At 39.4% G+C, this 124,096-nt stretch overlaps 3 protein-coding genes across 3 annotated transcripts in view; all 3 read right to left on the bottom strand.

The window, feature by feature from the left end:
* Positions 1-4,176: 4,176 nt before the first annotated feature.
* Positions 4,177-59,393, bottom strand: LOC117403591 (microtubule-associated protein 1B-like). Its single transcript, XM_058989828.1, has 7 exons — positions 59,120-59,393; positions 52,162-52,263; positions 20,332-20,414; positions 16,389-16,529; positions 8,739-15,672; positions 8,127-8,365; positions 4,177-7,517 (listed from the first exon to the last, which is right to left on the bottom strand). Exons 1-7 carry the CDS (start codon positions 59,301-59,303, stop codon positions 7,362-7,364), a joined length of 7,839 nt encoding a protein of 2,612 aa, XP_058845811.1. The 5' UTR covers positions 59,304-59,393; the 3' UTR covers positions 4,177-7,361.
* Positions 59,394-109,817: 50,424 nt separating this feature from the next.
* On the bottom strand, positions 109,818-111,381 carry LOC117404147 (cocaine- and amphetamine-regulated transcript protein). Its single transcript, XM_034006910.2, has 3 exons — positions 111,151-111,381; positions 110,679-110,762; positions 109,818-110,238 (listed from the first exon to the last, which is right to left on the bottom strand). Exons 1-3 carry the CDS (start codon positions 111,277-111,279, stop codon positions 110,131-110,133), a joined length of 321 nt encoding a protein of 106 aa, XP_033862801.1. The 5' UTR covers positions 111,280-111,381; the 3' UTR covers positions 109,818-110,130.
* Positions 111,382-118,756: 7,375 nt separating this feature from the next.
* The window catches only part of LOC117404124 (methylcrotonoyl-CoA carboxylase beta chain, mitochondrial-like), a 17,196-nt gene continuing 11,856 nt past the window's right edge, over positions 118,757-124,096 (bottom strand). Inside the window, exons 13-17 of the mRNA XM_034006872.3 lie at positions 123,258-123,324; positions 122,422-122,578; positions 121,714-121,828; positions 120,991-121,076; positions 118,757-118,970 (exon numbers count right to left, since the gene is read on the bottom strand). Of these exons, the coding sequence (XP_033862763.3) occupies positions 118,853-118,970; positions 120,991-121,076; positions 121,714-121,828; positions 122,422-122,578; positions 123,258-123,324 (543 nt within the window). The 3' untranslated portion in view covers positions 118,757-118,852. The remainder of the gene's footprint in view (positions 118,971-120,990; positions 121,077-121,713; positions 121,829-122,421; positions 122,579-123,257; positions 123,325-124,096) is intronic.

Genomic DNA, 124,096 nt, shown 5'->3' with positions numbered 1-124,096 from the left:
CCCACTTTATGGAACTCAGTTTAGTTCAGTTTTTGTTTTAATGCCGTGCGTGACGAAAGGATTTTGGCAATGTACACTAGTAGACCGTCTCAAGCAGTGAATATCAAAGCCAAGTTCTGCTCCGCCTGCCATCACACGAATTTTATACAGAAGTATTATTTGTCGTACTGCCAAATGAAATGCCAGAAGTGTCTGGTAAATGTGATGTGTGTTTGCTTGCATTTCTGGTGTTCAATGAGGTTGACCAGTGAGCATCTTTGCTCATTATTGAAAGAACAGTAACTTTAATTCAATGAATGCAAAGCTGCAAAACGAAAAGAAATCTAGATCATTAGATAGAAATATAAAGAAGGTAGATATTCTGTTTGAACACTTCATCTAATGACCAGCGCTCTGAACTGCTTCAATATGAACTTCCTGACTATCTGCAGTACAGTATTCCAGATGCTTGATTCATTTCCCAGAGTGTCATTCTTAGCACTTGATACTTGGTGATATTAATTATTTTGCCAGACAATAAACATGAAAAGTAGGATTGAATCCAGATGATCATAATAACCCAAATGGATTAATTAAGGCTAATTAAATGTAAATCAGACCAAATGTAACCATTTGTAATTTTGGTATGGTTATTAGCGAAGTCATGAATCTAATGTCTTTGAAGTTCTGAAGTGCTGCTAGTATATGACGTGCATTATTTAGCATCCCATGTGAAGGGGTGCTTATATAGATTGCTGCTGGTTCTGTGGCTGCTGCTATCACTGCTAAATGAATTCCTTAAATCTCAGGATTATTTGTAGTATCAACCTGAAACATTGAGGTGGCTTTCACCTCATTACAGATTGCTACAAAAAAAACTGAATGGATTTCTTTAAAAATGTAATGACTTACTAACCGGTATAGGGGAGGCACATATGTGTTGGTTTTAGCTATGTCATATGTAAAGGAATGCTAAAGAAAGTGTGTGTGATTCCTGAACTGAACAACTTCCAAACAGATCAGCCCAGAAGTATTTGTAATACCCTCAATTTAATCACATAGATACGGTGCATTCATTTATTTTAATTGTACTTACCTAACTCCACAATCATAGCAAAATGCTTTTTATTATTGATTACATGTTTTAACTAATCCGGTGTGATTTTATAAAGTCTGCGATTACATAAATGTTTAGGCTTTCACTGAATACTGAAAACAAAGGAAGCAAAACGTCTGTACATGCAACCAAACAGAAAACAAAAAAACACCCCATCACCGTCTGTGTGCCCTTCTCTATGAAAAGCATGTACTGTAAAGGGTGAAGAGATCACTGTGTGCCCTTCTCTATGAAAAGCATGTGCTGTAAAGGATGAAGAGATCACTGTCTGTGTGCCCATCTCTATGAAAAGCATGTGCTGTAAAGAGTGAAGAGATCACTGTCTGTGTGCCCATCTCTATGAAAAGCATGTGCTGTAAAGAGTGAAGAGATCACTGTCTGTGTGCCCTTCTCTATGAAAAGCATGTGCTGTAAAGGGTGAAGAGATCACTGTCTGTGTGCCCTTCTCTATGAAAAGCATGTGCTGTAAAGGGTGAAGAGATCACTGTCTGTGTGCCCTTCTCTATGAAAAGCATGTGCTGTAAAGGGTGAAGAGATCACTGTCTGTGTGCCCTTCTCTATGAAAAGCATGTGCTGTAAAGGGTGAAGAGATCACTGTCTGTGTGCCCTTCTCTATGAAAAGCATGTGCTGTAAAGAGTGAAGAGATCACTGTCTGTGTGCCCTTCTCTATGAAAAGCATGTGCTGTAAAGGGTGAAGAGATCACTGTGTGCCCTTCTCTATGAAAAGCATGTGCTGTAAAGGGTGAAGAGATCACTGTCTGTGTGCCCTTCTCTATGAAAAGCATGTGCTGTAAAGAGTGAAGAGATCACTGTCTGTGTGCCCTTCTCTATGAAAAGCATGTGCTGTAAAGGGTGAAGAGATCACTGTGTGCCCTTCTCTATGAAAAGCATGTGCTGTAAAGAGTGAAGAGATCACTGTCTGTGTGCCCTTCTCTATGAAAAGCATGTGCTGTAAAGAGTGAAGAGATCACTGTCTGTGTGCCCTTCTCCATGAAAAGCATGTGCTGTAAAGGGTGAAGAGATCACTGTCTGTGTGCCCATCTCTATGAAAAGCATGTACTGTAAAGAGTGAAGAGATCACTGTCTGTGTGCCCTTCTCTATGAAAAGCATGTGCTGTAAAGGGTGAAGAGATCACTGTCTGTGTGCCCATCTCTATGAAAAGCATGTACTGTAAAGAGTGAAGAGATCACTGTCTGTGTGCCCTTCTCTATGAAAAGCATGTGCTGTAAAGAGTGAAGAGATCACTGTCTGTGTCCCCTTCTCTATGAAAAGCATGTACTGTAAAGAGTGAAGAGATCACCGTCTGTGTGCCCTTCTCTATGAAAAGCATGTGCTGTAAAGGGTGAAGAGATCACTGTCTGTGTGCCCTTCTCTATGAAAAGCATGTGCTGTAAAGAGTGAAGAGATCACTGTCTGTGTGCCCTTCTCTATGAAAAGCATGTGCTGTAAAGGGTGAAGAGAGGTCACACAGCTTGTGGGCACAGAGATGTCTACAGCAGCATAGGGGCGTGCCTGCCCATAACTCAACATAAAGATCCCTGATTCACTGGTGCTCTCTATACAAAAACAGTGAAAAAACTGTTTTCCAAAGATACACACAGAAGACATTTTGCTATTTATTGGAACAAATATGGTGCTATTTAACAAAGACTGGAGCAGACACTCCCTCCTCCCACCACAGACAATACATGCTGCACAGACCCACAAAAACAATGATAGAAGTGCAGCTTAGAGCTGGAACAGCACACGAGTGGAAATGGAACGCTGTATTTTTGTACCGCTAATTTGCTGTAAAAAACATATATATATATATATATATATATATATATATATATATATATAAGTGATACTAAATGACTTAAGGTTTCTTAATAGCTGAAATATTAGAACTAGTCCACTAACCTTTTTCTTCTTAGCTTGTTTTATATACAGATTTTTCAAGTACCTCGTCATAGAAAATGTAAGACGCATCTCCACATGGTCAGATTGCAGCTGTGTTATTGAAGAAAGACTACAGCACAGACAGCGGTTGGATTGCAGGAAGGGGCAGTTTAATCCTTTAACTGTTTAAGGACCAAGCGTTTTTCAGTGGAATCCTCCCATTAAGTATTTTTTTATTATGTATTCTGCTTAGAGATACATGCATAAAAACGTGTTTTTTTTTGTTTATTTTACTTGAAGGACCTTACAATACCTGAAAGTTTTATTGAAAAATATTCATGTTTGGGCAAATTACGTAATAAATGTTTATTCTCAGGGTCTTTATAAGTAATAATGGACACTACTCCATTGGACACTGGGCACTAATGAGATGCTAAATCAATGTTCTCTTGTAAGTGACTCTGCATATAATGCACAGTTCACAGCCTACCTCTGTAAAGTGCTTTGTGATGGTGGTCCACTGTGAAAGGCACTATATAAAATGAACGATATTATTGTTATTATAAGGAAAAAAAGCACACATGATAAATTTAATTCATGAAACATGATCTACTTATATTCACTCGTTTCTTGATATTCATACATGTTGTAAAAGCATATATATTAAAACACGAGACAGAATAAATGTTCTAAAATAACTATGTCAAATATATCAGATTTACTGTGTTTTCATGTTTTTTTAATAGCTGTAAACAAGTTCCTGTGTCATGTTTTCTTTCTGCGTGCTGCTGTAAAATGTCTCCACCCTTTAAAAATGAAATGCCTGTCTCAGTGTTGTCACTGAAATTCAGTGAAATTCAGTCCTTCCCCTATCCAATGAGATGCAGCTGCAACCTGTACTGCAAAGTATGGTGGCCCATTAAGTTATTGTGTTTACTCAGTCCCGGGCCCAGAATGATCTCGTTTAGACGATCATGGTCCTTATAAGTTTAATCCATATGCCAGTATTATAAAATATCTGCATTAGTGTGAAAAACAACAAAATAATGAAAACTTCTTCAGCACAAGAATGGCAGTTTCAAGAATAGTACATTTTATATAAACGGAATCCGAGAACCCAGCACTCTGCTCTTATCCACTATAGAGTACATAACCCTACAAAAGAGCAGAAAGAAAGACACACACACGCACAGCTGATCAATTTCCACATTTTGTTTTTATTGTGAAATTTTTTTTTTCCTTCATTTTTTTGTAGTAGTTTACATCAAATTCCTCAGTGGGAGAGGGAGATATTGCACACAAATATCAGAAAAGCACTACATAATACTTCCACTTGAAACTACTCTCTACGGACATGACTGGATAGAATAGAACGATGCAGGATTATAAGACATAAATACCACACACAGCTGCTGACAGACACATAAACAATCACCCTGAAGGAGAGCCAGTTGTGTGATTCCCAGCTGGTTACTTAAGACTGGTAGGAATGCGTACTGTACTACGGAAAGGTAAGACGACCATGCATGTGTTTGAAAGCTGAAAGTTTTTGTTACTGTGTGTTTACTGTAAGTTTCAATTCAGTGCTGTGAGAACTGCAATGACCTTTCTATGTAGTAGCTGAAGACTTAAACAGCAGTGGGATATTCATTTTCCAAGAAGATTTGGAATTAAAAATGTCACAAACTTAAATATAAACAGCATTATCTAGGCTAGTTAATGCAGGTCAAATACTCTAGACACAGCAATAACTGCTGCACAGTTTATCCTTTAATGTAAAAAAGGATTACTGAAAATTAAGTACAATTAAGTGTATGATCCCTCTTTGTCAGCAGAACTTAGGTCAGGATTGTATTTATTGTGCCAATCGGCTGTTTATTACAAGGAGTGCGCTAGTGTTGAGAGGTGATGCTGTAGACTTTTCATTGCAGGCTCTTATGCAGAGGAGGCAGTATGAAAGCTGAAGGCAGCACACTTTGAGATCCGGAAGGTTAAACTAAGTACCGTCTATAACACTCCCAGCTGGATTCACCCAGCAACGTCTCTACCCTCTCAGAATATCTCTACAGAATTGCAAGGGGGGATCCTTGCCATTTATCAAAGTACAAGTTGCACAACATTTCAAATCTGAACAGAAGGCGCTGACTCCAGGAAGCTCTTGCTCATTTCCTTACATGTCCGGAGAGTGGTAAAGAGAGCTCACTAGCCTTTTTTTTTTTTTTTTTTTTTGGAAGCAGGGTGGGTTGTGTAGTGTATGACTTATTTTTTGATTTTATTAAACGTTGTTGCATGGGTGTGCACACTTTCATCCCATTCAAAACATTTTTTCTTTTTTCATTTTGTTTTTTCCAAAACGCAAATATATTACACATAGCATGTGCGCATCCTGTTGCAAACCATTCACCCTGCCAGAACTCAATTTATAATTATAGTACAGTTCTTAAAAAAATTCCAAGGAACCTTCCAAAAGCTATGAAATTATCTCAGTTAACAAACAAGTCACATTCAAGTAGGCCTTAAGTTGGCCTTTTAAAATCATTAGCTGTTGTGTGTCTGTAAGGAATTGTAGTAATCCATACCTTCCAAGAAAATGTATTTAAACTTTGATTACTCCAACCAATTGAAAAAGAAATTGAAACGCTCTCAGTCAACACCACTTTTACTGCCACAGTGAAGTTTACATCCTAAAAATGAGCCCTGTTGACAGTTATAATCCAATAGGACCTAGTGTCGAAAAACACAGCCCAAACTACAAGCTAGTGCATCAATGAAAACATTAAGGAATTTGTAGGAACATATTCAGAGGACAGTGGAGATTTAAAATAAGCAATACTCATCTCAGGCTTAACGGCTCAAGTTAACTTAAGTGCATAACATTTGCTTAGAGTAAACAATCCTAATTACACGCAAGACAATGCAGACAAATCAAATGAGGTCACTATTTAGGAAGGCATCTACCTTCTGAAAACACAATCATACAGTTCTGGAACTACAGTGAACAGTGAAATAAAAACAAAAGTGCAAATGAACGGAGCTGCTAGAACTATATATTAAACAAACCTTTCAAGCCAATGCCCATCACGGCAGCCTTGAAATCCCAGGTTTGGGTTATTGTTCTTATACTCAAGCCAGAATGTAAGAATCGCGCAGTTCATTTTAAATTACGTTCCTTATCTTGCATATGGCAACAAGACGAATTCTTAACCAGACTTACAACTGTGTTTTGCCAATACAATCTGACACCTAGGTCTGGAGACCAGTTCTGTCTTAGCCTTGACATCAACCTTGACGATTCAAATTACATTCCAATAAATACATTCTTTAAAAAAAAAAAAAGAAACTTCCTTACATAAAGATCCGTACCGATTTTCCAAACATTAAAATAATATCAAAACCAACAACTTATATATAAAAGGAAAACAAACTCATCAACATCTTATCATATGATTTCTTAAAAAAAATGTTTAAAAGGTTTGAATTGTAAAACTTTCAGTATTGTTTTGTTCAGTGGGACAAATGTTTTTTGAAAAAAATCTTTGCGAATAAGATGCGTTTTCACCGTTTCAAACACAAATGCGTAGCTGAGAGGCTTGTTAGAAGGACGTTGTGGTACCACACATAAAAACAGGCAGCCGCACTTCTGCACTCATTTCGAAACTACTACATGGATGCTGCTACTGACCTTGGTTTTTTATTTTTTTGTCGATTTCATACACCTGCTGTTTCGCATTAAAAAATAAGTGCATCAAATACCTCTTTACATTCAAGTCACTTTCTAAGCCCATTTTCCAGAATGTGTGCTCCCGTATCCTTTGGTCTTTGCTTCAGGGTACTAGCCATTGCTCTATTTTGTGGTTGTTAATGAACGTACAGGTTTCTAAAGATTAAATCACATTACAGCATGGTAAGAACTCAGTCAGTTTAAGTTGTTTCAATGGGAGCAAGCCTTGGGTTATTACCTCTGCATATTAATTATAACATTGTCCTGTCTAACAAACATGATTCAAACTGCTGCACGTGCAGATTTAGCCCACCTCTTTATACATCCAATTACGTGCCTGTCCCAACACTCTGATGTTTTATCACCTGTAAGAAAAAGCGATACACTGTACATGGTTCTATAATTCAGTCAAATCACTTTCCATTGATTCTACATCACGTGACAGTAGTCTGAATCCTGTTTCAGGAATATGTGCCTTAGTTATTAAAAAAGAATTAGTTAGTGACTTGCATCACAAGTTGTATGGTACAGTTTTTTTTGTGTATACCTGTTTCAAATCGATCTGAAAGTTTGTTTCTTGTTTTGTTTTTTGTTTTTGTTCTTTACATTGAAGAGTTCACTAAGGAAAACAGACTCAATGCATGGCTTGGGGTTCCTGGGATTACAGCTCAATCTTGCAAGCAGAGAAAGATTCGTCTTGCATGACTACGGTGCTGCTGCTTGCTAACACCATGATGTTCAGGTCCTGCTGCTTCTCGTGAGTCTGCTGGTACCACTCCCGCATCACCTCAGAGTCGTGGGTTGGGATGAGAGTGACCTGCAACATAAAAAAAATGATGCTTTAAAACTGGTGGATGATAACAGTACAGAGAAGCCGTGCCTCTGCAATTGGTACTGCAGGGTTCATTTGAGTTCATACAATCTAATGTCTTTTATATGTTCTACATGTTAGATAAGAATCTGATTCTACAGCAACATGCGTTTAGAACAACATCACAAGGGTTCAAGGGACGTTCCAGTACAAGAAACAGTCATGGAAATGCACTGGCACAGTATGTGACCTTCCCTTTTCTTTTTTTACACATTTCTGTGGGTATTTATTGATTTGAATGGAAGTGGTTTTATGATTCCCTGGTGTTTAAGAAGTTTAGGATCATGGCCAAAAATGTTGCATCACCCTAAATAATGTTGAGATGCACTGGGTGTAAGATTTAGCTGTGCATTGCATTAGATTATGTTAGAAGTTTAGAATGTCACGTTTTGAAGCTTCAGGACTGTCTAGTGTGACTATACAACATTGAATCTATCATGTTGTGTCATCACTGTGTCACATACTTAAAAAAAGAGCATTGCTGTTGTCTTCTCGATTCCAACAACAGGACAGAACATGTTGGTACGCATTTAAATAGAATAACTCCACACACACCTGCATGTTGTTACCCCACTGAGCCTTCCCCTCCAGCAGGGAATCCAGGACAGATTTGCTGGGTTCTTCAGCTGCCAAGTCGTTGCCACTTACGACGTAATAAGAAGCTCTCACTCTCTTGAAAAACTCAGCATCCACATTCTTGGCACTGCAGTGGTTTGGAATATATACCATGTCCATGTATACTGGGGGTCCAGAGGGAACTGCTGCTCCACTGGAAGCTTTACTATTACCAGAACCTAGAACACAGAGGTGTGGTTACAACAGGATCCAACACTACAGGTCATTGCCAAGCTATGTCAATACAGTATACCGGGTCATTCATAGAAAAACACACCATAGTGTTCATGTGTGCAAGTCTTGAGCAAAGTGCATATGCATATAATCTTGGGAAAAGCATGGGAAATGGCAAAATTACCATGGAAATGTACTGTGGTAAACTTTTAGAAAAACACTACATTTGTATCCGGCAGGATAAACAATACAACTTATTCTGTGTTGTGCGGTTTCATAGAGATATTACCAAATGTTCATTCCGTCCAATAAATATAATGATAAATGCTATTTTAATAGTAAAAGATACACTACACCACCTCATGTTACTAGACTTACCAGTGGTAGCACTTTTTGTACCCTTTGAAGCAGAGGTATTGGTAGCATTCTTAGCATCTTTTTCCTCAGCATGCTTTAAATCAGAATTGGCACTTGACTTGGATCCTGTTGAGTCTTTCTTCTTTGGAGAAGCTACTTTTGAAATCTTATCTAACGCTTCCTTTGCAGCATTAGTCTTTGTGATAGCAGACGACGGTTTAGTCTTGCCATCGCTTTTCCTTGCTGGCGAGGAAGACTTGGTCTTAGTGCCCTGCTTTTTGGTCTTTGTCTTTTCTTTTACGTCTTTTTTCAAGGGCTTCCCTAGGTTCTGCTCAGTAGGGAGCGCTTCAGGGTCGACCATGCAGACATCAGGGTGAGGAGCGGAAGGAGCTGGGTCTCTGAGCGGGACTGGTGGGGGATCCATATGCCTGTATGTAAGAGTTTTGTCCGTAGGAAGAGTTTCAGACTCATCTTCTGAGTCTATGTTGGCATCTGCGGTAATGGAAGGGCATTCTTCAGTGCCTGGAGGCACATCCGAATCTGTCTGAGATGGGGCGGACTCGCTAATTGAAGTTGGTGGGGTTTCATCACACTGCCTTGGATGAAGCCTTCCTCCAGATGGGGGCTGCCCTCCACCAGACTGTGTTAAAGGCTTGTCATCTTTTTGAGAATTATCCTCATTAGCAAAGAACTCCAGGGGGCTGGGATTAATGAAGGAGGGAGACAGTTCTGTTTTAGGGTGCCTGTATTCACAAGAAGTGACCAAACATAAGTCAACATCATGTCGGGACTGTGGTGAAAGAGTCTTTTTGCATGAGTCATCACCTCTGAAGTCTAGCATCCTGGACTCCTGCTCTGGAGAACGTGAAGAAGTGCACTTCTTTTCAAAGCCAGTTGAATAAGATGAAAGTGGTGAGTATGCTGGCGATGCTGCTTTGGGGGTGGTAGGAGACTTGTCTTGCTTTTGGGCAGGTTCCTCATCTTTAATTGAAACACTTTTAGGAGCTACTGAGCTTCCTAATAAAAATGATGAACCAGAGGAAAGTGGTGAGTAAGCAGGAGGAGAAACTTTGGGACTAACAGGAGACTTGTCTTGATGATCTGCAAATTCCTCTGCTTTCATTGATAAGCTTCTTGGAGCAACTGAGCTTCCTAAGAACAATGATGAATCAGTGGAAAGTGGTGAGTATGCAGGGGGAGCTGCTTTAGGACTAACAGGAGACTGGTCTTGATGTTCGGTAAGTTCCTCTGCTTTAAGTGATGGGCTTCCTGCAGCCATTGAGCCTCCTAAGAACAATGCTGACTCAGAGGACAGTGCTGAGTATGCAGGGGAAGCTACTTTGGGGCTGACTGAAAACTTGTCCTGTTGTTGTGAAGGTTCTTCAGCTTTAACTGGCAAACTTTGAGGTGTAATTGAGCTTTCCATAATAAATGACGAATCTGAAGAAAGTGGAGAGCATGCAGGAGATTCTGCTTTGGGGGTGGTAGGAGACTTCTGCATTTGTGAAGGTTCCTCTGCCTTAAAGCATATGCTTTCTGGAGCTAGTGAGCTTCCTAAGACTAATGGTGAATAAGATGAAAGTGGTGAGTATGCTGGCGATGCTGCTTTGGAACTAGCAGGAGACTTGTCTTGCTTTTGGGCAGGTTCCTCATCTTTAATTGAAACACTTTTAGGAGCTACTGAGCTTCCTAATAAAAATGATGAACCAGAGGAAAGTGGTGAGTAAGCAGGAGGAGAAACTTTGGGACTAACAGGAGACTTGTCTTGATGATCTGCAAATTCCTCTGCTTTCATTAATAAGCTTCTTGGAGCAACTGAGCTTCCTAAGAACAATGATGAATCAGTGGAAAGTGGTGAGTATGGAGGGGGAGCTGCTTTAGGACTAACAGGAGACTGGTCTTGATGTTCGGTAAGTTCCTCTGCTTTAAGTGATGGGCTTCCTGCAGCCATTGAGCCTCCTAAGAACAATGCTGACTCAGAGGACAGTGCTGAGTATGCAGGGGAAGCTACTTTGGGGCTGACTGAAAACTTGTCCTGTTGTTGTGAAGGTTCTTCAGCTTTAACTGGCAAACTTTGAGGTGTAATTGCGCTTTCCATAATAAATGACGAATCTGAAGAAAGTGGAGAGCATGCAGGAGATTCTGCTTTGGGGGTGGTAGGAGACTTCTCCTGCATTTGTGAAGGTTCCTCTGCCTTATAGGACATGCTTTCTGGTACTAGTGAGCTTCCTAAGATTAATGATGAATCAGAGGAATGTGGTGAGTGGGTAGGGGATGCTGCTCTGGGTGTAACAGGAGACTCTCTGTCCTGTTGCTGTAAAGATTCCTCAACCTTAAGTGTCAAACTCTCTGAACCACCAAAGACCAATGAGGAAACGGCACATGGCTCTGTTACTTGTGATGGAGAGTGAGCAGGTGGGGTGGACAGACAAGTCTCTTTTGGAGATGTTGAAGCAACATGTGGAGAATCTTCTCCCTGGAAAAGTATGGGTTTCTCTACTGGTGGCATGGATTGCTCTGCAAATTTAGTATATGGCATTTCAGAAGGACTGTATTCAATCTCAGTGGGTCCATTCTCAGTGATGTGAAGGATGTTTGCACTGACTGCTGGATGTTCAGGGGACTGTTTGCTGAAGTCTAAAGCTGAAGAATGATCAGGAGACTCCTGGCCAAATTCTACTGACATGGTGGACTGCTCTGGGGACTGTAAGTCCTGTATGGGGGTTCTGCATTTTGATATTTTAGGTGAGAAATCTGGAGAAATTGACATTGGTCTTGGGCCCTCTTCTTTAGATGGAGACATCTCTGTATCCTGGAATGCTGTGGGTGTCTGTACTACAGACACAGACAAAGAGTCATCTACTTCAGTTGAATGTGGGGAGCCCACTTCAGCATGAAGCGAATGAGAGACATCATCTGCTGTGGGTTCAGGGAATGAACTTGTAGCGAGGGAGGCAGTTGACGTGGAGGCCACTCCTTCGATATGAGAAAATGTGTCCTCTGCTACAACCTCGTCAACTGGAGTGGCTGATTTGTCTGATGTTGTTCCTTCGGAAATTGACATTTTACTCTCCTCTTTGAAAGAACCAAACTGGTTAGCATCAACTGAAATGGGTGACAGATCAGTAGATGGTTTAATTTCTTGAAAAGGTTCCAAGCTTTTGCTTTCAGTAGATGCGCTATCCTGCAGTTTGTTCTCCAGGTTGACAGCGTCTTTGCCAGGTTCCAAATCCAGACAAGCTGCTTCTTGCTTTTCCTGTAAAACACTAACTGAACTCACTGAAGAATAGTCGACAAAGGGATTTAAGCTACAGGGTGACTTCGCATCAGCATTTGGTGACCCTTCTGTTGGCGATCCAGATCCCAGTGGCGGTGGACTACGAAGAGGAGACAAGACCTTTTCAACGGGGAACTCAGAATCAGGTACAGGTTCATCCATTGGACTAACTCTGTTGTTTGAAGGTTCACCTTTTTCATCAGTTACTTCAACTATAATTGGACCTGGGGTCTTTCCAGCAGCGGGCACAGAGCTTGTCTTTTCATCCACAGGTGACTGGTAATAGGGTGTGTGACCTGCACTTCCAGGAACAGATTGTGTAGGAGAAGCAACTTCTAAGGTCTTGTCATCTGGACTGGCCGAGTGATCCACCGCCTCACTGGTGACTTCAGAAAGGGTGGTTCCCAGTTCAATTGGTGCTGCAATTGCGGTTGGAGTTAAATCAAAGTTTACACTACGCTCACTTGTGGGTGTTTTTGCTTGAGGTGAGAGAGGAGCGGGACTAGATCTTGTGTCGAGAAACAACTTATCCCGAGTATCCAGGTGTAACCCGTATTCACTTTCATTTTCTTTGGGAGTAAGGATTTCACTAGGTAGTATTTTGCAGACTTTGTCTTCTTCCATTGATGAAGGTGGTGATATTGTTGAGGCTGAATGATGATAAACATTACCTTCAGTGGCTTCACTCTTCGAATGATCTGATGAGTATTCATTAAAGCTATCAGGAAGAGGAGAGAATTTGGTTCTGTCATACTCACTGGAGTATGCTGTCATTCCAAACTTCACATACTCTTGAGAAGGAGACTCGGTTTCCTCATTGGTGGTCTCGTCACTCATAACGTCTCTTGGTGTTGACATTTCATCCATTGGTGTAGGCTCACTGGAAATCTCAATTGTAGACTGTGTATAACCTGAAGTTGCTGTGAATTCTTCAAGTGGTTCTTCGCGATTCTCTTCATCAGACACTGTGGCTTCACTTTCAGAACCAGCTGGTAGAGTTTCATCATGAATAGATGCATGCTCAATGACAGGGGACTGAGGTGCAGGCATTTTGGGTGGAGTTGTAACAGGCAAACTGTGTTTTTCCTTTGTTTCCTCAATCCCAAAATCTCTTGTGTCTTGTTCAGCTTCATCTACATCCCCTTCTCCTTTAATACCTTTATCTTCATCCTCTTCTGCCTCCTCTTCCTCAGATTCTTCCCCTTCCTTTACAAGTGTTTCTTCTAAATCGTCCTCTGCTTGATCCTCTCCTGATTCAGAATCCCTGGCTTTTCCCTTTTCCAACACATATTCAGGTTTGGCTTGTTCATCTGCTTCAGCCAGATCTTCTGCTTCTGTGTCAACTGATTCTCCCTTCATCACATTATCATGCTTCTTCTCTGTCCTTTCCTCCACAACTTCTTCCTGTTCTTCTACCTCCTCAGTCTCTGCCGTTTCTTCATAGTCTCCAGCTTCTGAGGATTCTTCAAAACCGGTGCCCTCGTCTTCAAACTTCTCATTGATGTCATCATTTATGTTCTCCCGGGGCTCCAGTTCATCAGGCGTCTGTCCACACTCTCCCTCAGCTTCTGTGGTTGTTATCCCTTCATCAGGAGATTCAACAGGCTCCTCAGATTCTTTGCTGACCATTATTTCCTCATGCTGCACCATGACAGCTTCTTCATCTTCTGCTGGTTGCTCATGCGGTGGCATGCTCTCTACATCTTCTGTTATTTGTTCTGCTTTGAGTTCTTCAAAGTCTTTAGTGAGATCCTCGGGTGTAGACATAAGTGACCGTTCAGCTTCAAGAGCCTCCACTGTGGCTGTCACAGCTGCTACACTAGCTACCGCCCCGGCTGCTGCAGCGGCAACAAGTTTGGACTCACTGGGCTTGAGGCCTTTCTTGGTACCCTTGATCTTTCCCTTCTCTTTGGTTTTTCCTGGGCTTCCTATATCCTTCCTTGATGACTCTTCTTTCTTTTGGACTTTTGGTTTTGGCACAGGCTTTTTGGCATCAGCCTGAGGGGTGACTGTTTTCTTCATGTCTTTCGGTGCTTTCTTCATGTCCTTTTTAAGGTCTTTGTCTTCTTTTTTCAATTCTTTCATCTCTGCTTTTGGAACCTCCTTCTTTGGGGTTTCCTTCTTCACCTCTTTCTTTCCTTCCTTTTTCACTTCCTTTTTCTGGTCTTTTTTCAACTCCTTTATTTCTTCCTTTTTAGCCTTCTCTTCCTTTTTAACTTCTTTCTTAGCTGCCTCCTTCTTTACTTCTTCTTTTTTCTTTTCTTCAGATTTCTGGGCCTTGGCCTCCTTTTTAACTACCCGTTCCTTCACCACTTTTGGTTTTATATCAGCCTTTCGTTTGTCTGGAGTTTCTGTTTGAAGTGGTTGGTCTGATTTTGACTTGACCTCTTTCTCTGTCACCAGTGGCTTTGGTTTTTCTTTTTTCACAGGCGTTTTTACCTTTTTCTCTGTTGTTTGGGTCTTTTCTTGTGTGTCTGCTTTTGCTGCCTCTGGTGGCTCTTCTTTTGATTCTTTCCTAACTCCTTTGCTTGATGATGGTCTGGATGTTGATTTTAGACTTTCAATACTGTCGGTCTTGTGTTTCAGCTTAGCCTGTTTCAGACCTGGTGCAGCAATGTTTGCAGTTAGCTCTTTCTGGGTGACCACTGGCTGCTTTAGGAAGTCCAGATGCTTAAGTTTTTCCAAGCCTTCTAGTATATTGTGTTGAGATGTATTGCCTGGAAACAGAACACGCACTATCTTTTCAGTGGGGTTAGCTGGATGCCATACAATCAACGATGAAATTGAGGTTAAGTAAGAGACTGGAATCTCAGATTCTTTGCCATTTGGGAGCAAGACAGAGGCTTTGTCCTTGCTACTGCCAGTCCACTGCTTCATAAAATACTGCAGCTCCTTGCTATTTTTAACTGGGTTCAGCACATACATTTCTAATCGCCCCACTCCCATTTTCTGAAAGAGAATGATAGGATCTATAGCATTTCCGACACCTCTGTTAAGCGGTTCTGGTTTTAAAGATAATTTACTCAAGTATTGCAGTGTAAGACTAGCCTCCTCGATGCTTCTTCTGACCCTAGGATTCGGCTCTGGGTTCTTCAGGTCCTCAGGAACATTTAGAAACACCACTCCCAGGTCGGGGGAGATGAGATTTTTCATCCAGTCACTATTGGCAGTAGATCCCTGTGACTGCTCTTCCTCTAGTTCTGCTACTTTCCGCTGCAGCATGCTGTTGATCCCAGGAAGGTTGTCGTCTCCAATGTGTGTTAGAAGTATAGAGTCCACTCTATCCAGGTGTCTCACAAGCTTCCAGAAACAGGACTTGCGATCTGACCCTCCATTGATGAGCATGTTGAATCCGTTGACCGCAAACAGGGCCGAGTCTCCTCTCCCCCCGGGGAAAATATAGCAGCAGGGCTTTGAGAGCTTTAGAAAGCCCCCTGAGGTCGGCGGTTCAAGGATGTCAAATGGAGATGAAATCTCTACAGACTCTGAGAGGTATTCTGTAAACTCTGAAAGTCCTTCCATTTCAGGCAGTATGGAGGATGAGTTGAGCTTCATGTTGATGAAGTCCTGCAGATTGTGTTTGTCCAGGTTTGAGTTCTTCCAATCCCCCTCCTCAGGGCAGAACAGGGTTAGGCTTGCTTTGTTGGCAGGATGTATGGTGCTAAGCAATTCACCAATCTGTCGAGGAAGGGAAAAGGTTAAGGTGATTATTATATTACATTAAAAATTGATTGATTGGACAATCACTTGCAAACAAAGCTGATACTGATCTTTAACATGGTCAAGAATAAAAGATGAAGCTCTGAATATCTGCCAATGAAACTAGCGCAAGTCAGGTCAGTAATTATTACTAAACTTTAATTGACTTAAGCAAAACCCTAGAAGAAATATTAGGGATGTTACTGGGGTCTCGGCAGGCAGGCAGCAGGTTTAAGATAACTCTTGCAAAGTGGTCTCCCTTTGAATAATGGGAGTATGAATAATGCTGTATCTAGAGAAAGCAGTATCCTTGATTAATAACCAATACAACTCATGCAAAATGCCATGATTTGTTTTACTTGCCAACCTTTATTTGCAATTCCCATCATATATACCTTCTTAATGATTTTAAAACAGGTAAGGCAAGTCAACATACTGCTGTTAATTAGCTTTATGAATGTCATTTAAAACTTCTCCTCATGTATTACATGACATACATACATACATATTATATATATATATATATATATATATATATATATATATATATATATATATATATATATATTTATAAATAGTACTGCTTTTCTGAGGATATACTACAAACACACATTTGGAGATCTGCTTCCTAAATAACGAGGGAAGGCTCATCATAAAAAGAAAATTTGATCCACAGTTCAGTTTGTAAACCTCACCTCCTGATCAGTAAAGATGTCTATGAAGTTCAGAAAGGAGAATGATCCAGACTGCAGTATGAGTTCTCCTGTGTTTTCAAAGCACTGTCCTGACAGAACCAGTAGTTTGTGTCTAGCAGTGTCTGTGATCATCAATCGTACCTAAACAGAAAAGGAAATCAAACACAAATGTCTGAATAAATCCAGCTTTTGTAATGATCTTTTAAATTGGAAGGGCTTTCTATGCAAGAAAAAGGGTAACTTGACAGAATATTTCACGAAGCAAAACACATGAACAAAGAAGCATTTTAAAGCCTTAATTGGCTGAAAGCTAATTTAAACGAACCCTTAGATATATCAAAAGATGAAAAACACAGACAGTGCCAAGGTGGGGATTTGCATAGGTGGACACTGCATGGAAGAATACATAACAAAATGAAAGGGAAAGGAGAAAGTGTAATTTGATTGTTCATTTGTTAAGAGCAGGGGCGTCATCTGGGGGGGGGGGGGGGGGGGCGTCATCTGGGGGGGGGGCGGCAGGGGGGCAGTTTCTGTGAGAAGTTAAAAGACTTCAAGGAAAGTGTTCATGCTTCGGGACATCAGAATTGCAGCGACTAGCCTGACAATGTAAAGTTGTTGAATGAAACATTCTCTTTTTTCTTGCTAAAAGCTGCAATGATACTAAGTACTATGTTTTAAAATTGTTCTGCCTTAAAAAAATGTCATAGCAACAGCCTCTCCCAAGTTATTGCTATAATTTGCATTTGTTGAAATTCCAAATTAACGATAACAGCTGTTGTGTTACGAAAAGCAAAACAGAAAGGTGTGTTTTACTAATAATTCTGTTCAAGTGTTTAAGATGTGTTCTGGGAAATTGTCAGTAAAAGTGCTTAGCTTATAACATCTAAAACATCACAGCAACTAAGCAAGAAATAGCAAAGTAATAGTCAGGGCTGGCGTCAGCACCAGGGCAACCCGGGCAAGCACCCGGTACCCTGACGCCAGAGGGGGGCCCACACATACATGCAGAAATAAAATGGGAAACACTGTATGTGTAAATCTACTATTTATGTGACAGCTATCCTGCTCCAGCAGCCTTTAGGACTAGAAACATTTTGTTTTCACTCAACTAAACTAAACTGTATGCGTGCAGTGCAGTGAAACTTTTCAGATCTTCCCCCTTTTTTTCCTCTTTTCCTTTGACAAGCGTTTTGTCGAGCCTCATTATCATAACGTCTATTATTATCATAACACCTGAACGCCTATTATAATTATACGATTTTAAAACATCAAAAATGAAACCTGCCGACCCTCTGGAACCTCCAAATAAAAAGACACTCAAATCTGAATGTCAAAAACGGAAGGAAAAGACTACAAAAAAATAAAATAAAAACAACTGCACTGTCAAATGTTCTATATGTAAATTTAAAAAATATTATTTCTGTAAAATGTGTGTTCTGTTTTCTGTTAATTGTGTACTAAGTAAGCTACAGTAAAAAAGAAAATGCGCTAAAATCATATACCGGTAGTTTTAATTAAACATATATGTTTTTACTATTTTCACACTGTACAGTAATGTATAAAATGCAGCAGCATGATTTATTGTGTGTTACCAGTAGGCTAAAGTAATAAGAAAGTGCGCTACAGGTATTCATTTGATTTGTGTATAAGGCCTACTGTACAGATTTATTACATTTTTATATTCATGTCCGGTTTAGCGAGGGACTACAGATTTATGAAAACCTTTTTGATAGAAAAATATTTTATTTGGGGGTGAAGGTTATGAGGCCTGTCTCTCACCGCATCAGTGAAAGAACATATAAATATACAGGTAGATGTTTTTAACAAAAAAGACGTTTCCAGTGTGCAGACCCCGGTTTGAGAACCACTGAACCGCTGTGCATGCTGTCAATATGAGTCACTTCCCTTGGTTACTAGGGTGTGAAAATCACAGAGGAACAGCAGTACCCTCATGGTTCCTTCAGATAAACCTCTAATTCAGCTCTGAATAAAGAAGCTGCCTTTGATCACGTCACTGCTATGTTCTACAGAAGACAAGAGGCAGGCTTCAGGATAAGTGAGTTAAAACCATGCATCTCATTTCAATGGGAAGAGTCATGTTCATTTGTTTTCTGTTGAACTCACTGATAGAAGGGGTCATCCATCTAATGAGTGTCACATGAATCTCATAAATTTCAATTGCATTAAATACATTACAGAATTAGCTGCCTTTTTAACTCTTTGCTAGCAGCAGCTGTTCTGGGCTGTCAGCCAAACACATCTACGTCTATAAACCTGCATTGCTGTATTATGTCTATCCAGTGCAACTATGCCAAGAGGAAGCTCCACCCTTGTGTTACTGTGCTTTCCATTCTGATTTCATAAGCGTCATTTCATGTGTAGAGAATACATGATGGCTTTAAGTGGCTCACACAGAATTATGAGAGTGGACGCTCGCTTCCTGTCAATGAAACAGAACTTAGAGTTGGTATTCCAGTATTAACACCAATTTTACCTTTATTGTTTATTGATTTTGGTGTAATAGGGATAATCATAAGGCAGGGCAAGTGAGCGCCCCAATAAAGTAATGGCTGACAGAGGACAGACTAACCACCACAGGGATAAAGTTCAGACATGGCCATATTTTTTTTTCCTCACAGATCGATTAAAAGGAAACTCTGCCTTGTACATTGGGGTTCCCCCAGAATGGAATTTTTAAAACTTAAACGGAAATGTTACATACAAAATGAATTATTCACCTGACAGACCCTGACATTAAAGTTGTGTAGCTGTTATAAAGGCAATTCGTTGTTTTAAGAGATATATTAAATCGAAGCACACTAAAATGTCAAGCTTCTGATGATTTATCTATTAAAGGCAGATGTAATAAAACAATCTTTCAAATAACCCAGCAAAATATTCAATTTTGTTCGGATAAAAACAATGGCTGACACTGTATAACCACTCCTCAATAAAGCATTAGAGTTTGTAATTGTTTTCATCATCAATTTCCTGTAAAGACATGTCCTGATGTTTCTGTGGAATGAGTTCCATGAACATCCAATGTGTGGCCGACCTAACCCTCCCTTCCCAAGGGCGACGCTCGGCCAATTGAGCGCCGCCCCCTGGAAGCTCCCGTCCACGGTCGGCTGTGGAATAGCCTGGACTCGAACTCGCGACGTCCAGGCTATAGAGCGCATCCTGCACTCTAGCGAGTGCTTTTACTGGATGCGCCACTCGGGAGCCCACAAATGCCCGGTTTTGAAAGAACCAAACGTCATAGTAAACAAGTATTTTTTATTTGTAAAACATGATATCTGGTACTTCATTTGCATTAAGAAATCTGGGCAAGCCATGCTTCCAGTTAGTGTTGCACTTGCTTGATAATTTCAAACGGGGAGAAATCGTCCCCACCGTTTCAATGGCTTCTGTCCTGACATTAACCAATCAGCTGCTTCCCCTCTTAACAGACAGGCAGTAACATGCTTTGACACAGAAGACACCAGGTGAAATGACCCAGTAAGTGCAAACAGATAACTTGAGCATAAGGCATATAAACTGAGAGCTGAACATAAAGTGGTATTGGATATCATAGTTTAAAAAAAAAAAAAAATTATTATTATTATTATTATTATTATTATTTATTTCTTAGCAGACGCCCTTATCCAGGGCGACTTACAATCGTAAGCAAATACATTAAGTGTTACAATACAAGTAATACAATAAGAGCAAGAATAAAGACTTCTGATATAACATGTGTCTCTCTCAAAACTGAACATTTGACACCTATTTAGCTAATGGAAGCGTAAATCAGGTAAGATTTATGAAATTAGCTACAATTACTTTAGTTTATCATTAGTCTGATCCCACAGTGAATAAACAGCTTTGATTGTTAAAAGCACTAGAATCATTCTATTGAACATCCTTGATTGAATATAACATCTGAGTTCACAAGCGAGTTTACCTCTGTGCTGACAGCTTCATCTGATGGGTTCATAAGAACCACTGTTTCCAGGACATTGCTTTTGTGGTGCAGGATTTTCTGACCTGGGAAATTCAGAAACAGTAAAGGTTAGCAGAAGGAACACTTTTATATTTGATTATTTCTGTTTTACAAAAAAAAAAAAAAAAAAAAAACCTTTGCATGTTACATACTGTATATACTGTACGTACTTTTTAAACAATTAATTACTGTCTTTGATTGCTGTCTCAGACTTAAATGACATGAATCTACATGTGTAATTGGGTGGTGCTTCTAGGTTTGACTGAAACTGAAACAGAATGAAATTAACCCTGAATCAAGCACCAGCATCTTATCACGCATAGATGTCACTACAACGTATAGCCTAGTTTCCATTATATCTTCTACAGTGTACCACCCATTATAGCTACAGTACATGGAGTAAGACTAAAACTGCAATAGAATACATTACGAAAGATAATGAAACAGAATAACCCTTTTGGGTATTATTATGCAGTGAGGGTCATGAAGCTCAGCAGAGAGGATGCTGCATTTAGCCTGTCCATCACTGCTGTTTCACTCAGCTATTCAATGCAAACTCGACTGTCAGCAGTGTGAAGCCCCAGGAGTCCTCCACATACATTACTCTGGTTGTGCACAACCAATTACTAGCTTCCTAATGGAGGCTACCCAGCCGGCTGCCGCTGCATGAAATAGCTTCATAGTAGCTTTTAATCTTTGGTTAACTCTTTCATCTGCCAAGCAAAGACACCACATTCTACATTTACATGCCATGTGTTCTTACTGGAACTACACAACAAGATATCCCTGTACCCCTGTCTCTGTCTTTCACCCCGAGTGGAGAGGAACACATCAACCTTGTACAGAACAACTACACTGAGAGGTTCTGAAAGTGGGGTCCAGTTTGGAGGTCCCAAGAAAGACCTGGAAAAAAGGCTTACACAGTACGTACGGAAAGTGGTCTTTGAGATGTGTGTGCTGGGAGACTGGCCTACATTGGCCTATATACAGATAATATACATAAAAAAAGTTTACTTTCACTACAGTATGGTTATTTCTGTCCTGATTCCAATTTTACTCTTCCTCCGTTTTTAAATGAAAATTCGTTTGAGAACCTCTGAATTAGTAATCACTTGCACCTCTGTGCTGGTATTGCTCCTGTGCTCCCATGTTTAATTTAGAAACAGATTCGCATTCACTACTGTAAGAAGTCCACTAAGATTTGGTCCATGAAGGCCAGCTCAAGATCTAAAGGTGTCATGAGATATTGGAATCTGTAATGCATCCCTCTGAGCCCATCTGAAAATACAATTGGATTTGAATCGGCTCAGAGAGGCGAAGGTCAGTGTATTATCTCAGGATATTTTCCCTGTGTTGCTGTAAGTTACTGTGAATTGTAAATGGACAATAGGGTTATATATAAAATAAGGCGCTTGATGCTCGAATAAAATACTGGGGTGGCTTACCCTGCAGGGTATAGGTTGATCAAATCACCTCCTACTTCAAGAACACAACGTTTCAGCTAATACTGACCCTGAAGCTGCCTTTTGTACCTTGTGTTGAATAGAACATGCTGGGATTTAATGTTAATATAAAAACATGACTGATCTGCAGCAACTGTACCTGCAGTGCCAGCACATGTGTTCTAGACTGAACACCAACCTTGGCTTGGTTGCAGTAAGGGTAGATCTACTGTAGAACATTACTATTTATAAATGTCAGGAGGAACTCATCCAAGCCGATGTATTCCTTCAATGTGTAAATGTGCAACACTGGACTTCATCATTGATTTTTTTCAGGCCAAGATTTCTGAGTAACCTTGTATAATTAACTGAAATAGAAACTATTTGCTCACAAAGGGCATACTTGGTTTACCATGGCATTGAGCTCAACATCCTCCAGGACAAGAACATGTACAGTCCTTTATAGAGTGGTGTTCTGAGTATATAACAATCTCATCTAGACGGGAAAGCTTTAATCATAAGAGACAAAGCCTGTGTATAATTAAATACTTTATTGGTGTTGCACTAAAGCTGAATATAGCATTATGTTGTCTTCTCTAACATCTGGAAAGCATTTTTCTACTCTAGAAGTGAAAATAAAATCACCTATTTGATCATGGCAACATCAAAATCCATCCACAATAACTACTGTATGCAAAATAAAAACAAAACAATGGTAGAATATGTAGTAAAACTAAAAGATACTTTCAAATACTTTGACTATCTGTCAGACATTGAGAAAGACTTCTGGTCTAAATGTTTGTCATATAATTTCACTAACTTTCTTTCAGTTTTAGTACACAGTGTAAACCGGGCTTCACTCTCTGTGGTTCGTTTGCCTCTTTTAAAGCAGACCCAGACACAAGTTTCAGCGCTTTTGCGCACGTTTAATAATACAAAATAAAAACAAACAAACAAAAACCTAGCTCTCTTCAAGCACTAACTAAACACAGGAAGAGTCCTGTCTAGCGTGGGACAGCTAAGCTGTTTGCCAGATACAAAACAAAACAAAAAACACAGTCTTTAACAAATAACCAAACGGCTATACACAGTAACTTTGATACGATTGAGCACACTATCAGTTGGGCTCCTCACACAGCAGCAGCCCCAAAGAGTCTGGCTGCTTTCTTTAAATACCCTGCACCTGGCTCCAATTTACAATGGTAGCCAGGTGCAGGTGATAATTAACCAATAAATGATCAAATAATAAAAAAACAATTAACACACGATTTTGACAGGGAGGATATCAACCCCCTCCCTGCCTTGTTACAATAGTCAAAGTCACTACACAATATCTGCACTTTTACAGGAACTGAATCTTTATGTTTTATATTGCTAAACAAAATGTGACTGCTGACCTCAGATAAATGCAAGCCTCTAACCCCCTGTAGGGAAAACAGACCTGAATGAGTCAGCTAAGCCTGCAGCTCCCTGGGTCAAATCGAATCTCACTTTTTTAAAAGCTTGATTCAGACATATATAAATGCCACCAAAATTTGTTGCAATGAACAGCATGCTTTTAAAAAAAAAAACAATGCCCCTGGTTCTCCCTGTCCAGCAGAGATATACCGTTTTTATTTTTTCTTTCACGCTGGGTCAAAATGGCCAGAAGGCAAAATAATTCACTTAAATTTGGTGGCCTTTTCCACATTATAGCACCTTCAAAGTGAGTCACAGTAGTGCTCCCAGCATATATTATACCTTCAAAAAAAAAAAATCTTACCACAAGTTTTTCAAAAAACCTGAAGTAAACATAAACTTCTCAATTCATTAACAGTCATGGTTGCTTTGCATAATACATTTAATACCCCAAACCAGGACCGACCACCCACCGAATTCGCGAGGGTGGAAGACTAGATAAAAAGCTGTGAGAGAGTGGCTTGCCCCATAGCGTATATTGATCCATTCAAAATCATTGCATCTCCACGTAGTCCCAGCGGAAACATTTCAAATGTCTGATTCAGGGCTTGACGCTGGGGTTGGTTTGATCACAGTGCGCACAGGTTTGAGTAACGAACAGAAATCTCTATGCTGACTTCTTCTGCAGTCTACCTGGTTTCTACAGCTCTGCAAAGTCCCTTTGCGCCAAACACGAGAGCTCGGGGGCAGTCACAACATGCAAAGCCCAAAGAAGTATTTGCCTTTAATCCAGGTATGTGCAGAACCTTTCTAATTATCAATGAGTTATATTTGTATGATTTCACTAATTGTTTGTTGTATTTTTTCCTCACGGTTTGACACTTGCAATGTTATTGCCACAAGGGTTATAGAAACCCCTGCATACATATGCATTGCTCCACTGAAGGAGAGCTGCTGGCACTCGAGGATCACTGACAGATGGAGGTCAGACCTCCTGAATTCTGCTGAAAGGAGAGTGCCTCTGCTATACTGCATGCTGTGGACGACTGAAAACTCTACTGTTTGGCTGAATAAATTAACAGTCACGCTTTATTTATAAGGAGCACCTTTTCTGTTTAACTGTTAACTGCTTTGCTGACAACAGGGCCTATCCTTATAAAAGTTTACCACTGTAACACATTTTTGCAGTTTTCCCATGGCGTAGTATGTATTTACCACACTTAACTATGGTTTGCCATTTTTCTTTATGTAATATGCTTTAACATACCTCTCTGAACTTCACAATGCTTACCTATGCTTTACCATGCTTTCACTATGCTTTATTACACTATGCTATGATTTTATTATAGTAATCGTCTACAAGGGTATTCAAGTGATCTAAACAGTGAGGGATCTTAATACCACCCTGTGGCAAAGTGGTAATTAGTAGAGCAGGTGAAGTGCAGGCGCAGTAATCCAACAAGAAAAGACAGACAACAAAGTACGGGTGAAATGGATTCTGTTTTATTTGTAATCCAAATGGTCTGATGGCCCAACAGTAAATAATAGGAGGACTGGCTGTACACAGCAATAGGTATTGCGCAGGGAATAATTATAGGTTGCAGTCCCGTAAACAATAATAAACAATAGTCCAGTACAAACACACACAAGATGCAAACACCGTCACTAGTCCAAAGTGCATGCTGTAGTGCTCGCTGTGAAGTACAATTTATCCGTGATACAATGTGCAGGGTCTGGGCCAATGATTTAGTGTACCGTAGCTCTGCCCCCTTTCTAGATGGCCGACTAACCCTGGGAATTAACTGTCGGGCCATCCAGTCCAGTGCACTCTGTTCCCTTTACACAGCGCCCTCACAGGTCGGGAAGGAGATCTAACACCAAGAATCATTCGATCCCTGTCGTACACCCCCATTGAAATCAATGGAAATCAGTTGTATGTGTTGTGACAGAAATAAAACCAGTAAAGAATGTCACTGTTAGAGGTGTGAATGATTTCAGAGATGGGAGTATTACTGCTCACTCTATACTGGGACTGTTCAGATCACTTGAATACACCCAGTATGTTTTCACAAGGTAGCTTTTGCTGTAATGTACTGCCGTATATTATCCTACAAGTGTGTGTACTATTGCTCTCTACATATATTGATATACAAGCTTATCCAGTACTCATGTTGATGGATTAGTGCCCCCAGCCTGCCTGCTGGAGCAGACTGAACATGTTCATGAAATCCCGTCACATCATCTTTCAAAAAGGAGAAATCCAAAACAGAAAGGTCCATTTATGACATTGTCAATCCCAGAGAAGCTAAATCCTCTTTTACACTGTGCACAGGGCTTGTGAATGTTTGAATCACAAACTGAGAGAAAACTATGAGAAACTAGCAGGTGTTTTATTTTTTCCTCAAAATTAGAGTTTCTTAAATTCCAAGGAATACGGTACTGTGACAAAGATGACTGCAGGGAGGAACTCAGACCAGAGAGAGAAACACACAGACAGAGACGGTGGTGATGCTGAGCTGAGTGCAATGGCTGCACTCAGCGTTTATTAACAAAATAAAAAGGTTTACCAAACAGAACACAAAACAGGACACGGCACTACACGCCAAAATAAACAGACAGACAAAACGAACTACACAGACAAACACGGTGAGCTTCTTTTACTATTATTACTTTTAAATACCCTCCGTCTCCTAACCCGTTCTCCACTCACCGAACACCAACCCCCAGTGAGTGAAAACATGCAGCTTTTATGCAGTTGTACCGAGATTCGATTGCTAGTCAATCATTCAATTGGAATCTCGGTACAACTGCACGTGAATTAATTAAAGTGCAATTCCCCGTGCTCACATTTTACTTTTTACTTGCACGTGATGTGATGTGCCATCCCCGTGCCTAAATACAAATATACAATTTACACACACGTGAAACACAGACCGCTTATATCCCGTGTACCAATGCCTATACACCAACATTTACACACAACACGTAACATATAACACACACAGGGGGGCACTTTGCCACATATACCCCCCCTTGTGCAACGCACACATGGCCTCAACGGCCACCTCCCCCCTTAAATACCCAGCAGTCCAGGCAAAAGTCTCGGGCTGGGAAGGGAGGCTTCAGTGGGCCCATGGCTGGAAATGCTGTCAGCTCCCCTGCCGGTAGTGGCACGGCTGACAGCATGCTGGTCCCGTCCTGCAGCGAAAAAGCTGCGGGGGCAGGTGGTCCCCCGACCTCCCCCTTCTTCATAGCCGGCAGCTCCCTCCTGTGGGGCTCCGGCCACAAGAACTCCTGCAGCGAAACTGCTGCTGGGGAAAGTGGTCTCCAGACCTCCTCCCCCTTCTTCGTGGCCGGCAGCTCCCCTTTCTGGGGCTCCGGCCACCGTACTCCCTGCGGAGGTACGGGCAGCAGAGGCAGCTCCAGCTCCTCTGCTCCTGGCGGTGGTGGAGGCAGAGGCAGCTCCAGCTCCTCTGCTCCTGGCGGTGGTGGAGGCAGAGGCAGCTCCAGCTCCTCTGCTCCTTGCGGTGGTGGTGGCGGAGGCAGAGGCAGCTCCTGCTCCTCTGCTCCTGGAGATGGTGGAGGCAGAGGCAGCTCCTGCTCCTCTGTTCCTTGCGGTGGTGGTGGCGGAGGCAGCGGCAGCTCCTGCTCCTCTGCTCCTTGCGGTGGTGGTGGTGGAGGCAGAGGCAGCTCCAGCTCCTCTGCTCCTGGCGGTGGTGGAGGCAGAGGCAGCTCCACTGCTCCTGGCGGTGGTGGAGGCAGAGGCAGCTCCTGCTCCTCTCCCTCGGGTGGTGGAGGCAGAGGCAGCTCCTGGTCCTCTCCCTCGGGTGGTGGTGGAGGCAGAGGCAGCTCCTGCTCCTCTCCCTCGGGTGGTGGTGGAGGCAGAGGCAGCTCCTGCTCCTCTCCCTCAGGTGGTGGAGGCAGAGGCAGCTCCTGCTCCTCTCCCTCGGGTGGTGGAGGCAGAGGCAGCTCCTGCTCCTCTCCCTCGGGTGGTGGTGGAGGCAGAGGCAGCTCCTGCTCCTCTCCCTCGGGTGGTGGTGGAGGCAGAGGCAGCTCCTGCTCCTCTCCCTCGGGTGGTGGTGGAGGCGCTGCCGGCTCCTCCGACAGCGGGGGTAGGGCTGGTGGCGCTGCCGGCTCCTCCGACAGCGGGGGTAGAGCTGGTGGCGGGCGTCTCCGCTGGGCTCCCTTCAGCAGCAAAAACAGCGGCTGCTGTGGAGCCTGAGCTTCACGCCCTCGTCCCTCCCAAAAAAAAATAGGGGTTTGGGCCTTCAGCTCCTCCCCTCCGGACACAGGACGCACCGACTCCTCCCTCTCGGGCCGTGGACGCACCGACTCCTCCCTCTCGGGCCGTGGACGAACCGACTCCTCCCTTTTGGGCCGTGGACGCACCGACTCCTCCCTTTTGGGACGTGGACGCACCGACTCCTCCCTCTTGGGACGTGGACGCACCGACTCCTCCCCCTCCCACTCGGGCTGTGGACGTTCGGGCTCCTCCCACTCGGGCTGTGGACGTTCGGGCTCCTCCCACTCAGGCGCAGGACGTTCGGGCTCCTCCCACTCAGGCGCAGGACGTTCGGGCTCCTCCCACTCAGGCGCAGGACGTTCGGGCTCCTCCCACTCAGGCGCAGGACGTTCGGGCTCCTCCTCCCCTGGCTCCTGCTCTGGGCAGTCCTCGTCCTCATGCCCATATGCAATGCACATGGTGCACCACCTTGGCTCCCTCTGCTTCCTCCTCATTTTTCCCCCTCTCTGCCTCCTTCTGCTCACCTTCCTCCTTTGGGCTGGTTCCTCCTCCTCTTCCTGGAAGGGGCAGACAGCCACCGTGTGCCCATACACCCCGCAGGCAAGGCACCAACCTTGGTCCTCCAACCTGCCGAGGAGATCCTCCAGCTCACTGCAGCCGTCTCTCCAGTTCCAGCCTTCCATTTTTTTTTTTTTTTTAATTTATTTATTTATTTATTTTTTTTATTTACTTTTCCACAAAAAAAAACTGCGGTTCCCGCTCTGGCCTGAGCCCTGGAGGCGCTGTTGTCCCGGTTCTGACACCACGTGTGACAAAGATGGCTGCAGGGAGGAACTCAGACCAGAGAGAGAAACACACAGACAGAGACGGTGGTGATGCTGAGCTGAGTGCAATGGCTGCACTCAGCGTTTATTAACAAAATAAAAAGGTTTACCAAACAGAACACAAAACAGGACACGGCACTACACGCCAAAATAAACAGACAGACAAAACGAACTACACAGACAAACACGGTGAGCTTCTTTTACTATTATTACTTTTAAATACCCTCCGTCTCCTAACCCGTTCTCCACTCACCGAACACCAACCCCCAGTGAGTGAAAACATGCAGCTTTTATGCAGTTGTACCGAGATTCGATTGCTAGTCAATCATTCAATTGGAATCTCGGTACAACTGCACGTGAATTAATTAAAGTGCAATTCCCCGTGCTCACATTTTACTTTTTACTTGCACGTGATGTGATGTGCCATCCCCGTGCCTAAATACAAATATACAATTTACACACACGTGAAACACAGACCGCTTATATCCCGTGTACCAATGCCTATACACCAACATTTACACACAACACGTAACATATAACACACACAGGGGGGCACTTTGCCACAGGTACTTTTTCAGTGTATCAAAGAGTCTTGATGAACAGGGGACCTGTTAAAATCTGCATATACAGTACTGTGCAAAAGTTTTAGGCAGGTGTGAAAAAATGCTGTAAAGTAAGAATGCTTTCAAAAATAGACATGTTAATAGATTATATTTATCAATTAACTAAATGCAAAGTGAGTGAACAGAAGAAAAATCTAAATCAAATCCATATTTGGTGTGACCACCCTTTGCCTTCAAAACAGCATCAATTCTTCTAGGTACACTTGCACAAAGTCAGGGATTTTGTAGGCATATAGTCAGGTGTATGATTAAACAATTATACCAAACAGGTGCTAATGATCATCAATTCAATATGTAGGTTGAAACACAATCATTAACTGAAACAGAAACAGCTGTGTAGGAGGAATAAAACTGGGTGAGGAACAGCCAAACTCAGCTAACAAGGTGAGGTTGCTGAAGACAGTTTACTGTCAAAAGTCATACACCATGGCAAGACTGAGCACAGCAACAAGACACAAGGTAGTTATACTGCATCAGCAAGGTCTCTCCCAGGCAGAAATTTCAAGGCAGACAGGGGTTTCCAGATGTGCTGTCCAAGCTCTTTTGAAGAAGCACAAAGAAACGGGCAACGTTGAGGACTGTAGACGCAGTGGTCGGCCAAGGAAACTTACTGCAGCAGATGAAAGACACATCATGCTTACTTCCCTTCGCAATCGGAAGATGTCCAGCAGTGCCATCAGCTCAGAATTGGCAGAAAACAGTGGGACCCTGGTACACCCATCTACTGTCCGGAGAAGTCTGGTCAGAAGTGGCCTTCATGGAAGACTTGCGGCCAAAAAGCCATACCTCCGACGTGGAAACAAGGCCAAGCGACTCAACTACGCATGAAAACACAGGAACTGGGGTGAAGAAAAATGGCAGCAGGTGCTCTGGACTGATGAGTCAAAATTTGAAATATTTGGCTGTAGCAGAAGACAGTTTGTTCGCCGAAGGGCTGGAGAGCGGTACACGAATGAGTGTCTGCAGGCAACAGTGAAGCATGGTGGAGGTTCCTTGCACGTTTGGGGCTGCATTTCTGCAAATGGAGTTGGGGATTTGGTCAGAATGAATGGTCTCCTCAATGCTGAGAAGTACAGGCAGATACTTATCCATCATGCAATACCATCAGGGAGGCATCTGATTGGCCCCAAATTTATTCTGCAGCATGACAACGACCCCAAACATACAGCAAAAGTCATTAAGAACTATCTTCAGCGTAAAGAAGAACAAGGAGTCCTGGAAGTGATGGTATGGCCCTCACAGAGCCCTGATCTCAACATCATCGAGTCTGTCTGGGATTACATGAAGAGAGAGAAGCAACTGAGGCTGCCTAAATCCACAGAAGAACTGTGGTTAGTTCTCCAAGATGTTTGGGCCAACCTACCTGCCGAGTTCCTTCAAAAACTGTACCTAGAAGAATTGATGCTGTTTTGAAGGCAAAGGGTGGTCACACCAAATATTGATTTGATGTAGATCTTTCTTCTGTTCACTTACTTTGCATTTAGTTAATTGATAAATATAATCTATTAACATGTCTATTTTTGAAAGCATTTTGAAAGCACTTTTCGATATGTTGTACATATCTTTCTCAAGGGAGCCTTGATATATATATATATATATATATATATATATATATATATATGTAATGTTTCTTTTTAGTATCTCTCAGATACTATACAGTAAATAATATACAAAATTGATTCCAATAATAGGTTCAGTTATTAAATATTTACTCTTTCCAACCATAATTTAAATACAACACAGATAACTGATTATTAGGTTATTTCATTTCGAAAAAAAAAAAAAAAAAAAAAAATTATATATAAATATAGTATTTGCACCAAGCAATATAGTAGGCACCCTTGGAAATGCGGTATTGAATCATATATGTCATCTCCATGGCTGAACATTTTAAATAAATACATGAAATGTGTAAACCTGCCCACATTTTTCTCATGTCATATTGGAAAACTACAGGGCAGAACACATGAACCTAAGAAATTAAATGAATGTGGTATTTATTTGACAATAACTGGCATGTCAACAAACATCCATGAAATGACAACCATAGAGAATTACAAACAAACAATGGCCCAGTGATCAAACGCAGTGTCCACCTCATTAGCATATAATTATACTCTGCATTGGTGCAATGAGTACATGATTATGATTGGATATTCAATACTGCATGAGCCATTTCCACAAGAGCTCCACCTGCGGTCATGAGCACCACACAGCCTTTTGACAAAAGGGGAAATCCTATCAAAAGAAAAGAGATGAACAGGTGAAGAAAATCCATCCTATTACTGCAACCACAAGAAACTTGCAAGACTAAATAAAAGAGGAAAGTTCCACCCTCTAGAGAACAACACTAGCCTGGTGGCTTTGAATTGTAACCCATCTGGACAACCGCTAAAAGCCAACAAAGCTGCAGCTCTAATCTCTGGGAGACCAACAAGCAGACTGAAAAGATGTCTTGAGAAGACACTGCGGCTGCTCCACTGAAGAGAACGGGTGAGACCCCACACTGCGTGTGGCTGTTGAAAACCTATTACTTATTAATATCATATTCCACATGTGCTTTGCAGTTAAGTGCAGAACTTAGGGAACAGAATTGATTAAATAAACTGAAGGTTGACTAATTGTCTACAAATAAGTGGAATAAAGGTACAAGGAGAATTTCATCTTTTATTAATCAGTCTACCAACAAAGCTTCACATACCCAACTTACCTGGTTTCCCCTTGGAATGAGCTTATTACAATGTTTACCAGAACATTGTTTCAAAGCCCTAAAAGGATGTTAAAAAAAAAAAAAGCTTTTGAAGGTACTTCAAATATATCGCTCACACTTACCTTGAACATTTTCACATTAGGGCTCTTGTGATCAGGCCCGGCATTATGGGCGGATATTTCGTTTTTGAGGTGGCTGACGATGGGAATAGTAAAACAATAAAAATAGCTTGTTTTTCTCTGTGGTTATTGTGAAGCAAAAGCACCACGAAGTTAAAGTTAAGTTATTGCTTTTCGTCGTACATATTGCAAATGTGTTATATTATATTTTTCTGTGTTTTTGGAAGACTTCGATATTATCGATATCAAAATTACGTGCATGATATTGATGTACAATTTTCATATCGTTGCCCACCCCTAATTTAAAACAAACAAAAAATATCTGGAAAAAGCTGTGCTAATTCATGCTGTGTGGTTAGTTCATAATATTGCGCTGTCATCTGATTTATTTATTTATTTGTTTATTGTCATCACAGTGAAGTAAAACAGAGAATACAAGCTAATTGAGTTGTCTTTTCCAAAATGAGCCCGCCCTAAATAAGTGGATGCCCCCCCACAGCATTCATGCTGCCACCAGGCCTGCTGGTGATTAAACTGAAAATCTATTAGTGTGATTGCAAACTAATTAAATGACAAGATTCAACTATCAGAGCATGACAACACAGTAATTTCTTAATATGCCAGTAATCAACAGAGTCATTGAGATAAAGGAAAACAGTCCATTGCAGAAGGTACATTATTAAACATTGTATGCTAACTGTGTTTATTTTGGTAAAGCCCTGCAATGGTAGAGGGAACAATTCATTTCCAGTCGGCCCCAATGACCACTAGCCCTTTTTTAATTCTTCAGCTGGTTTGAAAAGAAAGCCCTTTTGAATCATGGAACCGGCGCCAACCTGCTCTTACAGCATCTCCTACTGTGCTGCCCTTTGAAAATGCACCAAATTATTGACATCCCACTCAATAGGGTGGCTCTGAGGGGCTGCTCATGACCAGTCTGCCTTTGTCGCTTCGTATTGTTCTGTTTCAATGTCAAATTGCACAGAAATTGCATCCTCACAGCCTCATAGGGAGTGCAGCTCCCAGATGACTGCTTGAGTTTCCCTCCCAGTCCCCCATGGAGAAGTGCTCCAGTCCCCATCTGTGCCCAGCTGTCTCTCGCTGGGTCAATCCTGCTGCTGCTGCTGTTGGCTAATGCTGCCGCTGCTCATCTTAACTGTGTTATTCTTGTTCTATTTGTAATGTACTGTCAGTCAGTAAGATGAGCACGATTCCATACCCCCACTCACCCTTTGTGGCACATTTGATAAACAAACAGCATTCTGATTGGCTGATTTCTACCTCTGCAAAGCAAACCGTCTCTCTGAATATAACATTGTACTTTAAGTACTGTAACACATGTATTAGAATCAAGTACCAAAACATAATTACAGGAGCAAGAGGTTTCATCATTATGCATCAATGTCTTGGTGTTAAACACTGCAGCTGTCGTTCATGATGGCCAGTTAGTTATTTTAAGTATGTATACATGACTAGGCCATCATGCATACTTAAGAAAAGCTACGAACCAGAGGAAGCCATTCAGCCCATCAGTGCTCGTCCAGTTCCAGGTAGCTGATTGATTCCTGAAGCTTTGCCTTGTTGGCTCTTGAAGCACACCAAAGCCTTAGAAACTACAGCATGTCATACATTTGCAAGGAATAACATTTGACTATATTGCCAGTTGAGAAAAAAAAAAATCATAAAATATATGTGTGCAGTTGGTTGCTCTGCCTGGTTTTTTAGTGCCTCAGACACATCACAAAATAAACTGCAGCACTCCCAGATTCAGTATAAAGAACAGAAGCAAGTTGTTTCCAAGCAGATGGACTCACTGAAAGAGAGAGCTAACAATGCTGTAAACATGGGATTAGCGGCTGCATTTCCAAGCAGAGAACAAGAAGACTGAGGAAGCTGGTGAAAATGAGCTACTATATATTATACTATATACAGTGCAAGGTATAGATATACAACCAACAATAAAGCACCAAATACACCAACCTCATTCACTAATCATGCAGTTGTTCCAGCACTATGGGGGTCTATTACACAATGGCAGACAGTGACATCACCAGTTCCATATCACATTTCCTCAACATCTCTTGAGCTATTGCCTAAGGAAATGCTAATGTTAAGATGAATTTCAAATCTGGAGCACACATTTCAATTAGTTTTATTATTATTTTACAAAAACAAAAGGTACGGTGCATCCCTGGTGCATTGCTGTCATGGAAGCAGGACCGAAGTGGAATTCACTTCAGTTAAATTGAACCGCTCTGACGATATTCTGGCTTTTCTATCCCAGAATGAAAGAAAAGACATTTAAAGCAGAAACTTCAATGCCACAATGTACCCTCCTTCCTATAATGTGTAAGTCCCATGAATATGAATACAGGCTGTCTGATATTTTACGCAGTTTTATTCAATTCATTACTAATTGACCTGATGGATTTTGAAAAGGACACAGGAATGTATTAGCTAGTGGATGCTGTATGGTTTTTGTATTAGCTAGTGGATGCTGTATGGTTTTTGTATTAGCTAGTGGATGCTGTATGGTTTTTGTATTAGCTAGTGGATGCTGCATGGTTTTTGCATTAGCTAGTGGATGCTGCATGGTTTTTGTATTATCTAGTGGATGCTGTATGGTTTTTGTATTAGCTAGTGGATGCTGTATAGTTTTTGCATTAGCTAGTGGATGCTGTATGGTTTTTGTATTATCTAGTGGATGCTGCATAGTTTTTGCATTATCTAGTGGATGCTGCATAGTTTTTGCATTATCTAGTGGATGCTGTATGGTTTTTGTATTATCTAGTGCATGCTGCATGGTTTTTGCATTAGCTAGTGGATGCTGCATAGTTTTTGCATTAGCTAGTGGATGCTGTATGGTTTTTGCATTAGCTAGTGGATGCTGTATGGTTTTTGTATTAGCTAGTGGATGCTGTATGGTTTTTGCATTATCTAGTGGATGCTGCATAGTTTTTGCATTAGCTAGTGGATGCTGTATGGTTTTTGTATTAGCTAGTGGATGCTGCATGGTTTTTGCATTAGCTAGTGGATGCTGTATGGTTTTTGTATTATCTAGTGGATGCTGTATGGTTTTTGCATTATCTAGTGGATGCTGCATAGTTTTTGCATTAGCTAGTGGATGCTGCATAGTTTTTGCATTAGCTAGTGGATGCTGTATGGTTTTTGTATTAGCTAGTGGATGCTGTATGGTTTTTGTATTAGCTAGTGGATGCTGTATGGTTTTTGTATTAGCTAGTGGATGCTGTATGGTTTTTGCATTAGCTAGTGGATGCTGTATGGTTTTTGCATTAGCTAGTGGATGCTTATGGTTTTTGTATTAGCTAGTGGATGCTGTATGGTTTTTGCATTAGCTAGTGGATGCTGTATGGTTTTTGCATTAGCTAGTGGATGCTTATGGTTTTTGCATTATCTAGTGGATGCTGCATAGTTTTTGCATTAGCTAGTGGATGCTGCATAGTTTTTGCATTAGCTAGTGGATGCTGTATGGTTTTTGTATTAGCTAGTGGATGCTGCATAGTTTTTGCATTAGCTAGTGGATGCTGCATAGTTTTTGCATTATCTAGTGGATGCTGTATGGTTTTTGCATTAGCTAGTGGATGCTGTATGGTTTTTGTATTAGTCAGTGGATGCCATAAGGTTTTTTTGCCACACAATGTGCCAGTTGTTAACACTGAGACGATTTGCTCTTCTGTTGGCATTTCTGATGGACTGTGCTCTACTAATGTTTGTGCCTGCATTAGATTAGATTAGATGTTTTATATCTGATTAACATGAATAACCTACACTGTCCGGTCACTTTATTGGGATCTGTACCCACAATCGGTTTGTACAGAGCCTTGACACCACAGGGGGCTGGAAAGGGTCTCCAGGGATGTTAATCAGTCCACTCATTGATATCTCAGACTTGACCAGCCTTTCTAAATGTCTTTTCCCTCTGTCCGTCACTAACTGTTTGCACCCACAGCTGTCTCTCTTGGCTTTGCCTTTGATTTGATATTGCTGGTACACTGTGATGATGGATCATGTCTTGGAGCAGCCTACCAACATGACTGCCCTTGATAATGTGGCACCTGCTAGACATGAACCCCTTATCGGGCCTCTTTCCAGTGCTTTTAGGTCTTTGCCTTTCCCTATTTCTGGAAGAGTGTTTGCAAGTGACAGTGGTTGGCACTGATGCTTATACTTAAAAAAATAGCTGCCCTGACCTCTGCAGTACATGCTCCACAATGTGCTCCAGATATAGATCCTGTATACACCAGCTGTCACGTTTGCTACTGTATGTTTGTTCAGTGCTCAGCTCCACATTACATTTAGATGTAAATGACTTGCTCTATATTTCCCCATGGGTAATGGTAAGAACCTTGACTAATACACGCAGCTGGTAACCCAGAGGCAGTGTTTAATCACTGAAGATAGATCACTTGCTTTTCATTTCCATTCATCATCCTGCTTGAACAGAAATCTGTTTCTGGGTATACCAAGGGCCAGCCAGTTCTGCAAAAACGCACTGCTGATCAAAGAGCCACACTACAGCTCACCTAATGCAGCTGCTTATGTATTAAAATAAACCAAACACGTCCCTGTCTGAGATGGACTTTCAGAGGCCAGATATGAGATTCCAGCAATGCTCCGATTGTCACACTTGTTACAAATCTACATGATAAGCACAGTTCTGGCAGAAACATGAACTAATGCTGAAAAAATATGATTATTTCTTTCTGCCCATTCTCAAAGCGGCCCAAGGCTTTCACAAAGCACTTCTGAACTTTTGAAATAATGGTTAGTTAAGCATCCCTGCCAGTAAGGATATTTTATTAAAATGCTGAGAGCAGATGGAAACAGTTTTACATTGCTAATTGCAGAGTCAGTGTCCTGAGATAATGCAGTTACTTTTCAGCTGAACTGATGCATCTGCTGTAAAGTGCAAGTCGGGCTATGTTGGCTGTGCTATCCCTGTCCTGCCTCTTCCTTGTGCTGCACTAAATAAGACCAGACCCCATAAATGGCCATCTCCTTCTCATTCCCTATTTACATCACTTAGCCATAGCCTTTTTACTGTTACAATTAATTACAGACTGGATGAATGGGATCTTTCTCTCTTCATTGTCATTTCCTGAAATAGGCCTAGGAGAGAAAGGTTTATAGAAAGCAGATGCTAATACAGATACCTTGAATACTATGCTTTGTTTTTCAAGAAGTCCCTGCAGTTATTATTTATGTTTTGGTCATGATTTTACAGTGACGTTGGCCTATAACACATTGCTTTTATTCTTAATGTACGGTACTGCACGCGAGACTCAAATTGACGCTATCTATTGCAGACTGGATGTTGGTTTTTGGGTTATTTGTATTAAAAAGAAAAGAATGCTGGAGGACAATATTGTACTGTCAAAATGGGAATTGTCTTCTCAATTTTGCAATATACAGCACACAGCGCACATAACGTGCCTTCAGATTAAAAAAAGCTAAAGTTAAGGTATTGTAGTCATTGCTGTATTCAATGTATTATATCTTTCAATACTCTGCATACTCAACAGTAAATGGAAACACGTTTATACGTTTGAGATGAGTCAAGGATTGGCTGCAGGAGTTTTGGATGCAGGAATGTTTAACTGTGCAGTGTTGTTTCATTAACCCTTAAATATCATAACTACCCTTACAGGCCGTAAGTGTCAGTCTGTATATCAGTAAGTATTTTGCTGGCTAAAGCCCAAAACACAGATCAATGACTTGGTGCAGGACTCATCAATGTTTTATGGCGATCAATGACTTGGTGCAGGACTCAATGTTTCATGGAGATCAATGACTTGGTGCAGGACTCATCAATGTTTCATGGAGATCAATGACTTGGTGCAGGACGCAATGTTTCATGGAGATCAATGACTTGGTGCAGGACTCAATGTTTCATGGAGATCAATGACTTGGTGCAGGACTCATCAATGTTTCATGGAGATCAATGACTTGGTGCAGGACTCAATGTTTCATGGAGATCAATGACTTGGTACAGGACTCATCAATGTTTCATGGAGATCAATGACTTGGTGCAGGACTCAATGTTTCATGGAGATCAATGACTTGGTGCAGGACTCAATGTTTCATGGAGATCAATGACTTGGTGCAGGACTCAATGTTTCATGGAGGTGCATTGCCTTATCCTTAGTCAATCTGCATGTATAACAGGATGTAGACTGCTGCAGCAAATATGCAGCTGAAAGGAACACCATCTTAGGATTCAAAAGGAGTCAACAATGCCAAGATCTTTCGCTGTGTCTACAGTTGAGGAGGAAGGCTTCCCGACCTACAGAACTGCCTGATGCAGAACACAGTGTGATGGCACTGAAGTGGCACCATTGGCTGTTGGGGGAAAAAACCTACTTAGTAAATACTATAGCTCATTTATTGTGAATTGAATTAATGTAGCTGAACCAAACCTAATTACCCTGGGCCAGCATTGATTACCATCTGCACAATTGAATTTCTGCTGGCTCAGACAGAGATATTTTCCACAGCCTATACAGCTATGGAACTTTACAAAATATCACTGATAAATATACTGCACCAATTGAGAAAGATATAATCCTGCTACGAGCCACATGATTATGTGACATGGATTCATAGCTACCAGGAAATCATAAAGCTAGCTGAAAAACAAGGCATTTAACACTAATAAGATATGAGTTTTTTGAAAAGCTATGCTAAGCTTCCCTCAGCACTTTTAAAGAATTCTTTCCAGGCTTCATAACCAAGAGTTTCTGGATCAGAAAGGGCTGAGCCTCAGTTACCTGGCCATGGTATTTTACGAGGGTCTGAGCCTATTGTCAGCAGTAATGTGATACCTGTAAAACTCATACCCTTTTCCATACACGTCTTTCAAATTTCAGCACAAACTGAATTAATATATTAGCCATATTGTTTTATTCCCAAGTTTCAAATAACTTGGTCCTCAACTTTCCTGCTTTATCACAGTTATTACTAAGCAATACTTTGTCATTTGCATTACATTCATTTAGAAAACAGAATCCCCCCCCCCCCCCCCATTTACTGCAGGCAAAGGTTAAATAATTTATAAATACTGCTGTGTGATCATCTCAAGAGGACTAAAGACACTGAGACAACTACGAAGAGGCGAAATTACACCCCTGTGAATTGCAAGACAGACTGTTATCAACATAAAACTGCAAATTATAGACCTTAGCTATTCAAAGCCATTTCCTAAAATGATCCCATCTCCATAACCACTTGTATAGTCCTTAAACTGTGTTCTCCTTTGTCAGTGCATTCTCTTTGTTGAATTCTGACATGTAATTATTCCAAATCAGAGAAGGATTACTAACTATAAAACACTATTTTCGAAGATTAGTAGAACGGGAGGTTCTTCATTTCTTATCTTATAAATATCCCTGATGTACAGCATAATCTGCTGCTAAATACTGTGGGCTGGAGACAGTCCCAAAAATAATATTAATAGTCCCAAAAATGTCATTTTGTTTTATTAATATACTGTTAGAAATGAGATTTTACAAACCAAGCGATTCAGAATATATATATTTTTTACACTAGTTCTTTTTAAATTCTTGCTCTGACCTAAATAATTCCCCTATAAATGAATCTGTAATAATAACCAACCTCCACAAAGTTTAAGATAGATTCTGGTTTATTTTTGTTGTTAGCCAGCATAAAAACCTTTCTTTTCAAAGACGACCCTTTTAGCTAACCCTCCTCTACCCTTTATCTTGTAGCCTTGGTGAGACTCACGAGGTGAGGTAATGTCAACCCCCCCACCCCCTATCACTAATCAGCTCCCTATTTAAACCCTAGAGTAAACCTTGCCCCTCTTGTCTGTTTTGCTGTGGTCCCCCTCCTCCTCCTCCTCCTCTACTTCACCATTTTTGCAACAGTCGTTCCCTCTCAGGGGGTCGTGTCCCTTCCTCGCCGCCTTGGAGGCTCAAGCTTCAGCCTCACCTCTCTATGGGACAAGGGGGACCCCTACACCAAACCCTACCTCCCCATGCTCCCACATTCATTCAGTCACTGCCCCGCCTAGTGAATCTCTTTCCTATAGGAGGAATATAATGTATGTGGTTTACATTACAAATGACAGACTCCTGGCTGTTGTTTTGCTGTAATTAACAACATGTAGCTCCCCGGCAACCTTTTGAGCCCTGTTACATTAGCAGATGAAGATGTCTGTGTGCATGCGTGCATGTGTGTGTAGAGGGGGGGCTGAAAGGAAGACGGCTTCTCCCAGAGTGGTTGAAGGTCACGGAATACTTTATTCGATGCTCTCTGCAAGGCCTGAATGCTAATCAAAGTGCCATTCACTTACATCACGTTCCCTCAAGTCACAAATCATGAGCAGAGGCTAGCTGCCAATAATGATGATTCTCTTAGTAACTAAAAGTCATTAGTACTGTAAGTGCATACTGCAAGGTCATTCAGGAGAACCAGCCAGTCCAGAGCACCCTCTACCCACAAGCAAGATGGAATTACTGTACATTCCACGAGGTATCCTGTGCCACAAAAAGCCTCAGTGACAGAGCGGACACCAATATACTCTACAGTGGAAATGTAAAAAAATTGTTGGTGCACAATTCAAAGTCTGACAGCATATTTGCAAACTAAGGCGCTGCAGAAAACAAAATGGAGAGAAAGATACTTCTAAAGACTACCTGTGGCCAATTCCCTGACATTGATGCACACCCAGGAAGTTCAGCGTCTGTTTAAGAGCCGCAATGATGAGTCATCATGTCACACTGAGATAAACCTTCAGCTGTTCTCATAAAATAGAACAAGTCAGTGTAACAGAGTATCAATTGAGAACTGACACTGTACACATACAATCGCAGTTAACTAAGCTGCAGACCCTGAGAATCGAAAGCAAGAAAACTGCCTAAATAACAACCTACTGTATACTGCACTGGTTTTAATGCAGTACATATAGAACTGTCTAGATGAAATGTCTTCATCTAGACAATGTGGGGAAGCTATAAAAAAAGCCAACAGGATGCTCAGATATATAGTGAAATGTGTTGAATTTAAATCAAGGGAAGTAATGTTAAAACTTTACAATGCATTAGCAAGACCTCATCTAGAATATTGTGTTCAGTTCTGGTCACCTCGCTACAAAAACAATATTGCTGCTCTAGAAAGAGTGTAAAGAAGAGCGACCAGAATTATTCTGTGTTTAAAAGGCATGTCATATGCAGACAGGTTAAAAGAACTGAATCTATTCAGTCTTGAACAAAGAAAACTATGTGGCGATCTGATTCAAGCATTCAAAATTCTAAAAGGTATTGACAATGTCAACCCAGGGGACTTTTTCGACCTGAAAAAAGAAACAAGGACCAGGGGTCACAAATGGAGATTAGACAAAGGGGCATTCAGAACAGAAAATAGGAAGCATTTCTTTCCAGAGAGAATTGTGAGGGTTTGGAACCAACTCCCTAGTAGTGTTGTTGAAGCTGACACCCTGAGATCCTTCAAGAAGCTGCTTGATGAGATTCTGGGATCAATAAGCTACCAAAGACTAAAAGAGCAAGATGGGCTGAATGGCCTCCTCTCGTCTGTAAACTTTCTTATGTTCTTATGTAACTGATGGCATTGTGTCACATGCTGACACAATGCATCATCATTGCACTAGTTTTAAGCATCATTCATCTGGGTGTTACACCTACTGAACAGGTGGAACAGAAGCTTGGTATATCGAAAGAGGGGTTCACTCAGGTTTTGGAACAGACAGAAACAAGGCATCACAGATTTTCACTGCTGCAAGATATTCCACTAAGGCAGAAAATCAGCACACCAACAAAAATGATCATCTTCGTGATATCTGTTGGGTTTTAAACTCTTTATCTTAAGATGCTTTGAGGATGACATGAGGAAATGGTCCATTAGCATGATTCCTAACCCTCTGCATCAGCGAAAACACTCTGCTTCATCTTGACTTCAAAATCTGTTAGTGATACAGCATTATATACCCATGCCACGATACGTATCATTATGAATTCACACAGAATTGCAAATGAAGATCATTTGGTAAGGGTGACCTTTCTGGTCAGCAACACAGAAAAAAAAAACAACCCGAAACATCTTAGTAAGATTAAATTACAAAAATAAGATTAGTGTGCTTCTGCTTCCTGTCTCCATATGTATACTGTGACATGTGGAGTAAGATGAAAACCTCCAGCTGTGATCTGTATTGATCTGCCTAACACACAGCTCCGCCCAAAGATACAGTCTTTGTACTGTTGGATGTATTCACACTATTAAAGGGCATAACCCCATTCTGAATAAGAGGCTTCCAAAGGCAAGGGTTTCCATGTGCAATTTGACTGGCCCAGAACACACAATTCAAGCACACAGACATCCTGACGACAGCATGCTTGGCAGGCAATCCTAAAAGTAAATGAGTAGATTTAGAACCATTTTTGGTTTCCCAGAAAATCTGAAAGGTTCTTGGATTGGATTAGAATAATAACAATACCAGTAATTGTGAGCTTCAGCTGCAGTAGACGTTAAAGTGTTTGTAGCTAAGAAAACAATCCATAAATCTGTCACACACTTCATTGGCTAATGACCAATTCTAAAAGAAGCACATGTTACAGCAAACACATAATTTCATTCTATCTATCTATCTATCTATCTATCTATCTATCTCTCTATCTATCTATATATAGATATATACTGTAGCAGAGGGGCAGCTGCAGTGCCGGTTATTGACATCAAAATGGACTGTGTTACGGACTAGGGATGGGGATGGCAGTATTCACTGTAAAGAGTTGTTTCACGCTGTGCCTTGTTGATTGAATTGCAGTGTGTATGTGTGTGGTATGAGTGAGCGCCCTTGGCCCCCACCCTCGTGTTTCCTCTCTCTCTTTCTTTAGTGTGTGGTTACCTTTTCTGCTTCTCACTCCTGCTCTCCCCTCCTTCTCGTAGCGTGTGCGGTACGTCAGTGCGTGTGTGAGTGATTGAGCGCCCAGTATGCAAATGTCTGTGTATACAGGGTGCCCAATGGGAGCCCGGACGGGAATATAAAAGGGAGGTGTGTGTTTTGTTTTGGGCTCTCTGTCCAGTGGTGTCCTGTCTGAGCTATCCGTTTTCCTCTAAGAGCTATTAAACGGTGGTTTTAACTGCCTTTGGACTGCATGCTCCCTCCTATGTTCATTTATTCCGCGGAAACCCACCGCCCTCCAGCACAAATATATGTATTAGGGCTATCAATTAATCGTAGTTAACTTCTGCAATTAACACGTACATTTTTGGGAGATGAATTTAACACACGTTAATCATCCCTCTTAGCACACCGTAATTAATTTCCTGCGGCACCATTTTAGTGCGTGCCAGGCTTGAATGAGTGTCGTCATCGTTTGAATATAAAATTAGTCAGACCGCATTAGCAAAGCATTCAAACTGAAGGACTTGTGAATGGGACCTTTATTTTTTTAAAACTTTCTGACGGTTCATTAGATAGAAAGAGGGTTACTTGTATCTACTGTCAAAGTGAGTTCCAGTATCACAGAAGTGCATCTAGTCTGCTGTACCAACTGCGTGCTAAACATGCTTTCACGTCTCAAAATGCACTCTAGTAGTTTTTCTGCTACAGACATCAATACAACAACAAATCAAGCCTGTCAGTTATGACACAGTACTCTTTCAGAAATTCAGGATCACTGCAAACCCATGAATCAAGCTCAGTACCATACTATAAGTATAACCAGTGCTGTTGGATAGGTACCAACTGCAGACCTGTTAACATTGTAGCTTTGTTTTATTTCAATAACCACATTTATTTTTATACAATATTATTTACAATTATGGAGGATATCACGTTTTGTTCAATTTCAATTTATTAATAAAAGACAGTTTAGAATTATTATTATTATTATTATTATTATTATTATTATTATTATTATTATTATTATTATTATTATTATTATTATTATTGTTATTATTATTGTTATTATTATTATTAAAACAGCAGTGAAAAACATCAGTTTATGAGTAAATTAAACTGTAAAGGAAACTGATCATTGTAAATGCAGTAAAGTGAGTAATAAACTGACTCCATTGTGAATTAGCAGTTGGTTCAAACAATTTAACAACAACGCTGGATTGTAAATAAATATAAAACTATAAAGAGAATCCAGAAATAGCAAAACAGGGTTTTATGCTGGGTTGTGTTTTGGATGATAATAATAATAATAATAATAATAATAATAATAATAATAATAATAATACAAACTTAAATGAGATGGATGCAGTAACTGTATCAATACATATGCGATTAAAACCAAGATTAACTCAGATTCATTTTTTTAATCTCATCATTGATCATGATTCATTTTTTTAAATTGCTTGACAGCTGTAATATATATATATATATATATATATATATATATATATATAGAGAGAGAGAGAGAGAGAGAGAGAGAGAGAGAGAGAGAGAGAGAGAGAGAGAGAGAGAGAGAGAGAGATGGTACTATTTAAGATTTAAAGAAAGCTTCTTTTGCAAACCTTATTTTCAGACTTTCAGGTACAGCAAAATCGAATGAAATCTGCTGAATAATGTTACAATAACATATTGAATTACATACCGCTTCGTAGTTTTCCATATACTTAATGACAAAAATTTAAAATGTGACATTTCGAAATCTAACATGAAATACTGTACTACTATTATGGCTTCCAGTAGACTTTTGCAATATAATTTTGTGGTTTATTTGATTACATTGTAGGTGATGGGGTATAGTTTACAGTTAGGGTCTAGTTTAAAGTTAGGGTATAGTTTACAGTTGGGGTATAGTTTATGGTTGGGGTATAGTTTACAGTTGGGGTATAGTTTATGGTTGGGGTATAGTTTATGGTTGGGGTATAGTTTACAGTTGGGTACAATTTTAACACATTACACTACCAAGAAAAAGTACATCTTCTGTAGAGAACAAAAAACATTCCTTTTCATTCTACTGTATGTCAAACGAGGCTACATGCTTCACCTCATCCCCAGAGTTTTAGTTCATGCTAATCTACCTGTGCTTTAAGATCTTATGCAAATTAAACCATTTCATTTGTACCACCGTTTCCACAATCATCCTGGCTGCTTAAAATACCCTGTGCTAGTCTAGACAGAATCAATCTACATGTGTCAGTCTGCCAACAGCTACAGAATCCTCTTCTCTAGCCCAGCTCCTCTGTGCCCTCACCTCACCAGACCACCCCCCTGTCACAATGCCATGTGCAGTCTGAGGCCTGAGGGCTCATGGAAGCACGGTGCTATGCTGCCAGTCCACAGCTCCACAGGGCCATGCGTGCGCTTCACCGGCCCAGTGTCTGTTAACACTTTGCTGCATTGCTGTTTATGTTTATCTGCAAATTGACCAAATTGAGTGGAAATGCTCAAAAAGGCAGGGGTCTAGCCACTCGAGTGAGTTCGATTAACTGCACAATCTCTGATAAAGAACAACATTGTTTTGCATTGGACACACGTTTTGTTGTCAATTAACATAAATCACATTGTCTTTCAAATGTCCTATATGACAAGCTTTATAATTTTAAGATTCCACAAATCCAGTCTCATAATATTTTCTGATTCTAAATTTGTTACACTGTAATAAGCAGTGCCTGCCAGATTTAAAAGGTAGGCTTGCCAGGAAGTATTCAAAGAGGTATGTATTAACATTTAGTTCTATTCAGTATACCAAAGACAGTAAAGCACACAAAATTCTCCAGTTGTAGTTAAAGAAGAGCATATGTTTCAACAGTGAAAATAAAATGGTCCTTCACAAAAGGACTCATTCTTTTACATCCAGCAAGATAGTGAAGCGCACAGTTGGTATGTGTACTTGTTTCCATCTTAATAATAATCCCTCCTTGTCACATGAAGGCATCATTCAGTCCCAGCCAAATATCAACACTAGATTCTGTTCCGCTGGTAGAGTAAAGTATGTTTGTGTACCATCTGAATGATATTCCCTCACTGCTTGCCTTGTTACAGCCTTAGCCAATTTCTGGCAAGGCAAAGCAAACAGAGATTTCTGTTCTAATTGCAGGACCGGCCCTCCTCTGCTCCGTTGCACGGCAACTGTTTTCACTGGGGAGCCCTCAAGGACAAAGAGAGTCAACCAAAAACATGAAGAAAACGAGTGCTCCCCACACTGCATCAGATGAGGAGGATTTCAAAAGGGTATGCTGTGAATTTGAAATTCATCTGGGAATGGCTGTCTTCCCTCACATAAAAAAGGTCATTTGATCAAATTATTCTTTTGTTTCCCTTTATGTGGCACTTATATTTCTACAGTAAAAGCTTCTAATTTTGCAAGTGACCAAGCTGGAATAGGATTTTTTGATACCTTACAAGTCCCTGGTTCAAATCCCACCTCAGCCACTGACTCATTGTGTGACCCTGAGCAAGTCACTTAACCTCCTTGTGCTCCGTCTTTCGGGTGAGACGTCATTGTAAGTGACTCTACAGCTGATGCATAGTTCACACACCCTAGTCTCTGTAAGTCACCTTGGAGAAAGGCGTCTGCTAAATAAACAAATAATAATAATAATACCAGGGCCGCTGTAAATGAACATACAAGAATTTTATTCTGTTGAGTGTATGAATTACTGTTGTGTCTTTTTGCGCAGATCATCTCTACTTCTGGTAATATAACAGTGATAATCTGGACGCCATCCACAGTGAGGAAAGTTTAGCTTCTTGAAAAAGACGCAATAATGAGTCATCCTGTCACACTAAGATAAATCTCCTGTATAGCTTTTCTCATATAATAGAACCTGTCTGTGTAACACAGCAGAATAATCAGTGGAAAACTGGCTCAGTCCCTGTACTGTGTAACCACAGTTATAGCTGCAGACCCCCAGAATGAGGAAACTTGTGAGTTAACTGTTAGCATTTTAGTTTCGAACAAAGAATACAACAGTATTACTCTTGTACTCTTGTACTGTGTTAAAAACAAAAACAAAATGAAAACGCACATTTGATCCAAAGCCATCTCAACTGAAAAAATATCAATTTGCACCTCGACAGCTTCCCTTTAAAAATGTTTTAACGTTTACTGAAAAAGCGTTAATGTAGTATTGACGATCAGGAAGACAGTTCCAATCATAACCACAGACTACAGGAAGTGAGTCCTCACATGAATCGATTCATTAGCCGTCATACAACCCTGAGCGACTGATCTTTCTCTTCCAACGCCTACAAGTAAAGCTCCAAAACAGAATTTCCTTTTCACCTAACTTCGGGTGATTGTGCAGTAGCTAGCCTGGGGGGACTATAATGTTTGCTATTGTCATTCTCAAGGTTCCATTTTCTGCAGCTTACAGCAAAACCGTCACTTAGAAAATGAAACCGTTATTGCAAAATGGTCTTTTGGTTAGGTTCTGCTTTTTATCAAACATATAAGAAATATTATCTAGTTCAATAGGGCCGTTCTGGTACCCACAATGCAGTGCATGAGACACGATAAGAGAAAAGGACCTCACAAAACTTTAAAACAATCATCTTCTTTTTATGAATTTTTCACATTTCATATACAGTATATGGACAAATCCAAGGTGAGGATTGATGATTGAGAAGGTATTTTCTTTCTTTTTGGAGCTAGATTCAACCCTTAGTACATACTTATCACCATACAGCTAAACTACCAAGTCAAATAAAATAACCCGTGTACTCATCACCACACAGCTAAACTACCAAGTTTAATAAACTAACCCCTGTACTCATCACCACACAGCTAAACTACCAAGTCTAATAAACTAACCCCTGTACTCATCACCACACAGCTAAACTACCAAGTCTAATAAACTAACCCCTGTACTCATCACCACACAGCTAAACTACCAAGTTAAATAAACTAACCCCTGTACTCATCACCACACAGCTAAACTACCAAGTCTAATAAACTAACCCCGTACTCATCACCACACAGCTAAACTACCAAGTCTAATAAACTAACCCCTGTACTCATCACCACACAGCTAAACTACCAAGTCTAATAAACTAACCCCTGTACTCATCACCACACAGCTAAACTACCAAGTCTAATAAACTAACCCCTGTACTCATCACCACACAGCTAAACTACCAAGTCTAATAAACTAACCCCTGTACTCATCACCACACAGCTAAACTACCAAGTCTAATAAATTAACCCCTGCAAGTCTTTGTTACGTACTCAATGTCACCTATATCCGTGTTTTTCAAGAACATTTATAAGTCAGCAGCCTAGTTTACTGAAGGAAAAAAAAACCTAGACAGAGATTTTTTTTTTTTCCATTCAGATTAACAGAACAACACTGTAACCAGACAGGGAATGATTTAAATCCACTCAGATGAATAGACAGCCAGGCAGTTATTTTTAGTAGTTGTATAACTGTGCCTATCCATACAGAGAGAATCCTGGAGAATAAAGCAAGAATGTTCATTTAGAAGTCTTGGTCCCGTCCCTCCCTGTGATCCGATAGATCACAAATAACAATGCAAGGAATGACAGACAGTGCAGACACACCTCACAAGTGCCATAAACGCAGTGCATTTACAGGGTTAATACTGTATATCAAGTTAAAACAAGGTCATCTCAGTTGTCTAACTTAGTCACCAAATGATCAAAGCTCAGGATGCATACACACAGTATAGAATGTAGGCTACACAAACAAAGTATACCATATTGCTAAATTATTATTTTAAAACATTAAATAAATTTGAGCCATGGCTTTATGTTTTTTTGCAGCAATAAAGCAGAAAATAAATTATCACAACTCCCTCTCGTAATGGTTTTAGACCAATAAAACATCAAATCTATTGCACTCAAAATCTAGGCAACAGTCAAAATAGTTTAATGGGAGTCTGAGTAATACATGAACAGAATTTAAAAGTAATCATGGCCCAGTCTCTTTCATCAACTGAATGCCAAACACATATAAACTGGCTGTTCTTTATTAAGTTAAAGACGCATTTGGTCGTTTTCTGTCGGTTATTTGAATGATGCTGATGTTGTATTTCTGTAAAAACAACTTGTGCTCATTCACAGATAAAATGCAGGGAAGTAAAGAAAGTGTGTTTGTGCTGTTTATACATGCATGTTTAATTATTTGCTTATTCTTCAGACAGGTGAGATGACTGTGAGCAAGACGTTGTCAATAATTTCCAGCTTATTTAAAATCTGCAAAATATACATGCTGCAAAATGTGAATTACTACATTGAGATGATGCAGAATGTGTATACTTGTATATATGCAAACATTCATTGCTGTAAATATATTCATCCTGGAACACTGGCCAAATTAATATCCCAATATATGATTTAAGGTGGATTACGGTATTTATTACAGTATTTTGGGCATTTTCAAGAAATTTAAACCCTATTAATATTATACAGTCAACACCACCTAATCGGGATACTGATAATCAGCATTTCTGCTTAAATGGGAGACGGTTCTTCCCAATGCTATTTATGTCGTTTCATTGGGATACAGTATTTTCAAACGATGAACACAGATCGCTTTCAGAGGAAGTAGCACAGTGCAGTGAGTGTGTGATTACATGTGATTTGTGTAAATTGTGTAAATCACGTTGAACTCTTGAAGGCTCTGGAGTCTCTGTCGTTTCTCAGGCTGCTGTTGCAAAGAAAGTTGGCGTGTCAACATCGCAGGTGCCTCGCCTTGTGACAAGATGTGATTTCATTATTTTTCATTTCATGTAGAAATAAAAAAACAGCGATTACTTTTGTTTAGGAATAAAAATAAAAATAAATCACTGTATTTAACATTTAATCATAATGTAATTTCATTCTTTTCATTTAGAAACAAAAAAAAGTGTGACTAAGGTCGTCTCAAATGCCTCTCGTTTAATTGGGATAGCTGCTTATTCGGGATATTTTTCCTTCTCCCGAGACGTCCCGATAAAGCGGCGCAGACTGTACCTCTAACCCTAGATGAATCTATTATGAACAGCTACTGTATTTGTGTCGCAATATATTTATTTCTAGTGGTGTTTTTGTTTTGTTATATATAACCCTTTGTGAATAATGCTTGATCTCCCACACTGTTGTCTGAAGCCCTCTCATTAACACAGTGGTGGCACAGACTGGCAGACGCAGTGGGAGCTCCCTGACTCCCAGCAATGGCAGCGTGCCTGAACCCTACCCCGGGGAGCACACTCTTCAAGAAGAAGACAGCAATTCAGTTTCCACGCCTGTTTATCTTGAGCTCTGCAAGACACTGCCAGCCCCAGGTGACAATAAGTGCCAAAAGTGACTGTGATCTTGCATTGTGGACTCTTGCCCGCTAGGAACTGGGCTGACAGTAACAGCTCTGTGCAAGCCTCACAGGTCTGTCGGCGACGCTGTAATGGTGCTGGCCAGGTGCAGGTAAATAGACATTCCTATAAGATACCATTGAAGGGTTCTGCAACATTTTTGATGATAAATAAATAAATAAATACTTTATTCACCAGTGTCATGTTTATCTACAACCACGTTATATCAAATCAGCTTAAAGTATATCACTCTACTCCATACACAAATAAATGTGGTAGACATAAGTACATGAATGCCTGTGGCAATAGTCTTACATTGACTTTACATTTTAAAATACTTGAGTGATACCTGCACAATAAAAACATGAATTAAAGAAAGGACTGGAAGTTTATTGAAGAGAAGCCCTTCCATAACACAACTAGTCCATACAGAGACAAAGGGTCCCAGCTATAATTAAGAAAATGCTTCCTCACACATCTGTGGCTCTTTGAAGAGGTTACTGTCTGCGAGGACACCCAACAGGAAGAACGTATTACCTTTCTTATCTGCTCTAGACACGAGGTAGCTGCCTGCTCTCACGCTGAACACAGTCAATCTCATCCTGCATCAGGAAGCAAGCTGGATTCCTGTGCAAGGGTTTAATGTACAGACATCGACACAAATCTGCTCCTTTCAGAAGGTCTCCAAACAAAATCTTACAATAGATTACAGTGGAGAAACTCACAAAAGGTAAATGACGTTGTCCTTGTAATTATAACAGGCCATTTTATGGTCTGTTTTCAAACATGCATTAAAGGAAATCCCCAAACTCATTTTTATATTAATTCCTGTCAGATCCCAGAGAATAAATACTGTTTACCTTTGAAACCTTTTTCTATCTATCTATCTATCTATCTATCTATCTATCTATCTATCTATCTATCTATCTATCGAAATATAAATATATAGTTAAATCACTCTTTTAGACTCCACAATACATAGTCACTGCAGTTACAGGGTACAGTTTACCAGTATCTTTTTATAACAACATCTCTTGAACACACAAAATGGCTGGCTCCCAATAACAGCCTCATTGAACAGCAGAGCTGTATTTGCCCTGTTACAGCTCCTGGATATAAATACTACTTGTATACATGCTCCAATATAAGCAAATACAATATAAATCTAACATGCTGTTGGAGTGAAAGAATTGTACTTGTTGTTTAACTTAGATTGCAGACTGATCTATTCCATTCCTTTTTTTTGGGCCGAAGCACTGCTGCATCCATAATGACCACACAACAGGGTGAAGTGGCATGTGGTGATAATGAATCTGCCATAAGCCAGATGACAAGGGCACGGTGCTAAAATCAGACAACCATGGAAGGCTGGATGGACTTGTGCCAGTTTTGCATGTCTAAGGTCAAGGGCACAGCAGACACTGGCTCGCATTACCCTTTCTATTGAGGCTTACCCATTTGCAAAGCCCAGCATCCTGTTGGCGAAGACTGTTCATCAGTTGCCAGCAGTCATTAGTATCGAACGTGTAAACTGCGACTGTGTGGCTCAAAAACAAAATTGCTAAATTTGTTTGTTACTGGGGCATTGTGGAAAGACTTTGTGTTTATGACAAACAACCACATTTCTACAACGGCAAGTAAAAAAAATCTGATAAAACAAAGTTTAAAATGAGACATTTACATAAAACACATTTTGTCTGGTGAATAAAACGTATCCATAATCTAGGGATTGTCACAACGATCTTAAACCCGTCAAAGGGTATGTGACAAAGTCTGTTGGGTACGTCTTAAAAAAGATCTACTTTCCAACAGAAACACCAAACAGAAAAGGATATGCTGTATTAACAAGTTTTCAGCTAGCTAGAGATGGGAAAATACAAATGATTCCCCTCATGAGTCAAAAACCCATGTACCTGCTCTTGGCAGTCACATAAGGAATACATTGTTTAGTTCTTTAGTACCAGACATTATGTTCTGAAATGAAAATATATGAGCTAAAAATGTGTGTGTTCTTTCAAAACTGCACACAGGCCCTAAATAGAGACTGGAAGAGCAGTACCAGGGAGAGGTTCAGTCTGGAATTATTGTCATATAGGTTACAAACACTTGAAGTCTTCCTGCTATGTCTTATACCTAGTTGTGCTTCATGAACTAACATTTTAGGACCTACCTCTAACATCAGGCGAAAATCGTGCAGAGTGTCGAGAAACGAAGAGTTTCAGTTCGTCATCTAAGTTGCATTCAATGAGGTTTGTGTCCCATGAGCGGATTCCTGTAAAAAAAAAAGTAAAACAATATTTAGACACAGATCCTGATTTTATATTGTTTCTGTTTCTTCAGTTGCCTTTTTGCAGGGATTAAATATGATCTTAATCAGGTTCAATATGTTAATCGATGTGATTAATCTAATAGTTAAAAATACAAAAAGTGTAGAATGACTCATTTACAACCAGCGGCACTTGAACCATACATCTTCAAACTCTCTTGTAGCTCTGAAAGCACAGTGGGAATTAAGAAACAAGATTGCTTTTTTGTTATAGTGAGAGCATTAGAGATGAAACACCTACTGCCTAAAGATTTATATTGTAATTTCAACATGGATTCATAAGGTGCCTTTAAAAATATAGAAATCTATGTAGCAGGCTATTTAAAAAAATCCATATATTTGCTTACATTTGTTTGTCATAGTCCAGATCCCAGTATTTGAGTTTTTGTTTGACACTGTGTATTTACGAATGTGGAATCAAAAGAAAGCGTAACATCACATGTATTAATGACAGATGTAGCCATCACCTTGAAATGGAGCTTCCATAAATGCCACCACACCCATTACAAAAACTCTTTATTCATGATAAACGGGTCAATTTTTCCAGCTGTAGATATGAAATAACGTTCTAATCCCACTAAAGTATGGTATTATTGAAAGTTCCAGTTAAAGTCCTGCATTTCTCTCCAATGATTTATAAATTAATATACCTTAACACTTATTTGCATTTATACAGCAAACAACGGGGAAGCCATTTTCGTATGCCAAATGTAAAGTTTGCCCTTTTCATTACATCACATTTCACATGCAACCCTGAAAGACTATAATGGCATCCCTACAACAAGGCATGGCATTAAGCATATGAATGTAAATGACTGGTTCAATACTGCTTTGCTTGGTAATTCATGAAATGTACTGTTTTGTGTTTTCAAATCCTCAAGGGCTCACAGGATGAAAAATACTTTCTTAAAAAAAAGAAAGTGAGCCATTCACAATGGAAGACAAGATCACAGACTGCAAATCATGAACACCACAGTACACCTAATTTAAGACAAAACAGAACGGATTCAACAAAGCAGATGTAGCTGCATGTCATTTTCGGTTTTCTTTGTACCAGCTTCTATCTCTTCTCAGAGGAAGCAATATTCTCTTTAAAATATTTATGGCTGGGGATACCAAAGCAGCTGAGCTGATTGGCTCACATTTTTTCCAAGCTCTTGCACAAACCACGTCTCGCCCACTTATCTGCAAGATGCCACAGCATTATTGAAGGGGAGATGCATTTTCTAGGAAATTTCCGCTTATCTCAAGTAAGTGGTAATAGGCCAGTTGCCATAACAATGTCTTTCACTGGTTTAATTTCAGTGGGCTGCCATCAGGATAAAGGCTAATAAATGTGCAGACAATGCCTAATGTATTTCTGTAGTAATAATATTGGGGACTGTCTCCATATTTATAAAAAAATAAGCAAACCTGACATTTCACTTACTTTCCAATGTTACTCTAAATAGACTCACACACTAAATGTTGGTTTGGTTATAATGGCACTGAAGAAACCCTAGCAGAACCATTAACTAACCACAGCATCACCAGCTATGGCAACACAATGCATTGTAAAAAAACACAGTGGGTCTACAGCGGCACTGCAATCTAATACCACTGTGAATTGGTTTGGTTCATAACACTGGGACACCATTGATATTTCAGAATATCAAAATGGTACCAATGTGCTGACCAACAACGGCTCATTTCATCGTAGCAGCCCTTGTGCCTTGTGCATTGCCACTTAGTGAAAATAAACAAACATTGCAGTCACTTGTTGTGCTGGCAAAGGATTCACTTTAGCGAGGTCCTGCTATAAATATTATCCAAATACTCAAGCCTTGCTAAAACTAACCTGCTCGATACAATTTAGTCACACTTATGCTAATTATCCCACCATCTTATTACGTTCTAGTTAGATCCCACTTAAAATATGGAGTCACCCTGCTACAACAAAGTACATACAGGGGTAGATGAACCTCTCGGTGCAGTGCAAATAATTGCGGATGCAAAATTCAAATTGCATTGCGGTCAGGCAATTATTTTGTACTGCACCCTATGTAAGCTTGAGAGCATGAAAATTACTCAACACGCACAAATAATGATCCACAATTATGATAACGAGGGTCTCAATGAGTGCACTGGTCTATTTAGTGCTGCACTTGCAGAGTTAGGAGTACAGAAAGTAGTAGTGTCTGTATGACATTTGTGGAGCACGAAAATACAAACCAAAAAAAAAGTCAAACAAAGGTCAGCAAAGTCTAAATCTTGACTTCCGGTGTTGCAAATCTATTTATAATGAGATGAAAATTCCGATCTCTCCAGTATAATGAGCAGTAAATTATGCTGTTCGTAAACTTGCAGTGATATTACGATTGTTGTTCATGAAAAAGAACTGTTTAGTACATCGCATGCAAAAATTCTGCGAAGGACGGAGGCTACGAATTTGCAGTATTTACAAACACGTAAGTAATATTAGCACCTAGAGCCCAGTACATTTAGTACAGAGTGTAGGACGAGAGGGCACAGAGGGAAGCTGAGTCACTGTAACCAAATCTAAATGTAAGAAGCACAGTGGAATGACATGCCTGTAAACAAGCGGTGATGAGCTAACAGTGCTTTACTGAGGCCTTCACTGCAGTGCATTGAGTGTATGAGGAGATATGTCTTCCAAGAGCATAATAACCAAGGCTGAGTTGTTAATGCTTGAGAGGGAGACGTTTGTCTTCAAGTACACTTGATGCTTCCTCTAGATTTAGTTATTATGTGACAAGTGTTTTGGTCTGTTGTTATTTCGAATAAGCCATTCTGCTCAGCGACGGACTGCTGTTGCTATGCTGCTACTGGGTCCTTTTGTGACGTTTATTTATCCAAACAGTACTATATCGTTTTATTGTTGGATAACAGGATTTGGAATCCCAATGAATATACAATATTACATAATCAGAGAGCGAAACATAAGTTTATTAGCACAATAATGTTTAAAGGCAGTGTCTTCTGCAGGGGCATGCTGTACATCACCTGCCACGGCTGCACATACAAAATTAGAACTGTCAGTATAATTAAAAAGTTAATCCCCATGACCTACATCCCCGTACGATCATGTAAAATGTGAGTGTGACTTATAGACAGAAGGACAGATGCATCAATACTATATCCGCAGATGATACTCTCAATAGAGTCTTATCTCAGATGGATAATTAGTGACAAACGATGGACAGAAAAACGCCATATACCATCCAATAACTTGTGCTAAAGAATGTGCTTAGCAAGTTTTATCACTATTGGACAAGTGCTATATACAGGTAGTGGACAAAACAATGGAAACACCTGGGTAAATGAGGGACACCAAGTATATTGAAAGCAAGGGCTTCCACACAGGTGTGGCTCATGCGATAATTAAGCAAATAACATCCCAGCATGCTTAGGGTCATGGCCTGGTTGCCTATAATTATGGCTAGCATGGCTGCAAGAGGAGACCTCAGTGACTTTGAAAGAGGGGTGATTGTTGGGGCGCGTTTGGCAAGAGCTTCAGTGACCAAGACAGCTCAATTTGCTGATGTTTCATGAGCAACGGTGTCTAAGGTGATGCCAGCATGGAACTCCGAGGGAAAGACATCATCAGCAAAGGGCAACAGTGCGCGGAAGGGCATACTCCAGGATTGTGATATCCATGCATTAGTTCGAAGTGCAAGGCAAAACAGGCGAGCAACTGCAGATCAATTGACTGCAAATTTCAACCTGGGGTGCGAGCAACCAATTTCATCAAAAACGGTCTGCTGAGATCTCCACAGAGCGGGATACCATAGTGGCCCAACACCCGATTAAGTGACTTTACATTGAGGTTTCCATTTTTTTGTCCACTGCCTGTATGTTAAAGTCCAAAGTGTGAGATATGAACCCACTGCCACTTCCACTGTGGTCCTGTCGCCAGGGATACGTATCAACAGCGGGGGGCAATATGAAATACATCTTCCAATAGACTGTATTGGCAGATTGAGTTTCCAAAGCAATACGTGCTCATCTGAATCTTTTTCCTGAGGGCTTTTAGAATGTAAACAGATTATTTATCTATTCCCTGATCATACATTAATTTTTTTTTTAATCACTTTGGTTATATATATATATAAAGAGCCAACTTCCCAACGTTTTGGTGTGTTTAACATACCTTTGTGAAGGGAAAGTGTGTTTGAAAACAAACAGCGGTGGTATTTAGAGACATATACATACCTGCCAAGTCTTCCGATTTCGGCAGGAGACTCCCAATATAGAGGCTTGATCTCCCGTCTCCTGTGAGACTCAAGAAACTCCCAATGATGTAGATTGCCAATTGTAATGCATTATTAGCTTAATTTAAGTTTGTAAAACAAGCGCCCCCCACGCCACCGCCTGCTCACTCTACAGGGGATACAGTAAAAAAAGATGTCTATACTGTAATTCAGCACCACCCTCCACCCCCACCCCCACCGCCCCCCCAAAAATTCCCAAATTAGAATTTTCAAAGGTTGGTAGGTATGCATCTATATACACAGTCATTTCTGTATGTGTCCTATAATTTGGTATAACAGAACTAAAAGTAGTGTATAAGTCCTAGGCTGCCTGTAAAATAAATGGCAGCAATGACTGGTAATTGTCAGGTTTATTCCAAGCCTGACCACAGCAGATTGAAATCGTATGTGGTTTTCTGCTTGCCATGGTATTCTCCATTTTATAGCCTAGGTTTATGGCATTTGAAAAAAAAAATCCCACACACATATATGTATAGAATAAACAAGGCATACATTTACAGTTAACAGTATTTATTTTATGTTTGGGAAGAGTCTTGGTGGAATGAGCTTGTTTTTCCTGCATCACACTGCAAAATCATGCTTGGTGACGTAGCAATTATATTTACAAGACCCTCGTGCCTTTCACCTCGAGCCCCCAAGTGGACATTAGCCCACATCACGTTTGAGCTGAGAGTGTTCAGGTAAGGACTGAAGCGCATTTACACAGTTCTGTGTGCATGACTCTTATGATGATGGCTGGCAATGTGGCTGACTGTAGCCATTGTAACTCTTTCATAGTAAAGATGCTAAACACAGGTCAACCATCACCATAATACTGTAAAACAAAATAAATCAAAAGGCAATACACTTTATTAGTATATTCAGATTATTGACAAGTTAAATTATAAACATGTTGTATAAATCATTGTGGCGCTACTGTATTGTTTCTGTGAAAACAAACAAAAGAAAAACAATTACCCGTCGTCAGGTTTGTTCCTTTTCTAATAATGGAATGTTAACCTGTCAGATTCTCTTGTTTAAATGCGTCGGCAGTGGCTTACTTTTCAACTACATCTCCCAGCACCCCCACTGTATAGACATTCTCTGAAACGCCCTTTGCTGGAAACGGTCTGCTGTGGCTTTCCGTAGGGACCGCACTGCGGACCGAACCACGCCCACATGCCGGTAGCGGAGAACAGAAGAAAACCAAAATGCAGAGAATGATGAGAATGAATGAATGAAAGACGGCGACAGTCAAAGCAGAGGTCGCGAAATACACCCGAAGCTGTGAAGGGTTTTGGCAGCAATAAGTTAACAAACACTGAGATACCGATAGGCAGGTCCCTTTATTTTGGCTATGATTCGTTAACGTTAAAGGCATAAGCAATGCCAGTTACAGCGAGATGCAATAAAACACAATAGCAATAATAATAATAATAATAATAATAATAATAATAATAATAATAATAATAATAATAATAATAATAATAATAATGCGAAAGTATATCAATATTTGTATATCAATGATGTTCAGATTGCAAATGTATCACATTTTACACATTATTATTATTATTATTATTATTATTATTATTATTATTATTATTATTATTGTTGTTGTTATTATTATTATTATTATTTAATCGCTTTAGCATTTTGTATTAAAAATACAATTGAAACTAGCAATGCAGTGTCTAAAATTGTAGGACCACTAAGCTAATTAAATTTATGTGAAAAAAAATGGTTAAAAGCCAACAATGAAATTGGATTTAGCTTTTTGGGTGTGGCAGAGCAGGAAAAAAATCAGCATAATTGTTGCCATTGGAAGTAAAATGCTGAATCATTATAAGTAGCATCATGTTTGATACGAATTGCCATACATAGATAGTAATATAATAACATATATTATTATACTTAATTATAAGAAAAACTAATAGTGCACATGTGTAAATGTATCATTTTCTTACATATAATGGCTAGTACTACTCCAGCTTTGTAACGGGTAAGGGTGTTGCAATGTATGTGCTCTGCACGTACCATCTGTTTGATTTGCAGCACAAGCAGGTTTGCAGTTATCAAAAAGGGAGGGGCTGTGCCGCACTTTCAATAATAATAATAATAATAATAATAATAATAATAATAATAATAATAATAATAACAGTAAGAAAAGGTAAGTCATATATACTGACTGCAAGTAGATAAACGATTTAAAATAACGGCAGGTGAATATTTTATTGTCATGACCTGCACCAAAAAGGGTTGTCCAAGGTTATTTTTCTGAGAAAACTCCGCATTTTGTAAAAGAATACCAAACCAAAAACTCCCTATATGATACATTATAAGCTGACAATATGAAGTAGTTACCTATATATATATATATATATATATATATATATATATATATATATATATATATATATATATATATATATATATATATATATATATATATATGTTTTTTTATTATTATTATTATCATTGTTATTATTTACAGTGTATTTTTTCCACTCTCTCTCTCTCTGTGAAATACAATATTGCATAGAGTCCTTTCTTACCTCGCTGTATATCTGCAATGGCACACCTCAGGTGATCGTCGGTAACAATCTCTCCGATAACCACCAGCAAATAGAATTTATTGTCGAGAAACCGGTGTGAAAGGTTTGAAGATGAAGGAGACGGCACTGCATTGCTACTACAAGTAGGCTCAGAGTCTGCTGCTGCTTCCACTAACGTCGCCATCCTCGCAGCCCCCAATCTCTAACTGTGAGAATGAAGCGCTACCGCCAGACACGGAGTAAGCACTGAAGGAGTGGTTCGCGCTTTTATACCCCAGACACTGTGTCATGGCCAGGACCCGGGGAGGAGAGAATGAATTAGGAATCACGGTCTGTTTTTTTTTTTCGTTTTTTTTTTCTTCACAGTTGATGTCATCTGCAGCGAATCAAACGTTCCCGGAAGCAAAAAAAGATGAGAGGGAGAGAGAGAGAGAGAGAGAGAGAGAGAGAGAGAGAGAGATGGCTACATTATAAAACTAAATAAAAGAAAATAAAGAGGATTCTTTCAAATGAATTCCAATTGGTTTGATACAACGGAGGTAGACTTCTTTAGACATCATAATGTCCTATTTGTTTGTATACTGTACGGTACTGAATCAAAACCAGATATTGTAATGTGTAGACCGGAACACCATAACAGTCTAAACAACATTTCTGCATTAGGGTTCTAAAAGTTTAAAACCAAAATATAGTGGATTATCACATGCACATTGTAATAAATACTACTATTAATAATAATAACAATACCATCACCACCAACACCAACAACAACACCAACAGCAACAACAACACCAACAACAATAATAATAATAATAATAATAATAATAATAATAATAATAATAATAATAATAATAATAATAATAATAATAATAATAATAATAATTTGCAACAAAACAAAGTAGCAGTTGCCCCGAACTCAAACTGGTTAATAGACTAGCAAGCACTGGTAAAATCAGGTCAGTTTTATACGGTACAGAACTAATTTATTTTAACGTTTTGTTTTGTTTCTGGACTTTGCGATACCTGCACGATGGGTGTCTTCAGTAATAGTCGTATCTACAACGTATCAAAACAAGTGAATAATAATCAACCATTTTGTTACAGACTTTCTAACAAGTCTGGCATAAACAATTTTGGATGTTCCTTAATTAAACCCTTGTAAAACAAAAAGGACACAAACATGCTCAACATTAAAAAGAACAGCCTTACTACAGTAACAGGTGCATCAGATCAATTCCAGATTTTTTAAATTCTTTGATGGAAATGTCATGTCTACTTTTAATGTTTTCAAGCAAATTGGCTTCATCACTGCCATTCTCATATCCACTTTGACATCTACACATTATTTCCCTTGTCCAGTGCCACATTTTTCATCAACTCCAGTTCTAGGAGAATTCAGGCCAATTGGAGTACACTCGAGTCGACTCGAGTTGGCTGTCCATGTAAATGAGATATTAGAATACAATAATTAAGGGTCCTATATCCAATGCATCTTACTTTCCAAGTATGAAACACCAAATTATGGAACCACTGATGTCTCTGTTTAGTCCTACTGGTTTCTTTATGAAGCTGTGGATAAAAGTGATGTTGCTATTAATGTTGCTATGGAGCTGGGCTTAGTTGAGCAGCAGGTAGCGCATGTTTGTCAACAGCTGAACATCGATAATGAATTCCCTTATATGTTTTGAGGCTTTTACACACATTTTCCATATTTTATATTTTTCATTTTGTACATTATCCTTTAATTGGTCATTTTGGCATTGAAAAGTAACTATCATGCTGTAGTCAGCTGCATAGTCTGATGATATGATAGCAATAACACTGTCCATTGTCCTCACAATTCAGAGGGACACAAACGGTGTAGGCATGCAGATACTAGAACATACAGTGGCTCTCAGAAGTATTCACCCCCCTTGGACTTTTCCACATTTTATTGTGTTACAACATGGAATCAAAATGGATTTAATTAGGAGTTTTTGCCACTGATCAACACAAAAAAGTCCATAATGTCAAAGTGAAAAATAAAATCTACAAATTGTTCTAAATTAATTACAAATACAAAATGGAAAAAAAATGATTGCATAAGCATTCACCCCCTTGAGTCAATATTTGCTAGAGGCACCTTTGGCAGCAATTACAGCCATGGGTCTATTTGGATAAGTCTCTACCAGCTTTGCACATCTGGACACTGCAATTTTTGCCCATTCTTCTTTGCAAAATTGCTCAAGCTCCTTCAAGTTGGATGGAGACCTTTGGTGAACAGCAATTTTCAACTCTTTCCACATATTCTCAATTGGATTGAGGTCCGGGCTTTGACTGGGCCACTCCAGGACATTGACTTGTTTGTTTTTAAGCCACTCCAGTGTGGCTTTGGCTGTATGTTTGGGGTCATTGTCCTGTTGAAAGATTAATCTTCTCCCAAGTCCCAGGTCTCTTGCAGACTTCAGCAGGTTTTCCTTCAGGATTTCTCTGTACTTTGCTGCATCCATTTTGCCCTCTATCTTCACGAGCTTTCCAGGCCCTGACGCAGAGAAGCATCCCCATAGCATGATGCTGCCACCACCATGCTTCACGGTAGGGATGGTGTTCTCAGGATGATGTGCGGTGTTAGGCTTGCGCCAAACATAGTGCTTAGCGTTGAGGCCAAAAAGCTCTATTTTGGTCTCATCAGACCATAGAATCTTCTTCCACTCAGAGTCTCCCACATGCCTTCTGGCAAACTCTAGCCGAGATTTGATGTGAGTTTTTTTCAACAATGGCTTTCTTTTGCCACGCTCCCATAAAGGCCAGTTTTGTGAAGCACCCGGGCTATTGTTGCAGTATGCAGTGTCTCCCAGCTCAGCCGTGGAAGACTGTAACTCCTTTAGAGTTGCCATAGGCCTCTTGGTGGCCTCCCTGACTAGTGCCCTTCTCGCCCGGATACTCAGTTTTTGAGGACGGCCTGTTCTAGACAGATTCACAGTTGTGCCATATTCTCTCCATTTCTTAAGAATGGACTTTACTGTGCTCCGGGGGATATTCAGTGCCTTGGAAATGTTCTTATATCCTACCCCTGATTGGTGCTTTTGAAGAACCTTATTCCGGATTTGCTTTGAATGTTCCTTCGTCTTCATGATGTAGTTTTTGTTAGGAAATGTACTAACCAAATGTGGGACCTCCCAGAGACAGGTGTATTTAACCTGAAATCATGTGAAACACCTTAATTGCACACAGGTGGACTCCATTCAACTAATTATGTGACTTCTAAAGACAATTGGTTGCACCAGAGCTTATTTAGGTGTGTAATAGCAAAGGGGGTGAAAACTTATGCAATCAATTATTTTCTGTTTTATATTTGTAATTAATTTAGAACAATTTGTAGATTTTATTTTTCACTTTGACATTATGGACTTTTTTGTGTTGATCAGTGGCCAAAACCTCTAATTCAATCCATTTTGATTCCGTGTTGTAACACAATCAAATGTGGAAAAGTCCAAGGGGGGGGGGGGGGGGGGGGGGGGGTCAATACTTTTGAGAGCCACTGTATTTGATGAGGAACTGTTAACAAACAGCTTAGAAACACATTGTGTTCTTTTGATGATAAAAATGATGTCCTGAGATATCGCCATGGCTTTGATCCTTGCAATTGCATAATATACAGTAGCCTATTCATGAACTAATAACAAACTAAACTGGTAGGTAGAAAAATATAAAACCGCATCTCCTTCTGAAAAACGTTAAAGTGCTGTTGAACACATTTTAATGATATGGGCGACTAGGATTGGAAATTTCCTCAGTAGGGTGAGGGTGTTGGTTCAATCTTTATATGTTTTATTAGTTAATATATATCTCATTACCAAAAAAATGAACAACATCTCTTAATATGTTGGTAAGATGGTTGTTAGCCATCAGTAGACTGAATAAGCACGACCAACGCATGTTCGGATTTCAGGGTTCTAACTGCATCTTTGTGATATGGAGAAAGCCTTTTTAATCTCTTTCAATGTCATATCAGCAGAGTTGTACTAAAAACGTCTTGCTGAATAACAACTCTAATAAAAAGTGAGCTTGTATTTTACTTGTGAGAGTGTTGTGGATTCATCCTGTATGCAGCAGTCAAGATTATGCGATTACATTTATCACCTTACATATATCAGGAATATTTATGTGTGGTGGACTGAGTCCCTTTCATCGTGTTTTTAATTAATCAACTGCATTGTTCTCTCAATAGTTTTCTCTAATGTAATATTGCATTTCATGTCTGTGTCTGTGTTCTCAAATCTCCTAGATGAGACCTCAGGTATGATCTCTCCTGTGTTGTTTTGGGTGCTTGAAACATATCTTTTTTTGTCATTTGTAATTTTAATAAACAGGAATGATCGTTGTGTGCTAGTGCTTTATGAATGAAGCTTCTCGCTATCTTTCCTCTTACGTGTGAAAACACAACTTGAAGACTTTAAAATCATGAATTGTATAGGTAAAGTTAACTCGAGACACCACTTTAAATTTACCACAAAGAGAAGACCAAGAGGGCATAAATGGAGAGTTTAGAACAGAAGGTAGGAAGCAAAGAGTTATAAATACATGGAATAGCCTACCAGGTGAAGTAGTAGGATCCAGAACACTAGGGACATTTAAAAAAAAACACTAGACTTTGTTCCCCCCTGTTGGGGAGAATGGTGTGTTAACAAGCAACCAACCTTGATGGGCCAAATGCCCTTTTCTCGTTCCCAAGCCTTTCTTATATTCTTATGTAAATCAAGTAGACGCATGTCATTCTGAATGTTTTTGTCCCTTCACTGTTTTATGCTGTGTGCAATCATTCTGAATGTTTTTGTCCTTTTACTGTTTCATACTGTGTGCAATCATTCGAGCGGTTCTGGGTTCTGTTGCTCCAATATTGAGTTCTTATAGTAGTCGGGACTCATATAGAAAAGATCTATTCTCCACAGGGTCACTCTTGCAGCTCATGTGCTGGGAGGTCACTTAGCTGGTTCAGAACCCTGGAGAGCTGCTGCAGAGGAGTGCTTGCATAGTTTCAGCACTACTCCCTGGACATCCTTGTGGAATGGGTTATTATTTATTTTTTTAGGAATTAAAGTTTGTAACTTGTAATATACAGGCTATGTACGATAACTGTGCTACAAAAGATGCTTACCACACATAAAAAGACCGTTAAAAATGCATAATCACAAATAGGTGTTCTCAATAAATATAGTGATGTTCATACAAACAAGTCAGATTTGAAATCAGGAAACTAGAGGTCCTTGTTAAAAATGGCACGCTGATATGAGGTCTACTATATCAGGATCTTTAACTTTAAGAAATCACATTTTTTATACCAAGAGTAATTTTAATGTAATGAGAGTTCAATTGAATAAAGATATACCTAACAAGTATATGATTTACACACAGATGTATTTTTGTGGATTTGTTGGTCAATATTATTTATAAAATGTTATATAAGAAGAACTTGCCATCTGCAGGAAAGTTTACAAAGACTTTGAATTCTTTTTAAATGAGATTTCTGTTTCTATATTTGTACTGCACATTTGACACACCAATATTCTGCTACACGTTTAACTTTCCTGAAGCTGAATGTTTTAAGTTGTTACATTTTTGTAATATTAGCCAGGGCAAAAACTGATTTTGCTGAGAATAGCCACCTTCATGAAATGGACTTGTTGAAGTCAAGAACACCCACAGACTTGATAGGGTAGCATGTTGGTGGTGAAAAAAACCCAGTAGGAGGCGCTAGTCCCGTTTTAGCCCAGGGCAAGCTGGATACAGGCTGTAGGTGGGTACTCCCCCAATGCAGTAGTGCCTGTGAACCCTCAGCCAGGATTACTTAACAAGCGTAGGTGAGACACTGGGGATTCAAAATGGATTGTGTTTCCCATTTCCACCTCCCTCCCCTCCTCCACACTCCTTACCCTAAATGTGAGATGTGTTAAAACTATTGACATTTGTTTAGTGGCTGTTGTACTCTCAGTAATAATAATACAAAAATTAAACAAACCTTAAGCTTTGTCTTCTCTGAAGTGGTTTAAATATCTGCTTAACTGTTAATGTATTGAAGCGAGAGTTCTTTATGCATGAGACAGTAATCCTCCTCTTGAGTTGCTATGACTTTGGGATCGGATGCTTTAAAAGCAGCATGAGTGTGCAGCAATCTCTCTCCTCTGTAATTTACAGAAGCCACCAACAGAGTCTTTGTAACAGTAATGGATTTCACACAACAGTAACATGCATGTCTATGTAATACGCCTTCCCCATTAGTCTTGCACATCATTACCCATTACTCAAGTAATGAGGTATTCCTGTTTTTGATGTACCAGGTTACGTGACTGAAATCACAACAACATTTAAAATGTTTACTTCCTGAGAGGAGCGTTTCAATCAATATTTGAATGAAACGGCTTGAAAGAGTTTTGTCTCCATTCATATTGTAAGGGCTGTTTTGGTTTGGGATTTCTTTACCTTCCTTGCCTTTAAAACAACAACTGCTGTACTCCCTGCCTGCTGATGAACACTGAGGTGAAATTGAATGATCTGAAGAGGGGTGGGGCTCAATACTGCATCTCTTTAACTCTGTATTAATCCAGCTGCTCGGGTTTATTGACTGTACATTTCAGCCCTTAATAGCTTTGACAAAATACCATTACAAAAATGAAATGCACTTTTACCATGACACATGCTCCTTTTATACAGGAATGAAAATAATATGACACCGATTAATATCAGGAATTATTACTTTATTTACTGGAATTATTATGTTAGCTCCATATACTTTCAGTAATAATGTGTTACAATACTTCATTCTTTTTAGTTTTTTGAGCTTTCTTTCAGCTTTGCTTATAATTCTGACATCTCATAATCAGAAAAATATATTTTAACTGGAAAGTCAATGAGCCGTAGTAATGCATATTAACATGGTGTGTTTGGATTCTTTTAATGTACTTACAACAAATATATCTTCACATAACTAAATAGGGCAGCAGTGTGGAGTAGTGGTTAGGGCTCTGCACTCCTCACCAGAGGGTCGTGGGTTCAATCCCAGGTGGGGGGCACTGATGCTGTACCTTTGAGCAAGGTACTTTACCTAGATTGCTCTAGTAAAAAAACCCAACTGTATAAATGGGTAATTGTATGTTAAAATAATGTGTAAAAAATCATTTAATTGTATGTAAAAATAATGTGACATCTTGTAACAATTGTAAGTCACCCTGGATAAGAAATAAATAATAAAATAATGGGTTGCACATAGTTGAAGTATTTACAAATGCTTACAACTGACATAAGCGTTTTGTTTAGATTTTATACTGTACCGCACAATAATCTACATTAAAGACGACAGGAATTTTCTTTATGTTCTTATACCTTGACATGTCTGAGTCTTGCTAATACTGGTCAGTGCTGTCTGGCTCAGGGTTGTTTGAGGGGAAGCAATATACTCCTTGTCTTGCTATAATAAAAAAGCAGCGTCTGTCTCTGAAATGGTTCTGTTTTATTTATTACTCTGCGCCCCAATTCCCCAATCCCCCTCACACATGCCTCGGATGCCAATGTTCAAGTGAGTTGGGAGCACATGGATTTAACTGTCAAAAAGAAAAACCAAGCAACACTGGGAACTGTTCTTCTGGGTCATCACATATCCCCTATGTACTGTATATTAGACCTGGATTATTTGGTTAGTTATCTAAAATCATATGCCTAAGCAATAGAACCCAGGTTAAAGGGCATTAGGCTCTGGTAATCATTAGTTTATTGCAATATTGAACATTTAGATCTTTAAATTACAGATTTCTCATTTGGTTTTGCTGTGTTTTTATTTTTTAAAGCCAGGAATTCCATCAGAATGTTCTACTGTTAAATGCCACGAGGTAGCTAACAAACATTTGTGTTTGATGGATGAAAGTGCTTTGCTTTCTAATCATAAATCTCAATAAGACAGAAGTGCTATTAGTGGGCTCCAGAAAACTTGGCAAAATTGCCTCGCTTTGAAATGTCTTTTGATGGGAATCTTTTGACTCCATCTCATACTGTGATAAAGTTTGGGAATCACTATGGATTCAGAACTACTGTATGTTTGGACACCCACATTAGCTCAGTTACAAGACCACATTTTATCATTTGAGGAGCTTTGCCAAATTGAGATCCATTTTATCTGGTAAAGATGCTGAGATGTTGCTTCATACTTTGATTATTTTCCAACTGGCTCAAAACGCTACAGCTAGTGCTGACTTGCACACGCCGTTCACAACACATTACTCCAGGTCTAAAATCACTACATTGGCTCCCTGCTAAGTCCAGGGTTGATTTTGAAATTCTTCTTAGTACTTGCAAGGTGCTTCATAGTGTAGGACCTTCATATTTGCAGGAACTGTTGGTACCTAATGTCCCTAACGTACCCTGAGATCAGCAGATGCTGGCCTTCTGGTTGCGAAATCAGGAGGGACAAGAGCCTTTAGTAGTTATGCTCCCTGCCTTTGGAACTCTATTCCAAATTATATCATGAATGCTGGCACTGTGGACATGTTTAAATCAATTTTAAAAACATACCTGTTTGAGTTTGCTTATTTCTGAGCTGGATTGCTAGTCCATTGGCTTCTTTTTTTATTTATTTATTTATTTTTATTATAAAGCACCCTGGGATGCTTGCATGAAGAGCTCTATATAAAAGTAAATTATATTGTATTGTATAATCTCCAGCTCCAGTACATGTAGCACTCTGCTTGTATTTTAGGCTTAAAGTGAGGTAGAGCTATGAAACGACTACCACATACCTACACTATTATTGATAACCTGATTGGATAACCTCCCGTTATTTTACAAACCCCATTTGTTTAACCTCCTCCTGAAGATTTTTGACTGGATTTTGTCTGGTGACTGTCCAGCTCACCCTAGTGATTGGACACACAGCATCACTGATAGGGGCAATACTATTATCTTGAAATAGACATCCTTTGTGGAGTGACAGTGGGATCCTTGTATTGTCATGGTCAGTGTTGCACAAGTCATCTAAAGGCACCTTCTTGTGATAAATGGTCAGCACTGTATATCAAACCTATAGTCCAAGTACTGTACGCTCTGCAAGTAGAAAAGTTCATTCACTAGCCTCTCATGCTTTTCACCTCTGGAGGTCTGGTTGAATTGCAGTTCAGGTGACAGTTCAAACAAGTTTGCTGGTTCCAGTCCATCCCCCAGTGGATATTACTCAACAACAATCACAAAACCAACCCACATTTAGCAGTTAAGAAAAGCCCAGGACTATACGCCAGGGAGTGTTCAGCCAGGATTGAAGAGCTGTAAGAAGAACTCTCTCATCAGCCAGTGCCAGTGTCCTTCAGATTTTATGAGTGCTAAAATACCAGCATCAACAATTAAAAAACTGCAATAAAATATACTGCTGGAATGACTGGTATTCAATCAAAAACAAGACAAACGAAGAACCCCTTAAAAAACCTAAAGATACATTTGACTGATGCTAGATTTAAACCAGTTCATTTTGGCTAGTCAGCCACACTGTCTAGTGCTATTTGTTTTGACAGTTGTTGAGATAAATATCAATAATATTAGTCCAACTCTTATGGGCATTTTATGTGAATATTTTAAAAGAAAAACTGACTGCAGATGAACCAGGAAATCCCTGGATAAGTCTCACATTGATTTACCCAGTGTGAAGAGATGTTGCTTTTCATAGCTTTACAGCAGCAGCTGCAAAGGAACTCCTAATGGGATTAAGGGAGGACAGAAATCCTCCAATTGATGAACTGTTCCAAGAAATAAAGAGGTGCCCAACAACGAGCATCCAATGGCATCTCTCAATACTTCCAATAAATGAATATATACATTAATAAAATAATAATGTGCTACGCAGGGCATTCACATGACATTATAGAGCTCATACACAATGAACCATCAGGTTTCCAGATTTTAGTGAAAGCATTGGGAAGCAAAGGAAATCATTGGGATTTGCTACAGCATGTACAAATCTGAGGGATCTTGTTTGTCAACAAATCAGTTTAAAAGGCTCAATACTTTTTTTTCCCAACCTCTTCATCTTGATGCAGCAATGCTTGATTGGACCTCTGTGGTTTCCACCCAGTGTTAAACATGTATCAACATTTACTGCATGCTGCTAATATTGAAATTAATTGAGGGTGCCAGTAGTAGAACATGCATGTTTTCATGCAGGTCTACCTTTGCTTTTCAGTCCTCTAGGTATCACGGATAGAGCTCTGCTTATTATAGGGGTCTTGATATCCCAGTGGTGCTGTAATTACACTCACTCAATTCTTCAAAGCCATGATAAATCATATAAGCAAACTATGTTTTTGTTAGAAGAATTAAAATAAATCCTAATATTACTGGCTCAAGTAATGCCTTGGTAGAAGACCCTGAGAAAGAAATATCAGGGTTGTGCATGAAGCAAAATCCCAGATCCTGAACATTGACTAATAGAGACCCTCCCATCTAATGTGGAGCATGGGATTAAGAAATAGTAAACAACGCTTAATAAATTCAATGACAAACATTTGGACTCAAAGTCTTTCTCCATGTCTTCAGTGTTGAAAGAGTTTAGATTCACACACTGTTGATCAGAAACATAAAGGACATAAGCGTCTACTTGTTTTGCTGTACCAGTGGAATACCCTCTATCTGAATCTAAGGCTGTTGATTCTTCCAGTACTAAAAGGTCTGGAAACCTCCACAGTTTTTCAGTTGTTCCTGTTGGGGGTCTGTGGCGGGGAGCCCCGCCCCGTGCTTATTTCTGTGTTTTATGTTGTATGTGGAGTGTTATTGTTGGTGTGGATAAAGTGGTGCACAAGGTATAATATGGGCTATGTAACACAAGTGATTTAAACTGTATATTTGTAGTTAGGCACAGGGATCACTTCACATGCAGATAAAATGTGTATTAGGATGTGAACACGGGGAGTGCACAAATTAGTTTATGTGCTGGGATTCAAGTGAATGATTAATTAGTAATTGAATCCCAGAACAGCTGTATATATAGATGCACAGATAACTCCCTCGGGGTTGGGTGTTCGGTGAGTGGAGAACAGGAGTAGAGAGAAGAGATAGAAAATAATAATAATAACAATTGCTGTTGGTGCTAAACCACTTCAGCACGATACTTGTTTGGGTCAGTGTTTTGTTTGTCTATTTATTTTGGCCAACATGCCATTTTGTTTTGTGTTTTGTGAAAGTCTTTTGTTGTGTTTAAAAATCCTTTATTTGATTTAATAAATACGCGCATCAGCGCGTTTCATACCCCATTCTGCTGTTGTGTTGCATTAGTTTCCTGGCCTGACGTCACCACCAGCCAGCCTGTTCACGGGTCTGAACAGCAATTTTACAAACTGATAGTGACTTTAGGGTTAAAATGGAGGTCTGGGTTAATAGTGATTTAAGGTTAGGATTATGTGTATTGCTGCTCGAACAAACAAAGGCTATTTTGTTTGTATTCAATCCCCAGTGGGGGACACTGCTGTTGTACCCTTGAGCAAGGTACTTTACCTAGATTGCTCTAGTAAAAACCCAACTGTGTAAATGGGTAATTGTATGTAAAATAATGTGATATCTGTATAATGTGAAATAATGTGATATCTTGTAACAATTGTAAGTCGCCCTGGATAAGGGCGTCTGCTAAGAAATAAATAAATAATAATAATAATAATAATAATAATAATAATAATAATAATAATAATAATAGTACATATTTACTGTAATCAAATATTTCAAGTGAATCAGCTCTGAGTCAACATCACACAAACCTTCCCCATCTGGCAGGGAAATGAAAACCTATAGAATCTGCATTGCTGCTGATAGTGTTCAGCTTTTTCAGTGTTCCTTGCTCTGTAACACACATGCACAGTACACTGAGGTTTAAAATGCTTTAGCACAAACTGTAAAACAAATCATATGACTCCTTGAAAATCATGTGACTGATTACCACTAGTTCTCTAGACAAAGAGACTGGCCTTTAAAAGACTTTGGCAGAACTTCTTTGGCACATATTCCTGCTATTTTGGCTTTGTCAGCAAATGCTTTCTTTACCAGCACACTGGAAAACTGATCTGAAGTCTGGAAAATAGCCTTTGTTTTTGATTTGTGAAGCATGCAGAGGAGAGTTAACATAATGAATACAGTTTTTGTTAGAATGTATTTTAAACAAAATAAAACAACACATGTTGCTGTACTTGTCATTGCAATGTATTGTAGCATATTATTTTTCCATCACAAGTGAGAAGATTCACCATTAAAAACATTGAATAAACCTGAGTGTTTCTGTACTTTGAGACTGCTGAAGATTATTTGATTGAGTGTTTGAAGCTGAATGATAAATTATCTTGTGACTGACTTCATGTCAGATGTGACAGGTATTGTCAGTTGGGTTGGTGTGTTTCTTTTTTAAGTGGACGCATGCTCAGTGGGAACTAGTCTGAGAAGGGCAGAACGCCCTTTTCATATTATACTTATCTCTACCTACTCCCCCAAACTGGTCAAAAGAACTGGAATGGGGCACATGGAGTCTTCAGATCTCATTTCCAATGAGAAGAGCATTGACAATGCAGATTTTCATGATGTATAGATCTCACTGTTCAAGGTTACACAATTGCTATTACATATTTGGCAGTATTACCATTTAAGCAGTAATATCTAAACATTTACTTAGCATAAAAGCGCACCTCCTAGAGCTGTATATATAAAAGCACACCTCCTAGAGCTGTATATATAAAAGCACACCTCCTAGAGCTGTATATATAAAAGCACACCTCCTAGAGCTGTATATATAAAAGCACACCTCCTAGAGCTGTATATATAAAAGCACACCTCCTAGAGCTGTATATATAAAAGCACACCTCCTAGAGCTGTATATATAAAAGCACACCTCCTAGAGCTGTATATATAAAAGCACACCTCCTAGAGCTGTATATATATATTTGCATTAGAAAAGCAAGTTAAGGAGGGCATGGTAAGTAATTCCAAGGGAACGTCTTCTTTTATCTGAGATGAAATTAACCACCAAGGCAGCTTGAATGTTCTGTTCTCTGGGCTATGAAAACAATACTACTTCACGGTCTCATTGTTATTCACTGTGTAACCAAGCAGTAAGATGTAAGAGGAAAAGAAGCCCAGGTGGTTCTGATGATATAGCAGGCCGCTATGTTATTGCTTTCTTTTGTGGTTCAGAAACTGAAAACAGGAGTTTTCTTCCCATGCGTCTTTGTGGGTCTCCCTCTGATAATTGCCAACACTGTCATGCTGTACTTGAGATGGGATTGATACTTGCACACACTGTTATAATCTACTTGAGATGGGATTGATACTTGCACACACTGTCACACTGTGCTTGAGATGGGATTGATACTTGCCCACACTGTCATAATCTACTTGAGATGGGATTGATACTTGCCCACACTGTCATGCTGTACTTGAGATGGGATTGATACTTGCACACACTGTTATAATCTACTTGAGATGGGATTGATACTTGCACACACTGTCACACTGTGCTTGAGATGGGATTGATACTTGCACACACTGTCACACTGTGCTTGAGATGGGATTGATACTTGCCCACACTGTCATAATCTACTTGAGATGGGATTGATACTTACCCACACTGTCATGCTGTACTTGAGATGGGATTGATACTTGCCCACACTGTCACACTGTGCTTGAGATGGGATTGATACTTGCCCACACTGTCATAATCTACTTGAGATGGGATTGATACTTGCCCACACTGTCATGCTGTACTTGAGATGGGATTGATACTTGCACACACTGTCACACTGTGCTTGAGATGGGATTGATACTTGCCCACACTGTCATAATCTACTTGAGATGGGATTGATACTTGCACACACTGTCACACTGTGCTTGAGATGGGATTGATACTTGCCCACACTGTCATAATCTACTTGAGATGGGATTGATACTTGCACACACTGTCACACTGTGCTTGAGATGGGATTGATACTTGCCCACACTGTCATAATCTACTTGAGATGGGATTGATACTTGCCCACACTGTCACACTGTGCTTGACATGGGATTGATACTTGCACACACTGTCATAATCTACTTGAGATGGGATTGATACTTGCCCACACTGTCATAATCTACTTGAGATGGGATTGATACTTGCACACACTGTCACACTGTGCTTGAGATGGGATTGATACTTGCCCACACTGTCATAATCTACTTGAGATGGGATTGATACTTGCACACACTGTCACACTGTGCTTGAGATGGGATTGATACTTGCCCACACTGTCATAATCTACTTGAGATGGGATTGATACTTGCACACACTGTCACACTGTGCTTGACATGGGATTGATACTTGCCCACACTGTCATAATCTACTTGAGATGGGATTGATACTTGCCCACACTGTCACACTGTGCTTGACATGGGATTGATACTTGCACACACTGTCATAATCTACTTGAGATGGGATTGATACTTGCCCACACTGTCATAATCTACTTGAGATGGGATTGATACTTGCCCACACTGTCACACTGTGCTTGACATGGGATTGATACTTGCACACACTGTCACACTGTACTTGAGATGGGATTGATACTTGCACACACTGTCACACTGTACTTGAGATGGGATTGATACTTGCACACACTGTCATGCTGTACTTGAGATGGGATTGATACTTGCACACACTGTCATGCTGTACTTGAGATGGGATTGATACTTGCCCACACTGTCACACTGTGCTTGAGATGGGATTGATACTTGCCCACACTGTCACACTGTGCTTGAGATGGGATTGATACTTGCACACACTGTCATAATCTACTTGAGATGGGATTGATACTTGCACACACTGTCATAATCTACTTGAGATGTGATTGATACTTGCACACACTGTCATACTGTACTTGAGATGGGATTGATACTTGCACACACTGTCATAATCTACTTGAGATGTGATTGATACTTGCACACACTGTCACACTGTGCTTGAGATGGGATTGATACTTGCACACACTGTCATGCTGTGCTTGAGATGGGATTGATACTTCCACACACTGTCATGCTGTACCTGAGATGGGATTGATACTTGCACACACTGTCACACTGTGCTTGAGATGGGATTGATACTTGCCCACACTGTCATAATCTACTTGAGATGGGATTGATACTTGCCCACACTGTCACACTGTACTTGAGATGGGATTGATACTTGCCCACACTGTCATAATCTACTTGAGATGGGATTGATACTTGCCCACACTGTCATGCTGTACTTGAGATGGGATTGATACTTGCCCACACTGTCATAATCTACTTGAGATGGGATTGATACTTGCCCACACTGTAATACTGTACTTGAGATGGGATTGATACTTGCACACACTGTCACACTGTACTTGAGATGGGATTGATACTTGCACACACTGTCATAATCTACTTGAGATGGGATTGATACTTGCACACACTGTCATGCTGTGCTTGAGATGGGATTGATACTTGCACACACTGTCACACTGTGCTTGAGATGGGATTGATACTTGCACACACTGTCACACTGTGCTTGAGATGGGATTGATACTTGCACACACTGTCACACTGTGCTTGAGATGGGATTGATACTTGCACACACTGTCATGCTGTACTTGAGATGGGATTGATACTTGCACACACTGTCACACTGTGCTTGAGATGGGATTGATACTTGCACACACTGTCACACTGTGCTTGAGATGGGATTGATACTTGCACACACTGTCACACTGTGCTTGAGATGGGGTTGATACTTGCACACACTGTCATGCTGTGCTTGAGATGGGATTGATACTTGCCCACACTGTCATAATCTACTTGAGATGGGATTGATACTTGCACACACTGTCATGCTGTACTTGAGATGGGATTGATACTTGCCCACACTGTCATAATCTACTTGAGATGGGATTGATACTTGCACACACTGTCACACTGTGCTTGAGATGGGATTGATACTTGCACACACTGTCACACTGTGCTTGAGATGGGATTGATACTTGCCCACACTGTCATAATCTACTTGAGATGGGATTGATACTTGCACACACTGTCACACTGTGCTTGACATGGGATTGATACTTGCCCACACTGTCATAATCTACTTGAGATGGGATTGATACTTGCCCACACTGTCATAATCTACTTGAGATGGGATTGATACTTGCACACACTGTCATGCTGTGCTTGAGATGGGATTGATACTTGCACACACTGTCACACTGTGCTTGAGATGGGATTGATACTTGCCCACACTGTCATAATCTACTTGAGATGGGATTGATACTTGCACACACTGTCATACTGTGCTTGAGATGGGATTGATACTTGTACACACTGTCATAATCTACTTGAGATGGGATTGATACTTGCACACACTGTCATAATCTACTTGAGATGGGATTGATACTTGCACACACTGTCACACTGTGCTTGAGATGGGATTGATACTTGCCCACACTGTCATAATCTACTTGAGATGGGATTGATACTTGCCCACACTGTCATAATCTACTTGAGATGGGATTGATACTTGCACACACTGTCACACTGTGCTTGAGATGGGATTGATACTTGCACACACTGTCACACTGTGCTTGAGATGGGATTGATACTTGCCCACACTGTCATAATCTACTTGAGATGGGATTGATACTTGCACACACTGTCATAATCTACTTGAGATGGGATTGATACTTGCACACACTGTCACACTGTGCTTGAGATGGGATTGATACTTGCCCACACTGTCATAATCTACTTGAGATGGGATTGATACTTGCACACACTGTCACACTGTGCTTGACATGGGATTGATACTTGCCCACACTGTCATAATCTACTTGAGATGGGATTGATACTTGCCCACACTGTAATACTGTACTTGAGATGGGATTGATACTTGCACACACTGTCATAATCTACTTGAGATGGGATTGATACTTGCACACACTGTCATGCTGTGCTTGAGATGGGATTGATACTTGCCCACACTGTCACACTGTGCTTGAGATGGGATTGATACTTGCACACACTGTCATAATCTACTTGAGATGGGATTGATACTTGCACACACTGTCATAATCTACTTGAGATGGGATTGATACTTGCCCACACTGTCATGCTGTACTTGAGATGGGATTTTGGAATCGGCAGCTTGAATTAACCTTTTAGGATTTATTGTTTAAGCGGTCATGATTTTTTTTTTTTTAAATGATATGGTTTGCACAGAACCAAAACAATCTGTGCACAGAAATAAAGGTGAATGAGATGCAGTATTGTGATTGGCTCAGTACTCAAGATGTAAACCAGTGGCTTGAATGAGGCTATCTGCCCTCTATTTAAGTCTGTCATATCTGCACTGAAAGTGATTTGCAACAGAGAACTGCAGCTTCCACACAGTATATTACATGTCAGGGATGCAATATGCATTGGGTTAACATATGACTCCATGTACACTCGGACAGTTTGGGACAGTTCAGGCTTTTCAACTCACATCGCAATGCATTCTGGTACATTTGACCTGTCTCAGGTACCTTTCACAGCAGGACAACACTTACCAAAATGCATTGGGGGTGTTGAGTTGAAAAGGCTGAACTGTCCTAAATTGTCCGAGTGTACATGGAGTCATATGGTGACCCTAAATATACAGAACAAATGAAGCAGTCCTGTGTTGAACAGCCCATTTCCACAGAATGTATTGTTAAATATTACAGGTGTTGCCCAACCTCTTTTGCAAGACATTTAAAAAGTGCTATTAAATGATTTTCTTTTTTACGTTTGCTTTGTTTCAATTGTGAACTATAGTTTTCGACTTCCGGATGGATCAGAAGTGAACACTTTGATACAATGCCTTATTCATGAAAGCATAGTTATGAATGAACTGCTTAGCAATGCTGCCATGTTCACAAGAGGCCATCTGGGTCTAGAGAGATACATGATGTATTTCATGTGTTGGGTATACTTTACATGTTGCTATATTGTTAGAATGTAATGATATTTGCCATAATAGAGTAATTAAGCTAACTGTATAATATGTGTCAAATTACTGTGTATTTACATAGCAGTTACTTAGTTAATACATGTGTACTTACACATAATTACAATGTTATTATGCATAGTTAAAATGTACTTAATGTGTAAATATTATTGCATGATATAACCCTAACCCTAACCCTAACCCTAACTTGAACCTAACCCTAACCCTAGCCCTTTTCTGATACAACTGTGTACTTACATATATCATGCAAAAAGATGTACACGTTAAGTACATTGTAACTATGCATAATAGCATTGTAATTATGTGTATGTACACATGCATTTGCTATCTAACTACTATGTAAATACACAGTAATTAGAGACAATTAATGTAAAGTGTTGCCCTGCTGGCTGGCTGTAGCCCCTTGTGTGAGCTGCACAGTGTAAGCAGCAGCAGCAGCATCACCTGACAGACTCTCCTGGATGTTTGCATATTTAATCCCTGGGACTGATGTCAGCTGGCAAATCAGCAGCCACGACGAGACAGAGCTTGCATTTCGTTTGAAGAGAGAGAAGAAAGAAAAACAGCTTTACCGGAAGGAATCTATAAAATCGACGTACATTATAGCCTTCAAGATTTAAATTCTTTCTATTTACCTTGCAAGCATGATCATGTATCACGTTTTAAATGGCACAGGATTTATAGCTAAATCTTTTGAAATCCCTTACCTAGATCATTTCAATCACTGCTTGTATATTTATAAAATTTGTATTTATTTAACATTATATTCACTGAAAAAACCATATGAGCTACAAACAGCTTATTTACAAAGGCAGCCTGCCGAGTACCTATTTACAATATAAGAATACTTTATACCCTCTAAATCTGCATGATATTACAATTTTTATCAGTTAATTTTGCTATGATGTGTTTTCTTAAACATCATTACAGAAATGTCAGAGTCAAACATGCTGGTGACTGTATTAAACTTGGCAAATATCACACAAGTGCTGAAACATTACCAAATGATGATTATGCATATCATGAAATCATAAAAAGATTAATATACTGTATATATATATATATATATATATATATATATATATATATATATATATATATATATATATATATATATAAACATTGTGGTTACTAGCCATATACTTTATTTTAATATAGGCAGACAAATTATCAGTAATTCTAAAATCAATAACACCACAGCATCTCCCTGACAACCACATTAATGTTAATATATACTTACACATTGTGCAAGTAACCAATTTTCACTTAATGATACCTATTTTACTGCTTTGTAATTGGGTGGAGAAGGAGAGGGGGGCTAACATGAAGACCAGCATTTATAGAACCCTCGTAATGAATAACAGGCGTTCAGTGTACCTCTAATGACCAGTAGTCAAGCATTTAATAGCCTGTAATAGTCTGTTTTGGCAAATAAGTCTCATTAAAAATGCCAGACTGCAGTGAGGTAAGGAGCTGTGCCCTTCTATGGCTGTTGCGATTGGCTTCTTGTTTATAGTTACTTTCTTGTGACAAGAATAAGGTAACTAGCTAAACTGATTAATGAGAGAGTAATCCCCAGGATATATTATCCTCCCAGCCGTGATTAGGGGTGTGCTGTCTGAGTACCCCTTTTCCGATGAAGCTGTGGTCCCATCCCCTTTGTGGGCAGAGGAGATCCCAGACAAGGATACTGCAGGTGGTGCAGCAAGTTCATTCCCTAACCTGTCATGCTTTTCACTCGAGTTTGAATCTAGGTCAGGTCACAGGTTAAGTAAGTTTGGTGGCTCAGACTGGGATAAACAGATGAACCACTAAAAACAAACCATGCAGAGCGACTGTCTCTTAAATGGGAATGATTCAAAATTTTCCAAACAGACGTGAAAGCTATACAAAGACCATCAAATGACCACTACAGTGCCAAATGCACTCGGTATCTCTGTAGTATTACTGTGTGCTTCCTGAACTCCCAAAGTTCTGTTCATTGAAATGACTCAGCACTGAACTCCCAATGTTCTGTTCATTGAAATGACTCAGCACTGAACTCCCAATGTTCTGTTCATTGAAATGACTCAGCACTGAACTCCCAATGTTCTGTTCATTGAAATGACTCAGCAGTGTGCTCTTTTTTAATTTTGTTCATCATCTATTAAAAATGAGTAAAGTAGCTTACATAGTACAGTGCCTTTAGCAGCATTGTCTCTGACACCCCCTATTGTGTTCAAGATCTTTTGACATTTTTACATGTATTTTGTACTTTAATTTGAAATGTGCAGATATTTTAAAGACAAGATGAAAGTTACTGCTACTTCCTGGTTCAAAATCACATTCTGTGCTGGAGCTTAATTTCACCTTCCACACAGGAAGTGATTTTTTTTTTTATCTGTCCACTCCATACTTACCAAAATTGCAACACTACTTTCTGGAAATCCTTCAACATTTCTGTGTAAAACTGCAAAACTGGTTCAGATGGTTTAAATGACGAGCAAGAGTGGGTATGTTAAACAGCCATTTCATATACTCCTTCATTTTACTATGAAAAACAAGAGTGGGTACGTTAAACAGCCATTTCATATACTCCTTCATTTCACTATGAAAAACAAGAGTGGGTATGTTAAACAGCCATTCCATATACTCCTTCATTTCACTATGAAAAACAAGAGTGTGTATGTTAAACAGCCATTTCATATACTCCTTCATTTCACTATGAAAAATAAGATAAACAAAAATTGCTATTGATGTACTTTGTTGCAATGTTACCAACATGGGGTCCACTCAATTGATCTAAATGATGGTGGATCTAAACACAGCCATCGTTTAAATCATAAATGAGACTTTAGGGGAAAATCTGAATCTTTGGATTTTTGTCTTTAAAATTGAGTAAAATGCCAGGTTTGGTCCTGTTTTAAGATTCAAACAATATTTATATTCATCACTATTTAAAATCAATTCAATAGATCCTAGGATTTCATTCTCTAACCTATTTAATACATTTTACAAATCTAATAATTTCAAAAGAAAAATGCTAAGATTTCTGCATGTATCCTACACTCAATACTTGAGTAGTAGCAGCTATTGCGAGATGAATGCTGAGCCTCAAAAACATTTACCACATGCTCTCACAAAGACTGTAACTCTTAAAGCACGCTTTTATACACATCCTTGTGATCATTATCTGTACATTTCTGGACACGCAATGGCGTTGAATCCATCAGATAAACTGATACGCGACATGGGTCTCAGGTTATCTTGTATGTGTCAGGTTCTATTGTTTCTAATGCATCTCAACACCTCTCAAATTACATTCATTCTTATGAGGACGCATATTTATGTTTCCATAGAAGATAGTAATTTGATACTAAGTCTGACAAATATCCTAAAGAAGGGGGTGGGGTTTGCCAAGGCCTAGGGTGTGCTGTCATGAATGGTCAGTAATTAACTTTCATAAAGGGTAATTTCAACAAAAAATGTTGACACCCAGTCCTACGGTAATGTATACCAATATAACCTCCTGACCTAGAAACACTGTACACCTCTGCTGCCTTTGATTTCAGGAACAGTCAGTACTAACCATGGACAATTACAGCCTCTCTAGAAACCAATTGTATACGCTTCACTGTATAAAACAGTACACAAGCTCCTAGGGGTGGAGGAGTTACATATAACCTAATAGACAGGCATGTGTTTCTATATAGGTCAGCAGGAAACACATTGCACTACAGATAATCTTATCACAACAAATACTTCTACAGATCTATTGATCCATGACTGCAAATCTGAATTTTCAGACGAGCGATATCAATGTGGGTCTTATGATGTTTTACATGTATAAATATCATTATGTGAGTGGGAGTGGGGACACATTACTTTCATGTTTGTTATCATGAGCAGACAGCTGCTTCCCTGGACTTAGAAGTGTCTGCAAGTATTCCCCCCAAAATTTCAACAATATTAAAATTGAATGTCATTAGACTTGGGGAGGGGCAGTTCTGTCTAACTAGGAAACTAAATGGATATACTGGTGTCTGTTTTGAAACATTATAGGAATATTTGATTCCCTCTGAATATGGATGATATTTCATAGTTTTGGATCTGTTTTTTTATCCCCGGTGTTCATTATTGTAATTTACTACAGTTACTGTGCTCATATACAGTATATTTGTCATGTCAAATAACATCCTTTCCTTCCGTTCACATTCATATAGTAATAATGTGTCTTAATATATTAATTAGTTATTCAGGAATTGGACATGCATTATAGGACATTTGTGTCTGTTAAAAATGTATGTTTTTTCGATTGTGTTGTTTATGAATATATTTATATATTAGTTATAGAATAATAGAACATTATCTTTACTGTTTTCAGAATATGTCTCTCTCTCTATCTATCTAGCTATCTATCTATGTATCTGATTTATTTTATATTTGAACTTATTCAGACTGAATTAAAGACTGCATAACAGAAATGTAACTGTACTAAATGATGTTGAGATGTTTAGGTGTCTTCTGTAGAGTACATCAATATATTGATTTTGTCAGGCAGCATTGTCTCTGTAAGTGCAGCAGGAATTACATTATATATTTATTCAGCCATATTTTCAAACCATTTACGGTCTTTTAATGAACTCCTAATTTTTGAAAGAGGTAAAACTCCTGTTAATTTTACAAAACTAAAACCAAACAATTAAGTGATATATTTCAACTTCTTTTAAGCACTCGCAATGTGTTTTGTATCTCGTTTTATAACATTAACATGTTTTTTTAATCTTTATTGGGTCTGTTTAGGAATCCCAACAGCTAAGCACTTCCAGTAAGTCTGAAGAAAGCAAAGAATTAAGTTCAGGCTGCCCTGACGTCCCCTTGAACGAGAGTGAGGTCTCTCCCATGTCTTCTGGGAAGGAGAATGGTGAGGGGAACTCAAGGGGAAAATAACATCTCTGTAGAAGTCAGAGAAGTTGTGTAGAATTTGATCCTTTCATGATTCAGAGTTGTGACAGCAGTCGCAGTTCAGTTTGATCAAAGACTGGATTGAAAAGTTTTGTGTACACAGTACTTGCTGTTGGTAACTGACCTTATATCACTGAGAGAAAATAAACAATACCCTGTATAAAATTGATTGAATAAATGAGTTAATAAGTAAAACATGACTGGGTAGTAAGCAATGCTATAAGATGTGATACAATTTACTTCAAATGATCTCCCTTATAAGTTACCTATTTTTAAAACATTATTTAGTTTATAGCTTAGGATTGTTTACCCTTTAAATGTGAAGTCTTTGCTTGCACAAATAGCCATGCAATTACATTGAAATAACTGGGTAACTAGCAATGGTTCCTGCTCTTACACAGTAAATACTGTATAACTACTTTAAAAGAGGCCTTGTGGACAGCCTCATGTTAGCTGGGAATGACATGCATTTAGAGTATTTTATACAGGTCATCAATGGCGATCACACTTTAGCAGGGCTTAGTCTTCTTCTGTGCTGCTTCTTGTTTTCTTTCAGTCATTGGGACATTGAGTTCATCTGCTGTTCCTGTTGCCTGTTCCTTTGTTCCCACCAGTTTCCTCATTTAGGATATTCCTGGGTTATTCCTTTTCCTGGTGTACTCCAGGCTGGCTCCCAGTCCAGACAGCCTGAAGAAATCTGGTCACTTTACAGCAGTGTGGAGTAGTGGTTAGGGGTTCAATCCCAGGTGGGGGACACAGCTGCTGTACCCTTGAACAAGGTACTTTACCTAGATTGCTCCAGTAAAAACCCAACTGTATAAATAGGTAATAGTATGTAAAAAATAATCTGTAAAAAATAATGTAATTGTATGTAAAAAATAATGTGATATCTTGTAAGAATTGTAAGTTGCCTTGGATAAGGGTGTCTGCTAAGAAATAAATTATATATACAAATATATATATATATATATATATATATATATATATATATATATATATATATATATAATCTTACATTAATGTTTCTAATTACTGTGTATTTACATCGTAGCTACTTAATAAATACATGTGTACTTACACATCATTACAATGTTACGTAGTTACAATATACTTATTGTGTAAATCTTTTTGCATGATATAACCCTAACCCTTGTAAGGTTTATGAATTAAGGTAAACATGGAATTAACTACTTTTGTTACGATGGTATTAGACACCCTATATGCCTGGTATTTATACTATAGAAGGCTCAGAACATGCGTGACGACAGTTTGTTTTTGTTATCTTACTAATTATCAATAGAAATGAGTTATTCAGCTGTATTCAAGTGCAACCAACCACTAACAACTCTCATTACAAGGTTACTGTGGGTAAGTGTTAACCAGATTCTCCTTCCCATGCATTACTGCACATGCCTTATCATTCATCATTCTAACCTAACTTACCTTAGCAACTCTAAATGTGCCAGAGTCCCCATCCAGCAAATTGATTTAACATTACCAACACATTTTCTCTCATATGATTACCAATGCATTTTCACTCTACACCCTAACCCTTTTCTGATACAATTGTAGACTTACATATATTGTGCAAAACATTTCACACTAAGTACATTGTAACTATGCATAATAACATTGTAATTATGTGTAAGTACACATGTATTTACAAAGTAACTACTATGTAACTACACAGTCATTAGATACACTTAATGTAAAGTTTTACCAGAAATCTGCCCTGGCTATTGTCACTGTCTATAAGCATGCAATAGTAAAGGAAGTGACAGTAGGGAGCAAGTTTACTCTGAGCAACATGCATACTGTTCTGTATTCATTTAGCGATGTGTTTGAACTTCTAATCATCTCAATTACTTGTTCTGTTTCCTGTTGCTGCTCCAGACGTTTCCTCAGCAATTAGGTGTGCATGGCTGCTGCCTGTGGCAGCTCACTTTGAAGGTAATCCATCTGAAAATGACATTGTTAACAGGGAATGGTACTTTTCATAGGCTAAATGTACTGTGTTTGTTTTGTGTGCACAAAGCAGTCTAATGACACAATTAAAACAGGCATTGCAATGGCTTTCCCATCTAATTCTGTAACAAAGAGCCCTGCTGTTTACTACTGCAGCTGAGAACGGTCTAAACATACTGTATGCTATCATATCATTTCATGCCAGTGGTTTTCAGAAAGCTAGACACTGACAGCTGTAGCTAATGCTTTTTTGTGTAATTGTATTGTAAGCCTACAGTTTATAAATTAATTCTGATAAATCTTTGCTACACTTTACATAATGTCCCTCTAATTACTGTGTATTTACATAATAGTTACTTCGTAAATAGATGTCCACTAACACATAATTACAATTAATGTGTATCAGAAAAGGGTTGGAGGCTGTGTGGTCCAGTGGTTAAAGAAAAGGGCTTGTAACCAGGAGGTCCCCGGTTCAAATCCCACCTCAGCCACTGACTCATTGTGTGACCCTGAGCAAGTCACTTCACCTCCTTGTGCTCCGTCTTTCGGGTGAGACGTAGTTGTAAGTGACTCTGCAGCTGATGCATAGTTCACACACCCTAGTCTCTGTAAGTCGCCTTGGATAAAGACTTCTACTAAATAAACACATAATAATAATAATAATAATAATAATAATAATAATAATAATAATAATAATAATAATAATAATAATAATAAAGGGCTAGGGTTGGGGTAAGGGTTGGGGTTAGGTTTGGGGTTGGGGTTAGGGTTATATCATGCAGAAAGATTTACATATTAAGTACATTGTAAATGTGCATACTAACATTGTAATTATGTGTAAGTACACATGTTATTTACTAATTAATTACTATATAAATACACAGTAATTAGAGACACAATGTAAAGTGTTACTCATGTAAGACTTACAAAAAGGTAACTAAGTTGTGCAAATATATCAGGATTAATAGGTTAAATATAGACAGATACAGAGCTATACATCATTTAAAATACCAGCAATACAATGGTTAATACATTTGGTGTTGGTACATTAATATTTTACTGACCCTTTCTATAACGATATATGACATTTAGGAGAATCAGTCCTATAACTGTGCATTGTTATAGGATCCTGCACCTCCATCATCTGGTGTTCTCCCAATTCCACTACTCTCACTCTACCCCTCTGCTTCACACTCTCCACTGGCTACCTATCTCTGCTCACATCCAATTTAAGACCCTTGCTCTTGCCTATTGCTCTATTCATCATATTGCCCCTTCCTATCTCATCTTCTACTGGCCGACTTGTTATGCCTTCTCTTCACTCCTTCCTCCCGTGTTCGCTCCTTCTCTTCACTCTCCTTCCTCCCGTGCTCGCTCCTTCTCTTCACTCTCCTTCCTCCCGTGCTCGCTCCTTCTCTTCACTCTCCTTCCTCCCGTGCTCGCTCCTTCTCTTCACTCTCCTTCCTCCCGTGCTCGCTCCTTCTCTTCACTCTCCTTCCTCCCGTGCTCGCTCCTTCTCTTCACTCTCCTTCCTCCCGTGCTCGCTCCTTCTCTTCACTCTCCTTCCTCCCGTGCTCGCTCCTTCTCTTCACTCTCCTTCCTCCCATGCTCGTTCCTTCTCTTCACTCTCCTTCTTCCCGTGCTCGCTCCTTCTCTTCACTCTCCTTCCTCCCGTGCTCGCTCCTTCTCTTCAATCTCCTTCCTCCCATGCTTGCTCCTTCTCTTTGCTCTCCTTCCTCCTGTGCTCGCTCCTTCTCTTCACTCTCCTTCCTCCCGTGCTCGCTCCTTCTCTTCACTCTCCTTCCTCCCATGCTCGTTCCTTCTCTTCACTCTCCTTCTTCCCGTGCTCGCTCCTTCTCTTCACTCTCCTTCCTCCCGTGCTCGCTCCTTCTCTTCACTCCCCTTCCTCCCGTGCTCGCTCCTTCTCTTCACTCTCCTTCCTCCCATGCTCGTTCCTTCTCTTCACTCTCCTTCTTCCCGTGCTCGCTCCTTCTCTTCACTCTCCTTCCTCCCGTGCTCGCTCCTTCTCTTCACTCCCCTTCCTCCCGTGCTCGCTCCTTCTCTTCACTCCCCTTCCTCCCGTGCTTGCTCCTTCTCTTCACTCTCCTTCCTCCCGTGCTCGCTCCTTCTCTTTACTCTCCTTCCTCCCGTGCTCGCGCCTTCTCTTCCCTTGACCTTCTGTGGTGGAACCAGGTACTGGTTATCCTCAGGACTGTTCAGTATTTTATTGCTTTCCACCGTCTTCTCAAAACCAACTTATTCAACCTTTATTTGTAAATTCCTAGTTTTATATATTTTGTATTTCTTTATTTCTGTTTATTTTGTATCTATTGTATATATGTATTTGTTTTGCATTTTTATTGCCTGTAACTTATTTACTTTTTTTGTTTAATTTCTATAAGTCGTTTTGGATAAAAGCATCTGCTAAATAACACCGTGTAACCATTTTTTTTTTTTTGTTCCTGGGTAGTAAGTGTTATTTCCTAATTGCTTATGCCTCAAAAGTATAGAAAATTGCTATTATTCCCCACAAACTTTGCTTTTGTGACCAGGACAGTGATATTTTGAAATTTACCTATTTTCCAGAACATTCCAGATAGATTCAGTGCTGAGTAAACTTGGAGTAACTTCTAGAACTTTCTAGAGCTTTCCAGTAATATAAATAGTATTATAAATACAGGGGCCTTAAGCCCACCAGTTCAGGTTAGTTCCAGCTGCCTAAGTGGATACATATCTGCATTTTTCTGAGATGGCATCAAGGTCATAGGAGACTTCAAAATGGTGGCATTCCTGATGGGTCTCCAAGGCAGTTTTACCAAGTTTCCCTGCTATCTTTGCCTTTGGGACAGCAGGGACACCAAGGCGCACTACCACAGGCGGGACTTGCCACAGCGGACCGAGTTCTCTGTGGGGAGGAACAACGTCAAGTGGGAGCCACTGGTGGACCCCCGGAAGGTGCTGATGCCACCACTGCACATCAAATTGGGCCTTATGAAACAATTTGTCAGAGCTCTAGATAAGGAGTCGGCAGCCTTCAAGTACCTTCAAGACTTCTTCCCTAAGCTGTCTGAGGTAAAGGTCAAAGCCGATGTCTTCATCGGACCACAGATAAAGAAGATCCTGGAGTGCAATGAATTCCCCAAGAAGCTCACTATTAAGGAGAAAGTGGCTTGGAACAGCTTTGTCGCAGAGGTTCGGGGCATCCTGGGCAATCACAAGGCCGAAAACTATGTGGAGCTGGTTGAGACTCTGGTGAAGAACTACGGCACAATGGGCTGTAGGATGTCCCTCAAAGTCCATATCCTTGATGATCATCTTGATAAATTCAAGGAGAACATGGGAGCGTACTCGGAGGAGCAAGGCGAGTGCTTCCACCAGGATATACTGGACTTTGAACGCCGCTACCAAGGACAGTATAACGAGAACATGATGGGAGACTACATTTGGGGGCTGATTCGTGAAAGTGATTTACAGTATAATCGTAAATCTCGAAAAACTACTCACTTCTAAATTTTTTGTAGTCATTTGTGTATTACTTTAGTATAAATACATGTTAATTTGGATTCATATGTTGTTTTTTTCTGACGAAAAGACACAAATTGGCCCGTTTTCTCATTGGAAATAGGTAAATTTCAAAATATCACTGTCCTGGTCACAAAAGCAAAGTTTGTGGGGAATAATAGCCATTTTGTATACTTTTGAGGCATAAGCAATTAGGAAATAACACTAACTACCCAGGAACAAAAATTGTGTTACATAGTGTAATTAAATAATAATAATAACTAGCAGTATCAAACTTGAGAATATTCTAATGCAACCTATTAAACATTCTGTCTCTCTCACTCTATGTACAGTGCTTGACAAATGTTGCAATATTGAGGGATGTGTTTATTGTAGGGAGACAGAAGTTAGCCAGCTAGGATGAGTATCTGAGTCTTAGCTGCAGTGAGGATGAGACATTAAATCAGAAGAGCTGTGTTCTGTATTGCTGCAGCTGCTCTTTGGCAGTAAGAAGACAAACTGCCCAAAATAAATCAGCTGACCTGGTAGACAGAGGGCCATGCATGTCATAGCAGTGGCATGCTGTGACAAAGTCTACTGGGGTAGCAGAGTCAACACGCTGAATCTTGTTCGTGGTACCCGAGAATACTGTGGCTGTTGACACGTGATTGCTTAACATGCTGTCGTAGTCAGAAATCAGAGAAATCAGAGTAATTTTTTTACACAGAGAATTGTGGGAGTCTGGAACCAACTCCCCAGTAATGTTGTTGAAGCTGACACCCTGGGATCCTTCAAGAAGCTGCTTGATGAGATTCTGGGATCAATAAGCTACTTACAACCAAACAAGCAAGGTGGTCTGAATGGCCTCCTCTCATTTGAAAGCTTTTTTATGTTTTTATGTTCTTATCACTTTAAGTTGGTATAGAATCGTGGCCTGCCCCATTAGTCTGTATATCATGTAATACTTTGGGGTACTCTATAAGTGGTATGCTATGTCAGTTCAGCTCAGAGTCAGACACAGGAAATGCTAAAATGGTATCCTGTGTAAGACAAATCCCATGGGAATTACACTGTTTGCATCAGCATGGCATCTATAAATATTTTAAAAGACCTTCTTGTTCTAGTATTTGCTAAGGGTTCCGTATAGTACATTATTGTTCTGCATGTCATTTGTCTTCATTATTATTAATCTGAGAACATAAACAACCTTCATACTTTGTAATGTTTTATTCATTCCTTGTTGCCTTAACACAGAGCAATACACTTCCAAGTGATTTAGTTGGGTGACAATTAGCTTGATGATACCTAAGCAATTTTAGTTTTGTTGCTGCATACTGACTTGTCAATTACACAGATCATTAACATTGTGACTCAAAGGTAGTAATTAAAACATTTTTAGGAATACATTCTACTCCCTTCTTTTAGGAAGTAACATTCTGATGGTTTGAATTGGTTCTTGCTCTCTGTTTTAACTGTGTCAGGTGATACAGGTGAGTAAGCAGTGCATCTGGACTCCCCTTTCTGCAGCGAGGCAGACTAGAGGGTTACTAATAATTAGATACACTGTGGAAATGAGCAAACATTTTTATGAAGAATAAAGGAAGGTAGTAAAATCTTTTTTTTAGCTCTAACACGAGGTGTTTATTTTTGTGAGGTTATGGGTGTAACAATATACATATTGTAGTGGGTTACTTTGTACTGAGCCACAGCTGTGGACGGGACAGAGACAAACGTAACACCAGAAGCAAGGTTAGTCTTTACAAAGGATTGCAAGCATGCAAGTGACAGTGATCAAGTGTTAGAACTAAGCGACAATGAAATAATGGGGTCCAGAGTAACCCCACCGTAAGATGTTAAACCCAATGGTACATTTTGTGGAAAGGGAAGCATATTAAACGGCTCTTTTCTGTCATTAACCAATCAGCTGCTTTCCCTGTTGACTGACATGCTTTCAGCCCGTACCATGCTTTTACCCAGAAGACACTGCTCAGGGGAATCAACCTAGGAAGTGTAACAGCTAACCTCAGAATAAGACATAGAACCCGAGACCCTAATGTAACGCCAGAGACTGGGTTATATAATGAAAATACATGTTTACTATAACTTGTATTTATTTGAAAACTAAACACTGGAGGCTTATTTAGCTTGTTTTAATTTAAACATTGTATTATTATATTGGCTACAGGTACTTTAATTAAATATCTACAAAGCATAAAAAAATAAATATGTTTTTCGGTAACAGAGTCTATCTTAGTGAAGTTTTTTCTTTTAAACCCATTATGGCATCACCAGTACAGCAATAGATTATACAATGTAAGTTCATCCTATTAAAAGCATCATTAAAAAGCCAGTAAAACTTAAAAGCAAAAATTAATCAATTAATAATCAATTAGCCCTGTGATCACACCTTCTAAGTCTATACTTTGCAATTTGAAAACTGCTCAGTGTACTTGATATACTTTTCCTTGGTAAGCTTGTCAGTTCTCAGGAGCTAAGCTGGTTTGTTTACCATAAGAGGGTTTGATTATATATATTTGTTAAAATCACTGCATAAAATGAGATCCAATTTTACAATAAAGAGTTGTGGGGCCAGAACTGGTTCATTATTTTCTACGAAATGGGCGTGTCTCACTGGAAAGAAATGGGTGTGTCTCACTGGAAAGAAATGATCGTGTCTCACTGGAAAGAAATGGGCGTGTCTCACTGGAATGAAATGGGCGTGTCTCACTGGAAAGAAATGGGCGTGTCTCACTGGAAAGAAATGGGCGTGTCTCTCTGGAAAGAGGAGGAGGCTGGAAGCAGCCATGTGGCCTGGTTTTCAAATATTCAAGCTCTGGTCTATTAAGAAGCAGGTCTGCAGTGCCTGCTCCTGCTTCCTGGTGACTGACGCTGCAGTTTCATCTAATGGACTTGTGTAATGTGATTTGTGATAGGGCTCAATGCCAGCCTGCTGCGCCTAGTCTTCAGCAGGCAGTATATCTACAGCACTGCATCTCATTGAGCCTCTTGCACACTGTTGAAGAGTGCTGTTGCACATCAGAGGAATGGTTCTGTTCTGTTTTTAACGTTTTGATCTGGGTTCTAGTCAAACAATGATGATGTCCTTCCAGGATTTTTTTTTTTTTTGTAAATGGGTTTAATCCATTTCAAAGCGAGAATAACCTCTGGGAAACAATCTACAGGAAGATAAAAAATAAATAAAATTAACATCCTGACAGGTGGAAATTTAACATCAGGGAACATGCAGGGAATGATGGGAAACTGAAGGTTTAGACCAAATAATCCCAGTAACATTTTACATTGTGTCTCTAATTACTGTGTATTTACATAGTACTGTAGTTACATCGTAAATACACATGTACTTACACATAAATACAATGTTATTATGCATACTGTAGTTACAATGTACTTAACATGTAACTCTAAGTAACTACACAATTGTATCAGAAAACAGCTAGGGTTGGGTTTAGAGTTAGGTTTAGAGTTAGGGTTAGGGTTGGGGATAGGGTTAGGGTTAGGGTTAGGGTTAGAATTAGTCTTAGTCTTAAATCTTAAATACATTATAACTGCATAATAACATTGTAATTATGTGTAAGTACAGATGTATTTACTAAGTAACTACTATAAAGTGTTACTGAAATGCCAAACACATATAGCCCATTCTATCAGTGGAACTGCTGTGCAAAACATTGCAAGTAAAATGACAAGGTACTCATGAGAGCGTCTCCTGTGAGTTGTCTAACTGGAACAAAATGCCTCTACAGGTGGTCATAGCCATACACCATTACTATGTAGTACAAAGTTGACAGTCTTAGCCAAAAGTCTTATATTCCCTAAACAACAACATAAGGGATACGACTCTTTCAAATGCTGCCTTTCAGCGATGTAGATGAGATGACACGCAAAGATGTAGTAATGCCACGCACTTTGTTATTGCTGATAATGATAGTGCTTATTCCAATATTTAACTGCCATACTTGCATCTGTACAGGTGGACAATACCAGCTAGTAAGTTGCCTCTTTGGTTTCTGCAGGCTCACGAGTGGGAGGTACAGTTCCAGTATGGGTAATAAGCTTGTGTATTTTCATGTATTTTTCCACTCTCCTGAGACATCCTGGAGCCTTAGAGAGAGGACTAACTGTGCCGACGGTCAAGCTGGGCAGTGTCTGCAGCAGTAATGAGCACAGAACGGGGCTCCTGCCTCCCTCTGGAGTTCTAGCAGACTGGCTCGTGCTGCAAAAGATCTGTGATGTTATTCAGCACCTTCAGAGCTTGGTTTTGTATCTGTTTCAACATCACGTTGCTACAGGGCTGGTTCCAGGCCAAACAGGCATAGCTTGCTCCATTACACATCTTAGATCTATGTCAATGTGCTCAGCCTGGCAGCCCTTTGTAAGTAATATTTCATATTGTGGGACTTCAGACACAAAGAGCTATTGTCATGTCTGTGTACAGTACACATAAGATTGCAGTGCATCGATAGGTCTGACATTTGTTTTGGCTTTTATTGAATATGTTATAAAAATGTGGTGTTATTCTCTGTGGATTGTTATTTTTGTTTGATTTACAGTGTGATTTTGTAATTAATGGCGGTCATGTTTCTGCTGCCAGATTTATTGTTATTTTTTCATTATTATTTAGAATTCTATTTTTACTGCATTTCACCCCCACCCCCACCTCCACCTCCACCTCAACACACACACACACACACACACACACACACAGGCACACACGCACACACACACACACACACGCACACACACACACACACACACACGCGCGCACACACACACACACACACACACACACACACACACACACACACACACACACAGGCACACATGCAAACATATAGTGATGTTCCATTGGCTTATTCAGAAATAAATCTCATAAGAATGATTGAAACAAGCAAAACATTTCATTTGAACAAGGAATGCTATTGACAGAGACAATCCACTGACTGCTATATTCTGACTGATATATTACCAATTAGTTTATTTTGATAATACATTTTGAAGAGGAGATGGTGTCGTAAAATGTTAATCTAAAACAGATATGCCCCGTTGAGCAGACTAATGACAAGAACACAAACTGCTGACAATAAATTCAAGGACGTCCAGCCTGCAATGTTGAGCCCATTCCTTATATAAGTATAAGGGATTTTAGAAAGCTACAGTCCCCTAGTTTGACAGGTATCTGCTGAACGTTTATTCTATAATTTAAAAGCCTAAATTTCCACTATGCATCTAGGGGCATGTCCTGGGTGATTCACTGCTCCTAGTCAATATGCTCCTAGCTCTCCTGTGTGTTGATGGTGCCTATTGCCTTCTTCATTCACTCACACAGTTAATGCATGCTGCTCTGCAGTAGCCAACATCTAGCAGGAAAAGTAATTTAACACAGATGCTCCGTTTAAAACTTGGGGATTTTATTCCTATAATGTGTACCCCAAAACCAAAACATCACAACCCCAAATTCAGTCAGATTATTTTTTAAAACAGACTAGACAACACTATTGCATTATACATATTTTACACTACATTCTTTGGTTTTTGGCCTTGCCTTTTGAGGTACCCCTGCCCAAAAATTAGCTCACAGATAAGTGGAGAGGCTGACTGTAGGGATGCCATGGGCAGGAGGGCAGGATAGCTGCCCTCCCTCATTAGCAGGTGGAGGCTGGGGAGGAGGAGGCGAACTCTGGTGCACAGCAGGGATGTAATGGATTAAAGTAAGATATAAATCCTTTCCTTGCCGATCATTGGACTGTTTATCAAAGGACAAATAAGAGACTAGCTTATTCGACTGACGATTTTCTTCTGGTATTGGAGTGCCTAGAATATGCCTGATGTTTACATGATTTGATTTACGGTTATAGTGAGTTCACTGCCAGAACCACCGCTTTGCTTTATTAAATCCCAAGTCCTAGATATGTATATGCTGTATATATGCATGCATGCATAAGTTATATAGATAAGTTATTATTTCTTTGTTGTGCAACAAAGCGTTAAATTGGTATATTTTTTCTCTGCTGTTCACATGTCACAAAATTCCCTGTCTGACAGCAGTCAGTGCAGCTCATCAGTTAACCATCTATACACTGCATATTAAAATGCAATTTACTGAATTCTGCATGTCCCCTTGAATAGAAGTCTTTGCTTGACTGCGTAATTTTTTATCCAGATGGAGGAAGAGGAAATAAAACTGCACATAATTGCTGGCTTCAGGTCTGTCTAGCATGTTCTAATGAGCTCCTAGACAGCACTGCGTCCAGGCTGTGTCCTGACTTGAAAGAGCCTTGCAAGTTCACACACTTCGGGTGACTGTCGTTATGAACACGCTATCAAAAGACAGCGTGTTCCCTCTCACAGCCATATCAACACCAAATGGAATTGTAATCCCATTCACTGGCAATGCACAGCAGCCACCAGCAAATACAATGTTATTACCGAAAAACATCTAATAAATGCCAGGTCTCAAATAATCAGCAGCTTCCAATAGGAGCTACTAGGGAGTATTGTAAATAAACGCAGGGTCTCTTTTAAACGCCGGGTTATAATAATAATATAATGCGCGTCATGCTGGATGTTGCAGCCAATTCACCCAAACGGCTGTATAGTGAGTTTACCAGTTCATGAAATACTGTTCATAAAAAAATAAAAACTTAAAATATACTAAAAAGGCAACCCTGTTGATATCGGGGACAAGTTTGTATTGGCTTACTTTCAGCACGCTCAAACAGCTTCACAGCTGGTTTTAAAATGTAAGAACGGTATGAAACAAACTGTATGCATTAAATGAAGTTTCTTATTATTCATCCCGAGGGTCACTTTCATCGCTGTCACTTATTAACAGTTCATTACGCTCAAGCTCCTCCTCATCCTCAATGGCAATGACAGTTCTCTGTGCCGCCTTGCGCTCTGTGGACAGTAGCTTTTATCCAGATGTGCACGGTTCCCCTTCTTTAAAACAATGAATCTGGTCGTCTTCGCTTCAGTCCAGAGTGAGTTCACAAGCCTTGATTGACTTTTTTTTTTACATTCTCCACTTTTCCCAAGATTCCAGGACCCACTGGACCAGCAGGCAGCGTGCTTTTGTTACCACCTGAAGTGCACTGCTTGTCTTTTATTGGTAATGTTAAAACCTGTTTTGAAGCATTTTTGAGTGTGTTGTGAGCCCACAGTATAAACTTATTTTCCCATATTTACAGGGTTGCCATTTTTCATATTAACAGTATTTCATGCGGTTGTTTTGCAATGCAGATGCTTGCTGCTTCATTTTCCATCGTTTGTCCATGCTTACCAATGTACAAGTTTAAAGCTGATACTTATTACTTTTATTGTTAATTTTAAAAACATGTTTTAAAGTTGTTGTTTTTTTTTTTATTGTGCTGTAAGCCTACCTCCACAATGGAATTTTGTTATAAAATAAAACTGTTACTTAATACCCACTGACACACAACCTTTTAATGACGTTGCTGGAATGTTGTAATTTAGTTATGTCGTTTCTATAAGGTGTGTTAGTTAGTGGCTTCTTCATGATTGAATCTGAAGTATTTGAAGATGCTCGTGATCTTACGCTGGTCTCAAATAGTCGCCGGTCTCCAATAGGCACCGGGTCTACTGGAAAATATTGTAAATAAACGCATAGTTACAAGGTACATAATGTGTAAATCTTTTTGCACCATATATGTAGGTACACAATTGTATCTGAAAATCATCTGCTGCTATTTGTGTTCAACTTTAACCTCGGGAAGCAGTTAATTGTATTCATTTAAATCATATTTAAATTGATTACGAACATTGGAAAAAAAGCACAATTAATGGTTTCTATAATAAAGTGACAAATGTAGTTTATAGAAATATTTATATACGTATGCATTTCTTTAAGCTTAGGGAAAACACGTGGAATATTTCACTTCAAAGTTTTACAGTAAGGAGATTACTACTTGATGTGTGTGTATTAAATGATCATTTGTAAATAAAATAAGATTTCTTACCAGGAAAAAAGGAAATCTGAGGCATGTGAATGAGTCAGCAATACCACAGCAGCACCTATCCCACGGTGCACAAATAATGACAGTTTTGTACAGTATGTGTAATATTGATGACAGATCGGGTAGGTTAGCATTTAAGGTTGTTGATCACAACAGTGTTAACTTCTGAGATTCAATGGGATCTAGTAACCCTTTGCACTGAATTCCAAGCGGCAGGGGGCTCAGCTGTTGCAGGTCTCCTTTTAACGCAGTGTGTGCCTGAAGTGCTAATAATAAGGAAATGACATCCATGGAAATCAGTGAAGTCTCCACAGTACAGGTTCCATCATCAAAACTAGAAAGATATAATAAATAGTCTTCCATTTTCCAGGCTTGTGCTTGTAAAAAACAAAAAGTGTGGTACAGAGGAAGGAACGTTATATCAACTGGAGTTTAGCCAGGGTAGTACCAGAGACAATGACCATAATCTTCTGTCAAAACTGAGAGAGTCTCTCGTTCGGGTTTATTAACGCTAGACTGTCACCCAAGGGCTCTCTTGAAAATGACATGTGAAATCTCTTAGAGGTTTGCCTGGAAAAGGAATAAGACATATGCACTAGGATTGGGAGAAACATTCTGCATAAAGCTAGATTTAGAGTATATTCTACCAATGATCCAATCAAAACACCTTTACAATGCCATGACCTTTAGAACCAGAATGGTATAAATCTGAGAATCAATAGCCCACAGAAACATGACCACATCAAAAAAAAAAAAATCACATGATATTCCATTAGATACCAATAACTCATCCAATTCCCCTGACTGCACTTTTGATCACTAACTTCTTCCCCAGGATCTGTCTTAATACTGAATGGAATCCAGCCTCTTTGACTTTGTTGTCATTCAGCAGCAGTACCTGTGAGCATAACTGCTGAAAGTGCATTAGAGAATTGGGCATCCAAGTAAAAAGAAGAGTAAAAAGGTCCCAAGACACTCTCCTGCAAATAAAGTGCATCTCTAAAAAATCAGCAGAGGAGTCACATATGAATGTACATGGTCTGAAGTTAACTCATCCATCATTAATACATTGATTACAAACCATGTCTCTGGCAGTTTCACATGCATTTCAGTTTTTCTGGATTTCAGTAGTTAATGATGTATAGTTTTATAATGTGGCAGGATGGCGGCACTCACTCGACTCTGCATATACTTTTTATAAATTTGCAACAACCATGCCATATGTCGTTGACTCAGCTGTAAATAAATACCTGCTTTATTCAAGGACATCTTAGGACTGATTTGGGTATGGAAATGAATTAAATATTAATGCTGATGCTTTACTTTACTGGCATTGTTAGAACATTTTGTAGAAAAACATCCTTTAGACAGCTTGGCATACACACCAATGTTACTGTTTTGACATTATTAACATTGTGTTTTATTAGCATATCTCGGATTTTAAATATATTGTAAGTAGAAGTAGAACTGGAAGCAGTTAAGAGGTGCAGCTGGATTGTCAAACACAAATATTAAATACCACAAAATGAAAAGAAAAACATAAAAACTACCTAAAACTAAAAACAATAATAATGTATTGAGAGAGAACATTTCTGTTGGCATGGACCTATTGTTAACACAGACACGTCTCTGTCTAACAGGATTTGCCCCTGTGCTTTGAAGGAGTCGAAGTGGTTATCGGATGAAGAGAATGCCTTTATTTAATACAAGTGATATTCTTTATTATCTTTCTGACTTAAACATGGAGAATAAAACAAGGGCTGTCCAGTGACCTGAAACGATAAACAAGACCAGGCAATTTAGAGCTGGGAGTTGCCTTTGGTGATATTGTCCCGTAGGGACTGGTCACGAGGTTCACATAGACAGACAGTAACTGCTCCAACAAGTTGGATTATCTCAACAGGGAAACAGCATGGGAACTGACAGTAGCACAGGGAGGGTTACAGTCCTGAAACTACTAGTGTAGCACCACATGGTTAATACAGGGGAATGCCTTCATCAGTGCTCCACTGTTGTGTGGCATTGTTTATACATTGGATGTGGCGTGTGGTCCTCTCCCTTGAAGGGCACTACCACACGGACTGCTTGTCTAGCTTTACAAAGGCAAAACAGAAGTAAAGCAAAGCATAGGGCAGCAGTGTGGAATAGTGGTTAGGGCTTTGGACTCTTGACCGGAGGGTTGTGGGTTCAATCCCAGGTGGAGGACCCTGCTGCTATACCCTTGAGCAAGGTACTTTACCTAGATTGCTCCAGTAAAAACCCAACTGTATAAATGGGTAATTGTATGTAAAAATAATGTGATATCTTGTAACAATTGTAAGTTGCCCTGGATAAGGGCATCTGCTAAGAAATAAATAATAATAAATAAATAATAATTGAAAAAAATCAATAAATATGTAAATAATTAAAATAACAACGAAGGCACTGTTTACCAGGTTAGAATTGAAATCAAATCCATATTTTCTGGCATTACCTTGTTAGTTGACCTTGTCTGTATGGGAGTTCTTGCCACAGTCCACTACAGACAGTAATGCACTCTGATCAGGGTTCTAGTGTTAAATAATGCCATGATGTAGGGAGGTAACAGTACTTGTGAGGTGAATACAGGACCTAGTAAATCCACTGGAGGATATTTTCTGTTAAAGCTATCCAAAAAGGAGATCAGCTGTGTTACTAGTTCTTGCTCTTTTCCATTTGGGGTTCTGCTTCATAGAGGGCTGAAATTGTTGCATGTGGTTTGAATCTGCGATCGTGTTGGATAAAACGGAGTGAGTCTGGAGCAGGACCTGAAGTAAAGGGATCGTAATCTAAAAATCTGTTATCAGAGTTACACTTAATACATGTGGCAATATAGACACACAAAGAGCCCAGCACTTCTCATCTGCATGAGAGTGTGTCAGCATACCTGTAAATAAGGGCTCAGAGGTTTCCTCTCATTGAGGGGGGTTTCCAGGCCTTCAGATCAGGGTTCAGTAGCATACAGAATACATTCCACAATCAGCAGCCATTTAGTTTGAGACTAAAGACTTTGTATGGGAATTGACTATATTAAATACACACATTGTTTAGAGTCACTTTGTATACACTCCTGTTTTAGTCATTGCATCCAGAAAGTCAGAAGATGGACCTTTGGACAACGAACCCTTCAAGGAAATGCCAGATTATGGTATAGTATTTCTTACTGATCTATTGATGTTTTCCCTGCATTCACTGTTGTAAAAGGACAGGTTAATGGTACATTCTGGTGCATTGGATGTATGTGGGTTAGGGTTCGATGACTAACACTGAAAATGATACAAAGTGAATCTAAACAACAAGCAGGTCATATTTCACCCCATACCAAGCTGCTCTGTAAATTACTGCATTGCAAAAACAGTTGCTTTGTTATACCTGGGCTGTGCTCCATGTAATGAGAGTGGCAACCCCTCACGTTGTCCTTCATTTCAGTCATCCTGCAGTATTTGCTCTATAGGCAGGAATCTGAGTCAGCTCCTTACAGTAAGGAAGGCAGTGCTTGAGTGATAAACACAGCCTAAGTTTTCAATTGGATTAAAGAAATCCTTTAAAAGCAAGAGCTGGTTTACAGTAAGAGCTGTGGCCAATGTCCTCTAAACAACAACAATACTGGATGGTTTGCCATGAACTGGATCTCCTTCTTCTTCTTCTTCTTCTTCTTCTTCTTCTTCTTCTTCTTCTTCTTCTTCTTCTTCTTCTATATATATTTAAGAATAAAGTTTTAAGCAGTATATAATAGCTCCAGTAACCTCAAAAAAGCTGGTGGGATTGATTATAATAATGTCAGGTTTTCATAGAAACTATATTGGTCTGTTATCGATTTTGTAACATTTTAAGTGAAGGGTGAACAATAAAAACAAATAGTGACTGAAATACAGAACAAGAAGCTTTTAGCCAATCACAATTTAAGTTGTCAGGCTAACAGCCTATAATGGCAAATGTGAGTTACCTGGTGAGAGATGAATTGAACTGGAAAAGCCTCCCTGGCTATTGTACCGAGAACAACATTATTGATTTCTCAGGGGAAATACTAACATTTTTAAGAACTTGCTATTGCATTCTCAGACATATTAGTCACTGTGCTGGACTGGGCACCACAGCAGTAGATGCTGCTGCAAGCCTTTGAAATGTATAGCACTCCAAGTCTCTCAAGCATGACCTTAAAGTGTGATGGAAACTGGATGATAATTTAAGGTCTGGAGTGGATTGCAGGCTTTTCCAAACGATTCAGTGCTAAAGAGACAGTCTGAAAAAAAAACTATGACTCACTTTCAGAAAGTTTACATGTACAGTATTTCATTCACATTAGGATTTCTGAGAACTACAATACATTTATACATTTACAAAGCTCTACATTATTAAACAATCTTTTTTTACATAATACATTTTTTTATCATTCATCTGATGCTAGATATGTCTGAATAATAATAATAATAATAATAATAATAATAATAATAATAATAATAATAATAATAATAATAATAATAATAATAATGCAAAAGTATATCAATACTTATCAAAACATGTAAAGCGATGGCTCCTCACAATGATGTTCATGGGTGAATAATATGGTCTCAGAAAGAGTGATTGAAATGGTTTTGTATTGATTTGTACCAGTCAATTATTATTTAAAAAGAAGCTTGTTTTTTATCATGGATTACATGGATGTTGGCTGCTTACAAATATTCATAAAAATACCAGCAAAAAACCTGTCTATAATAATTGACACTACTACTGCATATCCAGTAAACACAATAATATGATTATTAAGGGTTCAGATTTATTTAGAACGCATTGATTAGAATATCTCATGCACTTTCACTGTGACCCTTGACCCCTTAGTGACATTGCTTAATATAAAACAATCATATATTTATAAGACTAATTAAATTGACACGTCTAAGTAATACTCAAATAAACCTGCAGAGCATTAAGGGGCTGATAACCCTGGAGCTTCCCTAACTGGAACAAGGAAGTGCAGCAGAAATAAGAAGATCAGGAACTTCCCTAACAGGAATGAGGAAGTGTAGGAGAGATAAGAAGATCATGAAATTCACTAACAGGAATGAGGAAGTACAGGAGAGATAAGAAGATGAGGAACTTCCCTAACAGGAATGAGGAAGTACAGGAGAAATAAGAAGATCATGAAATTCACTAACAGGAATGAGGAAGTACAGGAGAAATAAGAAGATGAGGAACTTCCCTAACAGGAATGAGGAAGCACAGGAGAGATAAGAAGATCAGGAACTCACAGGAATGAGGAAGTGCAGGAGAGATAAGAAGATCAGGAACTTCAGTAACAGGAATGAGGAAGTACAGGAGAAATAAGAAGATCAGGAACTTCAGTAACAGGAATGAGGAAGTACAGGAGAAATAAGAAGATCATGAAATTCACTAACAGGAATGAGGAAGTACAGGAGAAATAAGAAGATGAGGAACTTCCCTAACAGGAATGAGGAAGCACAGGAGAGATAAGAAGATCAGGAACTAACAGGAATGAGGAAGTGCAGGAGAGATAAGAAGATCAGGAACTTCAGTAACATGAATGAGGAAGTACAGGAGAAATAAGAAGATCAGGAACTTCAGTAACAGGAATGAGGAAGTACAGGAGAAATAAGAAGATGAGGAACTTCCCTAACAGGAATGAGGAAGTACAGGAGAAATAAGATGATCAGGAACTTCCCTAACAGGAATGAGGAAGCACAGGAGAGATAAGAAGATCAGGAACTAACAGGAATGAGGAAGTGCAGGAGAGATAAGAAGATCAGGAACTTCCCTAACAGGAATGAGGAAGTGCAGGAGAGATAAGAAGATCAGAAACTTCTCTAACAGGAATGAGGAAGTACAGGAGAAATAAGAAGATCAGGAACTTCCCTAACAGGAATGAGGAAGTGCAGGAGAGATAAGAAGATCAGGAACTAACAGGAATGAGGAAGTGCAGGAGAGATAAGAAGATCAGGAACTTTGTTGAGTTGTTGGGCTTTTCAAAACAGTTTAAAACAGATCATGAGAAAAAAAGAAAAACACAATCAATAAAACTCAATATTCCAGCAACAGCACTGAAAACAACTCAGAACGACTGCAAATATCATAAAAAGGTAGAGGAAAGTAAAAAAAGGGAAAAATAGCTAGGTGCCCTTTAAAAAATGTATCTGGTCATTTACTTATGTACAAACGGGCCATTTGTCTTTACTTCAAATTTAGTCAATAACAACCTGGTCATTGAAATCAGTTAAATATAAAAACACAGCGCCCACCTTATGCCGTACAACACTGCCCACCTTATGCAATACAACACTACCCACCTTTGTGCAGTATACTGTCCACTGCCTTTAGTTGAGTCCATGTTTAGACCACCAAGCATTTCAAATAGCACTAACACATTTTAAATTATCAGAATACTGCCTAATTTAATTTACTGAGAGCAAAGTGATACCCTAACAGCATTACAGACGACTCTTAATTTTATTAGCACTTCACAGCAGGAGTTGAATTGGTTTTCATTTTCAAGGCATTGTGCCGACTGTCCAGGACCGTGTTTGAAGTGAACAGCACACCCATGATTATTCTTGAGAAAGTAAACACTTTTTGTGTCTGCTACTACAAATGAACAAAAAACAGCACAAAGAGCAGCTCGGTACCGATTTGAAATAAGCTCTTGCAAGCACTGCTTACTATGCCTTTGTGTCAACAAGCATCACACTGATCCAGTACTGGAGCAATGCAATGCACTGATTCATGGTTTTCGTTTGGTGCATGATTCTTGCTAATGTCTAGCATCCCCGGGGTTTGAAATTCCTGCTTAGGAAGTAATTTGGCTTACAAATTGCAATATGCAAATTGGACAGATTTGTGCAGCTTTATTTAATTGTTTTTTTTTTCAATAAAGGAGGAGGGTAAGTCTGCATTTTCATTCTTGAGGAAGACACATGATGGTAAAAATCAATATCATATAGAAGGTAAGAGCTTTGTAATGGCTTTTTAGGCAAGTTACCAAGGAAATGTCCTTTCCATTATTTATGTGTTTATTTATATACAGACTTAATGTAATTATACTAACAGTTAGCATGTTAGCAATTAAACAGACATAGATAAATTAGATCAACTTAATGACAAATAATATATATATAAGCAATGGGGTGTTCTAATACATGTGCACACTACTGTATATCTATCTGGCTTATTTCTCTAGAGACTAAAGGAATGAGAGGAGGCAAGCGGTGTGACAGGGGAGGATTGGTAATGTAATAAATCACCAGCCCCATCCTGTGTTCTGGTTGCAGAGAATGAGTCATGATGCTACAGTGCACTGGAGTGCAAAGGGGTCTCTGGGGGGCTCGTCCCAAAATGCTGGGACCTTTTAGAACAACCCTGTATGCTTAGTAAACCCCTCCTGTGTTTGAGGCCCACACAAAAGCTAATAAAATGTCAATAGTGATTAGAATAATCCAGTAAACCATTTTACAAAGATCCAGCAAAACGCCTCAATGAAATCAGCAAGGTGTTAGATCGAGGTGCTACTGCCCTCTAGTGGGACCGTTTATATTGTCATGTATTTATATTAGCAAGCTTTTGAACAGGAAGGTGAAGGAAAGAGCTCAAGCTCAGCCATGCACATTTCTAATAACTAAACCCTGAAATTTAGCATCCAAAATATTTGGTGCTTCTGCTGGAAGAGCAAGTACATTCAACAGAAATTTAATTTTAAATGATATTTGCAATTCTTCTGAGTACTTCATTCAGTTTTGAGTTTGGTTTTTTCGTATGACCTGGGACAGTACTGAACTGTTTTGAAAAACCAGACCCTGATCAAAGTTGCCAGCACTTCTAGTGTCTCCTGCACCTCCAGTGTCCCTCGAGCCCTCTGTGACGTTGCTCATAAAAATCCCAGTCAGATTCTGTCAGCTCTTCCTGTATCTGATATAACAAGGACCCTCAGACCCACATGCCTCTAGCGGCCCGGTGGTGGTGTGCAAAGCAAATGCAGTCAAATGAGGCTTAGCGCTGTTATGATCAGCACAGTCACTGTCAGCCTACTCGGGACAGAGTGGTAACAAAATAGGACAGCCGATATTGTACCAGACAAATTGGTACAGTTGAAGGGATTCCTATTGAATATAAACTAAATGAAAACGCATGGCACACTGAGGAATAAGCACGTAGCAGTGTGGAGTAGTGGTTAGGGCTCTGGACTCTTGACCGGAGGGTTGTGGGTTCAATCTCCAGTGGGGGACACTGCTGCTGTACCCTTGAGCAAGGTACTTTACCTAGATTGCTCCACCAAAAACCCAACTGTATAAATGGGTAATTGTATGTAAAAAAATAATGTAATTGTATGTAAAAATAATGTGATATCTTGTAACAATTGTAAGTCGCCCTGGATAAGGGCGTCTGCTAAGAAATAAATAATAATAATAATCACTTTATAAAAATAATGTTCTTGATTACCCTGGTACCTTGTTTTTTTTATTTTTTTATTTTGTTTTCACTGCAGGTGCCATAAACTAAAAGCGGCTGATAACGTTATTTTGACAAAAGGTATTTAGAGTTTGTCGCGCTACATGAAGAGGCTGAAAACTGGTATTTTTTAAAGATTATGAGCAAAATGTCAGGACACCGGGACCTTTGATGGAAAACCAGGACTGTCCCGGCTAAACCGGGACTGTAGCTGAACCAGGACTGTCCCGGGTAAACCGGGACTGTAGCTGAACCAGGACTGTCCCGGCTAAACCGGGACTGTAGCTGAACCAGGACTGTCCCGGCTAAACCGGGACTTTAGCTGAACCAGGACTGTCCCAGCTAAACCGGGACTGTAGCTGAACCAGGACTGTCCCGGCTAAACCAGGACTGTAGCTGAACCAGGACTGTCCCGGCTAAACCAGGATGTTTGGTCAGCCTACACACGTAATGTGTTGTTTTTTCTCCTTGGGAGTTGGATATAAAATGACATTGTACTGATTATTCATATATTTCATATGGCTAAATTAAATGTCTACAACAGAATGTTTTACAGTAACTCTTTTTCTTCAAGGGTAATAGCTTCAAATGCCTAATAGATCATGTTTTTATGTTTCCAATCATTGTGAGTGGTTCTGGGTTCTGTTGCTCCAAGTTTGATTTATATTATTTTATCTGTACGTTTGCCAAGTCTTGCCATTGAACCTGCCTGGATAATCCTTCTAGTCCCTTGCATGTTGCGCTGCTTCCTCGTCCCTTTCAAACCATGGGAGAATGTTACTTTTCACTTGCAACTATTACCACGGCAGCATATAGATGGCCCCGGCCCCGTGGTCTATAGTAAAGTATTGTAGTGAGGCAGTCGGTGCGTTCACTGCAGCGCCATCTTGTGGGGAGACGGCGCCGAAAGCCTTGGCTGGCCCGGCAGCTGAAAACCTTGTTTAAATAGTTGCCGCAAGGGACTGTGGGACTTCCGTGTTGTGTGTGTGTGTATGTGTGTGTGTGTGTTGCCTATTTGTTGTCGGTTTGTTTGGCCCTTACACAGAACTTTGATTTTTGAGCGCTTGTGCACACTTTTAATTTTCACAACACAAACCAAACCAAACAAAACCAAACCCCAGCTCAAACGTAGAGCCTAACTTCACTTAACAGGTCCCTGACTAACACACAGGACGGCTAAGCCTGTTTGGATGTTGTTTTTGTGTGTTTGTGTTGTGTTATATATATATATATATATATGTGTGTGTTGTGCGTTGTTTGGTGGTGTTGTTGTGTGTTTGTGGTTGTGTGTGGCGTGGTGTTGTTGTTGTTGTTGTTGTTGTTTGTTGTTGTTGTTGTTTGTTTTTTTTTTTTTTTTTTTTTTTTCTAAACCCAAACACTTGTTATACCAACTCCCTGGTGATCTCCCTCCTTGATGTAGCTGGAAGCTCTCTTTTTTAGTATGTGGCTGTTCCCAATTAACACTAATTACCTCATTTGGGAACAGCCACATTCTCACATGTTTTTGGCAGGGAGAGGAATTAACCCCGTCCCTGCCAACCACTACCAAAACACAAACAATTACCCAGATTATTTACATACAGAGCCCTTGCTCTGTTACAGTGTCTCAGTGTGTGCGTGTCTCAGTGTGTGTGTGCACGTGTCTGTGTGTGTTGTGTATCTCAGTGTGTGAGTGCATGTGTCTCTGTCTGTGTGTGTGGCTAAGTGTGTGTGCGTGTGTCTGTGTGAGTCTGTCTGTGTGTGTCTCAGTGCGTGTGTGCGTGTGTGTCTCAATGTGAGTGTGCATGTGTGTGCGTGTGTGTGTGTATGTGTGTATGTCACAGTGTGTGTCTCAGTGTGAGTGTGTGTGTGTCTCAGTCTGTGTGTGTGTCTCAGTGCATGTGTGTGTGTATGTGTGTGTGTGTCTCAGTGTGTGTGTCTCAGTGTATGTGTGTGTGCATCTGTGTGTCTCAGTGTGTGTGTGTGTGTCTCAGTGCATGTATGCATGTGTGTGGGTTGAGCTCCCTCAGTCTGCAGTTAGCATCATTGCTCTAAAAGGGCAGGGCCTTCCCCAGAGGCTCTTGTCAGATTGTAAGGCAGGGGATTGCTACCTAATAAAGAGCCGATTTTGTTGAGCTGCATGCCTGGCTCTCTGTACAGACCTGGTAGGCGTCGTGCTTGTCAAGATTGCTACAGTGTAGGAGGTGGGGCCAGCAGGGTTGAAAGGTCACATGATGTGAATGGAACCCAGAAGTATTGTAGATACAATATGCAGCCGACAAAGTAACTAGAAGGATTATCTAAGCAAGCTCAAAGCCAGGTAAGGCACTGAGAGAAATTATTCAAACTCAGTATTGAAGCAATAGAACCCAGAACCACTTCGAATAATTGCGAACATAATAAAAAAGATAAATGTACATTTTAAAAATAGTATGGCATTTGAAACTGTTTAGCCTTAAAACTACAGACCTTTGATGTCAAACTGTATCATAGTCATAAAACAGATTTGGAAACAGCTGTGAGAGCAGAACTGCAGTGACACCTAGTGTTTGAGGGACTAGCTTCCTAAAACAGGAAACCTTGCACCTGGTGTTTGAGGGACTAGCTTACAAGCTTTCCTAAAACAGGAAAGCTTGCAACTGGTGTTTGAGGGACTGTAGCTTCCTAAAACTGGAAAGCTTGCACCTGGTGTTTGAGGGACTATAGCTTCCTAAAACTGGAAAGCTTGCACCTGGTGTTTGAGGGACTATAGCTTCCTAAAACAGGAAAGCTTGCACCTGGTGTTTGAGGGACTATAGCTTCCTAAAACAGGAAAGCTTGCACCTGATGTTTGAGGGACTATAGCTTCCTAAAACAGGAAAGCTTGCACCTGGTGTTTGAGGGACTATAGCTTCCTAAAACTGGAAAGCTTGCACGTGGTATTGCGAGAAGCTGAGTGGTTTCACGGCCATCCTGAAAAAAAGCAATACAATTCTAGATGAGTTTGCATACGGATCTTATCATCCCTTTTTCTCTGTTGGTCCAACTGGTTGTGCCTGATACCTCCTGTGAAATAGGAATATATATATAAAGTATTGTGCTAAAGGTATACCTACTTAAAGGTTTTCATTCCATTAGATGGCACTGCAACACAGTATAAACAAAAGCAAGAGTCACCTAGTATGCTGGTGAGAGTTTCCATAGGATTCTTGAGCCCTGCTATGAGAATGCCATGCTCTTAGTTTTCAAAACACCCACGAAGACGATTTTTGTCAAACATATTTGCTCACATAACTTTATTTCTGTTATTATTATTGACGGTTTCCATAACATCCTGGAGAAGCCCGTATTCCTCTTAGTTACTACAGTACATAATATAAAATGCCGTCCACATGCATCACCAGGGTTATAATGCTGAGGATGTGTTCTAATTAAAACACTCTGCATCCCTGCCTTTATTTTAGTTTTCCATACAAAAACCCAACAATAAAAGATGCATTGTGCAGACAGGTGCGCTGTTATGTTTTATCGATGAAGAAATAGGTTAATTAAATCTGCACCTAGTAGTACAGTATGTTTCTTACCTTTCATTATTTTAGCATCACTGTGTATTTGCTGTTCGAAAACAACAACCCTCAGCCTTATTCAATTAATCAAAAATAAGAGCCTACTATAAAGTATCATTATCACTGTCATCAATACATGTTTCTTGTCAAACCTACTTATTGGGAATAACAGCCACAAAGAGGACTTTATTTTGCAGATGCCAACAGCTGCCTACATGATGGAGACACAGTTGGCATTGTACGCGCCCACACAGAAAGAATAAGAATTACATAGAAATGGGTTCCCGAGTGGCTCTCCTGGTAAAAGCACAGCCACGTGGTGTGCGGAGTGAGTCATACAGACAGGGGAGCGCGGGTTTGGGTACTGGCTGTGCGAAATCACCCTATAATACCTGTAACAGCACAGTCAGAGTGGATGAGAATCTGAAACCCTATACTTCCTGTAACAGCACAGTCAGAGTGGATGAGAATCTGAAACCCTATACTTCCTGTAACAGCACAGTCAGAGTGGATGAGAATCTGAAACCCTATACTTCCTGTAACAGCACAGTCAGAGTGGATGAGAATCTGAAACCCTATCATTCTTGTAACAGCACAGTCAGAGTGGATGAGAATCTGAAACCCTATACTTCCTGTAACAGCACAGTCAGAGTGGATGAGAATCTGAAACCCTATACTTCCTGTAACAGCACAGTCAGAGTGGATGAGAATCTGAAACCCTATACTTCCTGTAACAGCACAGTCAGAGTGGATGAGAATCTGAAACCCTATACTTCCTGTAACAGCACAGTCAGAGTGGATGAGAATCTGAAACCCTATACTTCCTGTAACAGCACAGTCAGAGTGGATGAGAATCTGAAACCCTATACTTCCTGTAACAGCACAGTCAGAGTGGATGAGAATCTGAAACCCTATACTTCCTGTAACAGCACAGTCAGAGTGGATGAGAATCTGAAACCCTATACTTCCTGTAACAGCACAGTCAGAGTGGATGAGAATCTGAAACCCTATACTTCCTGTAACAGCACAGTCAGAGTGGATGAGAATCTGAAACCCTATACTTCCTGTAACAGCACAGTCAGAGTGGATGAGAATCTGAAACCCTATCATTCTTGTAACAGCACAGTCAGAGTGGATGAGAATCTGAAACCCTATACTTCCTGTAACAGCACAGTCAGAGTGGATGAGAATCTGAAACCCTATACTTCCTGTAACAGCACAGTCAGAGTGGATGAGAATCTGAAACCCTATACTTCCTGTAACAGCACAGTCAGAGTGGATGAGAATCTGAAACCCTATACTTCCTGTAACAGCACAGTCAGAGAGGATGAGAATCTGAAACCCTATACTTCCTGTAACAGCACAGTCAGAGTGGATGAGAATCTGAAACCCTATCATTCTTGTAACAGCACAGTCAGAGTGGATGAGAATCTGAAACCCTATCATTCTTGTAACAACACAGTCAAAGTTATATTTTAGTGCCATGCAATACAGTATTGTGTGAGAGATCAACCTTAGGGAGTTTAAAATTGCTAGATAATGGTTCCATTGCTATTTTGGGAGTTTAAGTTAGCCCTGGCTTAACTAAAAGTACTAATTTGAAATATTAAAATCCTGGATGTATTATTATTATTATTATTATTATTATTATTATTGTTGTTGTTATTGTTGTTGTTGTTGTTGTTGTTGTTGTTGTTGTTGTTGTTGTTGTTATTGTTGCTGAATAGGACCAAACTATTAAAAATATACAGTTTACTTTATAAGCTGCTACCAGGAAACATCCTGTTCTTTTAGTCTTGGAAATGTTTATATTTGCAGGTTTAAACAACTATAATTAATGAGAATGCGATAGTCTTATATTGAGCTTGCAATCCTGCTTGACCATGTGGTTCAGAAGCTGTCAGTACTTGGATCCATACTTAATACAGCATCATAATAGCACACTGAGGGACTGGAATCAACACAGTGAATAAACATGGTTGAAATGTGTGGTCTAGTTCACAAATGGTGTTTAATTCCTATACTAACTTAAGTCTATACTTCCTAAACTGTATTAAGACTCGAAAAAGGCTGCAATACAGCTGATAAGGGACATTAACTGACCCAGAACCGCAATAATATCCCAACACTAATGGCCACATTCAGTAACAATAGGCAACCATTGACCTGACTCAAAGTTCATTGTGTTTTTAGAAGAGGCTAAACTGGAAAGATGTGTGAATGTCACAAGACTAAAGAGAGCGTGGTGTAAATGCAGAACAAATCAAACACTGGCGCACCGTTGTTGGTTTTATTGATTTGCTGCATCACAAGATAAATACAAAAATACAATTTTATAATACATATAATGGTTCTTCAAAACACATTTTTTAAAATGTTTTCTCCATTTTAATTAAAATGACAATAAAAACAAGAACACATCCACACCACGTTAAGAATGACTGCTACACAACTCAGAGTTGTACGCCTTTATATAATTTGGGGGAGGGGGCGAAGGTTTCAGTAGTGTCATGCTTATCCTCCCTTTTTGGCAAATTGAAGATTCAAATCGTTGAGCACTCTTAAAATGTTGACTTTTTATAGGTCTGATTACAAGCACCTAAGCAGGAAGGAATTGCAAGACGTTCCTCGTGGACAGTCACACAGCTTCCCGATCCGGGCACCTTTCCTCAAAGCACACTGCTCCCCAGCGTCGCACTGCCAACCAAACAACACACACAAGTTCATCTTCCTACAAACGCGACACAAAGCGAATGACAGAGAAGCGGAATGTCAACTGAAAATAACGGAGAAAAAACATGTACACATGTTGTTTCTTAAAAGCCACACACTAAAACTCGTTTCTCATAAACAAACAGGCGCACTGATTTGTCACATAAAAATGGAATGACAAGAGATGAAAGCTGTTTTCTATTTTCCACACTGTTTTACAAGGTGGTGATTTAAACAAACAACTTTCCTTTCCGCTGCTCTAATATGTCCCTCAGTACATGCACATCGCTTACAAACGTAAATGCATGTCTGCGTTTAAAATGTTATACTAAAAGTACGAGTTTTCAGATTTAAGTTACTGGAATTATTATTAGCTATATAAAAAATTCATGGTTTTCCCAAGTATAATTGTAACTGTATCTCACCATGGGCAGTTGGCCATACTTCTTCTCGTAGTAAGGCATTCTCTTGCTTTTAAGTTTTTCAAGAACTTCTTGCAAGGCTTCTATCTGTTAAGGGCGGCAATGTAGGCATCTTTATTGTAGTAGCGAGAATTATTACATTGTGAGACACAAATAAAAAGTTGGTAATACAGGCTAGCAAACGAAAACAAAGATGATGTTATGATATAATAATAACAGAACAATAAATGTTTTAAAATAACGACATTTAAAACCAAAAATACACAGAGTTCGATTACAGTTTTTGGTCGACAGATATCATAAAAGCATGCGACATGCCTTCATTCGCACTGATGAAAAACGAGAACACTAGTTAGTAGTTTTCTAATAACAGTACCAAAAATAGTATGCAAAAAAATTGGAATATTTGAAAATCAAAGAAGAAATTAAATTAAAAGCCATCTGCAGTGTTCATATTTATCACTATCATACATACCAGTTGCTTTTCGTTTAAGGTATCTTCCTTGTCCAGGGACCGGGTTTCTAACTCGGTTTCCTGACAGTTGGTGTGGAAAAAGAGAGCAGCGCTGAGCAGAGTGAAGAGGTAGAGACGGGAGCTGTCCATGGTTCTGTAGCTCACTCTGTGACTTGATGCACACAATCTGTATCACTTCAAACAAGCAAGCGAACACTGACCGCTGCAGACCCGGCCCGCCCCGCCTTTATAGGATTCAGGACCCTCTCGAGTGACGTCCTGAACAGCGAAACATAACAGAGAGATTTCAAAAGAGATTTATCAAGGCTGTTTTGAATCAATTAAGTGCCAAGGCAGAAACCAGAGAACCGTATGGAAAATAAAGTGGGTCTTGAGACGTTATACTGGCGTCAGCAGTATGGATTATCTAGACTGCTCCTCCGATCAGAAGTAAATAAGCGTTTGCATTACTGATAAATAATGTTAAGCTTCGCATTTGACTCTCAATTAGTACATTACTGTCCAGACAGAAGGAAAATATGACATGCCAAACTTTAGTTTAGACTATTTTTGACAAAATGATTTGTGTTTGTTTTACCTCGGTGACATGACTTGTTATGGTTAAAAAGGAAAAGGTATATATAGTTTCTGTATGATTTTAAGATTGATTTGATCTATACAAAGGACACTTGGAACAGTAATTCATATTAATGCGAGTTATAACCCACAGCGGGACGTGCTGTAGCCTAACGCAGAAGAGTCACATGATAATAATAATATTCTAGTATTTGATCAATTATTTCGAGAAGAAAAAAAAAACACATTTAAATTTCAGTACATCTATTGCTTGGGCGTCTATTGCTTAATCTTAACAGTCTTAAAATAGATGCTGTACAGGTATGCAGTGCCGGTGATAAGCCCGAGCCCACCGCCAAAAAATCCTTTAACTGGCTAGATTTTAAATACATGCGCGGCATAGAAAATCTGCACAACCGAAAATATAAATGAGTAACAATAAACAGTATTTGTACTTTTAATTGGAAGCGATGTTGTGCTCTAATTTATTGACTTTCATAGATTTCTTAAATTACTTAATTCACCAATTTTGTAACTGTCATTTGCTAAGACGAATGAGTTCAATAACCCTTACAAGAGTTGTAGTCGATGTTTTTAACCAGCAATATTTATAACAACACATTGGTAAATGACAGTTTTGCAAATAGAGGGTGTAAGGTGTGGGGAGGGGGATGGATGTAGAAAGTTATCATGAGGCTCAGGATGAGGGATGGGAGATGGTAGAAAATCAACTATTACAAAAAAAGCTAGATCTTTTTTCCTTATTATTCCTGTTATACTTACTGTTTTGTTTATTTTTTTATTTTCCACTCAAATATAAGATGAATATTCATGTTGTTATACAGTACATCACAACATTGATTATATATATATATATATATATATATATATATATATATATATATATATATATATATATATATATATATATATAACATAAGAACATAAGAAAGTTTACAAACGAGAGGAGGCCATTCAGCCCATCTTGCTCGTTTGGTTGTAGTAGCTTATTGATCCCAGAATCTGAGAGGAGTTGGTTCCAGACCCTCACAATTCTCTGTGTAAAAAAGTGCCTCCTATTTTCTGTTCTAAATGCTCCTTTATCTAATCTCCATTTTTGACCCCTGGTCCTTGTTTCTTTTTTCAGGTCAAAAAAGTCCCCTGGGTCGACATTGTCCATACCTTTTAGGATTTTGAATGTTTGAATCAGATCGCCGCGTAGTCTTCTTTGTTCAAGACTGAATACATTCAATTCTTTTAGCCTGTCTACATACGACATGCCTTTTAAACCCGGGATAATTCTGGTCGCTCTTCTTTGCACTCTTTCTAGAGCAGCAATATCCTTTTTGTAACGAGGTGACAAGAACTGAACACAATATTCTAGGTGAGGTCTTACTAATGCATTGTAAAGTTTTAACATTACTTCCCTTGATTTAAATTCAACACTTCTCACAATATATCCGAGCATCTTGTTGGCCTTTTTTATAGTTTCCCCACATTGTCTAGATGAAGACATTTCTGAGGTAACATAAACTCCTAGGTCTTTTTCATAGTTCCCTTCTTCAATTTCAGTATCTCCCATATGATATTTATAATGCACATTTGTATTGCCTGCATGTAATACTTTAACGTTTCTGTATTAAATGGCATTTGCCATGTGTCTGCCCAGTTCTGAATGCTGTCTAGATCATTTTGAATGACCTTTGCTGCTGCAAGTGTTTGCCACTCCTCCTATTTTTGTGTCGTCTGCAAATTTTTCAAGTTTGCTTACTATACCAGAATCTAAATCATTAATGTAGATTAGGAATAGGAGAGGACCTAATACTGATCCCTGTGGTACACCACTGGTTACCTTGCTCCATTTTGAGGTTTCTCCTCTAATCAGTACTTTCTGTTTTCTACATGTTAAGCACTCCATGTGCATGCATTTCCTTGAATCCCTACTGCGTTCAGTTTGAGAATGAATCTCTTATGCAGGACTTTGTCAAAAGCTTTCTGGAAATCTAAATAAACCATGTCGTATGCTTTGCAATTATCCATTGTCAATGTTGCATCCTCAAAAAAGTCAAGCAGGTTAGTTAGACACGATCTCCCTTTCCTAAAACCATGCTGACTGTCTCCCAGGATATTGTTACCGTATAGGTAATTTTCCATTTTAGATCTTATTATACTTTCCATAAGTTTACATATAATAGAAGTCAGGCTTATTGGTCTGTAGTTACCTGGTTCGGTTTTGTCGTACCCTTTTTGTGGATCGGTATTACGTTTGCAATTTTCCAGTCTGGCGGTACAACCCCTGTGTCAAGAGACTGTTATTATTATTTATTTCTTAGCAGACGCCCTTATCCAGGGCGACTTACAATTGTTACAAGATATTTATTTTTACATACAATTACCCATTTATACAGTTGGGTTTTTACTGGAGCAATCTAGGTAAAGTACCTTGCTCAAGGGTACAGCAGCAGCGTCACCCACCTGGGATTGAACCGACGATCCTCCGGTCAACAGTCTACAGCCCTAACCACTACTCCACACTGCTGACTGTTGCATGATCTTGGTTAGCGGTTTGTAAATAACTTCTTTCATTTCTTTGAGTACTATTGGGAGGATCTCATCCAGCCCAGGGGATTTGTTTATTTTAAGAGCTCCTAGTCCCTTTAACACTTCTGCCTCTGTTATGCTAAAGTTATTTAAAATTGGATAGGAACAGGTTGACATGTGGGGTATGTTGTCCGTGTCCTCCTTTGTAAAAACCTGTGAAAAGTATTCATTTAATATATTTGCTATTTTTTTTCTTCATCTATGATTTTGCCATTTGTGTCTCTTAGACATTTAACCTCCTCTTTGAATGTTCTCTTGCTGTTATAATATTGGAAAAACATTTTGGAATTGGTTTTATCCCCCTTAGCAATATTGATTTCTATCTCTCTCTTGGCCTTTCTAACTTCCTTTTTGACTTGTGTTTGCAGTTCAAAGTACTCTTTCTGTGTACTTTGTTTTTGGTCCTTTTTAAACGCTTTGTAAAGTGCCTTTTTTTGCTGAATATTTTTTTTAATTGATCTATTAAACCATTTTGGCCATTTTGTTTTAGATTTAGATTTGTCTACTTTTGGGATGTAATTGTTTTGCACCTCTAGTACTACATTTTTTTTTAATCCAGCCATCCTTTTTCTGTGGATGTTTTCTCTATTTTACTCCAATCTACTTCTGTTAGTCTCTGTTTCATACTTTCATAGTTTGCTTTTCTAAAATTGTAAACCTTAGCTTTAGTCATTACTTTTGGGGTTTTAAAAAATACTTCAAATGAGACCATGTTGTGGTCTGAGTTTGCCAATGGCTCTCTGACCTCTGTTTTAGTTATTCTGTCTTCGTTATTTGAAAAGACTAAATCAAGGCATGCCTCCCCTCTAGTCGGTGCCTTGACAAATTGCGTTAGGAAGCAGTCATTTGTCATTTCCACCATTTCAATTTCGTCCGTCGTGCTCCCCACCGGGTTCTCCCATTTTATATGGGGGAAGTTGAAATCCCCCATTAGTATGGCTTCTCCTTTGCTACACGCATTTCTAATGTCATTGTATAACAGATTATTTTGTTCAGCATCTGAATTTGGCGGTCTATAGCATGCTCCTATTATTATGCCCTTTGAATTTTTGTCCATTATTCTGACCCATATAGATTCACCGTTGTTTTCTTTGTTCAGATTTAACACCTGGGCTTCAAGACTATTTCTTATGTATAGCGCTACCCCTCCGCCTCTTCTGTCCTGCCTGTCTTTCCTATACAGTGTGTACCCACTAATATTATATTCGTCTCCATCACTCTCAGACAACCAAGTTTCTGCAACACCTATCACATAATATATATATATATCTCACAAGCATTTCAAGAAAATAATAAAGAATATTACAGAGTTCCCAGTTTCCGAGTGCCTGAGTTGCGGGAGTAGATTTAAAGACTTTCCTCCAGGGTATGTTGGAGACGGGAGACGAGGAGTCATCAGAGGCTTTTACAGCGAGGGCTCCTTTCCCAGATATTGCTCACAGGACTGTGGCATGCAAAACATGTGAATTGCTATACATTCACTTGGCACAGTCCTGTCAAGTTCATCCAAGGTTAATATTGAACATTATAAGAAGACATATATGCGCTATGAAAAAATGTCATGTCTGTGACCTCTGACCTCTCCTAAAAGTCAAAAGTAAAACTGGCTCATTACTCCATAGACAGTGCAGATGGTTACTATGGAAACACTCTTCAGACTTCAGAGCTGTATAACCTTATATGGGAAGTAACGTCCATGATTGAAGCGGATTGGTCACGTGGATGGCGACCGATAGATACGCTTAAACATCACGCTAGAGACTAGGAAGCCGTAAAGTTGCTTGCAACTCTAGTTAATATTGAAGACATAGGAAACCATATACAATCTATCCCAAAACAGCCCTGACTTTAAACAATAGTCTAGGTCAGACTATTGTTGATAGCTTAGACAAATGTTTTTTTATTTATTTTTTTTTTTTTAGAAATGTCCATTCTAGTTTAATTTGTATTTTTATTTTGTGCTTTGATTTATTTTCATTATTAGTAAATTCAGTTTTTTGTTCAATTTTACTCATGTTCCAGCACTGCCACCCTGGATCTGTATTCACAGTGAACTTGTAAATCTACAGTATGTAAGTAATAATTGTAAATATTTATTTCATAAAGTTAAATAAACATGACACTTGTTGAGGGGGTGCGTCTGATACAGAGAAAAAAGTGGCAGAGCATGATTAAACACAAGGCTAATTATTCAACTTTGATATATCAATTGGCATATTAACTTCAAAGACTGAACAAGAAGCTGGGATGCGAATAAGAAAACTGAGAGAATAAACTAAAATAAGAAGCCAACTTCCTATCTTTACTGTGTATACCTAAATGCTAACCCAGCATGTAAATGAAATGAGAAGAGGAACACGTCATTCTTCCTTTTATTTGATAAGATTAGGCAGATCTAGGTGGTGTGAATCAGTTGGTATTGTTGCAATGGGTGCAAACACAGATAATTGAATGGCATAGTAGTGGAGGACGATCTATAGAGAAATCTTTTAGAAGCTTTGATTAAAACAATTTTTCTACAATATTTTGCATTCATTTGCATAACAAGAACCAAAAAAAGATTAGCCATTTATGTGATTTCGAACAATTACCCCCAGTAGATGTACACATGATAGAAGCAAATTGTAAATGTCATATGAACTCACGATTCTAAGTTTTGTTAATGTTGTTCTAATATTCATTTAATTTCATAGAGCATTTTAACGAGTTGATTGATGTATCACCAAAGATGTCGCTTATGTTATAAACTGTATTGTGTTTGAACCTTATGAATTATGCTTCCATATGCCGTTTACAGTTTGTTTCTATCATGTGTACATCCAAAGTTGTTAAACTTTAAAGTTGACAGCTGAGCTTTTAATTATTACAACCAGCGCTACTTCCTATGGGTGGGAACAGTGTGGGAGGACCTTGGCGATTGCGTCTTTGTAGGGGTGGAGTTAGTGTGCATGAGCTTGGATCCATGAGCCTGGAGCGTGTACCGGCTGCAGCTATACACTATTCAACTGCTGCTGACATTCTGTCTGGTGTGGACTTGCCCATACGTTGAGACTGCACGTTCTGCATCCACTGAATTGGTTGGAAGTGTAAGGCAAAGCTTTGCCAAGTTATACAGATGTGGAAATCGATTAGAAACAGTCCCAAAACTCGGTTACCCAAGGGCATCTGGCATACTTTAATAAAGGCAATATATGCAGCACGTTCATTGTCATGTTATTTGTCCCATCCAATAATTTATTTTATTAGTACTGAGTCAAAAAAGTAAGCAGCAGGTTGTTTGACGCGAGGTGGCTGTGCTGGATCGTACCTGTAGTACTGATTTAACTTGGCTACAACCGACAGGAATACGTTTTGTCTGCGCTGACTTTCCAGTTTGTTTTCTGAAAGCTGTTTATTTTACGTTCTGTTCAGCAGCTTCTGTAGTAGCCTTTCGTTTAATGTGTGATTCTGAAGCTAAATAGCAATCAATCGTATTTTCTCCAAAGACACATTACAAGATGTGCAAAACAATTACCTCCATATGCATGTAGTTTCTTTGGGAAATATCTTGACATGATCAGCTGAAATATACTTTGCTTTTTTTGCATTGTCGTCCATTTCTGGTATTTTACCTCCAATGCTGAAAACTAGATTTTAGCGACCTAAATCAAAACAATGCAGCACTGACTTTGTCCCACCTCCTACTGTACAGTACAGGTCACAGAAAAGCCAATACAGATGCACTGATAGGCTGATTAAAACATCGTTGTCATTTGAACTGTAAACAAGAATGTTTTTTTGTTGTTTTATTTGCCTAAGTGCAATGCACACAGGACGGCGAAGGAATAAAAAAAGCCTATCTACAGAAGGAAGATACCTAGTTTGCGTCGCTTGTGTTGTGCAGTAGTTCGTTTAAACAAGGTTTATTTTTTTTCTCTCTGTACTTTTCCAGTATGCATTGGCCCCTAAAAGAGGTGAATTTCATGGTGACCCCTCAATTACGCGATTTAGGTAGACCCCTACTCTTGAGTGCTCAGTTCAACAAGGAAGCAAGGTCCTGTATTAGAATGGATGGAAAGGACTGAGCATCGCTGCCTTACAAAGTTTGCCAGCCATGTTGCTCTGCCAACCGCAGGACTATACATACAGCACAGGCTGTGTGTCTGCCAGTTCAATGTTTACCTTTGTGTGCGACGCTGTGGGGTTTTTTCCCCTGCTAATCTTTCTGCAGTTGCACCACAATGTATTGATGTGTAGGGGAGAATGTACAACATGTATAATGATGTGATAAAACAACAAAATTATTTATTTTGGGAATACATGGAGGCATCCGTCAGTCTGTGTGTACTACCATTTTTTACATAGATCGAGAGAACCGCTAATTCAGTTGTGATAAAACTTTGTCACTTTTTTTTTCTTTTTTCCGTAGGCCTCAATTGATGCACCATTTCAAATAATAATAAAACAAAACTTGTATACAGAATTTTTTATTTGTCAAACCAGCCCATGAGTTAGTTCCAAATCTCGCTACACCCCTTGTCATATAAAGATCATTTCCAAAAGTTGATCACATTCTGAAGACTCCAAAGCGTGTGCTCTTGGTAGGAGCATTGAGGGCAGCACTGAGACTCAAACCCAGCACCAGCCTTGTGTCAGCAGGGTCAATAATCCCATCATCCCACAGCCTGGAACAAAACAGAGCGTTTACAATTAACTTTTATACTTCCTTCCTCTTTTAAAAATGTGGGATTTGTGTGCTGTGTTTCTCAGGATTACAGATCATTTTCTAAAGCAGATTCTGAAAAGGTCATTCGATTGACTTTAGTTCCCACATCCTGAGGTGGAACAATGCACCCTTCGTATCTGGCTTAATGTATTTGTTTTAACAATATCGTGCCTCATACTGCTTCTAATTAATGGTAGGGTTTCTGTGAAAAAGCAACAGGCATTGCAATGGCTTGTCAATGGGATTAATTCCCTCTGGTGGCTGGCTCCAATTTCGTAATACAATCTATTATTCAAAGAGGTACCTAATGGCCCTAATTACACTTTGTCAAACACTCTTGAGACCCAGCAGTTAATGAGTAAAAGCTGAAATGGATCAAAAAATGATTAATAGAAGGTCTGAGTATAAAAGTTTTTATTTTTGAAAATGAAAGCTTTTGTTGGATGTGTTATCTTGGTTTGCTTTATATTGTTTGTGAAACTGCTAATAACAGATCTTTATTTTTCTTTACATGTGATTAGGGCTTGAACTTTTCAGTTTTTATTATCAAAATCTCTACTTAATTCGCAATTGTTAAGCTGTGATCAAAAGAGAATGCTAATGAATTGAGACAATTAGGCTGCTGTTAAATCTGCTCTGAACTGCTCTCCCTTATCACAGTGCATACACATCTGCTTATTTTCAATTGGTTACTATTACCTATTCAAACCGATTTAACAGATTCATTAAATTCATGGCAACTCATCATTCCTGTCATGCAATGGTAAATACCTCTAGATGTTACTTTTGTCAAAGAATTTCACTAGTTTCATTGAGTAATATTACATACGCACGCAGAATATCAAAACCCAGTTTTCATTAGTGACTGAACTCAGGTCAGTCCAGCCTTAATTAAAAGTGCTGTTAGCAAGACAAAGCTTAATTATCCAATGGTGACATACAAAAATGACCTAATAATTGTTATATATATAATTTATTAATTATATATAAAACAGTTTATATTACTGAATTCATTGACCTCATATATAAAAGGTTCAAAATCTCTAAAATCTATACGTTTGCACTTTAGTTCTGTCAATTATGTTTTTTCTTGGACACAAGTACTGTAGTAAATCTTGGACATGACAAAGGAACACTGGTAAGATTTGAAACAGGTATAAAAAACTTGTTTCTCCAAAGTCTGTAGAGATTCATTCTTAAGCTGAATTATAAATGGTATCAATAGTCATATGCCATTGTCCCCGGGCTGATAAATGGAGCCAGCACAAATATCCTAAAGAGCCTGCAGCTTATGAAGGGGAGCGATTTGTGTACCCAGCACAAACTCTGCACAAGCACTTAAGTTCTTCAGATCCAGACAAATAGATCCCTTCACAACTGCTGACAGAATTTAGCTACGCTTCTTTTTCAGCATTCAGAGCATGAGCTTCTAAGGCCTGCGTGTTGAAAACTAATAAAAATTGAAGTCAGGAGAACTTAACCTGTTTGCAAAAAAAAAACAAAAAACTCAACGATTCCCTAGAAGTACTGCAGTAACTCAGAAAAGTTAGGCTGGTTCATGTAAAACAGAATTAAATAGGACTTTTTATGGGGCTGCTAGGATTCATAAAATGCATCAATTAATATAGAGCAATAAGGAAGTTATGAGGTGACAGACAGATCAAATCAAAGTTTTTAACATCTTATCTGCAGAACAGACCATAATGATCAGAGACGAGGACAGTCTCTCACTATGAATGTAAAGTACCAGCAAACCAAGTATCCCCAGTTCTCCGATACAGTGCAAGCACACAGACATTGATCACCATGCATTTTAAAACCTAAACACACTAATCTGTACAAAAAAATAAGAGATGTATTCATGCTGATTTGCTGTAACCATTTTATCATTAAAAGGTCGATCTCCTTACTGAGCAGTCCTGTTAATTTGGGCGGAAAAAACCTGTTAAAACAGAAACTTTGTTAAAGCTTGAAGTTACCTTGAACTGGAAAAATATGGGCTTCCTTCCTCTTCAAACCGTTTTACTATTGGTTCTTTTAGGGCTGCTTCCTCTTCTGCAGAAAACTGGGAGGAACATGGGGTCTTAGTTTCAAAATAACAAGTTTCTTATTCTATTCAAAAGATCTTCTCTTCAGCAAGAGGCCTACCATTGACATTTAAATAATTTATTATAGTAAGATGTTTTTTTAATGCTCAAATTTGATATTTTAGAAATAGGACTGTGATCCTTCAAACTACTGATTAGCTTTGCTAAAGAGTTTAGTCATGTTTCATAATACAAGCAGAAAAGAGAAGAAAAAGTAATTTTTTGCTGTTGATCTCTCCCCCCCCCCACCCCATATTCTCTGCGTGCATCATAAAGCATGTAACTCGCAAAACACATTGTACAGACTTGTACGTTAAGACAGTGACACATGTATGTACAGAGGCTTTGATATAACCACAGATTTGCTTACTCTCAATGACATTTGCTAAAGAACGTCTTTCCAAAGTTTTACCACAATAAGTAGTTCTAATACCAGTACTTTATTATGGAAAGTGTATTCTACATGTTAACTTGCAGGATAATAACAATTTTGTGGCATTAACTGATTTTCTCTGTTTTACTTGAAAAGGGGCATCCTTCCATATACCACTGAAAAGCACAGCCCATAATGGCGAATGACTGTTTGACAAAAAGCCCTATAATAAAAAATCATACCTGCTTTCCCTCTCTGGCTTTCTGGTCCTTTGTGATAGTTGCCAAGACTGTGGCTGCTTGTTCACCTCCCATCACCGATATCCGTGCATTAGGCCACATGTACAGGAATCTTGGGCTGCCAGAGTAAAGACAGAAATGTACCTGAAATCACTTGTAAATTAAATCACAGCACAGTATCAACAGGCAGATGCAAGACCGTTTTACAGGGCTGTAAACAATGTACAATGTGTAACACAGTCAATCCATTTCTGTTTTTGAAACTAACAAGAAAGGGCAGGGAAAAAGGAGGACAAGGATAGGACTGTGATCTCCTTTGGACAGGAGTTTAAGATACCCCAGGCTTTTTTTCTTGTTAGTTGGATACACTTTTGGTTTGATAAATAGATGGCTAGGACAGCCCCCCCCACCCCATGTCAAGAATGAAAAGAGAAGTAGAAAACTTATTTTAGTTTCATTACATGTTCTACCATTGAGTCCTGTATAGTTATGGATGGTTAACAGAGACGGTATGGGGCTAGTTGGCACTGCACCAGAAACAAACTTTATTGTGCAGGTTCATATAAATATTAGCACTGGATGTAAATGTCAGCATTATAAAAAACGAAATAGCGAAAATGTATTGATGTTAGCTGCTGCAATCAAGCAAATGCTCCGGCTGCTAAAATATTATTACATATTTCTTAGAGAACAAAGAAACAGGTGACTGACCTGTACGCCCGTCCACACATTCCATAGTTGCCAGCTCCGTACGACCCTCCGATGAGGACAGTGATTTTAGGAACGTTGGCACACGCTACTGCAGTTACCATCTTGGCCCCATCCTTTGCTATCCCGCCAGCTTCATATTCTTTTCCAACCATGAACCCTTTCAGAACAGACACAGCACAGTGTGAGTTTGGAGCAGTACAGGAGGGGGAGGTTCTGTACATGAACCCTTTCAGAACAGACACAGCACAGTGTGAGTTTGGAGCAGTACAGGAGGGGGAGGTTCTGTACATGAACCCTTTCAGAACAGACACAGCACAGCGTGAGTTTGGAGCAGTACAGGAGAGGGAGGTTCTGTACATGAACCCTTTCAGAACAGACACAGCACAGTGTGAGTTTGGAGCAGTACAGAGGCGGAGGTTCTGTATGTCGACACTTCCAGTCTAGGTCTTTGCCTCAGCCATGTCTTTTAATAAATTGTAGGAGAAACCAATATGACAGACTTCTGTAGAAACAACATATCATCAATGAAATATTTATCATGCTAGAATTTATTACACGGCTAAAATGTCACAACATGCCGTCTTTTGCAATTCAAATTTGAGTTTGACCCCCCCCCCCCCCCGAGAAAAGCATGCTGCAATTTTTTTTCTAATGAGCTTAGTAACAAATATCTCCAATTAAACAAAACAAAAGTTTGTTTTGTTTCATGCTGGTAGTGGTCGATAACCATGCTCCTCTATACTCTAAAAAAACGGTCTCCTAGCATCTACTTTGTACCGTCTTATATACAAGCACCACATTCACAATGTTTAGCAATTTTACAATTTTGAACCTACCTGTGATGTTCTGTAGAAAAACAAGTGGAATATTTCTTTGGCAGCAGAGTTCAATGAAGTGAGTTCCCTGCAATCACATTCAAAGCAGACAAGATTAAAGCAGCACCTCACTTATTCACAACTTGTTTACTTTTTCGCATCTTGATTCCAATGCGTTACACAATATGTCAAAAAGATCTATTCGTTGTTTTCCAGGAACACCTACGTTCTTAGTACCTTAATTACAATATCAATGAGTACCTTAATTAAAAAGCGCCGCTCTATACTGTGTAGTGCACCTATCCCTTATGCAATTGCACAAGGTCAATATGCAGCGTTCTCTCAGACCAGGTTTATTGACAGCAGCAGCATTGTGAAGCTTGTGAAGCTCACGCTTGTCAGTCACAGGATGAACGTCTCTCATCCCCCTTTTTTTTTTGTTAAGTTCTAAATATTTCTTCATTTTCCCGGGAACATTACGCCGGGAGGGGTCGCCCAAACTGACACTCGAGATTTCTCAGCACTCTTATAATTAAACCGGTTTATAGTCAACGTCAGCTTCCCCACTCCCATCTTAACAAGCTTCCCACAAAAAGTACTGTAAATGAGTACATGAGTCAAACAGTATACATTAGCATTTATATTTTAAATTGTTTTACCTGGAAAGTATTATGGAACCTATGTTATGGTAATCTGTGATCATCAGTTATGGTGAATAGGTGTGCAACAAATCACACCTGCACTTCATGTACAATTTCTGTGCACGCACACTTGATAAATCTGCTCCATTGTCACATTTGTGCTATTCAGCCAGCATTTGTTTCTATTATGCATCCTGTCACAGCTTATGTTCTTCCCTT

The sequence above is a fragment of the Acipenser ruthenus genome, chromosome 1, assembly GCF_902713425.1.
Source record: "Acipenser ruthenus chromosome 1, fAciRut3.2 maternal haplotype, whole genome shotgun sequence".
NCBI lineage: Eukaryota > Metazoa > Chordata > Actinopteri > Acipenseriformes > Acipenseridae > Acipenser > Acipenser ruthenus.
The sequence above is the reverse complement of the archived record's forward strand: the minus strand, read 5'-3'. Positions and strand labels throughout refer to the sequence as shown.

Coding starts and splice junctions, on each gene's coding strand:
- LOC117404147 (XM_034006910.2), bottom strand. CDS start 111,279: ATGGACAGCTCCCGTCTCTACCTCTTCACTCTGCTCAGCGCTGCTCTC. Junction 110,763..111,150: donor CCTTAAACGAAAAGCAACTG/GTATGTATGATA, acceptor CGCCCTTAACAG/ATAGAAGCCTTGCAAGAAGT. Junction 110,239..110,678: donor AGTATGGCCAACTGCCCATG/GTGAGATACAGT, acceptor TTTGGTTGGCAG/TGCGACGCTGGGGAGCAGTG.
- LOC117403591 (XM_058989828.1), bottom strand. CDS start 59,303: ATGGCGACGTTAGTGGAAGCAGCAGCAGACTCTGAGCCTACTTGTAGT. Junction 52,264..59,119: donor CATTGCAGATATACAGCGAG/GTAAGAAAGGAC, acceptor TTTTTTTTACAG/GAATCCGCTCATGGGACACA. Junction 7,518..8,126: donor AGTGGGGTAACAACATGCAG/GTGTGTGTGGAG, acceptor TTTATGTTGCAG/GTCACTCTCATCCCAACCCA.